This window comes from Plectropomus leopardus, chromosome 8, assembly GCF_008729295.1.
Source record: "Plectropomus leopardus isolate mb chromosome 8, YSFRI_Pleo_2.0, whole genome shotgun sequence".
NCBI lineage: Eukaryota > Metazoa > Chordata > Actinopteri > Perciformes > Serranidae > Plectropomus > Plectropomus leopardus.
In genome coordinates, this window is record NC_056470.1 from 4,889,772 (window position 1) to 5,011,667 (window position 121,896).

A 121,896-nucleotide genomic window follows, 5' to 3' on the forward strand; every position below is an offset into this window, starting at 1 on the left:
TAAAGATGTAATATAAGGAGCATGAGAGTGCCTATAGGGCAGGCGGGAGGGTCAGTGGATGGATCCAACAAACTGCAGACTTTCCAGACTTTCCTTGGGAGTCTAGTGTTGTGTCTGTAGTGTGAGTCTAACGGTCCTGGGGTTGGTTGCCATGTGCTTGTGTTGTCTAAGCATACCCACATGCAGCGTTACCCCACCATATGTATTTCTTGCCTGCAACGTAAATAACAGATACAGAAAGATACCTAGGATACCTATTTTGTAGACATAGAAGTTCACTGACAAAGCAGCACTATTTAAGGACTTGGGATGAGAACGTGTTGGCTCAACAATAAAAATAACATTAAATAACTAACTGGAAATAATGGGTTACTGGATAAAGTGTGTGCATATGTTTGTGGTTGACTGGTGGGAGGGCCTGAGGTAAGAGAAGGGAGAACTGTAGGATGATTTCAAATTCTGCTCTATTCTTTTGCATTAGGAAAACTACCTACCCCAGCTTTAATATGTACAGACAGACACATCTTTGGACTATAGCATGAGGGGGAAAGCCTTGCAGACGTGGGCAGATCTGAGGTCAGAACCCAAGACCTTTTTGCATTAGCTGCTGAGCCACAGTGCAGCAAACAGTGCAGTCACAGTAATTTAAAAATCAATAAACCCCAGTTTCTTTCAGTTCATGAAACACATTCAAGCCCAGAGTCATGATGTAACCTCAGTGCATGTGGTTTACAATTGGCTCTCTTCTGTTAAGTAACATTTAAAAGAATAATCCACTAATGGCTGCAGCCGGTGATCTTTAAAGGACAATTTAGCACCTGGCACAGCCTTAATTTTAATAGTCTAACTGTAAAATGAAGCAAACGAGCTAAAAGTTTCCTTCACCTTGTCATTCACCTTTACCAAAGGCTAAGAAGTTTGAATTGTATTCTGGCAGCTACACTTTCCCCTCTGTTCCTCTCTCTCCGGAGTTTGGGATGTATGCATTTGATTGATTGAATTGACTCTGCCACAGATGCGCAATGTGGGTACGTCTGAAAACTTTGCATTGTTTAATGACTTTACATACCACCTGCAGGCTAATATATCCAAAATTAAGAAATGTAATCTGACAGACATCTGCTGTGTGTGTGCTGTTGCCAATATTGATCACAAATCCATTTGCTCTTTGCGGCGTATTTGCATTTTGTCAATCTTCCCGGGTCATTTCCGAAAATAGTTTTCATCAGCTGCTTGAAGAGGGCCTCCATCACTCTGTCTGGGTAAATGTCAGTGAAATGCCAAATTTCAGAGATATTTTTGGAGCCTTTGAGACACCAAAACACAAAGGATTTTTTATTAACTTCTGGTGAGCAAATTACACCAGCTTCTGGCAGAAAAGTTACGATGGATGTGTCAGTTAGTGGCTACACCAGAGGGAATTTGCCAGAATTTTTTTATATAAGAGTTGTTTAAAGGTAATCAGTTTCCTATCATAAGACCATAACATTTCACAATTTAATTCAGTGATATTCAAAATTAAGCAAAACTGATCCCGTAAAATGATGATACGTATATTTGGGGATTGAAATAAACAGTTTACATTACAGTCTTCAGAAAGCAATTATGGTGATGTAAATCTATGTGGATTTACGTTACGCTCAAACAATAAAATGCTGATCTGGTTTTAAAAAACATTGAATCACATATTCTATAAGCCCACTAAGCCTGCCACATATGCTTTGAGCTATAAGCCTGCTTTGAAATGGTACTTTTAGAAGATGTACCAGATTGATGCATCAGCTGCTCCTGATCCCGCCACACAAATCTCTCAGTCCAGCTCTGCGTGAATAAAAAGCTGTGGATGTGGACATGTGAAAAGACGTCACACCCAGCTTGCAGCTTTTAGGCTGCAGCTCAGTATTTTCTGGAAAATTTCTAAGTAGTCCACAAGATGGAGCTAAAGTCTAGGAGAGGGGCCTAGGGGTGAGCTGAATGGTGCATCAGATCAGTGACCAGTGCAGCTTTGTTTAGACATGGCTGTGTGTAATGTTTAAATCTACTCATGTGTTAACAGCTTAGAAAATACAAAAAAAATAAGGTCATGTTTGGTCTTGAGTCATATGGTAATCCATAAATCTAATCTAGTAATCCATGTTTTTCCTTGAATTTTATTTTGATAGAACTTCTTCCTCAAATTTTATTTTGATAGAATCTGAGTTTCTGTATTTGCTTCTCTTTTCTGCAGCTGCTGCCAGGGGTGTAGGTTTTTTTTGTCAAAGGGGTGGTGCGCAAATGAAAAGGGTGGGTTTGGGGATTCTCCGCAGTACATTCTGACCCTCAAAAACCAAATTGTCTTTATTCCAGTATATATTTTTTAGAAATAGTTTGTACATTTCTGACATCAATTTGTGCTGTAAATGTCTTTAATTACGTCAAAATAAAACTCCTCTGCTACACATGGAATATGTTAGAATCTGGGTACATATATTATATGTTATATCATATATTATATATTATATGTTCATATTACGGTCTAATAGCATGGAACGGGTGATCACTGAACGGGCCTACCAGGCACAGGCCCAGGGTCCAAAAAGTGCCAGGAGGCCTCTTTTTTACCTCAGCTGCAAAATGTGACTCAAATTAACACTTAATGAAGGTTAAAGGAGGAAACTCAGAATGACCACAAAGAGACACAGAAAGATGTAAAATAACTATGAAAAGGGAAAAATGACCACAAAGAGACACGAAAAGACAACAAATGGGGCAAAAGAACCAACAAGCTGATACAAAATTACTACAAAAAGAGGGAAAACAAATGCAAAAAGACATAAAACGACCAAAGAAGACATAAAATAATGTCAAAGAGACACAAAAGGACCACTAAGAGACACAAGAAGATGACAAAAAGATGCAAAGGAACTGCAAAGAGACACATAATAGCTACAAAGAGAGACAAAAATGTGAGACAAAGCAAAGAAAGACAAAATGACTACAGAGAGACACCACAAGGAGACACAAAATTACCACAGTGACACAAAATTATTACAAAACGGTGCAAAACAACCACAAAGAAAGGCATGTGAGACCTTCATGCATTTTTCTGCATCAATTTATACTATAAATATCTTCAAAATAAAAGTGTTCCGCTAATTTCAGGTTTTGATTTTAATTTTATTTTAGTTTATATGCACATGTAAACATTGCAAGAAAGAAAGGAGGGATTAGAAAGCAAACTATGACTTTTTTAAAAAAAATTAAAAGGTGCATGAGAGAAGTATAAATCAAGAGAGGAAGGTTAGGGCCCCCCCAGAGACTGCTTATACACAGACCCCAGATTTTAGTGCTATGCCCCTGCTAATGTAGCTATTCCTGCCAACGCTTACTACCAAGTTCATATGATGAGTCTGAAATGTAATATGCATGACTTTCTACTTGCAGGAACATTACTCCCAGGAAATGTAAAAGCTTTCATGGGTTGAATCGTTACTGCGCTTTCATAATTGTCAACGGAAACAAAAAGACTGAATGAGATAGTAGTCGATGACACATTTATTTATGCGAACATGTCACAGAGTATTACTTTAAAAAGTAAAAGCCTCTGAGCGCTACATTGCATCAGCTCTCTTCACACTGTGTGGATTGCTAGATAATAAAATAACATGGCATGTCCTCTATTCTTGCTTGTGATGCAGATACTCTGGCAAGACTGGTGGCGTATATGTGACTCAAGTCAGAAACACACACGCGTACCTATACATCACTGCAAACACAACCGCACACACACACTGACAGCTGAAGAGCAGACACACACTCTGAGCCTGTGTGTCTGCTCTTCCCCCCCGTCATTTGTGCTTCAACCCATCTGCCAAAATCCTCTCAAGCAAAATCTGACTTGACATTTTCCAACACTGAATCAGCAGAGAAAGTAGGCTAGCACGTAGACGGCCAGAGAGACATGGGAAGGAAGAGAGAGAGAGAGAGAGGGAGGGAGGGAGTGTGGCGGGGGGAGGCAACTTGTCTCACAAAAGGCCACGGCTAGAGGAAGACATCCATTTGCCCTCTGTGCCACCGGAGCACACGATGGCATTAACCTAATGAGTCTTTACATAGTAATTAAAGGTTCCCCACTGAATGATACTCTGTGTCGTTCTGTACCGAAGGAGAATTAATTATTAGTATCAATCAATGATGTTATCTGTGGGTGTTACTTGGTTAAGAAGGGAGACGGGCAGACAGTGGCATTTAGCTGTGATTAATGAAGTGACCTTCCCTACAGCCTTGGCTGAGATCTAGAAAAATCTATTCCATTTCAAAGTGACCTCCAGGGTGGGAGGATGGCTGGTTGGAAAACCCATACACTCTGCATCCAAATGCAAGGAAACACACACATGACCCTCACTTGGCAGTGATGCAGATGCAAAACTTCAGAAGTTAAAGTTGGAGTCGAAGTCACACCAGTCAGTCAACTCTCATATTCAGCTGATTCTGACTGAAGACTGTCATCATCATTGTGGCTAAGTTTAGTGAACTGATAATATTCCTCAAAGTTTTAGCGCACCATCCACCGGCATGTAAATGTGATGGTGGCAGAAGCGGTGATGATAATGATATTAATGGGTGCCCAAAGACTTCTACTAAGAAATTTCCATATTTTGTCCCATGGGCCACAGTTGGTAGAGCATGGCATTAACATTTTTATATTGGTAGCATTCCCACTAGAACAGGAGAAGCCAAGCATGTAGGCTATATTCATTCGTCACACTGGAGAACAAGAGGGAAGAACCCTGTTTTCCACATGGAGAGGTGCACAAAGCAACCACGGAATTTATTTGTAAAAGAAAATATTCATGGCAGTTAAATGACTGCAGTTGCTATACACTGTAATAAAGACACATGGAATATATGAGAATATGCTGACATATATGTTTATATTACTGACAGTAATTAGCAGTTTCATTTTAGTGTGTAACAGGCGGTCATTGAACAGGCTTACCGAAGACAGACCCAGGGTCCAAAAAGTGTCAGGGGGGTCACCCACGCTTTCACCTGAAAAATGTCACTGTAATTAACTCTTACTGAGCAGGGGAGCAGGAAGAGACTCAAACACCACAAAGAGACACAAAAAGATTTCAAGGAGACACAAAAAGACCACAGAAAGATATAAGTGAACTGCAGAGACACAGAGGAACTTTAAAAGGGACAAAATGACCCCAAAGAGACACAAAATAAAGAGGCTTAACAACCCCAAAGAGACACAAAATAAAAAGGCTAAACTACTCCAAAGAGACACAACACAACCAAAAAAAAAAGAGGAAAAACAAACGCAAAGAGACATAAAATGACAACAAAAGGGACGGCACAGCCGCAGAGACACAAAACAACCAAAAGACACAAATTATGTCAGAGACACAACAAAACTACAAAGACATGCAAAACTACCACAAAAAGACCGCAAAAACATGCAAAAGAACTGCAAAAAGACAAAAATTATTTCAAAGAGACACAATACAACTATAAATAGATGTACAACTACCACAAGAAGACACAAAATCAACCAATCAATCAATCAATCAATCAATCAATCAATCCTTTATTCCAGACTCAGGGTTCATAAAAAAATGAAAAGACAAAACATCACATACAATAATAAAATAAAATCATAAAAAAAGTTCAATCAAATGATGTCAAACACAAGAAAAAGACACAAAAAAGTACAAAGGAACTGCAAAGAGATACAAGATATCTACATAAGGGGCAAAATGACTACAAAGAGACACAAAATAACTACAAAACAGGCAAAACAACCCTAAAGAGACACAAACAACCAAAGACTTAAAATTATGTCAGAGACAAAAACCAACTACAAAGAAATGCAAAACTACCACAGGGAAACACAAAATAATGCCAAATAGACATGAAAAGACCACAAAAAGATGCATAGGTACTGCAAGGGAACACAAAAAACCCCAAAAAGGGAACAAAAAAAAGCACAAAGAGACACAAAACCACCAAAAAATACACAAAGTTAAGTCAAAGAGACACAAAACGACAACAAAGACAATCAAGACAAGACTCACAATCACAAAGAAGCATAAAATGACCACACACAAAATTACCAGTGACAAAAAAACCCCACAAAAAGATACATGATGACCACAAAGACAAACAAAAATAACAAGAAGAGGCAAAATCAACCCAGAGATTGTTTCTTCCTTTTTTGTAGGAAAGGTGGAGGTGCCTTTTTCCTATATGTGCCCAGAGACATGCCGTTTCATAGTCCATCCATGTCTATTAGAGTTGACTTGTGTCATATATGTCATATAAACATTATGATGTTTTTTTTTTCTTAATTTGTGCTTTTTTAAATTTCAGTTGAACGCGACAAATCAGATGGGCGTCACACGGCAACTCTTCTCACATCCTGCAAATCAGTCGACCCCCGAAGCACCCAGGATCCTCAAACAAAAACAGTGAGTACAACCAAATACTGCAAGTTGATCATATCTACCATGGCATCTCATGGCAGCTATTTCAAGGTATTTAGAAGCTGCTATAATGTATTTTTTCTGCCACAGTGCTTTTTTGGGCTGCAAAACTGTAATGCAAGAGTTGTTTGGAGAAAATTGTTGAATGTTTATGGTTTTATTTTAGGCTATTTTATGCTTCTTGAGCTGTACAAAGATGATACTTAAAGATAAGCTGAGATAGAGGTAGACTGGATAAGTAGATATATTTACTATATTTACTATTTGCTATATTTACTCCCCCATCCTCCACGCACACATTGCCAATGCCACTGACAAGGTGAATCTGCACATTGCTTGGCTTTATTTCTTTTTCTCACTTTTGTCTTATGTAAAATTCTTTGATTTTTTTTTTTTTGCTTGTTTGTTTGTTTTCAAACTTGCAGCTATAGAAAAAGTACAGTTGTATCCATCCATCCATCCATCCATTTTCTGCTGCTTATCCAGGGTCAGGTCCATGCCAGACGTTGCCAGCAGACCCTTACAATGTGTTTGGGTCTGCCAGGTCTGACTGGCGTCCTCCGCCGCCATCGGAGCCAACTCACCACCAGGTGGTGATTGGTTGACAGCTCCGCCCCTCTCTTCACCGGAGTGTCCAAGACATGCGGCTGCTAGTCCGATGATACGACTACAAAGTCGATCATCGACCTGCGGCCTGTGGCGAGCACAGAAGTCCAATAACAAAACGCTACTCGGGTTCAGATTGGGGGGGCCGTTTCTCTCGATCATACCCCTCCAGGTCTCACTGTTGCTGCCAATGTGAGAAAGGTGGAGGGAGGCTACCCTCTCATTCACCGGGGTAAACTCAAACGTACAGGCACTAAGCCGGGGGGCAATAAAAATTGCCACCCCTGCCTGGCGCCTCTCACCAGTGGCAACTCCAGAGTGGAAGAGAGTCCAACCCTTCTCGAGAAGACTGGTTCCAGAGCCCATGCTATGTGTCGAGGTGAGACAGACTATATTTAGTAGGAACTTCTCAACCTCACGCACCAGCTCAGACTCTTTCCCCACCAGAGACGTGACATTCCACGTCCCAAGAGCTAGCTTCTGCAGCCGAGGATCGGACCTCCAAGGTCCCTGCCTTCGGCTGCCGCCCAACTCACATTGCACCTGACCCCTTTGGCTCCTCCTATGGGTGGTGAGCTCACAAGAAGGAGGTCCGCCATTGTCTGCCAGGCGCTTGCCATTGCCATCACCCCCAGGCCTGGCTCCGGGGAGGGGGCCCCAGTGACCTACGGTGACCTGAAACTTTGAACCATTTATGTGTTTCAAGTACAGTTGTAAATTAAAAGAATGATGGCTGAATTCCATTTAGCTTCTCCAGTTTCCAGGTCCTGGTATTGAGTAACTTATACATCAGTTAAACCCTCATCCCCCAAATTCGGTTGGCCTCTTGTGACACATTTCATAGAACACATTGTACTTTCAGGCAGCATGATAAAATGTTGTCAGTTTGGACTTGGCCATGCAGACAGCTGCCATAAAGGATCAATCATCACATCATCTGTAATGATCAGGACTATGATCAAGAGCCTTTTACTCCCCTAATTGTGTCCATGCCATTCAGGCGGCCACCTGGCTCTCCGTTCATATGACCCGGCATCAGGTCAGCACACATCCACTCCTAATGAGGATGCAGAGAAAAATACGTTTGTTAAAATAACACTCCAAGCATTGCAGATGTTGCATTTGTTTTGTCGCAGCGTAACATTTGGTAACAGATGGGTAATACACACACACACACACACACACACACACACACACACACACACACAAACAATACCCTGCATTTGCTTCCACACCAGCGCTCATCTAAACAGTGATTACCATCTCGTATGAGGTTGGTGTGCTGCCCAGACGATGACAGCTCCTCATACAGTGCAGCAAGTCCCCGCGGTGCCACTTTACCAAGCCTCAAAGGCATGCAAGTCATTGTGCCATGTTTCATCTCCCCCACTCATTAATGATGCTTGCTGGCCGGCACATGACAGACCTCAGCTTTATCACTGTTTGTCTGCTGGCTGCCGCTTGCAGCAAAGCAGGCCAATTCCAATAGTATACACGGCTTGTAATTGCTGCATCTCTGGAGCGCGTGGCAATAATGGGCTATAGGAGGCTGTTACCGGGGTGACCCTCAGCATAATGACCCAACTTAGGCCTTATAAAGTATTCAGGACATTGACTTTTCATTCATGAGTGTGAGACTGGGGAGAAAGGAGATAATAATGAGCATTAGCCAGGCCAGTGTATTCATTTGTGGGAATGATGACCCAAATAGTGTCAGAGGTTACGGCGCCATGTGAGCGCCAGGATGTGATAAAATAACTTGTTCATGTCTGCAAAATGCGTCCCCGTCTATATGTTCAATGCGGCTTAAATGGCGATTTTATTGTGGAACAATGTGGTGTTATTAGACTTCTCGAAGGGGAAAAGTGCAGCCAGTGCTGATCAATAAAATTTTACAGTCAACCCCGAAATTGCTTCAGTAGCCAATGAAGTGAGGCTAAAGTGGAGTATCAGATTGTCTTCTCCGTTTAGCTCCCATCAGGAACGCAGCGGCTGAATTTTGGACAAACTGTAATCTGGATATAATCTGCTGGGTTGGACAGTTTTTCCAAGGAGGTATAATGAAGGGGAGGCATGGGTTGCAGTTTTAGCGGAGAGTCAAAGACAGAAATTCTCTAGTGTTGTACAGTTATAGAAAAAAACAGTTCAACAGTCCTAACATGTTTTTTCTGAGTTGAGATAAAAAAAAAAATTCTGGCCTTCGTCAGACAGTAGGCATGTGGCTAAATGTGCATATGATATACCAGTATGAGCAGGATATAACTCATTTATCTTAAATTATGATCACAGTTTATCACCTCTTTGGTCTTGTAGTTTTGGCTATTCCTGTCGGTTATAATAACATTGCAGTCATGGGCAAGCTATGAGACAGCGTGATCCTGGGCAGAGTTACTAATTGTTTAACCTGTTTAGAGTCATTAAGCCTCTGTTTTTTTTGTTTCTCTTAGCTCACTCAGCTATTTTGCATCTCCTCACAGTTATTTTGTGCCCCATTGCAGCTATTTTACACTTCTTTGTAGTAATTTTGTGACACATTGTGGTCATTATATGTCTCTCTATAATTGCTTTGCACATCTTTCTCACCATTTTAAGTCTTTTTGTTGCAGTTTGAGTTTTTAAAGTTGATTTGGGTCTCTTCGTATTTGTTTTGAGTCTCTTTGGGACTGTTTTCTGTCTCTGTGGTCATTTTGAGTCACTTTTAAGTTGCTTTGCCTCTTTGTAGTGATGTTGTGTCTCTTTGTGGTCAATTTGTGTGTCTCCCTGGCTGGTACAGGTCTCCTCGAGTGAAATTTTGAGGGTGAAGGCCTGGGGGGCCCTCACACTTTGGGCCCCTGGGCCTGTACCCAGCAGGCTCGGTCAGTAATCTATCTGTGATTGTACTCACCGAGTAAAGTATCTACAACATACGACGTGGCAAGAACCGCGAGCAACCAGGTGATCATGCAGGTTGTGAACAACTTCATCCAGACTACATTCTAAACCACTTTATTTGGAGGTAAAGCTGAAAGTGACATCCCCCAAAATGTAATAATCCCTCAGTGCACAGGGGACCATTTGTGTAGGCTGTAGCATTTACAGTAGGTCAAAGTTGAACCAGGAAGTGAGCCTGCAAACTGTTATGGATTTATACAACAGACTTTTACAGCCTCCCTTTGTTTTTCTCTTCCTAATGCGTTTGGCTAACCTGGAGATTTATTTAAAAAACTGTCTGCTCTGTTCCCAAATGTCAGCAATTAACTAGAGTGTGTGCAATCTCAATTACCAACAGAAATGATAGCTGAAACAACAAAATAACACCCACGTAATAAGAAAACAGAATCATCCTCTAATTATGTGAGTTATTTTCATAATGAAGTCTACTTGTTTTGTTTTTTTTTGCTGAGTGAGGTGCCAGTATAATAAGCAGGATCCCCTGCTGCTTATTTTGTCTTATTTTTATGATGGCGTTTCCTCGTCACGTTACATTTATCACAAGAGACACCATCAGTGACAGGACGGGACAGTATCTGCCATGTTGTGTGCTGTTGCTGTCAACAGTCTTGTCCCTGTTTGCTGTGTGCTTGTTTCCACAAGTTTTTGTTTTCTACTGTGAGAAAACACCAGACAGCAGGACAGCAGGGCCAGAGCGACATCATTTTCAGTATCAGCCATAGTCATCTGCAAGAGATTGTTTTTAATATACAGAAAATAACTTGGTAATTTGCCTTATTGGGTTTTAGAGACAGTTGCATTCAGGTAATATGAGCAAAGTCTGAAAGTCTGCTGGGCTTGAAATTGTCCAATTGTGTCATTGTGGGGGGTGCAGGCAGGGGAGGCACCCAAATGTAGATGTAACTAGGAGGCAGCAGGATGTTTTCAGTGGTTTATTATAAAAACCTTAGAGTCTAAATGGCAGGTAACAGGCGACAAAACCTCACCACAGCAACACGGAACAGCAACAAATGAAGAGGACTGGTGTACACATAGATTTAGATACGTTGATACCTCATTGGCCGCTGCTCTGAGCTCGCCACGATGCGTCTGCGTGGGTGCCATATCATGGAGGTCAAGCTCACAGTGAATGAATCCTCGCGGTTAAAGGTGCTGCAGTGTCTGTTTAACTGTCTGTAAACAGCCAACTGTTAAATGGAAGCTATAAGTCCACCGCAAATAACATTGACACTGAGACGAGCCAGGTCCTTAAAAATTTGATTTATTTAATTATAACAATGCCTTTTAAAATGTTATTAGAAAAGTATATTCAACCTCCTTATAACCATCTTTTATTAAATGTTATTATACCAGTGGTGTATTCAACTTAATTATATGAAAATAGTTACTCTATTTAACTTTATTGTAACTGAAGTTCATTCACTAATTTAGTATAAGGATGATTAAAAATATTGAGATATATATTGTGTATCGCAATATAGTCTTAGAATATCAAGATATGATTTTAAAGCCATATTGCCCAGCTCTACTATGGTGTAACCTGGGATTTACTGAGTATAGACATAGCTGTAGCTGTCACTATTTTAGTGTGTTTTTTATTTCATTAAAGTTGATTGTTTATTATTTTATAGAGTCTTTGGTAGTGAGTGGCTGACAAGGGAAAGTAGGACAAGGTGAGACAGCAGGACCTAGGTGTGGGAAGCCAGGTAGGGCTGATTAGGGATGTAGGACTAAGTGTGTAGATGGATGTGACAGTCGATGTGACGATGAAAGATTTAACAGTCCGAGGGCATCTGCTGGACAAATAGAAAATGGCAATGGTTTAATTTTGGAAAACTAGAAATGTGACTGGAAAAGAGGGACAGAGAGCCAAACTGACAAAATGGTGTGTTTTCATTTGTTTCATGGGTCTTGTCCTGGCATGTAAAAAGACTCTGTACAATTCCAGTCAAATTAAAAAATGTAAGTTATAGTTATGAGACTGTAACAGCTGTACAGCCGTAAACTAATTAAGTCTCCTCACAAACAAAGCACTCATTATTTTTGAAAAGTCCTCATTCAACTTCAATGCAGGAAGAGTTTTTACAAGCAGCTGGAAAACACCGCAAACAAGTGTTTGCGTGTGTGTGTGTAAAATCTATACGGCTTAGCTGTGCATCATTCCCCATGTGCTCTTGTAACATTCCCATGTGTGCATCCTATATGTTCGTGTACAATATTGAACACAGTACACGGCACACAGCAGGATATCCATTATGTATGCATGAGTCCCTTTTTCACTTCAGCTGGCTGATTTACTATACATTTTATCTTTTCAGTCACTAGCGTCACAAATATTCCATAAATGGTGCAACACACTGTTTTTTTTTAAATCTACACCTCCAAATTGAATATATGAATGTTGCATGGATTTAGTTGGGGGAACGTCTGTCTCACAGCAACTTTCAAGGTTGCACATAACACCATGATGCACAACAAACATGAGTCTCAAAATCTGTCAATTAAGTGATATTTGGCCTTGTCTAAAAGAAAAAGAAATATCAATCAATAGAAAGGATTTTTTAGTCAGCATCATAACACATAAGTGGACATTTATGGAAAAATTCACATGTAATGAAATTGAGTAGATTGACTGAATATAAATATAAAATAAAATTACATTAATTTTTTTAGAGACATCTCAGACTGTTCCTCATCTGTTTTGTAAATGGATGTTTTCACAATGTACTTTATTTATAGATTATTTTGGAATGATTTTACAGGTTAGGCCCCCTTGGGATCAAATTTGGCCGTTCAGTGTGAGGCCCATGAACTAAACTGAGACACCTCTGCTAGTCAGTGTGATACACCTCTCAGCGTGGCTGGCTTATAAAACAAAGGGCCCCTGGGCACATATGCAAAACGATTCACCACCTTTCCTACACATAGACCGTTTTTTTTTGTTTTGTTTTGTTTTGTTCTTGTGCGTCATTTTGTGGTTGTTTTGTGCATTTTCCTGGTAGTTATGTGTTTCTTTGATGTAATTTTTTTCTTTGTATTTTTTTTATCATTTTGTGTCTACTTATTTTGTGCATGTTGTCATTTTATGTCCAGGTTGGTTATTTTTTGTCATTTGTAGATGTTTTGTGTCGCTTTTAGGTAATGTTTTGTGTGTATTTTGGCCATTTTATGTCTCTGTGTAGTCCATAGTTCTTATGATTGTTTTGCAACTTTTTTGTAGTCGTTTTGTGTCTCTTTTAGGTCATTTTGTGGCTTTTGAGGTCATTTTGTGTCTCATTGTGAATGTTTTGTGTCTCACAATAGTTGTTTTGTGTCTTTTTGTGGTTGGTTTGTGTTTTTTTTGGAGTTGTTTTGTAGTTGTTTTGTGTGTTCTTGTGGTATCTTTTTTTAGTCATTTTGTGTCCCCTTGTAGTCAGTTTGTGTCTCTTTGAGGTCATTTTATAATGTCTTTTGGTTGTTTTGTGTTTTTTTAGGGTTTTTTTTCAGTCATTTTGTAGTCATTTTGTGTCTTCGGATGGTGGTTAGTGGTGGCATTTGTCTTTTTGTATTCATTTTCTGTCTCGTTGAGGTAATTTTGAGTCATTTTATTATCTTTATAGTTGTTTTGTGTCTCTTTGTGGTCATTTCCCCCCATTTTTGTAGTCATTTTGTATCTCTTTGTAGTTTCTTTGCACATCTTTGTGGTCTCTTGCTGGTCGGCTCGTGTTTGTGTAATATTTTGCTGGTGAGAGCCAGAGGGGCCCCTGGCTCTTGGGCCCATTGACCTTAGCCCAGTAGGCTGTTCAGTAATCCATCCATGACCTCAGATATGACAGATATACGCTTGTTGACTATACAACATTATATTGAACCTTTTAGTTAAGTACTGTCTATGGGATGCTTTGAACATGATGTAATACAACACTTTAATTCCACTGTTAATCATGACTTATTTAAAATGTCATTTTAAATAATCAAGCATCTAAGTCACTCTGGGTAGAAGCGGTGGTATTGCTTACACTTTAAGGGGGGAGAAAATCATGTATTGTCGTGAGAACTGGTGACTGCATGATAGAGGCACTTGAGCATACTGTGAATGGTGATGAACCACCGCCACCTATTAATATTTAGAGCCTGTGCAACCACATCTGTCGCTCAGATGTGCTGTTGTGATGTTGGAGAGCTCTACATGTTGACCTTGTCAGAGTGAAGGAGTCCACTATCAGAGCTACGATCAACATAGCTCGATTCATTTTTATTCATTTCTGTGGCTAAGTGGGTACTCATTCCATAATTGATGGACAGATTATTATAGACACATAAATGACGTGGTTTATATAAAAAAATATGGAAAGCCCGTATGCGATCCATGTTCAAAGTTAATATGGTCTGTGAACAGTTAGAAAGGGAAACGTGGGAGAAGTAGGGGAGTAAATAGACATGTAGAGAGATGAAACAAAGAGAATTAATACAATTACTCGCAGCACATTTTAAACATCACAGATTGATGATACACATAAGTGCATAAGACAATGCGAGGGTGTACATTTTCTTGAGTTTTCCATCCTCTGCGTCTGCATTTGCATGACGATAGAGCCCATTAGCTCTCATTATGCTCATTGATTGAGTTTACCAACAATAAAGCGCGTAGGCTTTTTCTTTCCTAAATTGAAACTTGATTAAAAGAAACCAATGACTTGTAACATCTTTCCACTCCAAACACTTCATTTGTCATCTCAGTAAGTGGTGTTACGAATACATTAGAGGCATCGTATCTACAGGAAAAAACATAGCAAAAAACACTTTCATCACAAAACTGGCTCCACATGACTGACAAACATATGAGGCGGCTTTCAAGTATCTTCCAAATCGCTGGCATTGCACCAAAAACATGATGTGGTGGCTGTAATTACTGTAGCAACTGTAAGTGGTGAGTGGGCAGCCCGTGTGTTAGATAGCATATGTCACAGTAAGTTAGCGTCCAGGCTAAAACGTGTTACTTACGCCTGTCATAGCCGCCCTGGCTGCCTGTCAGACCGGCCGTGAGGTGACAGTGATGCGTCTTGTCTGTCCAGTTCATTGGCCCAGAAGACCTGTCACCTGTCAGTGCACAGACACACACACACACACACACACACACACACACACACACACACACACACACACACACACACACTTTTTCTTCCCCGACAAATACACACTATTGCAGTGTGAGCTAGTAAAATTCTAAAGCGTTAGCATGAAGCCTCCAGTCATCTGATAACATGTATGCTACAGTGATATAATGCAGACTGACAGCTCACCTGTGCATCAGGCTTCACTCAAAGCTAAAACAACTAAAACATAAATCTAATCTAACAAGTCTGTGCTGATTAACACCAAAACATAAATCTAATTTGCAACCATTTATCCACTATTAAATAGGAACATCACCGAAATTAAGAATTTCAGTATGTTATTTCCATTGCCTGGGAAAGTTTAATCAATATTTGTGAACATGAGCTACTTTCTCTCAAGGCCAGAAACCAGATGAATCTCAAACTTGTGATATCACTAAGTGTAAAGTCTGCAGGTGCTCCATAGACAATGAATGGGAACCTTATTTTGTGGACCCATCAACGTGATCTCACAGAAGTACATGAAATCACCATGACCTCTTTTCACAGCATTATGTATTGGTGGCATGCAGTATGTTAAATCGGCCCATTCTCACTCCCAACTTGTCAAATTAGTGAGTGATCACGGCGTCAGATACCACCACACAGAGGCACCTTTCACAGTGGTATGATACACACTGGGCGGATAACCACGGACTGTTGTTGCTTAGATTTATGGAAATAAATGTAGAAATGAAGTTTTTTATGTACGTCTTAAGCTGTTTTGGAAAAGTCTGTGTGTATGTAATGAGCAGAAATGGAACTTGAAAATGGAATGCTTGTAACATGCATTAATTGACATACCATCCCTAAAGGTCCAAAATCATACTTTGGTGTGTAGGTCCACTGACAAAGTGGCAGTATTTGATGAGTTGGGATTAGAACATGCTGGTTAAATCACATGGTGGCAGATCAGTTGGGTTTAGCCCCTAAAACACCTTAGTTAGGTTTAGAAAAACATTGTACTTTTGATTAAAATTATTACATTTGTTTTGTATGAGATGAAAGTACATCAAAAAGTGATGTAAATACGTAGAGGACTTAAGTATGTAAAGTTAAAAGAAGTCGATGTTGACATTTAGTGTCACATGAGACACAAACAGCAGCCTCCTGGGTGAAAGTCCTGTGTTTCTTTGACCCATCCTGACCTCCTCCCCATGCAGACTTTCACGCCCTTTATACTACCTTTGGGTTGGTAACATTAACCACCTTCCATTGCGTGACTATGTTGAACTGGGGAATTGTTGTTGTTTATTTCTGTGTTAGCAGGTTGCAATATTTAATTTATTTATTTTTTTATACCAAAATGAGATTTATGGTATTGGAATATCAGAAAATGTACCAGTACACCAATAACATTACCCTGAGTGCTTTAAGTATCATCTGTATCATCTTCCCTTATTCATTGTCTATGGAGCAGCTCTAGACCTTACATGAGACATCACAAATTTGAGTTTTAGCACTCTAGTGTCCAATATTTCCGGACTGCCTTAGATCACAGGTGTAACATGTATGAATTTTGAAAATAGGCATAGTTCCCCTTTAAAATGTTGTAATTGTTAATCTTTTCTAAACCTTGTTTTCAGTACTTCTCTGTACTCCCCTACTGAATTTGGCCTTTCTTTCAAACAACAGTGTTTTGGGGGCCTGAAAATGCAAACATTTGGAACCAGGTTCCAGAGTGTAATGTTTTTAAATCGTTTGCGAATCTTATGAGAGTGTTGATGTCATGGCCGGACTTTGCACATGTGCATTACATGTCAGACATATAGCCATGTACAAGTCGGAGGACAACAATAACAATGGTGGACTACCGAGCTGTTTGTGCTGCTAAATCTACTTAATTTAGTAACACTGTTGGTTCTCATGCGTGGATTCATCTTCTTTTTGGTTTATTCTCACCGCTCTGTAGAAGAATGCCTTTATGCACATACATGAGGTGTTCCACTACGGTGTGTCATTACAGAGTTACATCGCCAACTACTGGCCTGGCATGCATACTACAGCGTTTTCCGTTGTTTTTGCAGATCTTTTGTTTTTGTGATCCCAAGTGGAACGCAAAGGAAAGACTTTTCTGTTTTTAGCCGGGCCATTCTTGTCTAAATGTGGCCTTAGATGCTTTGTTTTTACACTCCACATTTTACCATTTTCTTTAAATCCTTTTCAGCTTTACTATAATCATACTATAATCATCTGTGTCCGCATGGACATCATCAAGGTTTCATCTCATCTTGTCACTCCCTTTCTTCACCGTCTGAGCCCTCCTCTCCTATGTCCTTGTGGATGGCCCTGCTCCAAATCTCTGACTTAAACCCTGCAGCACATCAGCACTCACTCTTTCTCTCTAACAGCTCTCTCTTCCACCTCCTCCTCCTCCTCCTCTTCCACCCTCTCTCTCCTGTCCAGTGGCCCTTGTCTAAGTGTGTATTTGCGTCTCTCTCTCTGAGGCCCAGTGCGTTAGTGCCAGATGACCTGAAGCCACCCATGACCAGTGGTCCACGGCTAAAACGATAAGGCAAGGGACTCCTCTACTTGCCGTAACTCCTTTACTCTCCTCTCATCACCTTTGATTGTGTTGTTTTTCCCCTTTCCTTCCCTGTCCTTTCCTTGCTTACGTCTACCGGATATATGAAACCATATTTTAGAATTTGCTGCCATCACCCTTTCATAATGTGTGCGTTAAACTATGGCTACTTACTGACAAGAAAATTTAAATAAATACTGCATGACTTACTTTATAGAAGTCACAGAAAATGAGAGAAAAGTGCCGTTTGCAGCTTCAAATACTTAAGATGTATTTAATAAGGAGTCAAACAAGGAATAAAAGTTCCCTTTTTTTTGCTTGAATGTTTTGAATTATTAAAGATTACATTAATATTATAAATATTCCTGTAATTAGCCCTTTTGTTCACATCCAGAAAACTCCCATCCTTTTGAAAAATGCTGCACTGAGACTCACAAGTGCTGGGTCTCAAATCAGATACTTCCATTAGTGCACTCACATGTGCAGACTATATGTACCCACGTATGTTGACAGGGTAATGTTGCCTCAGATCGAACATGGCTGTTGTGCACTTACCAGAAATGACGGTCACAAGATTTGACAGCTTTTCGTCTTCTGCTTGCTATATTGCAACTGGAAAGAGCATTATTACAAACATTTGAAAAAACACTCGCCAAAATATCTGCTTGCTTGTTTGCTTAATTATTGAAGTTAACTCATTCTGATCCCCCGTTAAATCCAATGGACGTAACTTTTCTACGATGTCGGGATCTATGATTACTTTCACCAGACTTATATGATGGGAGGTCTAAAAGCAAATCACAGTTTACAGCATTATGTAAAGTGGTTTGCAGCAGGGTAACGCCCCCTTTCTGAACAAGCAAGGCTGATGTTGAAAAGAGGAGGAATTTCAAAGCACATTTAGTACATTAATCATCTTAATAGAGTAAATAATTCATTGATGTTAGTTAACTGTGTTATTTATGAAAAAAATAAACTTGTGTTTTTTGTTGGCAAAAGTCTGTTAAGTCCATTTATTGTCATTTTACTATGAGGTGATTTCTTGGTTAAAGGGATAGTGCGCCCCTGATTTTCAGAAAGAGATGGGGCACGCACCCCAGAGCTAAGCATTACCCTGTTGCACAGAGGGGCTCAAATTAAAACGTATGTTTGCCATTTTAAAAAATGCATGTGTTGGGGCGCCCGGTAGCTCGGTTGGTAGAGCAGGTGCCCTGTGTACAGAGGCCACGTCATCGCTGCAGCAGCTGTGGGTTTGATTCCAGGCTCTGCCCTTTGCTGCTTGTTGTCGTCTCTCTTTCCCTTTCCCCCTTAAATTGTCCTATCAAATAAAGGCAAAATAATCTTTTTAAAAAACACTTATCTGTAAAAATCAATATCAGTCATACAGCCCTTTCTTTGGCACTAAATTTTTCAATTGCATAACTTCTGTATTCATACGCAGAAGGGCAGCCTAGCCATCCACAGATCAAGCCGCCGGTCAGCTGTTGATTATTAATGAATTAATGTTGACTTTGAGATAAAAAAGGGGAGGTGCTAAAATGCTAACAAATTTCCAGGTTTTTAGGACTCATTTCTGGGTACTCCATGGTAGTAGTAAAAAGCACACATATATTTGTAAAATATGTTAAAATGTGGTCCTGCACCTTGTCTTACATGGGGAATCAATTCTCAATCCAAAAAGTAAAAAAATGTTCAGCACTGATCAAGCTTTGGAGAGACGCTCAACATCTTGGTATTCCTTTTGTAATACCTGAATGAGTCAGTGGGAAATCGATTTATTTAGTCTCCAAATCGAGCCCTACGATATCCCATGCAACCTTATTGAATAGTTGCAAATGATTTTGGGAGAAATGACCCATGTCCCCGTTGACTTTGACTGCAGCTTTGCAGCCCCACATTGGCTTTCAGAAACCCCAGAGAGTTTTGATTAACCACATCTGGTCCCGCTCTTTATTGGGATTCATCACTGCAAACTCTTTGGTAATTAGAAAGACCGTCCTTCATGTCAAATCAAAAACATGACTGATGGCCATTTGTAATCTTTTGAGTGCATGTGTGTGCGCGCGTGTGTGTTGGTAGTATGCAATAGAAAAATCTGATTAATGATGCTCATCTCTGCCTCCCTCGGCTGTCCAAATGTAAACAGAAGACTCAACTGTTTGCTTGCAGTGTAATTAGTCAGCGATGACAGGTCTTTTCTCGCTCTCTTTCCCTCTCTCTCTGTCTCCCTGCTCGTCTTGTCGACAGGACAGATACGCGCCATGCTGTCAACAAGCCTGATAGCCAGCACTGGTGGAAAGGTTAAGATTTACATAAAATACAGCAATCTGCTTACACACACACACACACCATCAGACAGATTTCCCATTATTGTGGGTTTTTTTTCTTGTTCTTTTCTTTCTGCGCTCTCTGCCTCGATCACTTCTCTCCTCTAACGCAGACTGTCACTCTGATTGACTCACATGCAGAGGCAAGAATGCACGCATGATTGAGTGCACACACATACACACAAACAGGCATAAACATTCCTCTTTGTTGAGCAGGTAGACGGCAGAATAACGGTCATCTGTCACAGTCAAGGTAGCATACTTCTAGTACATGCCGTCCTACATAAAACTGTATGGAATATATATGTCCCCTGTTGTTTTACTGTGCCAGCACTGCCGTCATTAAGTTATCCTCGTCAACAGCCAGAAACAAAACGCTCCTTCAAAGACAGCGATGGATTGAGCAATTCAGAGCTTCATTTTCTTAAGCCTGAGAATATATGGTGCTATATTTCCTGCAGAACGCTGATCAGGGAGGATGAACCTATTATGGACGACATATTGTTAGTATCAGAATATTTCCTGGTAAATGGATAAAAGCAATAAATAAAAAATATTAAACAAAAACATTAACCCTATGAGCTCTGCAACAGAAATGGACACCAGTGCCTACATTGGTATTTTTACCTTTTGTGATGTCATTTCTTGGCGTATCCTAATATTCTTCATATCCATTAAATCTGTACAACCTAAGCTAAGAGGTTATGTAAAAGTTGCTAAAAGTATTGAAATTGTATCATTAAAAAAAATAATACAAACATTAGATTTTGTTGATCAGATTTTGCAAAATACAAAAACAAAACATATTGTCATAAAGTTCCTAAAATCCTAAAAAAGTCTTAAAATCCTAGAAACTTCAGAAAAATCCCAGGAATGTTCTAGAATCCTAGAAATGTCCTAAAATCCTAGAAACGTTCTAGGATCCTAGACATGTCCAAAAAATCCTAGAACTGTCATAAAATCCTAGAAAAGTCGCCAAATCCTAGAAATGTACTAAAATCTGATATATGTCCTAAAATCCTAGAATCATCCTAAAATCGAAATGTTCTGAAATACAACAAATACCCTAAAATTGTAGAAACATGTATGGGGCTGATACGACTGGCCCCTGGCTCCCTGTCATTTTGCAAAAGTGGCCCTCAAGCAAAGCAAGTTGAGCATCCATGACGCACATTATTTAGTTTTATGAGCAGATTGCAAAGAAGTTGTAATTAATTCATCATTCATTCCTGTGATGCCACTGTGCAGTTTTGCATCGCAGGTAATGTAGCACAGTGACATTGTTATGAGCGTACAACTAAATAAAACGGAAGACTGAACCATTCTGCTGCAAAAGGAAATTATTTAAACAGAGTCATGCAGACAACAATCTAACACAGCCGTCCACGGGAGGTCCGTTCTGAAAGGGTTAAAAAGATTTGGTTAAAAGAGAGAGAGAGAAAAATATTTCTAAATGTGAATGAACCCTGGTTCTGGTAAAAGAGTGGAACGGGTGTTTTTGGGGTTGACTGGTCACTTTGTGTCACTAAAATGTCAACCTCTCCATGTGTGTGCGCAGCTAGTTCATTCCCACATAAAGGCTTACTTGCCCTTGACATTTTGCGATATGCTGAGTTTCCCCTTTAATAGGTGCACCTCATCATTTTAGAGAGACGCCCCGCTCCAGACACTGAGTCACATATCAATAAAGCATAAGTGTGAAGCATGCAGGTGGAGTTGAGAGGTTCAGTAACTGTTTCTCTGAATGTTCAAAGCATTAGCAGCATGCATGTAACGTTTAAGGTAACCATACATTAGTACCGCCAGGTCCTCCATACCCCTAAATCCCGGGCGTCTGGTGGTCCAGTCCAATCTTCAAGAGACATCAGAACAGGTGCATAAGTCAACATTTGTTATTGGGCCCCTGGGCAGATGCAAAAGGCCCCACCACCTTTCACACACAGACTTTGTGGTGCTTTTGCCTCTTTTGTGTTGCTGTTTTGCATCTATTTGTTGTTGGGGTTTTTTTTGCCTCTTTATAGTCATTTTGTGTGACCTTGTGGTTTGCTTTGTGTCCCTTTGTAGTCATTTTGTATGTCTTTGTGGTGGTATTGTTCATTTTTTGTCTCTTTTTGTTTGTTTTTTGTATCTTTGAAGTGATTTTGCATTACCTTGTGGTGGTTTTTTGTCCGTTTGTAGTCATTTTGTGTCTATTTGTGGTTGTTTTGTGTGCCTTTATAGACCTTTTGTTAATTTTTGTGATTGCTTTGTGTCTCTTTGTTGTCATTTTGTGTCTCCTTGAGGTTGTTTTGTGTGTCCTTGTTGTTGTTTTGTGTCTCTTTGTGGTTATGTTCTGTCTCCTTGTGGTGGTTTTGTCTCTGCACACATTTTGTGTCTCATTGTGATTGTTTTGTGTCTTTTTGGCTATTTTACATTTTTTGTATAATATGTACATTAATTGCATAGTTTTACTGTTTCTTACTTTATATTTATATTCCACTACATTTCAGAGGAAAATGTTGTACTTTTCACTCCAATACATTCATTTTACAGCTACTTTGCATTTTAAGATTTTACATGTATAACATATGATCAACCAAGAGAATATGAGGCATTGCTGCAGCTTAAACCGTGTAATACATAAATTAGTATAAAATAGCTTCATCCTTGATATGCTGCTTAAATTTTAATGCATCACTGATGATAATCCTAAAAATATAATATGCATGATTCAGTCATATAACCCTCTTGGAGTGGCCATTCTGCATAATGAGTACTTTTATTTATGATATTGACATTTCTGACAGAGCAATTGCATCTTGTACCTTTTCACTTGTAATTACTTTCTTTTCTTCTTTGTTTTGTTTTTCTTTTTTTCTTACATATTTTGCATAGCTAAATATTTCAGTCATGTACCAAGCAGTGGTAACCTACATGAATTAAGTATTTAGACACACTTAATTAGTTCAACTTAATTTGTTTTTAAAACACTGAACAAATGAAGTTGACATTTTTTTGTGGAATTTGTAGAGGGCCACCACTGAAAAATACATATGGCTCTTTTCTCTTTATTTGTTGTTTCTCTGAACTTTTAACGTCTTTTTTTATCGGCATACTGTCAAGTCATTCTGTTAGACTGCATTGATGCTGGGGGGTGATGTGGAATGTAAACAGAAAGTTATAAATGTAGTGTTGAAGGAGAAAATAAAGGTTGACTTGGTATGATTGCTGGTGTCAGACACTTCAGTCCAATCTCCAAAATGACTTAGTCTCAGAAAGGATTTGGCACTAACAACAACAACAACAACAACAACAAAACAAGGGCTGTATGGGAAATGTAATCTTGTGACTTTGTGACACATTGTCACCAACGATCAGTGATGGTGTTTGGCTGCCAGTCATGTCCATCATGGAGGAGGTTGTAGATGGAAGTTTGACCAATGTGTCCCCAGTGGGAAGACATATTCAGATCTTTTACTTATAGTAAGAAATGAAAGTACTACTTCACAGTACAACAATAAAAAAAATACTATTTCTGAAGTCATCAAATACTAGGGATCAAAAGATTATTGGCCTGGCTGACATAAGAGAAATTTTTACTTAGTAAAACCCCGGGGAGATATTTTCATGTATTTGAATAATAATTGAACTTTACTGAAAAAAAGTTGCAGGGAGCGTGCTGTAGATGATGTTGAAAGTTTCAGTTTTGATTAAACAATCATGAAAGACATTTTTGTTTGACGTTTTGTATTGGAGTTTGTTATGTTCCAAATTCTACATTTTGCCTTCTCAGCAGCGCTTTTGCCCTAAGATTCAGACGCCAAAACCCACTTTTTGTATCCACTTGATACACCACTGGAAGTCATCGGCAGAGAGCACGGCCGTACATCCAAATTTTACTTTAACATGAGTAAATTTACTCTTTTACACTTCTGACATACAAGTTACATGTTGCAACTTGAACTCCTCACAGGACAGATCTGACATTCATGGCATTAAGTGTATTCGAGGACTGTTTCCTGAAACCCCCCTCACCCCTTTTCCCTTGCATACTGTCTCCTTAGAAAATAACCAGACACCCCGCTGGCTCTGAAGCAGGAGAGAGAGATAGAAAGAGAGAAAGAAAGAGCGAGCTGGCATTAGTCAACATTCTCACTGAGATTTCTCCCCACTGATGCGCCACCCACTCCCATGAATGCCAAACAGTTCTTTTATTATCTCTGCATTTACATGATTTTCGGGAGCAGCTTAAGCTTTATTCCTCCACCCGTCCCTCTTCCTTCTTCCTCCCTGCCCCCCCTTCTGCTCTATCAAAGTGCTGTATCATTACGCTTGGGATAATCCCGATCCCCTCGCTCCTCCTTCACGTCTTGAACCTCACCCTTCAGATTCTCCTGTTTTACAGGGTGTTTAGAGTGTGGGGAGGTTGGAGGGGTTTGGATGTCTTTTTTTTCTTGTGCTACTGCAAAATGATGATGAAACCATATGGAGGCTAGTGGTGGTGGGGTTTGCAGGAAGGGAAATGGGGAGGGGGGGTGGGGGGACTACACGGCGGCGTAAATGACTTCTTAGCAGTGCAGCGAGATGTGAAGGACAGACTGACGTGAGACGGTGCGGTGAGCAAACTAATGAGCTACACATTTCACGCCGAGAAAGAAAGGGAAAGAGGGAGGGAGGGCGAAAGGGAGGGAGGAGAGATGGAGCAGGAGGGGCGAGATGATGACAGAGATAGAGAGATGAGAGGAAGAGGAGGAGAAGATAGGAGAAGAGGAGGAACCATAGAGGCGAAATGAGAGACGGACAAGCCTTTAAATTTGAAAAGTTGGGAAAAGGAAGAGAGGGACGGGAGGAGTGAGAGATACAGAAAAGCAGAAAAAGGAGCGAGCAGGGAGAGTGACATGAAAAATGACCTTTTTTTGCCAGCTTTTCTCATTTATCCTTGCCATGACAATGAACAATAAAGTTAGCTTCGATGAGATATTGCATGGGTACAAAATCTCACGGGCGGCTCACACTTCTCATCTTTTTTGTAATATGACTTTCAATGATTTGTGTTCATTTGACTGCAAAGGAATTGTATTTGATGCAAAAAAAAAGTTCCAGTGGGATGTACAGTTTTAGTATGGAGCTGATTTATGGTTCCCTGATGGACTGGAGAATGACACATTAGATATCTGTCATTCAGTGCGGTCCACATCTGATATGATAAGGTTTGTTTGATGACCTAATCATTGTGGAATTAATCAGTATAAAAGTTGTTGCCAATGGGAAGAAGTCAGCCTACTGCCAACTGGACTTTTTCCTCTACCCTAGACATTCTGCTAAAATGTCACTGAATACTACTACTACTACTTTTGGGTGAGGATATGTGGATTTACATAATATGATGTAGGTTCAGACATTTCCAGTTGCCTCTCCACCAGTTTCATATTTTGTGCAAAATTTAGCTTCTTATGTCTCTTTTGCAAGTGTTGGTTGTGCCTTCTATGGTCAGGGTTGGATGGGGGTGGCATGTGGCTGCAGGCGGTTCTGATAAACTGTTGGTACATTTTCCTAGGAAAGGTAATGCACCCAAATTCATACATAATCATGAGCATATACTAATTCTTGCATAGCCCATGTATTTTGGAAGGCAGCAATCACAGGACTAATGTAGTGATGGAAGCAAACAGGGAAGTGGTCTATGAGGAAGAAGGCTGGGGTGGTTGGCGGGTTGCAAAACACAGGACTTTCCCTCACAGACGGGCATTCCATAGCATATAAACTTTGAAAAGTAATTTTAAGGTATTTCCTTACCATCATTCTTTTCCTAAACCTACACCTAAGCGAACAGGTGCCATCAGTTCATAACACGGCTGGACGGCACCTGTTGTAGCTGTATGATATGCTGCAGGACAACATCAGGTTGAAACGCTGATAACAATGTAATCTATGGAGGTGAAAAGTCCCTGTAGAGGAAGGGTGCTGGATTGGTCCAACAAACTCCAGACTTTTACCTCGTAGCCTGGTGTTTGCTTTCCATATAAATGTTAAGCCAAACCACATTGTTTTGTTTTTTTTGTACTCCATGTTTTTTTTTTTTTGGTTGACATTGGCTGCCTTGTGCTTTTTTTTGCCTAAATCTTACCACATTCTTTTGTTGCCTGAACTTAACCACCTGCTTTTGTTAACGTCATAGTATTGGTTATGGCAGCCCGGAACGTCTGCAGCAGATGCAGAGGGTACCTAGTGTGTAATATGTTGAAGTGAAAGTCCACTGGCAAAGTGGCAATATATGACGACTTTGGATGAGAAAGTGTTGGCTGATCTGACAGAGCAGAGCACTCTGAGCTCCATAAAGCACACACTCCGGCGTGTGCTTTATGGTTAAGAAGGACTGTGTGACGGTGGCAATGTGAGGTGCTGTCCAGTTCCTGTTGTGGATCACTGCTAAATTTCATGCAAAAGTAGCCGCAGAGTTGTGCTGCCTGGGTTTAGAAAGAGCTACCTTGAGGCCTTATTGTTGGGGCAGGATGTTTTGATAGTAAAACAATTCCACAAACAGAAATCACAGATTACTAGAAGTATGCACAATTATAAAGCAGCAGCCAACAATTTAAGACAGAAAAAAAGGACTAAATTACAAGTGCGTAAGTCAAGAGATGTACCATGTGTACTTCCATGTGACAAATAAATGACTGATTGATGCAATTTAATTTTCCAAAATTCATCAAGCTTATAAAACAGAATCCACATTTGTTAGACTGAATAAGTTGAAATTCTTTCACGAACATACTTTGCAATACTTATCAACTTAATCGTTTTGTAAAATCCGATTACTCGTGACAAAAGAGCAGATTGTGACCTTATGCTGTACCAGTAGGTTTTAATTACTAATACCGCCACAGATTTTGTAATCAACACTAATCCCCCACACCCTTTCACCTGCAACTTCACAGTTTTCAAAGCGGCACAAGTAACAGCATGCTGCAGTAATACATTTTGTTATTTTTGGCCTCACACTTGGGACAAAACTTCCTGCTGTCATTTCTCCTCCTTGGTATCCTGCAGCGCTAGTCTTTCAGTACCTGGTGTGATGGGTGTTGGAGGACGCCTGTGGTGTTCTGTTAGTGAATGCAGGCTGCCATCCAACTCGTCTGAGTCACTTCCAGTGTTTGTTCTGGTCCAACCCGCCCACCTCTCCACAGTCCCTCGATGCATCAGAATGTAAAGCACAAGATACAGGTAAAATGTTGTTAAAGAAAATACAGGGTTTTGCCTCAGAGCGTAAGCCAGTGCTTGGTGTGAGCTTACAGTAGGCTGTAACTATGCCCTGAAAAACATGGGGCCAGTGAATTTCTTAAGAGTAAGAAATGTCTGAATCCCACGTAATCACCTAATAACATCTATCATTTATCAGCAAGTATCTAATGATGGTTTTGCACAGTCATGGTCCCCAGAAGATGAATCCTGAATCCTGCTGACAGTTTTCGTTATCCACCATGAGGTGGCATATGAAGTTTTAAGTGAATTGTTTCAATAACTATTGGATGGATTGCCATTAAAGTTTGGTACATACATTCATATCCTCCACAGGATGAGTTGTGATAACTTTGGTTATCCTCTGACTTGCTATCTAGTGCCATCATTGTATCAGATTTTTAATTCATCCAGTATTTTGCTTTATGACCAAATACCTACAAAGCTAGTAAAATTCAAACCAGCCTCAGCTGTACTTTGTCTTAAGTACTAATTTGCAAAGCTTTGCATGCTAACATGCTAAACAAAGATAGTGAGGATTGTGCTAAATTTAGGCACTTACATTTGTTTTTGGAAGTATTGTTGGTGCATTTTGTGGTCTGCACCAGATGCATGTGGCTACATGTCACTCATCTCAGTGTTGAAATTAGTTTACCAGGGTGAAAACTCTCGACTGTCGACTTCTGCCCAGCCAAATTATGTATGTGCGGCCCATGTGGTAGAAAATGGGCCCTGTGTGGGATTGTCCATGCTCCATAATGGCCTAATGCCAATTGCCCCACGTGGATGAGTTTTACCCAAATGAGCCCTAATTAAGATGCCCATTTTGGGCCCATATCCACTTGGTACCCAAGGAGCCCTAGCATAACCCATGTGGAGCCAACTTGGGTAAACCCACCCATGTGGGCAATTGGCATGAGGCCATCATGGAACCTGCGGACAGTCCTAAATAAAAGGCTTATTTCTCAGCCCCTTTACTACCTATATGGGCTCCACATACACATACTGGCTTAGTGTTAGCTGGTTAGGCTGAGATTTTCAAATGTAAACAGCAGTGAACATTGAGGAAAGTATGGAGAAGATGGACATCGGCCAAACTAGCATCCTGTTAGCCATTACACAGGCAGGATAATAAATTGGACAACCTCCGTGTTGCATCAGTTTCCAACAGATATTAGGAACTGTGACAGTCTTCGTTCATCCGAAACTTGGCTAAGTCCTGGACAGCATTATTCAACCAAGTGACTATGCCAATCTGAGCAGAGCACTCTGGCTTGAGAAGTGGAGCTGGCATGTGCTTTATGGTGAACAAGGACTGTTGTGAAAGTGGGAATCATGGATGTATTAAGAAAGTCTGGAGACAGCCTGTTCATTCCTATTAGAGCTGCTCATTGGTGCATGAAGTGAAAAAAGCTATTTTTCCAGGTACAAAATACCCGGATCTATACAGGCCCATTAGGCTTGCGCACTAGAAACTTGTGGTGGCCGAGCGCGGCTGAGTGTGCTGGAGTGGGTAACTTCCACTGGCGGAGCATCTGATTTCCAGTTTAGTGCTTCGCTAGCTTGATTGGCATTCTACGAAATGTAATATTGTGGCCCTTTTATACTTTCCAAATGTTATCTTAAATCTAGATAGTTAAGTGAGTTATTTTGTTGGGATTGTGATACTTACAAAAAATTATCCACTGATTAAAGGCGTCTCTTTCCCAATGTAAGTCAATGGGAAAAGTCTCTCTGGGTACGGATGGTCTAATTCCAAATTTTGGCGACCAGGTAAAATTTGCATCAGAGCCCGGTGCACTTCCTGTGGGCTTGGTGGGAAAGTGAGGTGCTGTCCTGTTTCCGCTTGCCCTGCGCAACAGGGGAAATAAAAACTCTGGTTTACTATTTTGAGGTGGTGAGTTCAGGGTTGGGGTCACCATGCGGCCATTTTGTTGAGTTTGAGACATGTAAACAAAACTAGAACAAATACCCTCAGCGATGCGAGAGTTGGAGCCAGAGTCCAGAGCATGTTTCAGCACACCATGTTGACCATGAATTAACAGAACCATATGCCATATGTATGCCATAAATAACAGAGCACAATTTGAAGGCGCTAACAGAATCACATTTCACTGAAGTTGTACCTTGTATGACCTCATGTGACAAATAAATGATTTGAGTGACTGATCGATCGAACATGGTAAACACTATACCTGCCAAACATCAGCATGTTAGCATTGTAGCTGTAGTAGAAACAAATTTTTGTTGTACTTTTGGCCATCATTCCCATCTGTGAAACTTCCCACTGTACTCACTAAGTTAATTGCACTGTGGAACTATTAACACAAAAGTTTTTAGAAATTAAAAAAAATTCCTTCATAGTTAAACTTTTTGCATTCAAATGTAAAATCGAAGGCATTAATAATACATTGGGAAAGGTGACAGAGCACCCAGGGGTGTCCTCGAGGTAGACTGGTGCATTTTTTTGATTCAGCAGCTGATAAAATATTCTATGTTTTGAATAAAATCTGCGTCACATTTAACATCAGTGGAGCAGCTCCTGATTTTTAATCATGATGACATCACAGGTTCTGGTGTTTTTCATACAGTGATTATATTTGCTCATTAATTAATGCGTTTGACATCTTAAAAGTATACCTTTTAATTGTTAATGTAATAAAGAAAAGTACTTTAGACTGCTTCAGACTGGAAGCTGTGCTTCCATAGGTGTTTATGCAGTGTAATTGGCTCATTCTAACCAGAGGTTAAAAAGGGCTAACATGTGAATAATCAGCCTTTCCTCTCTCTCTGTCTCTATTTATCCCCCCCGCGCTATGCTGATATATTATGCTATTTAAGTCTCCCTCTTTTCCTCTTTTAGTTGAGATAAGAGTTCATTTCCACTGGCTCTTCTGCTTCTCTCATTATTGTAAAAGTCCTTCTTTTCATGCCAAGGAGCCTGGCAATGAAGCAAATTGCTTGTCCTGCTAATACTTTATTAGAAGCTACTGGTGCGCACGTACTCCTTCAAACTCAGTCGGACTCACTCATTCTCTCGATCAATCACGCGCGCTCCCCTCGGCTCGCCCTATCTGGTGACCACTTGCGCTAAAAACAGACCATGTGCACACACAGGCACGCAATCTCACCCTGAGTGAAAACATAGTGAGAAAACTTGAATATGCAATTAAGTATTTAATCTTAGAATTGCTTTTTTTTTCCTCCAGTGGTAATATGCGCATTTGTCTTCATTTTACAAATCTCTTTAAATCATTGAAATTAGTGTGGTCAATACATTTCAAGTACAATACAAGTCATGACATGTTCTACATTGGTGGAATCGGGTTTTCTTTGTGTGAATCTGCAGATCAAATCTGCTGAATGGTTGCTGGCATTATGTAGCAACATAAAACACTGCATTGCATATTAACTGTTGCAATGTGCATCACCTCATCACTCAGGCTCATTCAGGTGCGTCCTTCCCGAGCAGCTCCCAGAGGTTTCCGAGGCACAGTCGCCGCTGAATTCTGGCAGCTGCATTCACGGGGCCGCGACCTTCGCGTCTTGTTGAGCTGCAGAGAGATGGGTCACTTTGCAAGCTGTGTTTACAAGCCACACACTGCAGAAATCCACTCAGTAAGCATTTAAAACAAGTGAAACATGCCAATGAGGCAAGATTATTCAGTCTGTGTTAAATGCAGACAAGGGTGCTGCAGTGAAGCAGGATATAGTGGTAGTTTTGATGACATGTGACTTTGAAGGAGATTTTTCTAAAGGTTGCACTAAATTATCTAATTACAGGGTAGACTTTGAATCAGTTTCATGTAAGATGGATTTTTTAGCATATGCGAAAAAATGCAAAAACATAAATTTTGGGATATGACATTACAGAGTAAATTGTATATGTAAAAGATTTTGGTATATCCAAAGTTATGTCGTGTTACAGGCTGTGCTCATTCAGTGCTGATTTATATAATTATGAAAATTAATGCACTATGACTATATATAATCTACATAATTTTAACCCAATCTGCAAAATAAATTTCAGCATTACAAAATTGTGCAAATCAAGGATATGTTACCTTTGTTAGTTGGAGGGGATATGTTAAAATTTTATGTTTGTATATGTTTCAACAACATGTTTAACCCTTTTGAAACCTGAGCAAATTGATTGAATTTCTTTAGGAAACATGGGGAGAAGGCACCAAGCACCTTAATAAGACATGATCCAAAAAATGAGTAAGAATAAATAAAATAGCCTAAAAATTTGTATCAATATAAAAAAACAAAAAATGTTCTAAAAAGGACTGAAAAAAATGTACTATATATTTTAGTTTTTTCTGTGACATAATTTAAAATAGAAATATCATTATAAATATATAGTTTTCTGGATATTTTTCACTGTTTTTTTTTTTAAGATTTTTTTTTGCATTTTAGCCTTTTATTAGACAGGACAGATCAACAGCGTGAAAAGGGGAGAGAGAGGGGATGACATGCAGCAAAGGGCCTTGAGCGGGAGTCAAACCTGAGGCCGCTGCGGCAAGGACACTGTCTTTATTCATGGGGCGCCGCTTTATCCACTCAGCCACTGACTCCCCTTTTCCCTGTTTTTTTTGATAATTTTCTAATAATCCTCCCTTCTTTTTCAAAACAAATTTTTAGGTCAATTTCTTGTCACCTTTTACTAATTTCTTGCAGTTTGTGCTACATTCCTTGCCAACTCCCCCACCTCGCGACTTCCCCTCTGGCGATAACATTCCAAGAAGCATGGCGATGGATGTTCAAAACATTAGCAGTTTTATTTTGATTGCATTATTTCCAATCGCAGGCAACGTAGGCGTGTTAAGTGAGCTATAATGGAAAGGCAAGCCCCTTATACGTAGAAGTGGCCACGCATGAGGGATTTCTGGGAGGTGATGGTCCACATTTTCACAGAGGAATTGTGGATTCAAAACTTTCAGATGATCCGCTCAACTTTTGAAGAGTTATGTGATGCAATAACAGCTCTTGTAGCTCCTGCTGCATCATGGGGGAGCCAGTTCCTACTGACAAGCATACAGCCATAGCATCACGTGACCTGTAAAAGCCAAAAAAGTGTTTCCATTTCAGTTTTGCAAAATATGCCTTTTTCAACTTGCCTGAAATACCACCACATGCAAGTGTATACAATTTTTTGCTGTCAGTGGGAGTTTTTTTACATTGATGTGTTTCCATTAGGTGTATTTTCAGTGTGCTAATCTGAGGGTTAATGGAAACCCACCTAATGTTACTTTTCCTAAACATAAGCTCACTAGACGGGGTGCTCATCATTCGTAAGATATCATGGTGCTAATTCGTATGATCCGCATGCCTAACTTTCTTTCTTTCTTCTTTCTTTCAAATCATGCAGTGTGCATCACTTTTTTTAAGATATCATTCCAACTTTTGTCGGGATGTTCTCAATAGAAAAGCTCAGGGAGGAGGCTATGCGCCGCTCTTTATTTATGTTTTCGAGCAACTCTCCTAACACTGATAGACAAACAGTATGCACAGACTTGAACAGACGCCGTTGTGCTCACACCTGAACATCTTGAATCGCACACGCACATCACAGAGCCTCGCACAAACACAACGCAATGGGAGGCTTGTCTGAGTCTGGAGGAAGAGGAAGACCTGCTATGACTGCTGGCGGCTCTAACCGGCGTCTGACAGGAGGAGGTGAAGCAGCTCCTCTAATTGACTGTAGACATCGTCTCTGCATTCAGGGCTGCCGCTGCGGCCTCCAACACGCAGCATTGATCTGACGGAGCACATTGTCTGCCTCTTACTTACCCTCTTTCTTCATCCATCTGTCCTCTATTCCTCTTGCTTAATTTCCTTTCTCTCTCTTTCATCTAGCGCCCCTCCTTCTTTCCTCCTTTCACTCTGCTAATCACTCCTTCCTTCCTTCCATCTCCCTTGCCGCCGTTCTTTCTTTCTTCCTCATCAACATATTCCACTACGAGGGATCTGAGCCAAGCCTTTAAGACAGATGGATGATGATGAATGGCGAGGCGAACCAGATCTCTCTCTCTCTCTGCCTTTTTCCTTTCTCTCTTTCCTCCGTTCTTTCACATGCTCTTGACTTTGTTTTCTTTGATGCACTTTCGAAGCTAATGAGAATGCGCCTTTGGGAGGGAGATGATGTGCTTTCAAATGATTAGGGCCAAAAGCTACTTCCTTGGCCATCGAACATCAATAGAACAAAGCCAGTTGGACACAAACAGGGTTGAAACTAAAAAAAAGAAGTAAAATATGTTCTACAGAAGTCGGTTATGAACCCTCTTGTGGAAAACCAATGAGGGGGCCAACTTGTTAGAGCTTCCACCCCTCAAGTCGTCTTTACTTCCCGTATGATAATGATGTGGTCCTGCTTGTATCTCTATCGGATTCAAGGGTTCAGGAGGATACAGATCTGTGAGCGGAGTGACATGTAGCTTTTGCCTTTGAAGACACGCAGATGACGCCATTAGGAACTCCCCCCCAGGACCTGAGATGGACTCCCATTGGTCTTAATTATACCAGCCTCCGCCTGGCACTACAGCGCTCCCTCTCTACAGTCTCCCTCTATCTCCCTGCACGACTTGCCTAGGTCTCTCGCAGCACCGCAGGACACTTCTGTCCTTCACCTTTTGATCCAGACCAGATCAAACACCAGCTGCTCTTTGATGATAGCAGAGACGGTGGTCGTGCTAAGGATCCCAGGGCATCTGAACCCCCTTCGGTTTATCTCTGGAAAAAAAAACCTAACAACCTATACCAGCGGGCCCGCAGTTATCCTGTTGACAGCTCCTAGCGGGAGACAACATAAATAATGGCCGTCTAGCTGTGGTGATGCAAGATGTGGGTGTACTTTTTGCCGGCTGTTACACTTCCAGGGGTGTTTGAGGAGATGCTTTGCAGGGGAACACTGTGATGGAGGTGGTGGAGTCAAGCACTTTATGATTCATAATAACCCTAAAAAACTCCTACAGTGGAGATCAGGCTAATGCAGAAAAAACCTTCTTTGTAATTCGGGGGAACTTCCATACAGATGCATTCGACTGCGATTTGTGTTTTGGTTTGATGGATGACAGTTTAGTAGAGAAAAAGAAAACACTCTGGGAATATCCAGAATGAAATATCTCAACAGTTATTGAATGGATTGAGGTGCAATTTGGTGCAACAATCATGGTACCCAGAGGATGAATCCATGTGACTTTACTGATCTCCTCATGCTTCAACTCATGCCAACAGCAGATCATAATTTTCACTTTTCCATCCACCATCTATTAAATGTTTGACACTGATGGTTCCCTGATGCTTTTTCGTAATGGCCTCAGTAATCCCCTGACTTCTCCCTATAGCACCACCAGCTGGTGGAGATACAGTAGAGGGTCTTGAGAGGAATCTCTCAACAACTTGGATGGATTGCCAGGAAATTTGGGACACACATTTATGTCCTCCACATGATAGGTGATTTAAGAGGGGACGCCATCCCCCTTGTTAGCAAGACCAAAATGCATTCTCCCTGTTAACCTGTGAAACCTGGAGTGACATCTCTTTTCTTGTGCTGCTTTCAGACACCTTTTACAAATATTTAAATCTGTGAATAAGGAGCAAATTGGTTTGATTTTTTTCAAAAATATGGTTAAAAAAAAAAAAAAAAAAAAAAAACTTGGTAAGAAATGTTCCACAAATTGCAAAGTATTAGTACATTTAGGAAATACAAAAAATTATTAAATCAAAGCTAGGACAAAAAGGTCTAGGGAAAAAAAGAAAAAAAAATGGGGAAAATTATTACAAGTACAGCTGCATTGATAATTACCATAATAAAATTTTAAACAATGTTACAGAAAAGCGTTATGATTTTAAGCACCTTTAACAGGTCATGTATTTGTTTGTTTGTTTTCCTTCTCTTTTTTCTTCTTTTTTGTTTCTTTTTTAAAGGTTATTTTCTTAACATTTTCTTTTTAAACTTGTTAATTTTTAGGTAATTTCTTCTAAGCTGCTCTCTGCCTTCTTCCCATATTAAAAAAAAAGAAATTAAGCCAATTTGTTCAAGCTTCAAAGGGTTAACCAGCCATCCCTCTCCTATCTTTTTGAACAATTTTATTATTGAGAATAATGTAATCATCATTAAATGTATATTAAAAAGGGACATGGCATAATAATAATAATAATGAACATCAGTATAAAATACAAATGTAAATATGCCGGAGTTAGCAGGACTGCTAATTTACATTTGTAGTTTTTGGCAGGTAACAGAGAATAGAAAAAAAGAAAGAAAGAAATCAAAATGATACAACAATTTATACGGAAGTCAAAAGTGCATTAACAGTAGCAATGGACACTGTATGGCATAAAGTGCATGGTATAAAGTGCATAGTGCAAGGTGCTTTGTCTATGTGCAAAGTGCAGAATTTAACACGTTGGCTGTGCACATATATCATGGATCACTGGATAGAAGGACAAGGAGCTATAATGGAGATAAATTGCATGAGAAGAATCCAGATAAATTGATCCTCTCCTTGAGAGGATCTAGACATTGGAGACATAGCCAGAACAGCAGGTGATTCATGTGTGCTGATGGTAACCTTTACCTTATCCTAAAAAACTTAACTGTTGCTCCTCTAAGCTAACACTTCATAGCTAGCTTAATGTAAACTCAGCATTTTCCTCAGTGCTTCCAGAGCGAGGAGTAAGGACGGCAGATTATGGACTGATGGTGGAGCGTCATGTATCTGACAGGAGGGTCACTTAGCTGCAACAGCTGCAGCTTTACCTGCTTAGAAAGTTGTGCAATTGAATATGAAATTAGCCTTGACAATATTCTCCTTTCAGTGGTTCTTTGGGACTCCCATCAAATTCTAGTTCATAAGTAGCAGGTGCCAAGTTGAATCACGTTTATTTCTATTACCTATTACAATGTCTCAATGGGCCTTACAGGCAAACACAACAGCAACGATTCCTGACAGAAAAAGGAAATAACAGAGATATGCCACATTTAGAACAGGACATTTATATGTTTTCCTTTGTCTATTTGTAGATCCAGTATGCCAAACCTTTTGGAGTATCTTAGGTATAATCTCTTTTGCTCAGATCTTGTCACACATTATCCATACCCAAACAATATTAAATCTTACAGCATAACAAGAGGTGATATTTTAAATGCCCGCACCACCTTTAATTCTGTTGAAAACGAACCATTAATCATCCAAATTACGATATATTAAAGCCTGGGACAAACGGAGGAAAAGATTAGAGCGAGCAGTGCGGCTTTATAACACAACACATTGGGAGATTTATGGCTATTATCACCATCTATTCAGACCTTTTCATCATCTCGGGTGCGCACCTTCAGAAGTCCTGACTAATACAGCTCTGGACGGGGATATAAAATGATTACGGCTGATATGGACACTTACGGTGCCACATTCATACACAGAGGAGACACAGATACCTGAAGGTCAAGTGGAAGGGGGACAGGGGGGTGCGGAAGTGCGAAGGGGGGGCAGTCAATTTCAAAGGACCTTTTGTCAAGTCCTTATTGAAATTCATCAATAAAAATGGGCCGCCCTAAGCCTTTTCAGAAATAAAATTGTCATGCTAATTCATTTTGATTGCCACATTGGAATGGCTAAACAAAATGAATGGCGGGGGCCAGATGCGCCCGCCGGAGCGTAACTCTGGATATTTCATAGTGAATTACCCTTGATCGACTTGCCCCATGGATCTCGGCGCAAATTCTGATCAAATGCCCCACATGTGTGGAATTCCAATCACCGCTTTGCTAACTCATTGATTTGCATGCCAAAGAGGTACACATTAAAAAAAAAACCCAATGAAAAGCGGCACTGCTGACTGGAGCTTTTTTTTTCTTTTTTTCCCTCAAATCGAAGAACGGAGAGTATTTAAATTTTCATCCCAAGCGTGCACCCCCTGATATGAAAAAATTATTCAGCCATTTGTGAACCCAACGATGAATATTCCGCCCTTATCACTTGCAGAGACTTGCAAACATTCGCAGAGAGTAATGTGTTTCATTAAGTTTTTATTAAGGCTGACATTTGTGCTCAAACACAAGATTTTACTTATCAACACACCAAAGTTCCTCGGTTGCTATTCTGGTTGGGAGCAGGGACTTAATAAGAAACACAGCAACTGACACGAGTGCATGAAGTACGTGACAGGTCCTGCAGATTACAGACCGCAGACCGCAGTACGCAGGAACAGTGAGGAATAACAAGCCCTCTGTGTTGCATGAGAGACAGGACTCTTGTGGATGAGGGGGGAGGATACTTTCCAAAGAGCCATCTGGACATGGGCCCCCAGGGGACACAGAGCGAACCATGCTTGATCTGTCTGCCTCTCTCCCTCTCCTTCCTCTCTATCTATCTATCTATCTATCTATGAACACGTCAATTTTGAAAAAAATTCCCATTCATTATTTATTACATTTTGTTATTTTTATTTTTTATTTATTTATTTTGAGGTGGTACTTCAGGTGATTTGAAAAAGCCATATTTCGCAAAACTACAATGGCAACATGATTTTGGCTTTTCTAGGTCACATGATGCTATGGCTGTGTGCTTGTCAGTAGGAACTGGCTCCCTCATGATGCAGCAGGAGCTATAAGAGCTGTTATTGCATCACATAACTCTTCAAAAGTTGAGTGAATCATCCGGACGTTTTGAATCCACAATTCCTCTCTGAAATTGTGGACTATCACCTCCCAGAAATCCCTCATATCTGGCCACTTCTACGTATAAGGGGCTTGCCTTTCCATTATGACTCCATAACATGCCTATGTCACCTGCGATTGTAAATAATGACAGCCAGTGGGGTGGCTACAATAGAAATAAAGTTGCTAATGTTGTAAACATTCGGACCTTGGGCGTGGGGGCCCTTCTGTGCAGAGTTTGCATGTTCTCCCCGTGTCTGTGTGGGTTCTCTCCGGGGTCTCAGGCTTCCTCCCACATTCCAAAGACATGCATGTCAGGTTGATTGGTGACTCTAAATTGCTGTAGGTGTGTAATGAGTGTGACTGGTTGCTTGTCTGTACATGTCGGCCCTGCGATAGTCTGGCGACCTGTCCAGGGTGTACCCCGCCTCTCGCCCAATGACAGCTGGGATTGGCTCCAGCCCCCCCGCAACCCTAACAAGGACAAACGGTTACGGACAATGAATGAATGAATGAATGAATGTTCTGAACGTCCATCACCATGCTTCTTGGAATGTTTTCGCAAGAGAAGTTACATCAATCAATGGAAACACTGTAATCTTGCAACTGTATCTTATTAACATTTTGAAAATTTCACTTCAGTTTTGCACAAATCTCTAACGGAAACCCGCCTGTTGTCTCTTTCTGCATCTGTCTGCATTCTGTCGGCACTCAGGTAAGGTTGAGTCCTATCAGCGTGCCCCACCACCTCAACCTCAGCCACCAAACAAACTAAACAAAAACATGCAATTATTATTGTTTTTGTATAGTACTTGTAAATCACAATCATCATAAATCATAATTGAATGGAAGGCACACAATACCTAAAATTGACTTTCAAATGAAAAAAAAACTGGTTGCCGCCGACAATCACAGCTGAGTGTTGTGTTCAGCTAAAGCGACTGATGAGCATTTTTAATCGGAGTTGTACACGCGCTGCATTCTTTAGGATCTGATTGAAAGGCAAAACACACGCTCATATAGTCAGGATGGAAATTAACAACTTGGTGACATATTGTTTGCTATTCAGAAAACATCAGACTGAGTCAAATGTGTGGACATAAATAAGACGAGGGACACTTAAGCTGCGACGTGAATGTAGCCTTGGACTCGACGCTCTCATCCATCACTTTACAAGTCATTTCTCCATCACACTCTCTTTGTCTCCCCCTCTCCCCCCTTTCTCAGTCACCCTTTTGGTGTGTCTATCTCTCTCCGTGTCGTTCAGTCGCAGGGATTGGAGGCCCTCGGGGTATTGATTGGGCTCGGCTTAATGCTGTCAGACTGATGGGAGACATGTGATTCACAGACGAGATCTTAGCCCGGGTACACTCAGCCTCCAACCACATGCACACAAATACACACACACACACACGCTCGCACTCACGTACTTCGAAGATCATGCACACACAAATGAGCACACATTATATCATGCACTGATGCACAAAAAGCAAATGCATGCACACACACTTTAACTGGTGCCACACACATGCGCGACTGAGCACATGCCCACACAAACACACACCCTTGGGAGTCCCTCCTGACACCCTCAATCTGTCACAGCTAAAACCCAGAGGACCTTGTCTTGGAGTCAGGAGGGCCGGGACAGTACACTGAGCTCAGCACAGTTTGAGCTAATCAAGACTGGCAATGACAGACTGCCTGCAATGAAAGACTTTTTTTTTTTTACTTTTACATATTTCACAGTTGAGAATATCTAATTTCTTTGGTTGCAGGCATGGAAAAGGGAGTTTGTCCTGGTGATCAAATATGGATTGTGCTTAATCACCCGTTATGGGACTGAGGCAGTAGTCTGAATGGATAGACAGCTTGGGGTTATTCAGCCATGTTTACTGACGATAATTACATGAAAGATAAAGGTTTCTATTATTAATTGCAGTTTAACTGGTTCACATAAAATGCAGGGAAAGACTTCATCATCACAGCAGGTCAGTGCTGTGAGCTATAAGTAGTTGTTTAAGGGTGCAATTTTTTTAAAAAAAGGTAAATTATGGGCTTTAAAGGTTCTGTATGTGACATATGGTTAAATAACATAGCAGCAAACATCAATTTGCTATTTAAAGATTTATTGGAGTAATGGTGTTCTGAGCAGAGTTACCTCTCTGTGTGTTGTATTCCAGCCAAGACTCACTCTGAACTTTTCAAAAATGTCCACTTTGTCAGGGCTTTCAGCGTATGAGGGTGACGCCAAAAGCCACCTTCTGTGTCCAATGTCAAGTCGGCAACTCATGTTATAAAATAATGTTTTTATCAGTGTTAGTATACTCGATTAGCATGCTTTATAGTTAAAAGTTAGCTTTCTTGTTACAGATAATAGAAGCATATATTACAATATACAACTACTAAAAATAAATGACAGCTACTAGGAACGAAATAAGAAATACAGAATTTTTTATTGTCAATTGTTGACACTGTTTCCACGCTTTCCGCCATTCATGCTGCCCTGAAACGTCACACAAACATCAACAACTCGGCAACTTGCACATCATTCAAATTTCCCAATTTTCCTCTCATAATCACGACTTTGGAGGGCCGTTCATGTGCTAGTATTTTGTAAATATCGTATTTCTGAGGAGCATGTGAAGGCAGCAATAGATATTGGGAAGCATAGCGCCCACCCTCTTGTTAACATCATCAGCTCTGTCAGAGCTGTTGGTAGCACTGTTTATGGAGTTAGCACTGTTGGCTGTTACCTACATATTGCCAATGGTGTGCAAACAACTCATACACTCTGAATTTCGCCTAGAGCAATTTTAATCCCGTGTTCCTCAAATGGGGCAGTGGGGGTACTCCAAAGTGCCTCTAGAGGTACTTTGATGTACTTCAGGGGGTACATATATGTTTTGTAATGTTAACCTAAAATCTATCAGTCATGCGTTCCAAAAATAATTATTATATTTAGTTCAATAAAAGATGGAAAGATGTTTGATAAATCACGTTTTCAATGCAATTTTTAACTACCATAAACTGCCAAGAGACGCAGTCACATTCATGTTAATATTCACTGTTACTGGGGAAAAAAGAACTGGCGTCAAGGAAGCCAGTTTTTGTACTGATTGTTTTGTGCTGGTCAGGAGGTACTTGGCTCAAAAAAAGAAAAAAAAAACATTTCACAGGAGGCACATTGTTGAAAAAAAGTTTCAGATCCACTACTTTAATCATTCATAATCACAGGGTTACAGAACAGTGAGCCAATCATAGAGTATTCAGAACAGCATTAATTTATGATGTCTGTCTTTAATCAAGAGATATGTTTTAATATATCCCCTAATGAGAATGATAGCATTTAGTATAATGGTCTTTATGATGAATTTCCATGATAAACGTAAATAATTGTGAAAGGTGATAGTTGTTTAACTTTATTCCGTAAATGAGTTAAAGCATGAGGCTGCCATTATTCTTCAATGAATAACATAATTTCATTATTATAATAATGCAGCTGCTGTGCTCTGTATGTCCTCATTCATTATACATCTATTATGTATCTCATTCAAAGAAATACATCTGTATGTTTTCCATAACTAGAGTATTCTGTGTTTCTGCTGACATGCAGTGAGGCTTTGCACTTGACTTTGAGCCTGTTATGTCTCTCCATTGTTGCCCTAATAAAATGTACATTTGTCCATTTCCTCACACCAGTACACGGTGTCCTCTGTGACATCTGGATGTTCCCTTTGTGTAAGAGACGAGTAGCTGCCGCTGAGTCCAAAGGCAATAAGCGTTCAGCTAAACAACATCCTCAGCAGTAGGCCTTTTAATTGTCTGCGTGCAGGGTTGGGGGTCAGCGAGACAGATGTGGCAGGAAGAAATCATGTGATGAGTTGACCCCGGAGTTAAATGGTGCCAGTCAACCTTTTAAAATTCGATAAACAAGTCAGTGGGCCTGCGTGGAGATCCATACCCTCATCACAGTGAATTTCCTGCTGCGTAAATGGGTCAATGGCAAAATGTGACCCCTGGCTTTGCTTTTTCTGTTTGGTCCAAGAGGCCGCCTAAAGACAATTCAACTTTAGCTGCGGGCAGCTCCACTAACACCAGTTCTTTTTTTAGTGAATCATTGCTAAATTATCCATTTAAAGGATTTAAAATCTATTTTTTTACTGTCTGTGCTCTTCCCCTGCAATTTATACTGAAATAGGTTGCAGATGGCTATAACACTATTTACTCAGTGGTCCACTAAGTTTATGGTATGGCATATATATATATATATATATAATAAAGATAAATATATATATATTAAGATAAGATATTTAATGATTATTTTCTTTCTTATTTTTCTTTCTTCTTTCTTTTACTCTTTCTTTTTTTCAGATAATTTTCGTTTTTACAAATTCTTGGGCCATGTTTTGTTAAGCTGCTGGTTGCCTCTTTCCGTGTTTTTGATAAAAATCAAACGAATTTCTCAGGTTTTAAAGGGTGAAAAAAAACAACAACACTAACCTTGAGATGATGGAACTAGAGGGGCTGAAATGCTAACTTATGTCTGGGTTTTAAAACTCATTCCTGGAGCACTCTGTTGGGCCTCATTTACTTTATGTTTTAAAAATGGAACATGGCAATGCAAATAATCCAAACAGAGTCTGGTGTGCATAGATCATGCCACAAATTCCACATTTTCTGTATAGCCTCGTTGCATTTTTGCATGGCTCTGGTGAGAAACGGCTTTTAGCCTTGACAGTATAATGCTCGCCATGACATCACTCTTGAAATATTACTTCTTCTAGGTCATAATTAGTTTACTATTACCCAGCATGCACAATCTGACAGTGCAACATGGATCTTCGGAAAACATGTGATTGACTCCCATATCTTTCCCAATACCTTCAATATTTCACCTCGCCATGTCCTATTAGTGCTAGAAAATGATGACTCCATTGGTTAAATTTGGCTCCGGCCCCTCTCTCCTTGACTCACTAAATGAGCCGAGTGAAGGATGTTGTGCTCTTCTGCATAAACGCTCGCAGCAAAATAGAGTTTATTAAGACCCATAAAAAACAACATTAAAATTCACAACCAAGGGAGCGTCGCCTGACCCCTGGAGAATGATAAATTAGCTTGTGTTGCTCTAGCAAAACGACCATTTTATACCTTCATCTTCCCCCCGGAGCCGACTCCCCTTCAGTGTGGAAACACCGCAGAGGGGCCCCTGGTCTGAGAGGGCTTTGGCAGCACAGAAACATTTTCGGATGATATCATTCCGCCTGCCTCCTTCCTCATAGGAAATCACTCAGCGTTGTGAATGACATTTAATTCAGCTGCATGTCTGCTCTTTACATTCATCGGTGTCAAGTGGGTGCCGGGTGGTGCCGCGATGCACATACCTTCATCTAAGCAGGTCTGAATTTGACATTGAAGAGTCTGTTGTAATAATAGTGAGCAAGGGGCAAGAAAATAAAAGTAAGAAATCACTCCTGAAATCTCTGCGGTCGATACGAGCTGCTGCTTAGGGCTCAGTCCATTGATACTTCTGATTGTATTCTGCTTTTCACTTACCGCGGATGAAGTGTTTTCTACGGCCGGTGCTGCTCTGCTTATCTGGGACAGCTTGTAATTGTTGAGTGCAGCCACCTCCTCATTGTTAGTTTGAGGGATGGTACAACAGATTTCATGTGACAGCGACACTTCCATTTCCCTCAGGGCAACACGTGCGGGTGTCGAAGAGAAGAGATGAAAGAAAATGTTAAAAAAAAAGTTGGGTGAATATGAAGTTGTAGCTTTCTGCAGCATAGACCATGTTCTCTTCGCATGTATGAAGCTGCTGCCCTGGTCGTGCCTCCCTTTAATGATGACTCGCCTGCTAACCCAAGTCCCTTGTGAGTCATCAGCGGCAACTCATTAGCACTATGCTAAGCTAATGGATCAGTAAATGGATTTTTATGTGGGCATAAATGCTAATTCGCTACACTGCGACGCTGTTCGACGACGCTGTGTTTAGCAAGTCGGTGTGAGCCTCGGGGGTGTGTTTGTGTCTCATTAGGCTCGGCCAGGGATCTATTGTGGATGTGGAGGACTCACAACAGCAACACAATGACAAAAGGCCCTGTAGTGCTCAAACACTTGTCCATCCCGCATCTGAAGGTTTTATCAAAGAGGGGAAAGATTTCCCACAAGTGCAGACACAATGACTTTAAAAACAGTGAGAGCGGAATGGATGGAGCGTCAGGTGTTATTATGTTGCAGGATGGATGTTGGCTATCTGGGATTGACACTGACACAAACTGAAGCTCCTGGATAAAACTTGAGAAGGCGTGTAGCCCAGAAATAAAGCTCACATCATACAGATGTAGTGACTTGTAGGTGCCTCTGTGCTCTAACACCACCATTTACCATGTGTCTGTCCACCCACAACCTCAAATTCACATCCACACACTCTTTTATTCATTAGTTACTGGACACATTCCCATTTGCATGCTAATCTGTAAATATAATCATATTTTTCCACTAATTCTCTGGGCATAGTCTGTGTAGGGACGTGTTTTACCATTAAAAATATTACACAAAGCCCATATCTACTATAACTAGGGTGAAGTCAGGTAATTTGGGACACTTATTAGTAGATTGCCAAGAAAACCACCTAGAACTCTGAAAACCACCTTAATCCTGTGGGCCCGCTTTGAATATTGCACACACTATAGGAGTCGGGGTGGTTGGGGTGTGACTTTTTTATTAGAAATAAATGTAAAATACTACCTTTTCAAGTTGTATGTCCCTCATCTAAGCCACAATTAAAAACACAAGTCCCTCCCCAGTGCTTACTTTTCTTTTCCTTTCCCATTTTGCAGAACCCCTTTCCCCTCATAAACAGTCCCTATCTCTAACCACGAGGGAGGATGGCACAGCGACTAGGAGAATGCTCAGAACGCCAGTTAAAGTCCAACTAAGGTGTTAACATTATGGAATAGCTCGACTTCCAGTCACATTATTTGGGTGTGTTAGTTCAATTTCGACAAATTCAGTTCAATCCAATTTCAGTCGGCTTAACATTTTTAATAAAATTCCAGTTTTAGCCGGACTAGCACAATAATTCCACTTCTTCAAACATCATGTAAACTGCTTTATGTAAAGAACATTTGTAACAAGAATGCAATAACATGTTTGGTAACGAGCCCAAGATGTAAAATCTTATTTGTTTGATGGCTCAAATGACCTGACTTCACCCTACATTCTCATGCTATTCTGGTTTCTGCCCTCATTTTGGAAAAATCAATTTTCCAACACAAGTTGTTTACACAGCTAATGAAAATGAATATTGCAATAATATTCACGTTTACATGCAGCCGTGCATACTCCGATTAACCTGCCCTCACTTGTTGTTTATCACATCAAACCATAAAAGAGGCTAGAGCTGCTTGTTCCGTTTCGCATCTTTGCATCAAAATAGGTTTGTTTTTTTTCAAGGTTTTCCATCAGTAGCAGACCTGTTAAGCCGATAAATGCAGTCTCCCTCTTTTATTCCACCCACCACCTTCTTGAAAGGTCAGTGTTTTGATATTTGTGCTTGTGCAAAAAATCCTGTTAATATCCAAGTCTTTCATAATGTTTAACCTGAATGTGAGTTTTTCTTTTTGGGCATGCATCTCCACTCCAGCCCTCAAACTGCTGGTTTCCATGACAAAGCACAGAGCCGACTGTAAACAGGCAGGAGGCCATGCGCTGCACACTGCAGTAGAAACATCAGCTGAGATGCACATTCTGAATGTGCTGTATCCAAAGATTACGCCTAAAACCCAAAAAATGTTTGCATATCTCACATGTCTACGATCGGAGTTATGGCCAGCTACAAAAAGCCTGTGTGTTATCCTGGAAAGTCGCTGTAGCCTTGAGCAACATGCAAAGAAAGTAGTCCACTTGTGTTTTTATCAACTGAGGAATATCTCTAAAATTAGATCAGTTTCTGTCCTTCAGTAACACAGAAAACGCCTTGTAGAGCTCTGCTGTACTGTTAATATAGGCTTCTTTTATAATTTACATTTTATTTATTGTAAAATAATTTTTTTTCATATTAAAACATGTATTACAAGCTAAGTGCCGGTGTGTTTCTTTGCACCACCTCTTTTTCTATTTCTGTCAGTCTGTCACGTCGTGCATGACAGGTTCAGCAAAGTGCCCCTCAGTGCGTCTAGTACGCACTGCAATCCATGGTAATGCAACGTGTAGATGCTGATCACCGCTCTCTGTTGAATGTTACACACATCTCTCACAGTGCTGGGGGGAGAAGTAAATCCTGCCAACCACGTCACCTTGCAGGCCCACTTTCTCTTTCTGCTGTTTTCTGTCCCTCTCTCGCCTGCACTCTCTCTTTATTGTTACATCAACCCCCCTCTTGAATCTGTCAATTACAACTTCCGCCAAAGATCCATTTAAGCACGAAAGTTCACGACAGTTAATTATAATAATAATAATAATAATAATAATAATAATAATAATAATAATAATAATAATAATAAATAATAATAAATAATCAAACATTAAACTGGCGAGAATCTAACCCGATTCAAGCACGAGAGAATAGTGAGAAATTACAGCCCAGCTCAGCCTGAACCCGGAGGGTCAGTTCAGGCTCAATCGATTTAGAGTTCCAATGTCTTGAACACTTGCCTAAACAATTGAGCTACGAAACAACCCCAAATTATTCAAAATTCAGCAGCTAGATTTTTGACCAAACCACACCAATTTGAGCTTCACTGGCTTCCACAAGCCATTGTAAAGTGCTTTAAATAACATACCAGGCTCTTAAAAAAAGCTGCAGCATGTAGCAGAGCTCCTCACACCGTACCGTCCAAACAGGTCCTTAGGTTTGCTAGTCTATGTCCTCTGACTATTCCAGGGTCCAGGTTAAAAAAACTTTTTTGCATGAAATGTTAAACTTAAACTGTAATTTTTTGATTGATTTGATTTGATTAATGTGTGGATCCTGAGAGAACAGTGACGTTACGGCCGCACTTCCAGCATGCGTAACAATGGCGGACTACTGAGTTTATTAACACTCCTCCAGCAAAGTGTAGACTTGTTGCACCACTACTGTGATCAGAGCGGTTTGTTTATACTCACTGCCCTGTAGAACGCCTTTAGCTATTGGCGCATGGTGTTCTTCTGTAGTGTGTCATCACAAAATTACACTGCCAACTGCTGGCCTGCCATGCACACTGCAGCAGTTTTGGTTGTTTTTGCAGATCCATGTGTACGAAGACTGTTTTCACAATGGTATCATATGAATATGAGATTTTATTTTTTTAAAACACAAAGGACAGACTTTGACGTATTTGGTAGGCCGTTCTCGTCTGGCCTAAAGGTGATGGAGCCTCTCTGATGCTGTCTCCTCAGCTCTAAAACAACCTCCCAATGAGCATCAGATCAGTGGTTCTCGCTTTTTAATCTCGTCTCAAAACCGTGTCTTCCAGAAAGGTTTTTCCTAATACCTGATAAACTACTGTTATGTATGTGCATACATGTATAAATGTATTGATATGGATATGCATTTGTTTCACTAATATGTTGGGGGGTTTTTTTTGTATTTTCTTCACCTTGAAATGTCCTTTTGGCTTGAAAAAAACTCTATAAATGAAAAAAAAACCTATGGGTAGTGCATCATAAGACCTCTATAAGCCTTTATAACCTATAATGTTTTCTAAAAGTGCTCATTAAGGCATTACATATGAAAATAATGACTTGGCCAAGCATCACAATTACTCATGCTAAATAACTGTATTTCCATATAGATAATAAGGTCTGATGAATGTTACAGTTCCGTCTGTAATCAGGATACACAGAGTGCGATTGTAGTTTGCCATAATAGCTACACAGCAGCTCACTGTCTGCTCCTGGGAAAGAAAAGGTTTTTTTCTGTGTTGCACCGTAGATGGCAGGTGGCCGGATACCACCTTCGTACCATTTGTTGATCCTGACAGCAACCCACATTCAAAACCCTGAGACAGCAAGACAGACATTTGGAAGTGGAAGGGAGCAGCAGCAGGGCCTCGTTGAAAAGAACTTCTCTAACTGAGTGGGAGTTGAGTGGGAACACTGGCTCGGCAGCAACCACAGAAACCACACGTCTCCGAGTTTCTGCAGCCAACTGGAGCACATCATATTCTTGATGATGCTGCATGTTGGGCTGTTTTCACCATTTTCACCTTACAGCAAATATTTCCATTTCTTATTACATTTTATTATGTAAAGACACTGTGTGGCAAGGGAGAGAAAAACAATAATAATGGTTATAGGAAGCATGGTAACACTTTATTTTACGGGCCTGTTATTAATTATTTCTTTAAGGTTCCCTGAAACTGGCTCTGTAATTTGGTACCAAATGCAGGTAAAGAGTAGAGAAAAGAAAAGAGAGTTCTGAAACAGTCGCTGGAGTTTAGTTGGCTGTGTTGACTTTATCATCACACTTCTTGGTTTCAAGAGGGATTTCTTTGAAAGATGATTAATTTAAACCAAAGAAAAAAACATATTAATCATTCTTTTATTATTGAAAGCATCACTCTCCACATAGACAGGATTATATGCTTTCATGTAGACTAATTGCAAAGGTTATGCGATGTTAACAGTTAATTACAAATGATAAATTATCAATCTTTCAATTTGTTTTACCTGTAATTTTTTCCTAAAAGAAAAAAAGAAAACTATGGACTTATAAAATTAAGCGTTACAAAAAGCGCCATGATGTTCATAAAACTTAACAACATTTAATGCAAATTGAGTCAAGCAGTTATGAGCAGCTATGACTTTGTCGAATATTAAAGTCATTGTAATATATTTTATTAAATGGCAATGGTGAGCAATTTTTAAAATAACTGCACAGGTCTAAAATGGCACCCTCATCACTTTCCTAAATAATTAGGCTACTTATAGATGGAGAGCTGCTGTTTTCAGTGGTTTCACATCCTCCAATATTCACATTCCACTGTCTGAATAAATATTAGCAATTGTGATCATAATCATAAACAAACGTAACTGACAGCCATTTTTATTAATACAACCGGTTCTAGTTTTTTTGTATACTGCAGATCTGTGTGTGGTTTGTCCAAGTGGTGTTGCTGTACTTCAACAGAAACCGTTGCTTTACTGCTGTGGGTACAGTCCTTGTAAAACACTGTAATGTCTCTTTATTTCATAACTTTTCAACTGTAAGTAGAAAGTGGAAAACTAGAATGTAATTACGTAGGCCGTATCACTGTCAGGAATGAGTCATAAAACCTGGAAACGATTTAGCATTTCAGTTCCCTTGTCTCAAAGTCGATGTTTTTTTTAAATGGGTTTTTGGTTAAAGGCCCTAAATAAGGTCTGTGGTTAACGCAAGCTGAAGAGACTTTCACGTTTTGTGCTACGACATAAAATACGCCAGTAAATACCCCACTTGTGAACTTTGAATTCAAAATTTCAATTTGTGCAGTTTGAGGATTAATGGAAACTCGCCTTTTGTGTGTTATATTTCTTATACCTGCACTTTGTTTGTTATTATTTAATAACTGCACACCCGATTGTGGATTATCCCTCACTTGAAGGCATGCGGCAACTTTTGCAAAGTAATAACACTCCGCCATTATAATGCATTATGCAGTAGTCTGCATCATAATACATCATACACATGGGCTTACCCAGTTTCATTTTAGTCTTCACAAGCAAACTTTGTTCTTTTTTATTGTTCCCGTTGTCTCCGGACTGTTGCTGTGTCCCTGTTTGGGAAATAATTGGACCATAGTATTGTAGTTTTCAAGTAAAGCCTCTTTCAAAACAAGGACAGTGTGAAATAAAAGTATAAAATATTTATATAGAGACATTTGAGGCCCACAGAAGGCATTTATAGTCCTGACAATTTAAGGACACTCCCTCAGCTTGGGGCCAGAGACAATCCTTCCACCACTCTGCACCAGAGCTTGAAACTCAGCAGCTCAGTGCTAGAACTCAGAGAATATAGTTAGAGATTATCTGTGCTGGTATAAATGCCCACTTACTGTCAGATACTGACATTTGTAGACCACTTTACGGATAGAAATCTAAATAATCCTTGTTTCTGTCCCTATTTAGATTTTCACCAAAATCCAGATCTTCCCTGCCGCCGCCGCCGCCCTGCTGGGAGCGACTGCAGCGGCTCTTCCTGCATCGACTGTGACTCAAATCAAAGGGACAATTTATTTACGGTGAGTGCGAACCAAAGAAGCGATAAATAAAGGCAGCATGAAATCAAAGGTATGGGATCAGGTGGAAATTGGCGTTTTCTCACTACACAGACCACTGTTGACCTGGAAAACACTCACACACACACACCAGATACACACTCCGCAGCTCCCGGGAGCGGACGCTCTCTTTATATCCTCAAATGCATACATTAAGATGGAGATGTACAGGGTTTTTTAGTACAAAGAAATGAAAAAAACGGGGTGGACACAATAACAGGAACACCTGTGCAATATTATGCAATCTATTGCAATCACCCTGCAACAAATATGTCATAATTATTACGTTTTATCTTAGGCTGTGTTTTTGAGATATCTTCCGATGTTCGTGTCATCGCATCCACCACTTGTACTTCTCTCTGAAGAATGCCTCTTGTGCTCCTCCTTTTCTTTCTTGGAATGAGACCCACAGAACATAAAGTACATTAATTGAATATATATATATATATATATACATAATTTCAAATATATCAAGCATCTGAAATCAGCAAACAGCACGTCCAGCTGGCCAAAACATTTCATATCAAAATATAGTCGATTTAGACAAGGATTCTGAATACATTTAATCACGCATGAATCGATTTTAATTACAGAATTTAACTTATGTGACACACTGCGGATCTGTCTCATAGTTTCAATAATATAACCCCCCCCCCCCCCGATATAAATATCTCTATGTGCTAAAGAAAAGACACGAAAGAAAAGAAAAACCCAGGATTCATCCGTGAAGAGTCAAATGAGATCCAACATCTGTAAAATCACAAATGCTTCTCTTGCCAGATGGTGAGCTCTGGTCTGGGCGTGTCCCAAAAATATACAAGAGTATGAATAATGCATTGGATATGACTTATTTCACAGTGTATTGCAAACATGCGCACGCGCGCACACACACACACACACACACACACACACACACACACACACACACACACACACACACACACACGTATCGACCATTAAAATGAGCCAGGGGTCCACATCTGCTAAATGCTCCCAGTGGTGTGTACAAGATGTGTGAGGTTCATTGACAAAAACTACTCTTCTAGTCTATGTTGGCACCACATGAAAAACATAAGTTATAAGCTAGGTCGTCCAAATTTTCCACATTTCATCACCTTCAGACATTGAGTAAAGACAGTCAGCTTGTCTCTGTCGTCTCCTCTGTGACGTTCCCATTGACTTTCTTGCTTTTTTCACAACGTCCGCCCCTGTGTATGCAGAGATTTTGGAGGTGTACAGTTTCACACCCAGCCAAATGAGAGATAGAATCCAATGGACCCTCTATAAAGTCTTTAGCAGCGAGCTGTCATTAAAGAAACTTGGCTGGAATATAACCCTGGACGGCTTCATAGCGGGGATAGTAAAGAAGATGAAGGGGGCTGACTTCTGAAAGACCTTCTGACAAGTCTAAATCAAGCCACAAAGGTACAAAAAATCTTCAAGGAGCCTCCCCCTGCAGACCTGATGTTTGGATAACAAGGACAAAAAGAAAAACGCTAATGTTCTTCAGTGAATATTCCACTGCCCTGTTCCTCACAGGGATTTTGTTGGATGAAGATTCAATGCCGATGGTGTACCATGCTGCTCACTCGAGACTTCTCACAGTTCTCAGAAGTGTCTGCCGAGAGTCTTTCACTGTGGAGCTCGCAGAAGCTCTGGATTATTATTATTTTTTTTTTTTTTTTTTAACTGAAGGTCAAACCTGGTGTAAAGTTTGGGAGTCTCGTTGGTGAATGGACACAATGTTCTGGTGAAGTGACTGGCCTCAGTTCCTTTTGTAGCATGGATGTCTTTGAACCTGCAGAGGAGTGGAGGAGAAAGGATGAGGTTAAAAAAAAACAAGACAGCTTTTTTTCTTAGCCTCTTTCAGACATGCGCCTAGTTACATAATTGTGCCAACAGTTTAACATGTCTAAATAAGGGTCAGAGTCACTTTTTTGTGAAAAAGTCCTGATGATTATCTCTTATCAAGTCAAACATAACTAACATTTTACGTAAGACAATATAGAATTGGATACCACCATATTAACATAAAAGCAACACACAACAAGGTAATATATTTACAGACATTAAGGGAAATCTTAACCATCGAAATTACTATATGTATACAGAGTACTCACTGCCTGATGTGATGAATTCACAAAGACAGGTTATTCACACATGCCTCCACACTGAATGAAGAATCCAAAAACTGAACAAATTGGGGTCCATGTTTAACAACAACAAACACTATATCAAAACATCCGTTTACAAACTCTATATCTCTATAATCTCTGTAACTCTCTGTAATGTTGTGCAACTCGTGCAGAATGTCCAAATCTCATTCATTCATTCAATTGAATGCTTAGTGCTTGCAACACGTTCTTATCCTAAGTTGTCATTTTGCCGCTTTGTCAGTGGACTTCAACGTCTACTTTTAATGCTCTAGGTATTCTCTTGCATCTGCTGTTGATGTTGTGGATGATGCTGTAGATGCTGCAACTAACGCTGGGATGTCAACATTAGCACGTGGTTAGGTTTAGGCTACAAAGGCACATGGTTAGGTTAAAAAAAAGAACATGGTTTAGCTCTACATTCCTTCAGGAAGTGTACACCGGGCTCCTAAGTGAAAGTCCGGGGTTTGTTTGACCTATCCACCACCTCTTCTGCCTGTCCTAAAGGGACCCTCAGGTTCTTTATATTACGCCATTACTGTTAGCATTTCAACCTGATGCCATCCAGCAGCATATTATACAGCCACACCAGGTGCCCGTCGGGCTGTCCAGTGGCGTATCAGAACACTCGGCATGTATCGTACTGCCATGAAAGGTTGCTTTTGGTGTTGGTATCTTATAGCACAATCACTGAGAAAGCAGCAATATTTGATGACGTCTGAATGAGAATCAGCTAGTACTTCCCAAACAGACAGCTCTGTCTGACAGAGAACTGTCTATGAAACTTATTTATGTAGTCTTTTAAGCTAGACTCCATGACAAAAAAACAGTAATTTTACCTTTCTGAACATCGGAGCTGCTGGTCTCACACTGCTTCAATCAGTTAGTTTGACTTTGACTTTGGCATTTTTAAGGGTTTGTTCAGCTTCACTAATGTCACACAATAACACAAAGTATAAATAAAGTGAGCGGTAGATCAGTAGCTCCCGGGTTCAACAAGGTAAAATGAATGTATCTGTGAATGGAGTCTGGCTTTGAGAAGAGCATTGATAAGTTTCACTTTTAGTTCAGCTTCCCGTCAAAAAGGGCTGTCTGTTTGGGAAGTGCTGAGCACACAACTGATAAATAAGACTTGGAATATACTGCGCAAGTTGTGTGTTTTTACAAATTCATTATAACACAGGGTGAGTAACTAATATAGAAATGGTCATTTGGGAGGTGAAGTATTTCTTTAAATGTACATTCTGCCTTGTATTAAATTATCTTATTAAAAAACCTTAAATGCAAAGAAAACAAAAATCCACCATAAGAAAGGCTTTCCAGCTGTGCTCTGCTTCACTGCACAGTGAAGCAGAGCACCTCAACTTTTTGGATAGTTTATTCCCTGTTTTTTTATAGACATTGATTGCCTTCTTGTACAACAGAGCCACCCGTAATGTGTCAAATTATTGTCACATCCACTAAGTGTTTTTTTCATTTGTTTCCTTTTTTTCAACCATCAATTCAGTTAAATAGCCCCCCCCCCCCCCCCCCCCCCCCCAAAAAAAAGAATGAGCCAGTCTTAAGCTGTTGAGGGTATTATTGTTTTTTTTTTTTTGTTTTTTTTTACCATTACAATTTTGGAGAAGAAAAAAAACAATAACACAGTAATAATAAGACCAACACCCCCTCCCTGTATTTTCAATTTCCATCTGAGCAGGCTCTTTACATACAGCATGTGAGACAATTAAGAATTAAATGAAAGCCCAAAATTAATGTCTTGTTGTTCTCTGCTCTTGCACTGTTGGATATTTACAAAGAGAGTTCTACTTTTGGCACATTTCAACTTTATTTTATCTAATAAATGAAGGAATTATTAACAAATATTACAAGAGGGGGTGGTATGAGTGTTTCTTGCACTCACAGTGGTCAGTAATGTGAACAAAAAACCCATTCTTTGATATTAATTTTTAAACTCACTGCTATTTATTGGGGTCCCAGGGTACCAAAAATGGAGCTAGCATTGTGGCCTTTTTCCAAAAGTGTTCTGAATAATGCTGAACATTTCCATAATGGACACGTTTGATTGACAAAAAAGCATTACTGAAACAGATAAAATAAGTTTACGAATCAGAAGTCTGAAAGGGGCTTTATATGAGCTTTGACAAAGCAAATTTTATAAATGACTGGTCCAAATGTGTATGTACTAATATATTCCTCTCCACATGGAATACATTTCACCTCCGATGAAATTCTGAAGCTAATGACTTAATTTAGCCAATCATTTGATCAAGGAACCCATTTGAATGATAATAGAACTCAGCCATGAATATGTTATATGGATAAATCCATAAATGTTAATACATAAATGATTCACGGTGACAGTGGACAAATGTGACGCCCAGGACTGCCCATATAAATCATTCAGACACTTAAATATGAGTTGGCAAATCCACACAGAATTGCACAAATTCCCAGGGCTGGCAAATAAATATTTATGATGCCCCCAATTCCCCTTTTCCCTGTCCTTGGTAATTGTGCGTGATTCATTTTGTTTTCTCGGTGGAAGAGGGAAAATCAATCTTAGAATATTGGCTAGGAGACATAAAGCATGCAGATTCCAAATGCCTGTGGTTTTGCAGAATAGAAAGCTTTGCAGATACTCAGTCAATGTTCTTGGGAGTTTAAATCTTTAGATTTCCTCGTGTTTTAGAGAGAAGAAAAATGTTTGCGGAAGTTAACCTGCCAGCGCAGCCAGGCTCCTAACTCCAGCTTACCTGCCGACTTTTAATCTCCACTCGGAGGGATGTGAGGCAGGCAATCAAGTCTTCTCTAACCAGGGCATTTAGAAAAGGAATTTTAAAATGTAGGTTTATCTTTTGGTTATTGCCTTTGTCAAGAACATCCTTCCATTCATTATCAGTTTTCTACCTTTGTCCTAAAAGAAGGCCCGGGCACTTGAAGTAGCCGCTCCCTTTGATGTAACCACAGTGGGGCTTTTTAGTTTCCATCATTATGCATTTCAAAACTTCCAATAACCCCCTTTGATTTCCTTTTTTTGCAACATCAAAGTGACTGCATCCGGAGAAATGTTGAACTCCATTGTGTCTTCTGGATGATCTTTATCCAAGCTCAGTGGTAAAGAGCAGGACTGAAAAATACATGATGAAGTCACACTAAAGGCTGATTCATTCCAGGTCCGAGCTACACTGAGCCTTTATACAACCCAAAATCAGGACAAGACTTCTGCTGTTTATCAAGTTTTCCTAAAAGGGATAGTCTGGATTTTTTAAGGTGGGGTTGTATGGGCTACTTATCCATCAACAGTAAATTACATACGGTAGATGTAAGTCAGCATGCTCCCAGTTTGAAGGAGCGTGCTGGAGTCCCACACAAAAGCTTGCCAATCTACTGCTGTGGATGAGGGCCAGCAAAAAAAAGAGCATTTTATCTACCTTAAAAAATGTCTCACCTAAAAGAAACATATATCTGTTTAATTGTACACTTTATTGAGAGTATTTTCACTGCTTTACATTTTTGTCAGACGGCCCCCAGCTTCAGTTTCCCATTTATGCTCTCGTCAAAGCCACCAGACTAGTTCTAATTCTCCCTGAACACATATGCTGCTAGTCTTCCACTGCCTCAATAAGCCCTTTTAATGCCAAAAAACAACTGATCGCAGCAGCGGTAGGCCAGCAGCTCCTGTGTTCAGCGAGCTAAAATTAATATTTTTCTCAGTGTAGTCTGGCTTTAAAAAGAGCGATATTATGGCTTCATTTTCCCATTGAAAAAATTACTGTCTGACATTAACCCTTTAAAATCTACATTGACATTACTTTTATTGTGTTGCATTCAGATGCCTTGCACAAGTATTTAAACCTATGAACCCTGAGCAAATTGGTATTTCTTTCAAAAACATGGGAAAAAAAGGCAATGAACAACTTAACAAGAAATGTCCTGCACATTGCAAAAAAATAGAATATTGTTTTTTAAAAAATCTGGGGAAATTTTTTTTGAGAAATATACTTCAGATTCTCAAAGTTAAAGATTTAAAAGTATTTTACACGATCGTATCATATTGTATTTTTAAGCATTTTTTCATTGACTTTTTTTTTTAACTTTACCATTTGTTACTTTATTTTTTTTGTTTTGTTTTTTAAATTTTCAGATAAATTTCTATTTATTTTTTTTCCTAATTTCCGTATCATTTCTTCTTTAGTCGCTCTTTGCCCTCTTTCCATGTTTTGAAAGAAATCAAGCCAAGTTGCTTAGGTTTGCAAGGGCTGAGCTAAAGCAGTAAACATGCTCTCAGTATAGCATACACTTAACCCTTTGAAACCTCAGCCAATTGAATTAATTTCTTCCAAAAACAAAGTAAGAAGGCAAAGAACAATTTAAGAAGAAATGAACCAAAAACTAACATGAAATTACTCAAGAAAGTACAAGAAAATTACCTGAAAATTAGCACAAAAATAGAAAGAAAATCAAACAAACAAGAAAATTACATGTCAGATGCTTAAACAATTTTAATAACATTTTGTAATATTTCAAATATGTTATTATAGTAATTATAAATAAAGTTATAGTCATAACAATTTTCCAAAGCATTTTTCCCCTTCCTTACATTTTTCCCTCGCATTTGTAATATATATATATATATATATATATATATATATATATATATATATATATATATATATATATATATATATATATTTTATTTTTTTTTTTAATCTACTGTAAATCTTGCAATTTGTGGAACATTTCTTACCAAGTTGCAAATTGCTTTTTTTCCTGTGTTTTTGGAAGAAATCAAACCGATTTGCCCTGGGTTCAAGGGTTTAGATACTTGTATAATGATGTCTGTCTTGTACATAATGTCTTGTATATAATGTCTGAAATAAGTTTTGTTGCTGACCCCACAGTGGTAAAAGCTCCTGTTTGACTCCTGTCTGCTTCACCAAACTGTCTATGGATAAGGACCTCATACAGCCACAAAAAATCTGAACTATCCCTTTAAGAGTTAATATTTCTGCTGTCGACAAGATGCAACAATCAAAATGTCTGATGTGTGAACAGAAGTAGGGTTATAGACTCAGTATGCAAATCAGAGCAAAATACATCATTAAGAAAAACTCACATACTTGGTGTTTTCTCTGCATCCTACGATGGCTCCTTGGGCAAAGGCTGGAAAAGAAAAGTAGAAGGTCAGTGTTGGAGGAACAGAGGGCCAGCCTTCACTAACGTTTTGTTCAACTTTGCCTCAGCACACAGGCCTCAGACGCAGAGCAGCATATGTCCATTTAAAAGCGCAGATGGCACGTCTTCCAATTATATCTAAGGCAAGAAGACGGAAGCTGAAGGTTATTTTGTTCCCCCCTCAGTTTTTATGACCTCTGAGGACGCCGCTTCTCTCCTCGACCAGAAAATACGAGCGAGTAATGGCCACCTCATCATTAATGATTGCGAGGCCTTTCCTTCCTTCCATCAATGGCATCGCACAGATAGATTTTTTTTTTTTTTTTTATCACATTAGCTGTAGGGCAGGGTGATAAACAGTGATCCACTTTGTTTCTCTGTGAACAACAACTCCTCGCCTCCTACATCCATCTTTAGGAGAGCACATGAAAACACGCTGTTTTCCCCTTGACCGGAGGAAGAAAACAGCTCCCTTGCCTTCTTAATATTGGTGAATGAGCCACTTTTGTGTAGATAATGACTCGGCTAATCATAATCAGGAAGCTAATGGTCTGTTTTTAGCCAATCAGAGGAGCCAAGGCGAGACGGCTGTGTCTGGGCAGCGCATTGGCATTCCCAGCAGCCACTGCTCTCCTCCCGGGCGTGCCAGGCTATCTGCAGCAGTGAGCTGGACTTGGTATTCAGCTGCCGGCCCGACTTGTCGTCCTGCGATCTGTCGCTCTGTCTTGCCCGAACGGCCGAACGGGCCCTGGCGCTGTCGAAGAAATTCAGTCCTCTGAAGAGGCGCTGATCCATCACACCTCTCCGGCAGCATGTCATCTAAATGCTAAGTACTTCCACTGCATCTTTAAATCAAAACAAGAAAAGAAATGAGCATGGGGGGCAAGCGGTTGGAAGGGATAAAAGCTCATGAGGGCACAATGGAATCTGCCGAGCAAACCCTTAGCTTTTTGATTACATTCATTTTGGAAGGAGAGGAAATGTGGGAGACTAGAATGTGCACCAGGAACCTGGAGACCTTGTTATCCCTTCAAAAAAGGGAAAGAATAGATATTGATACACCCGCCCCCCAAAAGGTTCCCTCAAAGAAAATTGTATGTTGTTAGATTTCTCTCCTGAAAGCATCATGAATGTACCTGAGCTGCTTCCACAATATAGGGCCCCCTCCCTCTCCCTCGGCTCCCCCCTTTGTTTCAGTCGGACTCTTTGCCATCGATCGGAGGGATTCTTGAAGTCAGAGCAGAGTGCTGAGGTGGCAGAAGCAGCCAGCACTATTAACTGCTCCTACTAATTAAAAGGGTAACAAGGTGAGGTTTGGCCCCACGGGACGAGCCGTGCAGGAGACGGAGCTGACTGTTTGCCTGCCATGCACACCGGTAAACACTGCTCACTGCCTATGGTGTTTACAAGACAGGAATCCAAGGACATCGAAGACATATTCATCTCCCGCTGGCACCGGGGATGAGGAAGATCCACAGATAAGGAGGGGGAGCGAGAGAAAGCGGGGAGCACACTAATAAGCGCTTGGCTAATTGCTTATGTTGCGGTGAAATTGAAACATTTGGACTTCGTCTCTGAGCTCGGGGTGCCCTCGTTTCATCGCCACTTGTAAACATTGAGCGCTGTGCATAAATGATAAAGTTTCGCAGTTCAAATGAGGTGCGGAGCCGGGATCTTTGAGAGAGTGCCAGCGGAGATTGGCAAAAATATTAAGGGATTCAATTAACTTCGTTCCTTATCATCAACGCAGCATATTTTAGGATCAAAGTATTTTTTTTTTAAGATACAGTATTCCTCGCATTACTACACAAATAAAGTCCTCAGCCAAGGTAGAGTTACAACTCCCAGAACCCTTTTTGTAGCCGGGAGGAAGAGCCACTGCAGGTGTACAGCAGACAGCGAGTTTGCTCAGAGCTCAGGGGGGGAAACAAAGCAGAGACTGCGAATTTTGGTGGCACTACAAGCCGCAAAATTCTCACCGGCAGCCCACCCAGCCATTATGGAGACAGGCGTTGTGCCATCACTGCAGTAACTAAAAATCTTCCCCCGGGGTCTTTCCTAACAAGTGGACTCCTGCACAGGGCTTAGTTGGTTTCATCAACTGGAGACTCATAGAGGTCCCACTCATTACCACACACTACAACTGCTGTTGTTATTAGGCTAACAAGCACTGCTGGAGCCAACTGAAGACCCTGAGTGGATGCTTCATGGCCAGACTATGAGCCTGATGTACAAAAGCATCAGAGCGTCAGACCCAGAACTATCTCAGAGGAACTAAACCAACATTAGTAAAACACTGGCTTATGTTTGCTGCTTTTTTTTTAGAGCAGGCAGCTACAGAAAAAAACCAACATCTATTGCCCAAACTTCTAGATGCAGATGCTAAGATAACTGAAGTAAAAGTAGATATTTAAAAATGTAAGCATAGTCCATTACAGAGAAATATCCTGCATGAAAAATCATCTTTAGTTTAAGTTTTAGCACTTTAAAGCTGTGTTTATTGATATTTGATTAATCTTTCTTTTTTTTTTTTTTTTTTTTTTTTTTTTTACACTTTTAGACAGCAACAAACTGTAAACACTGACCTATCAAAGTTGTGAAGGATAGGCTATATATCTATGTTTTTAAAATCAAAGTTCCATTTAACCTTTTATTGTGTGTTTTGTGAATCTAAGTACAATATTCAGTCTCCTTTGTTTTGGTTTCCATTGACGTGTGAGCGAAATATCTGGCTGCACTATCGAAGCTGTTAAAGATATTTTAAGTTTTTGAATAACCTTGGGTTGTGTTTGCTACTTTCTATCAACGGAGGCAACTACAGAAAGAAAAACAAATATCTAGAGTCCAAACTACCAATCCATTACAAGAAAAAATACTGCATGAAAAAGTTTGTAGTGGTTTGAAAGTTTTAGCACTTTAAAGCCGCATTTATTGATTTTTAAAAAAATATATATATTTTTTTTTTTTTTCCACTTTTGGGCAGTATCTAAGTTTCTAAGGATATTTTAGCTCGGTTTTGGTCTCCACCAATGTGTGAGGGAAATGCCTGTTTAGCAGCTAAATGCTCCACTATTTTCACCAGCTAGTTGCTAATTTTTGTCTATATGTAAGTTGTTGCGGTGCAGGTAGTGTACAGTCAGTCTGTCTGACATTGCTGGAAACAGCTGCCTGCTGTTTGAGATGAGACTGATGAGAGCAGAAATTGAGGGCCCCAAAACCAAAACATTTAGCTAAAGGAGGCTAAAAAGCTTACAGCTGATAGAAACTGCAAAGTTTGGTGAAGCCTTTCACATTATGCATTCATATTTGATCCATTTGAAACAGAAAAAAAATGTGTAGTCCAGCTTTAACTATGAACCATGTATACTTTCGGTTTTTGCTGATTATTTTTGGATGTTTTTGTTCCAGACTGACCCTGGTTTAAACTCTGTAAACTGTATAAAAATCAATAAGCAAGCTTTTGAAAACAGCTTGGGGCTTGTGATCATTACATTGAACATCAAGGGTACATTTTTCTTATGAACGTTACTTTGCAGCTGCATGATAATACAGTTCAAGTGCACATTAATTTGAAAAGTCAGCAGTGAACCACCTTAAAGCAATAATGAAACTGATGAAAATAAATGCGGACTTGATCACAAACATTATGATGGATAACACAAATCAGTTGAGTGTCAAGAGCCTGCGCATTGATTTTCATAGTGAAAGAAATTAATGGAAAGCAAAGGATGCTGGGAATGGAGAGGAGAAAAAACACATTCCAAATTGTAAAATAAAGTAGGTTTGCAAAATAGCCAGTGATGATGTTAAATCTCTCTCTCTCGCTCTCTCTCTCTCTCTCTCTCTCTCTCTCTCTCTCTCTCTCTCTCTCTATATATATATATATATATATATATATATATATATATACACACATACACACACACACACACATATATATATGTATATATTATATATTGGTTTGACAGTATCACATTATACAGTAACCCTTAAAGAAAGGGTTTTTTTGTGTTGAATGGTTAAACCTGAAACCACGCGGTGTAGTAGAAAGAAGATTTGTCGCATGTTAGATGCTCGATCTGGTTGCATTTTTTTTCAATACTGTGGATGAGCAAATGTACAAGTTATGATACCTGTCAATTTTCATATCATGGTATATCACTGCATCCCTACAACTAGTGCAAAGCTAAATGTATGATTGATTGATTTAATTTTATTATTGTGTCATGCATAAACAATTTGCCCAGCCCAAAGGGGTAAGACACCAGAAAACAAAAAGACCAGAAACCAAAAGCAGACGCTTATTAAACTAAAATTAACAAAATAAACCATCCTGACATTTCCCTCCAGGCTTTAGGGACATAAGTGGCTAACTTATAGACACTGAAAGTAAACATCCATTTCATCGTGTCATCATCAGTGCTTCAAAACATTTCAGGATTTTGTATGTACATTTCATTCATCAAAGGTGATCTTAACCCATCATAAAATGTACAATATAACAGGAAATTAGATTCATTCTCAACTTCTCCTAAATCAAACAAAGTTCACACATTTTTTGTTACTCTGAGATGTTTTTAAATCCAACATCAAGAGCCAGAGGAAGGATTCCTGTTCTTAATGTAACTGTAGCTGTAGCTATCAAATACATATTGTGAAGAACAATGTCATATGAAATGAGACATTATGTTAGTATACAGTAGCATAGAATTATAATAAATTCAAAAAGTAGAAATGACGCTTCTCAGTTGTCAGCCTCCATACAGTTATTAGGTTATATACAATTAGTACAGAGGTACAATGTTAAGGTGTGCACCCAAGATTAGTGTCACCAACTCAGAATCTGACCAAATGTCTCCTCTTTCGTTTTCGAGATTTAAATTGAATTATGTCCAGAAAAGTAGTTTTTAAGAACATTATAAAGTGAAGGTCACAGTGAAGTTGACCCTTGATCTTTTTTGGTTATAAGATAAAATTTTGAATTTTACACAAATATGAATTCTGGAGTTAAGAGCCAAAAACATGTTTTGTGAGGTTACAGGACCTTTGACCACCAAATGATAATTAGTTCTTTCTAGAGTCTAAGTAGAGACTGAAACACCAAAAATCCCTCAAGGCTCTCTTTAGATATTGTGTTCTTGAATATAAGGTGAACATAAGGTCACAGTGACGATGACCTTTGACCACCAAAATTTGTTCATCTCATCACTGAGTCCAAGTGGACGTTCATGCCAAATTTGAAGAAATTCCCTCAAGATGTTTAAGATGTCACGCTCACAAGAATGAGACAAATGCAGTCATGGCAACCTTAACCTATGACCTCCAAAATCCAATCAGTCCACTGTTGAGTCCAAGTGGATGTTTGCACCAAATTTAAAGAAATTCCCCTAAAGCGAGACATCATGTTTACAAAAATGGACTGATCGGACAAACCGAAAACATAACTTTGGCCACAGCTATTGCTGCTGGAGTACGATGGAGTTTCAGGACTACATTGAAGAAAAAAATGTTTTTGGAGACTTCAAGAATAAAGTCATAATATTACAAGAAAGAAGTTGTAATATAATGGGAATAAAGTCATACTTTTATGAGGAAAAAAGTCTTAATTTTTTGAGAATAAAGTCTTAATTTTTTGAAAAAAGTATTAATTATGAGTATAAAGTTATAATTTTACAAGAAAAAAATTGTAATTTTATGAAAAATTGGATATTACATTACAGAAATAAACATATAGCCAACAAACTATAAAACATATGAGAGTACAGGCAGCCTCCTAATATTACGACTTTATTCTCAAAATCTAACTTTTTTTTCCTGTAACATGACCCTAATCCTCCGTTGTAGTGGATTGATAAAAATCTCATCATATTTTTTGCTTCATATCACTGGAAACAGGTTTTTTTCAGGGTGACAACAGCAACTTAAATGAGACCAAAACTAATACATTGTGTGTGTCTGCATCATAGGTAACAGCAGAAAACATCGAAACAGGATGTTGTCGAGCATCCCTGAATGTGTGCAGTCCATTGACAGGCTCTCTGCATTACACAGGGTACAAAAACCCTCGGTGTTGAAATATGGCCTATTGCTCTGACAATTTCACACCAGGCGAAGCTCTGGAGACAAGCATTGTGCAGGGTAAAACTCACATGGCAGTTCAAAGCCTGGCAATGACAGAACTTCAAATAGGGGAGCAGGGTAAAGTGTGCTGAAAGTGACAGTAGAAGGGACCACGTTCACTGAGTCTCGGAGAAAGAAGGAGAGGGGGGCAACATGTGGCGGGCGAAGGCGAGCTGAAAAAAGAGCTGTTTTAATAGATGATGGCAGTCCAAGAGAAAAACAATGAGTTGGGTTTTTTTATGCTCTGTGAGTGAACATAGGAAACATGAGATACTGTAAATGAAGCTTCCTGCTGTAAGTATGTTCCATAACAAAACAACACGATTACACAAATGAAAAAGGGGAAATGGAAAGGTGAGTTTCTCTCTTTCCTGAACATCTCTATCAATCCAGCCTATTTCAATATATTTTCTGCATCAGTCCACAAGCTATCTCCACAAGACTGATGATCATGCGCGGCATCCGACAAACAGATGAGCTGAAACGGGAGGAGCGCATTATTCTCTCCCGCTTGATAAATAGGAGATCTGTAAATGAAACCGAAATAAAGAGTATATATTTGCTTATCGAGCGTAACCTCTGTGTACTCTGGGTGTGTTGTTTGAACGTCAGTCATGTTATAAATGCACATCCAAAGGCAAAGGCCACAATATGTTATCCCCGAGGATCCACAGAGAGGCTGTCAGATACAATATGACAGGAGTAGCATCAGTTCACAAACAGGAATGTGATTGAAAGCCTGGAGGTGAGCCAGTAAAACATAAAAGCCGGACTTGTGCTCTTTTGTCTGATATATGTATCAAAGGAAGCATGGTGGTGCATTCAAGTCAGTAGATTAAGAATGAATTAAAAACAGTGGTCTGAGTTAATTGCAGATTTGCATCTCTCTTGGCTCACACTGCTGCAGAAAAAAACCACTTCTTTCCACCCAGCACTGAAATAAATTCTATTAGCTGTGTACGATTGTTGGAATTTACTTGCTGGTGCACAGAATTTAATAATTTCAACTATAAATGAGACTGAGAGCCAGCAGAGCATTGAAGGACACGGTGCACAGCATGCATATCTAATATTTGAAAACGCTCTGGCCTGGTTTTTCAATGCATTTTGAAGATGCAAACATTTCTCTAACAACTCCACTTCTGATTTCCTCGCTAATATCTTTCCTTCGCGATGAAACATGCCCATTGATAACACATCCTTTTACTCAGGGACCATTTCTACTGTACGCCTCCTTCAGAACCTCCTATACAAGGAGTTATTATTCAAGAAACTACCTATTGACGTCTCTGGATATTCTTTTTTTATTTAGTCCTAATAAATGCTGCTGGTCACAGCGCTGCAGCAACTAATGAAAGAGATTTCACTATCATAGACCACCTTTATCTAAAGATGGCATCCCGCTGAGAATACAGATCTGCTAGCAATAGGTTCGGAAGGCAGCTCTGTGACAAATGCAAGAGTAGTGTGACAACAAAAATATACTCAAATCATATAAAAGGTAAAAGCAAAGTCACATTCACACTAATGCAAGTGCAAATTAGGCAGAAAAGGGCACCGAAGGTGCTCTTAGAAAATGTTGTAATCATATTTTGTCAGTGGGATGAGCTGCTTAGCTGAAGGTAGACTTTGTAGAATAAAAAGTCTATAAAAATCAAATCACATTCACAGATAAAAGATTGGATGCTGGTGTGACCTGTCACCATCAGCAGCATTTAGGCTTTTCAGCTGGTTGCTTCCAATGGTGGAGGGAGTATTCATACCCTTTACTCAAGTAAAAGTACTTCATACAATAAAAATACCTTTACTAGTCCTGCATTGAAAATGCAAATAAGTAAAAGTATGGAAGTGCAATCAGGAAGATGTCCAAGAATATTCCTGTTCTGAACAAAGCAGAAGTAGAAGTACCTACAATTTGTACTTAAATACTGTACTTAAGTAAATGTAGTACAGTTTAGTTCACCCCAGGTTGGTTCCATGCTTTTGTTATACACTAGTCTTTGAAAAATGCTTTTTTGTGGCACACACATAAGCATACATGAATCACTACATGCAGATTAGTGGTTCAAATGTAACATACCAGCATTTCTTCTGAGACAGAGCAGTTCCTAATAAATAAGTAGAGCAAAGGAACATCTGTTTTCCTGCTTGACTTATGTTGTATTTGTCTAAACTGGTTGTGTAGCCCACAATAGAAAAGGGGATTCAAAAGCTAATAGATTTTTTTAAAAAAAGAAGCCTTAATCCTTTAGCCATACTATTGATAATAAATGATTAAATACTCAAAATCTAATAGATAAAAAAACATATGATGAATTTAATAATGTTTAAATATTGATATACATAAAATCATTGTGAATTGTTGATTTTTATGAGCAACCAATTGTTATCTGGTATCATTCTCATTGTCCAATAAGATTGTTTGTCCCGCCCACCAGGTAGCAGGTTAGATTGGTGATGCGAAAGGGCAGAAAATCAGGCTTGGTTGAATCTATAAGACAACCCTGAAGTGGCATGAAACGTTGCTAAAAACAATAGAAGACACCGTTAAAGTTAACGTGGTGCTTCGATGTGTTCATTTATGTTTAATGTTGGTAATATAAATCACAGTGTGGATAAAACGCCGCTTGTCCCTGCGCGTGCACCGAAACATGACGCCTTTTCCAACGCGAATTTGGCCACAGGTGAGTTTAACCAGCCGTTAGCCGTGATGCTAATATTCGCTGAGTTAAACTGCATTTCGATTATGCTAGAGCTGTTGGTGATTGGAAAACACGGTATTTCGTTGTTCTTTTTTTCTTTTTCTTTTTTTTTTTTTTTTTAAGCTGACAACTACCTGTATGTTCTGTTACGTTGGTGTAGGAGGAAGACTGTCGTTTTTGTGTTTTCATTAATTGCTGCAGCCTAGCAGCTTTTACGTGTACTTTGCAAGTGAATGTAAACATTAGCATGGGCATTTTGTTTACTGCCTATAGGGAATTTATTAATATTTTAAGGTGCATTGAATTTACAAAATGGATGCTTTTACGTTTCATACTATGCACCTTACTTCATTTTTTTTTTTACTACCACTGAAGCTCTTAGTAGTTAGTTTGTTTGGAGTAGGAGTGCAATTGTTATTTCTGAAAGTGAGTTAGACTGCAAATGTGTGGCACAAAGTGTTGCACCATTCCATTATTTTTTGTTGATTAATATAACGATTATTTTTAAATTATTTTTTAATTATTATTAAATAATGACTAATTTATTGATAATTCTAAAAAATATATTGCTCAATTAATAAATTACCCAAAAATAATTCTCAAAAACTTGTCTCATTAATATTTAAATAAGCTTATTTAATCATGATAAACGTGATATATTTTGAAAGTAGCCAAATTTCATGTTATTATAGCATACCGAACTCAAACTCAAAAGCATTGCTGTGATGATACACCACATTAATCTATTTAACAGTAATAATAATGGTAATTATAATTAATTTAATTTAATTTAATAATACTTAATAAGTATATTAAAGCAGCCCTTTCCTTGAATTGAAGAATCAGTATCTTTTCTTTAGTACTTGGCCTAAATGTAAAATAGTTATGATTTAGTAATAGTTATATGGATTTATTTTATTACTGGAGTAATATGCTGTTAAGATAATCACTGGCCAATGTATTTTTTTGACAGTGTGCGGCAATGAAAATGAATGAAATGTTTTCCGGACTATATAAGCAAGCCACACACTGTAACAACAGTCTGTTACATTAGTTGAAGCCGTTTTCTCACTTGTGCATGGCTGTCGACCAGAAAATCTAAAACAACCAAATGATAATGTGAGGTGACGCTAGCAGTGGTGCAGAATGTCAAAGTAACCACAACAAACAGAAACACATTCTGCATGTTGATAATCCTGATATATCATGCCTGGGTGGGGAGAAAAAGTAAACAGGACGGTGCTGTCTTGCTGCTGTCTTTCGGGCTTTGGCTTCAGATGTCCATGCATCTGTAATCCATGACGGTAATGAGTCGCTCCAGCCCTATTGTACACCAAAAGTTGTGAGTTTGATGCATTGAGTTGAGTCATTAACTGTATTCTTTAGCTCATAGAATTAGCAAAAAAGTAACAGTCTGACCTCATTTATAGGTCTGGTGTTTTTTGGAGTCCCTCTAAGACGAGACAAGACTATGGAGGAAATGTCAGAGTCATTGGAGGACATTCCAGAGATTTCAAGATGATTTCGGGGAGAACCATTTTCCAGCACTGGATGGTGAGTCCGGCCCACGAGAGCTAGAACCAGCTGACGGCAGTGAAGAAGCTGTGAACTGAACACCTGCCTCAAAGCACGGTAGGATTTAACTGTATACACACATACAGCTCACAGGAAAGATAACATATATACCTTCCTTCATACCACTTGCACACTGGAGTTGCATTGAGAAATGTGATTCTTAAAGAGACATGGAACCATATACTCAGATCTTTCATTTTTTAAATTATTTTTTGTGTGTAACTTTTAAGTGAATCTGTGAATTGATATACATTTTAATTAGAACTTATCATGGGAATTCCACCTGTTTATCATTTTTCTAAGCATTGAGTATTTGCAAACAGTATCTATATTTAAGTCCTGTATCTCTGTCCTCTATGGTCTTCCTAACTCTTGGCTCCAATCATTCCTTGGGTTTTCTGAGTCTGGTCCAATGTGTATATGTACCTGTAACAGCCATTTTCTGTATTTAAGAGTAACACATACAAGTTACAGTTGTGTTGCATCAGCAGCAAGTAAGCAATTTGTATGAGAATTGTGTGAGTGTCCACATCTCTTTCATTTAGTAGACTACTGATGAGGCAGAAATTCAAGCCTCAGTAAAAAGTGCAAAATATTATTCTGGTGTTTTACACATAAAAGGTGTCCTCATAATTGTTACTCTTTGGGCTCTCTGTCACAGATATGGCCTTTTGTGGAATAGGCTTAAGACCCAAACTATCAATGGGTTAATTAGTCTCTCAGTACTTTGTGACTTCCTGTGTGTGGATCTCAGCCCAAACCCCATTTGTTCCTACCAAACGGTAACCTCCATGTCTGAGGAATTAATCCAATGTGGAAGTGTCATCTATAATTTCAACAGTCATGACTACTGTACAGGGGGCCGCTTCAATGGGTGATGTTATAGTAGCTACATCAGTTATTTAACATCAGTTATTTAATTTTTTTTCAATATAAAAAAAGGCATTTGTGAGATTTGTCAAGTTTAGATGAGTTTTTTTAAAAAGGGGGTTGTCTGTCTCGGGGGGGCAGCATTATGATACCCTTATTTGGCTTATATGAAGATTTGTCAATCTTGGGACTGCCTAGTGAACATTATCTGTTAGCAGTTGGGGTTTGCGACTAACTGTTGGAGGTTGCATTGAGTTACATTTTGATTTGTTCAAGCTCTGTTCGATCAAATTTAGCATTGAGCGAAGGTTAACATAATGTCATAATGTGTGTAATGTAATCTGGTAAGAGTTTTAAGTGAAAAACTGGACATAAGTACAGTTGTTTGACGGAAATATGTGTATATGTTTTCACAGCAATATATATACAGTGGGTGTGTGTTTGTGTTTGTGTTTGTGTTTGTGTGTGTGTGTGTGTGTGTGTGTGTGTGTGTATGAAGCTTGGGCTCATCTAAAGGTAGTGCAATGGGGGACTAAATTACTTCAATAAAGTGCAGTTTCTTTTTTATACTGAAGCTTTCTTTTGGTACAAAAAGGGAATAAATAACAAAAACAAAATAAACGACAACAAACCTTTGGTATTGGCCATCAGATAAATTGTTGTTTTATATAACAGAAGGCCTATAGGCTCAGAATTTCACAGTTGGTGCATCACTAATATAAATGCAATACTGACAACTAGCTAAATGTCAATTTTGATGTAGTTAAACAAAATGCTTGGTAAAGCAGCCTGATTATGTTGCCTAATAAATGGGCAAATGCTAAGCTCGCTGAAAATGACAAAGGCTGAATTGAAGTCACCTTGTGACAGTTTTCTTTTAGTTGTACGTGAAATCAGCCCATAAATATAAACGCTGCTTTCATGTGCTCTTGGATGGTCCCGTCTCTCGAGTTGGAAAGTCGCATTGAAACATTTAACAGTTTAAAGCTTTGAATTAAACAGTGAATTTGTCCCAGACTCATTGCTAAACCAATACATCCCTGAAAACTAAAATACTGCTTTACCTGACTGATGGTCCTAAATAAGTTTACTAACTAATCTAGGTCACTTGACCTGGACAGAAACTAAGTCACAATCTAGTTCCATATTACAAGTTACATGTAAGCAGAAAATTGACATGCAGTATGTGAAAAGTTCTTCATCATCAACCAGATATTTATTTTGGTCAACTATCTTTGTGTGTATATGACCTCAAATTGTGTGCCACAATTTTTTGTGACTTTTTGAGTTGTTTTTACGACTTGGGGGGCATTCAGGTGAATTTTCTCATTCAAAACTAATTTTTCCCTATTATTCCAACACCTCGTGGATTCAGGGAAAATGTTGGGGACTGTTTTCTGCAGTGGATTAATACAAATTAGGGCTCTAGTGAGCATTTACAGATGCAGGACGGTGTATGTGGGATTGACTTACATTACATATCAGAGTTTGTGTTAATGGTGATGATGGAAAATGTCACCCAGTGCAGAAGAACATTTTTTATCAACTCGAAGAAACTGTAGAAAAGAACTTTAATTTCAGTGGGCGAAAAATTGAAATGGCGTCACTGTAACATTAGATGGATGGAGATAGATGACATGCTACGACATTTTTGGCAGTGCACCTGAGACTCAATTTGAAACCTTATTGCTTTGTGTTATTCTTACTTGGACACCACATCCTTTTCCATCCTTTTACGCTAATGATACCGAGCCCACCAGAAATCTGTCATCTCCACTCTGCGACCTCACCGGCTAATCAACAATCCATCTCGAGACGCCGCACACAAAACAGTTGTGTTGCTGACAGAGCCTGCGAGTGTGTTGTGTTGCCTTTGAGAAGCGAGCTCATTAGAAGTCTGTCTCTGGTCAGATGGGTTGCCAGCACAGCAGTGACCATGGCGACACATGACTTGGCTGCCTGCTTGTTTGCCGTAGACATTGAAGCCTTTATAAGTGAGGTGCTAGCAAGTGTTACATAACGGCACTGTGGAGCTGCTTCATCTGTCCATGATATTTTCTCACCTCTTTCATAAGAGGTGATAATTTCATAACTCCTTCATAACTGGACAGGGACATTGGTATTGATGTGGTTCCATGGAGCCAGTTTCTTTTCTTGTTTGTTTTGCCCGTCTGCATCGCATTCATGACATTCTCTCTTCAAACACCTGTTTCCTTTTTCTCTATTTCTCACACAAGTTCACCTTTTATTTCTTTTTCTCCTGTACGAATCAAGATTATGTGTCATATGGCATCTTTTCAGAAGGCCTGCAGAGATAACTGGTTATGATGTCTTCATGTTTACAGCAGCACTGGCAGGACTACACACAATCCACAAGCTTTTCGCCCTGGCTCGCGCTGGAACAAAGAGCATATAGCTGGAGGAGTGCCACCAGAGCAGAAAAAAAATGCTAAAAAAAATGATGCAAGCCTCTCTGACCTACTGGGTTGCGCTGTGTGTGCATGTCTGCGTGTGCATGTCTGCGTGTGCATGTCTGCGTGTGCATGTCTGCGTGTGTGTACTGTTCATTTTGCAACTTGGTTTGGAAAAAACGCCCTACTGCAACTGCTCTGTTCCTCTCCGGGCCACACACTAGCTGAGCAGTGGCATTTGTTGTGTGGGTGTAGGAAGATTTTTTTTCCCAGCTACTGTCGAGTATTGTCTGAGGGACGGCACACACATGAAACCGCAGTCTGAATACGATCAAATCAAGCTTTCATGTGCTTACATATTATTTATAATTTAAGCTCCCTCTAGCATGCAAAGTATCATTTAAAACCTAGAACATAACATTTGGGCGAACAGTCTGGTTTTATTCTGCAACTGAAGGAGCATTTCTATGCATACTTTCAATTTGAGCCCATCACTTGATTAGCAAAGGCTGATAATAGAGCTCAGTAGTGCTCTTCACAGAGCTCTCACCAAGCAGGGAGCAAGTGATGCAATCTCACTGCCCTCTTGCTCGCCTGAGAGGAGAAAAATCATTTTACTGTCCTGAATTCACTCCGTCTGTCTTAACAATTTTCCACCTTACAGCCATTTCAACCCTCCATGCATCCGCTCACGCACACACACACAGCGCCGGGCCCTCCGTCAAGTGTATGAACCTCATAACACCCCCCCCCCCCCCCCCCATCCCCTTTCCCCCCCGGAGAATATCATATGTAGACCTTTCAGCGGCTCACTAGTGAAGACAAATTGCCAGCTTGTTTGGGGGGGCCTCCAGAGAGTGATTCATATTAATGGCTAGCTGGCAGTGGAGAGCGAGCTGCATATGCAAACTCCATTAGCAGGTTAGGCTGAAGTGTGTGACCCGGCGGTGCCACCATGAGCAGCACACACAGGAGGGTGGGCTGAGGGGGCTGTGTTTAGAAGGAGTTGCAGGTGCAGGGGAATGGGTCTGTAATGTATGTGTGTGTGTGTGTGTGTGTGTGTGTGTGGTGCAGTTAGCCTGGAGTAGCACTTCATTAATATATATAGGTTGGTGTTTTTAATAAGTCAAGTTAATTTTATTTGTAGTTATCGCATGACACTTTTCATGTAGGGCAGGTGAAAATTACACTCTTTAATTTCTAGAGACCCAACATTGCCCCATGAGCAATATACAGACATTTATAAATAATATATTGCATTTTTTTAATAATTACTGAATATTTAACATAGCTGTTTGTGTGTTTATTTTATTTTATTTTTGCTTTTTAATTTTTTTTCTCTTTTAAATACCTATATGTCACTTTGTATCATTCTGTGTCCCCTATTGAAATTTTGAGGTTTTTGCGGGTCCATGAACGCAGCGGAGTTGCAATTTTCCATGAGTTTGTTTTTCTTCCGCAGCAGTTTGTGACTTGCAGGATGGATAACTGATTTGTCTGTTCATTGGGAGCTGATCAGATCAGATTGATGGATAAGCAGAGCAGATGCTGCAAACTTGTAGCCCCAGCAGGATGAACACGGTCAGGTGCTTTGATTGACTTAGGGGTTTATATATTTCAACAACCCTCTTAATGAACTATCCAGCTCCAAAAATATAAAACCAATATGTGTTGGCAGATGTTTTAATTGTGGCAGGCTGCCACAAATAAAATAATGTGTGTGAAAATCCTGATACTATATGATACTGTAAAATACCTGAACTGATAACATTCTTACACACAAGTTTGTAAAAAACATGTAGCATTTTTTGTGCTGTTTGAGAGATCATTATTATTTGCATTAAGATGATCAAATTAACCATTTTACACTACACACCTCAATCAAAACAATTTCTTTGTTTTTTTATTATTAGAATCTTTCATGGTTCTGAAGGTTTTAATTTTCAAATAAATTGTTTGACAGCTTGCAGGGGCATTTATTGGATTTAAGGGCATTGGAAGCTTAGCCTAGACTTTAGTAGGGGGGTCCACTGGGGTCTTCCCCAAAATTTAATTTATTTTTCTCTTCTATTTTAATGCTTTTTAATGCACTCTGGTGCATCTTTTTTTAACTTTCCAGATTTATAATGTAAAATAGTAGTAGTAGCTGTTAGTAATAAGTATTGAGTAATACTTTCCCACCATTACACCATTACCATTAAAAATTGTTTGACTAGAGTTGGAAAATGTTGTAATATTTGTATTTATGGTAGGAGTGGTTAAATAAAACTAAGTATAGCATTAAAATACAAGTTTGAGCTTTTTGACAGGTTATTGGATCCAAGTCTTTCTTGTAATATTAGGCCCATTCCTATTTTGAAGTATAAAGGCTATATATTTAGATCCAGGGTCAGTGGCGTGCACAGACTTTTTGAAGGGCAGAGGCAAAAAGGAAAAAAAGGGCACATATAGCGTGTCCTCGCCACTGAAGAGGGCACTTTAGACATGTTTTGGCTCCCAAGAGGGCACTTTAATGCGCGTTTTGGCTCCCAGGGGGCACTTTAGCACGCATTTTGGCTTCCAAGAGGGCACTTTAGCACACGTTTTGGTTCCCAAGAGGGCAGTTGAGTGTTTTTTCCATCCAAGAGGGCAATTTCATGTATTTTGCCAACCAGGAGGGCACTTTAGCGTGTGCTTTTGCCACCCAATAGGACACTTTAGTGAGTTTTGGCTCCCAAGAGGGCACTTGAGCACGCGTTTTGGCTCCCAAGAGGGCACTTGAGCACGCGTTTTGGCGTCCAAGAGGGCACTTTAGTGCACGTTTTGGCTCCTAAGTGGGCACTTTAGCACGCGTTTTGGCTCCCAGGGGGCACTTTAGCACGCGTTTTGGCTCCCAAGAGGGCACTTTAATGCGCGTTTTGGCTCCCAGGGAGCACTTTAGCACGCGTTTTTCAACAATTGGGCCACGAGGGGGGGCGGTCGCGCCACTGTCCAGGGTGCTTTGGGGCATCATTCTAGTAATGGTTTTCGGTTATACACTAAGCCATACATTGTATTTAGATTATTTTACAGACAGGGGGTTCTTGACCACAATGGACAGGAAACCTTGCACACTGAGCCTAATGCATTTTATGGATCTATTTGTTGCAAAAATTTGCAGGATGAGACAAAATTGAATTGTCAAGCAGTGAGGATGAGTTTTAAAGGTCCTCTCACTTCTTGAAATAAAAAAAATTTAAAAAGGAAACATTGGGCCTATCCAGTCCAAAGACGCTCCCAAGAAGGCATCGAATTGGTCCTGAACAGCAGCTTGCAGTATGCTAGGTAAAGACACAAAATCATAGATGGATGTAGGATTTATTGACATCTAGCGGTGAGGATTGCAGATTGCAACCAGGTGAAACTTCTCCAATGTGCCAAGCGTCAAATCCCAGTTAAAATTCCTTCAGTGTTCATTGTTCAGGAGATTTTTTTTACCAGGCTGCTAACATAGCACCTGGGAATTTGTGCAAATATGTGCTCACCTCTATTCTCTGTTAACTTAGATCTAGACGTTCAGGAGGTTTTTGCTAGGAGCCGAATTATCAACAGGTCTTTTCCTCTCCCAAACAAACAAACAGACCAAGTGATTTAAACTGGTAAAAGCACTTAATAGAGCAGCTTCATGTTCAAGTCAAAATCTGCTTTTTTCCCTATGTTGTTTGGCTGGTCACAGAGGGGCTGCTTGCTGACACAAAAAGGCATATTGCCCTATCTAGAGCTAGTGTTTGGTGTATTTGTTCTGGGCTATAGTAGAAACATAGCGGTACAATATGGCGCTCTCTGTGGACAGGTAGCTGCTCCCTATATAGATGTAAATGCCTTATTCTAAGGTGACAAAAACACATTGATTCTTATTTGAAGACAACTAAACAACAAGGAAGACAAACTTTATTATATTATATTCCTTGTCTGACAAAATTTCCCCCTAAATCCCACACACTAGGCATTTAAATACAGTATGCTGTTGTAAAATGTACAAGGAAATATTTTCATCTTCTTTCCCATCTTAAATAACTGATCAAACAAATGTCTTAAGAAGTTTACAAACATATATCATTTAATTTAAAACAAATTAAAACCATAGATTTGAATAATCCTATGAAAAAAAGCTTTAAACATCAGAAGGTGACAATTTATTTCTCAATGTGTCAGATTCATTTAATCAACATTTCACATCGTCTTCGGCTTATCTCACTGTCAGGTTACAGCAAAAGGTTGTGAGCATTAATTAGGCTGCCACTCAAACCTGAAGTGTTTCTCTCAGCTCAAAAAAAAAAAAATACACATCTCAATTGAACCTTAATGTCATTTTTATACTTTGGTTACCTCACAATTGTAGAAACATTAAATGGATTCCATAATGAAATTGGAAAACTGGATTTACGTGTCACAAAATGCAAAAGAATTTTAGCTTCATGTTTGATATTAGCATGTGTTATTAGCCGCATGTTTGCCACCATCAGGTATATTTGTCACTTTATTTCAGTGGCAAACTCCACCTACGTCGAGCCCACGCACCCCAGCATGAATAATGAGTGCAGCCATTATCAGCGTTCAGAAGCCCACGTTGTCACACTGAGTGCTCCTATGTAATGTGATTATGAACATGTGAAGACAGACTGAAACTCCCTCTCTGCACCCTGGCTCTTGCACACAGATGTGGACCGACAGAGCTTGGCCAGTGGCCGAGCGGCAGCCTGGCCCTCTGCCTCTCTCTCTCTCTTTCCAACCTTCTCTCCACGCTCCAGCCTGATCAATTCTCTTTATAGATTTCTCATTTTCATTTATCTTTCAGAATGTGCTTTCCTCCCATTTCAGGTCTTACAACAAATACCTCTGGATACCTCCTCTCTTCTGCTGCCAAATCCTCCCTAGGCCTGCCCCCTCAAAGCAAACCACCAGCATTACTTGTGATTAACTTCTGCAGTAAAACTCAGCTAATTGAGTATATGCAGTGGAACACGTTATCTGCATTTCTTTGTAAATATATGTACAAAAGCAAAACACTAACCTAAGTGTGCTGTCAGGGTAGATTACAGCACGATGGGAATGCGTGCGTGAAATCCGCCGCAGCTGCCCAAGGCTGCTGGACGGAGGAGGCGGAGGAGCGGAGAGATACAAAGAGACAGCAAGTGAGGGAGATAAAGGAAAGAGAGAATCAAGAGATCCACTCGCAGGTTGACCTTCGGCCTTGTGTACCTGATGATGAGGACAGCAGTCTCTCCTGCTCTGTCCGTGCTGTCATCTCTAGCTGTTATCAACATGCTGTATTGTGCTGTCTCACTCGCTCTGTCTCTGTATGTTACATCCCTCAACGGAGAAAATCCAAGCCAAAATCAAAAAAAGCTGAGCTTGTGCAGGCCCAACTACTGAACACAAACACACATTTTTTTTTTCACAGAACAAAACAACAGTAGCATCATGCTGCTTTGGTGTGTGATTTAAGACAGCATGCCGGCATCGGGGAAGCAAAAGATGAGTGATGGGCGTGACGCTTAACACAACAGTTTGGTCCTCTAGTGTGACATATAACGTATGCATGGGCAGCACTTTATAAACCATAACAACGGCATAACATGGAAATAATAATCATTTACTGTTATATGCCGTATGATCTCGTCCTCAGCTAAGACAGTAGGGAGCACCCATATCTCAGTGTATCTCAATGTTTTCCCAATAGCCAGCAAGGCAGCAATAACACCGTAATGTCTCTATTTCATGACTTTTTTGTAAAGTGGTATGAAAAGGAACATTTTATGAATTACTTTTCCTTTGCAATGTTATGCTTCCTTCCTTTCAGAACACTAGCAAGCATACGGTCCTTGCATTAACTAGCAAACAGCAAATGCATTTTGAGCATGTTTCACTTGCCAGCTTTGCATAAAAGTAGGATTTGTTGATGTTCAGTTGATGGGGAAAACATTATTGTAACACCAATGGTCAGGACATCAGGGTTTCCAACACATTAATTTATTTGTTGCTCTCCAAAACTCAAGCATCTGTTGCCACAATGTCAGTTATTTATAGCGCCATACTGTCGGAGTGCAGAGCATACTCTGGGCACAATGTCAGGCACATTGAAAGTGAAAAACGTTTTCATCCACTTGCAGCAGCTGCTCATTTAATCCAACAATTTTATCTGATCACCTCTAAACTGATTGACAGATCGATTAACAACCCTGCATGCCAAAAATTGGTGTTGATTTAAAAAAAAAGAACTTTTGAAGAGCTTCACCTGCGCTGTGTTCATGGATCCCCAAAAGGTATGAATTTAGAGAGGGGACACAGAATGATACAAAGGCATTTAAAAGAAAAAAAACAACATTAGTTTGCTGTCGTCATACTTTCTTCCGATTTATGTTTTAGTAGCTTTTATTTATTGCACATTCACATTGTAAACTTTACAGCTGTGATAAAAATATGATAGAAAATGAGTTTTGGAATTTGTCCTGGGGGTAGGGGTGTGGGCTTTGGTCCCCCCAAAATGTTAACTCCATAGCTACGGCCCTAGGGCTAGGCTTAAGAGACAAGGCAGGCTGAACTGTAGCTGGAATATTATTGTGTTTAATGGACAATTCAAATTTTGTTTAGGTAATTGGTCTGACACTGTCACCTGGTGAGAAAACTAGCCTGCCAGATATAGAAAGGAAAGAACTCCATGGTGTGAGATTAAGATCTGTATCCATGGCGACTCAGCCGTTGACCAGACATGCAGTAGCGCTTAGAGAGTGATTATTGTCGGCCGGTGCTTTTACAGTTTTTTTATTCTTTCATAGCTTTCAAACATTCATAATGAGACCTCCTTTATAATGACATAAAAAAACCTAAAGGATCAAGTTAACCCTCAGTCAGATTGATGTGGTGCGCTGGCTTTGTGCTTCCTGTGTATTGTCTCACTGCTGAATCATATAAGAGTTAATCACAGAGCAAAGCCTCAGTGAGCACTGCAGCACTGGCAGCTCTGAGGCATTGGATGCACGTTGCATTGTCAGAGGAGCCTACAGAGGACCAGATGACACCATATTGAAGGCTTTAAAAATTTATCATGTTTTGTATTCATTTAAATCTCCCACAAAGTCAGAGAGAGGTCATAACTGTTGTCAGCTATTATTTTTCTCAGCACGACGCTGACACCTGAAATGTCTGATGTCTTGTTTGAGCAAATGATTTAATCAACCGCTGATATTCTTGTTTGAATCCACATTTGTCAGTGTTAGGTTTCACAGCACGTGTTCATGGTAAAACCTCTGATAATGGACCTCACGCTTTTGTTTGATTGTTCCATGAATCAATTAAAAAGGACAGAAAACTGCTGTTGAACTGCTCAATCAAAAATTTTTAGGCATGTTGCAGTTGTGGCCCTGAGTGATGTCACAGCAGATGTTTTCTTTCAGCCTTTTATTGTTGTTATATGTGTATATATTATCCTCGTCAGCATTATATACAGTTGCTAGTGTTTTCTGGGCTCATAAACAGACACACAACCAATTGTGATTTGGCAAGTCATTGCTGTTTTTCCAGGAGCTTTCAGGCAGCAGGCATGAATATTTTGTAGTGACCTCTCACTTTTTCCAGTGGCTGTTTGGGCACAAAAGTATTTTTTTTTTTTTTTTGTAGCAACCCGTCACTGTTTTTCCAGCGTCTTTTTAGGCACCAAACTTTGGTGTAGTGACTTGTTGCTGTTTTTCCAATGGCTTTTTAGGTTCTCAATGTCTGTTTTGTGTAGTAAACAATCACTGTTATTCCTGCAGCTTTTAAGGCGCCAGACATAGATTTTTTTTTTTGTATCAATTTGTTGCTGTTTTGGCAGCTTTTGTCACCAAATGTAGGTGTTATATAGTGGCTCATTTCTGTTTTTTCTGTGACTTTTTATACACGAAATGAAGGTGTTTTGTAGCAAACCATTGCTGTTTTTTCAGCTGCTGTTAGGCACCAAATGTAGGTGTTTTGTTGAAACCCGGTGCTGTTTTTTCAAATGCTTTTTAGACACCAAACATGGGTGTTTTGTCGCCACACATTGCTGTATTTTCAGCGGTTTTTCAGGCACTAATTGTGGGTGTTTCGTCGCGACCCAAGACATAGCTGCTTTCTCAGTGGGGATAGTGCCCCCCAAAATTAGTACTTTAAGCCGGAAATGATTTTGTCCTAAACATAACCAGGTGGTTTTTGTGCATAACTGTTGTCATGATAACCTCAGTGTTGTTGAAACTAATTTGCAAAGTGATGTATCTGTCGTATGCAGAATCATATAATGCCAATATTTTTCTGGTGATTGGGTTGCAGATGATTACAAAGTTAGATTGCATCTGTGCATATTGCCTGATGTCAAGCTTTTTGTACTGTATTAGGAGTATATTTGATGTGAGTTGGTAATAGGTTTAAATCTGGAAAGGTTATGTAGCTAAAGTATAGCTTCAAACGATTTATTTTAGGTTTGGGAGTAGATACTGTAATTGGGCTTTTTTTTAAAAAATATTTCTAGTACGATGCCGGAGTATCTAAGCTGGATGAAAGATTTACCTGGTAAAATATTTTCCCTGATAAAAAGCAGAATAATAGGTCGACATTTGGTAGTCAGAATAGTTTGGTCTGTATTTTGTCAATGCCAAAGAGATACTGGCAGTGCAGAACTAATCTAGCGGCTTTTATGTACCCTTCTTATTGGCTGCAGAGCAATATTGGAACCAGTGATGACCATGCTCATATCTTCAGAACACTTTCAAGTGCTATTCATGCCTCTGCTGATTTTCTTTACAATATTATTAATGTGCTGAGTCCAAAAGAGAAGAAGCAAAAAGAAGAAATACACCCAAAAGTTTGGTTTCTTTGATTTTTTCAAATAGAAAGTCCCACAGTTAAATAGTGTCCTGTTTTGTTCATCATTAGTTTTCCACACTTAGAGATTCAGCATTAATGCAGTCTTTGAACCCTGGGAGCTGTGTGCTGCTTCCAGCCCTCAAGCTCTGGCTTCACATAACACTTCAGCTCGTGGGGGTTTACCCATGCTGAAAATGACGGTGTGATGCTGTTAAGTGCATATGGCATATATTAATGTCATGTCTTATAAATTACCGTGACGGTCTTGATGCGACCGCTGCCCCTGGTGCAGGTCCAGCCAGATCGGTTGAACAGGAGGCTGCAGACCTCTCCCTCCAGGCAGGGAGCCATCTCACACCACTGACGGCTCCGCACGATTCGCGCTGAGAGGGCGAAAGACAAGAGGGCAAAGAGGCAAATTAGACAGACAGATTCACAGAGACTTCAAAATGTCATCTTTTTCTAGGATGGACAGCAAAACTGTCCGTTTTTTGCTCACCAGACAGGAAAGCATCTTCATATGTTGGTGTGTCTACAAGCCCGTAGTGTTTTAATTAGGTTCTTGTTGAACTACCATGTCTGAATAGCCTGTGGTAGTAACCTTTACAGACCAGCTGGCGGTCCATAAATTACTCTCCTGCTAATGCTAGCTTTCATTGCAGCTGCACAGAAAGATTGCTTTTTCCTTTTGACATTTTGTTACACTTAATATTACTCCTGAAAGGATTTTTTTTGAGGTAATTCTTGGCATAAGGTTCTAGGTTGATAGTAACTGGTACCATTTTACAACATAATATCGTTGGATTTTTTTGCCTGAAGCTACATTGTAGAAATCATTCTCAAACTTAGACTCAATAGACAATCCACAAAATAATATACCTGTTGTTTGCCTGTCTTTTCACCATCAAGGCCCGATAAAGTGAAAATCAGGGCTATTCAAATCCAAATTCAGTTGCGCTGGATTTTAAAACCAGGAACTGTAGATTTGCCAAGCATTTTCAGCAGCCTATTCAAAACCTTTTTATTTTAGCTTTTGGTACTATTTCTAAACAGATAAAATAAATGTAGCCAAAAAAAAGAGCAATGTTTATCTTTTCACTATTGATAAAAAATTGATCACGTATCTGAGGTAGGCATGTCACAAAGTGCAGAAACAGAATAAAAACAAGAGCTATCAATGCTGGTAATGCCAGTAACTAATAACATGTTCCCTCCCTCTCTCTCCTCTGTACACATACCCGCACACATGCACACACTCATTTTACCTCATGACATTTTTCATTAGACACAGCATGTATTTTTTTTTTTAACTATTCAACCACAGCCCAGTTGTTTTGAAAAGCTCCTAACCACAGCAGGAACTGCATCTCATGAGAAAAGATATGATGAGTGGTGTAACTCTAGAGTGGAATTACATCTATTTGTAGACTAACGTAGTATTTAACATACGGTAGCCCTGGTTCCTTGGTCAAAACATTAATGGAATTTTTCCATTCGATTTTGTGTTATTGCAGAAAATAAGCTCTATGTCAAACAAAAGTTTAGGATAGTTACATGTTTTGTTCTGCAAGATAACCTTCACAAATTAACACTACTTTTTGAAGCATAAATGAAAGCACCAACAGTAAAAAGCTAAATATGGACTACTTTTTTACCTTTGTAAAATAAAACAGTGAGTAATAGTGGAGCAAGGATAGGAAAGGCAGAAATGAAATGGAGCAAAGGTCCCTCATCAGATGTCAAAAAGAGAAGTTGCACTTCATGCCCACAATGCTGATTTTTCTTTTTTTTTTTTAATTAAATATTATATCAGGTTTAGACATGAAACTGTACAGTGTCTGGCAGGGGTCAATTTCTCTGCATAAATGAGAAAAAATATTTATTTGACACATTGTCTTATTCAATGTGTGCCCTCGAATTAATGTCAGGTTACTGTTTCAGTAAGAATATAAGTTGCAGGTTATATCAATATTATGAAAAAATTTTTGATTGACATACTGTAGGAGGGCGCTATATGTAACATCCCTTCTATTGCAGCTACCACACTAGTCATCATTTTTAACCAACTGAAGGCGACGTAGGCATGTTATGCGAGCAATAATACGTGGGAGTGGACACGTATGAGGGATTTCTGGGAGATGATAGTCCACGATTTCACAAAGGGATGTTGGATTCAAAACCTCCGGATGATCATGCGATGCAGTAACACCTTGTAGTGCCTGCTGCATCATGCCTGAGGGGGCCGGTTCCTACCAACAAGCACATAGCCATAGCATCATGGGACCTATAAAAGCAAAAAAAAAAAGTGTTTCCATTGCAGTTTTGTGAAATATGGCTTTTTTGAATCGCCTGAAATACAACCTCATGTCAGCGTAAAAGCTTTTTTGCAATAAATGTGAGTTTTTTCTAAATTGATGTGTTTCTGTTAGGCATATTTTGTATTCACAACTTTAATTTATGCAATTTGAAGGTTAATGGAAACCTGGCTTGTTTGTCTGTGGACAGATTTTGTCAAAGTGATGACTTCACAGCTGTGCAAGATGCAGTTATGAAACGTAACAGGTGTGTAGTTGAGTTCAAAATAAAGGCCAAGTTGGACAATGGGTGTGGCCCTAGCAAGGGGGCCAGTAGCAGGGAGGTGGCCCGTGGTTCCCTTCACTTCACACCCCTGGCTGACATTTGCTTGAAATTGCTGAACACTGTATTGCAGCTGGAGTGATATTTTGGAAAGACGTGATAAAGTTTATTATGACATTGTTGGTGCTTTATAGTATGGATGCATTTTTGAATGTGCTTTTTTTGTGTGCAGCCTACTTTAGAGGTGCAATTTCTTTTTGTGAAAGAGAATAAGGTATGGAGAATTAATACAATAGCAGGAATCCGTGATAATTCAACACCTATATCAAAGAGGTAGAATACAGATCAGAAAGGCAATAAAAAGACCAACAAGTTTCAGTCTTCTGCTGGAGACGTCAGAGTGAAAGCCAGCGACGCTCTCATCCTCCCTCTGCAGTCTGTCTGCCTGACTTTGAATTAGCATTCGCCTGTAGTCGATGCTGATAAGCTCTGATTGTTCTTTACACAGCGTGCTAAAGCAACACTGAAAGGTTATCAGCTCTCTGCGGACCTGGCCGAGGCCGCTGCTCCTGCCTACTCGCGATCCCCCCGGGGCGGCACATTGTGGAACGAGGTAACATGGTCGGCAAATTGAAAGAGAGGAACTACAATTCGTTGAATGTCCACTGGAGAGCTGAGGGCGGAACAGAGAGGGAGCGGCAGAGTAAGGAGGTGTGGAAGGGGGAGGCCTTGTGACATTTTGCTGTGAGGTATTCCTGGTCCAGGCCTTGTTAACAGTCTGAAATTGGTCTTTGGAGTGTCATACCCAGACTGCTGCTCTGCAATAAAGATCTGTCATCTTGTGGTATTTATCAAGCTGCCTGAACAGCACCCTCATGTATGTAGCCACACACGCACATTACACAATTACCGCTGTGTAGATATAAAGCCATTCTCTCAGCAAATAATAGATATTGTTGACACACCGGAAGAGAAGATGGGAGACGCAGCAGTGGAACAAAACAATCCAGAAACCTGTCATCTCATAGAAGCGAGCAGGCTTAAGAAAATATTCAAACTGAGACAAAATGGTCATTTGGGCTTCACCCTGAGCAGAGGTTCCTTGGCGAGCAGGAAAAAAAATCTAAAGTGACCTTCCTCTTGACACAGCAACATGCCGTGGTGAATTTTCATTTTCACAGTCATCCGTCAGGCGCAACAAAGCGTAGATTTATCAGTCGGGTGCAGATGTAGTTTTGAGTACATTACAGGGCCAGCAAAACTCAATTTCCAGGGCACGGAATAAAAGCTGAGCTGGCAAAGCGGCGGGAGTGCTGACTAACCGTGGAGTGCATCAGCCCAGCCAGCCCAGAGTCGCGGAGGTTGGCTAAAATAAATGCATTTTTTAGCTGCTGCCACACTATCTAGGCACTCGATAGCTTGCCCTTGTTACTTTTTCAATGCCATCCACGACAGTGTGACTTGATCTATGATGACTTGATGAATTTCCCGGTGCCATAAGCCGTGGAGGGGTCGCATGGGGGGTTGGTTGGGATTACGACGTCGCTGTGATAACTTCATCAACAATCATGAATAACACAAGGAGCTACAGAAAGGCTGCAGCTTGGCTCCAGCCTGCCTCGATCCATCAAACCTATGTGTCCAATATGCTGGCGCCATAGTGGACGCAATAAAAAGCTGCTATGGTACAACCACCCACACACACATCAACAGTATCCTGAGCAGGCTTTAAAGGGATAGTTCAGATTTTTTGAATTGGGGTTGTTTGGATAACCATATAGTTTATGGATGCACAATAATATCAGCACATCATCAGTATCTGCAGAAACTGATGCCAAAAGCCACCTTTAGTGGTGGTATGATACACCGCCACACAGTGTCAGTTTGTACCACAGCCTGACGAAATCTTTTACAGTGTTATGATACATAGCCAGACACAACCTGTTGTAGCTGTTTGAAACACCAATGGAAGGTGTTTGAAACGCTGCTGGTGACGAAGTCATATAAGGAGAACTAAGGTCCATATAGGGTGGTCGGGAGGGGTGGTGGCTGGGACCAACAAACCCCGGACTTACACTTGGTAGACCGGTGTTGGCTTCCCGTATGAATAAAGAGGGAAACCATGATGTTTTTTTCTAAGCCTTACCACGTTCTGTTAACAAGTGCTTTTGCTGATGTCCCTGCATTGGCTGTCACGAGCTGTTGTTGCCTAATCCTAATTATGTGCTTTTGCTGACATGCCAGTGTTGGCTGCAGCATCGTCAACAGCAGAGCCAGAAGTCCACTTACAAAGCTGCGTTATGTGACGACTCTGGATGAGAACTTGTTGAAAATACATTTTGTTGCTGATCTCCCTCTTCAGCAGTACAATGCTTAGCTTCCGTGCCCAATTCCAGCCTCCTTCTCCAAACTGGAGGCGCTGTATGCAATACTGAATATGGATAAGTACCTCAAGTATACAAGTATACAACCCCACTTCAAAAAATCTGAACTATGTCTTTAAGCCTCAAGCTGTCTGAAACATGTTGCATCTTACAGTATATATTACATGCTGCTCTTCTGAGAAATATTGTGCTTTTATTATTATTAGGGCTGCAACAAACGATTAATTTTTATCGATTAATCTATCGATTATTTTTTCAATTAATCGATTAATCTATCAGTTATTTTTTTATTGATCTAACTATTATTTTTTTATTAATCAATAAATATAACAACAGATTTACCAAAAATAGGATTTTAAAATGCTGCAGGGCATTATTCCCCAACAAAAAGTAGCCCAGTCTTAACTGGAAATCTGTGTTTTACAATCTGATATAAAGTCTCTCCAAAATAAAATCAATGCAAGAGCTTGTTCCGCTCAAGTAAAAAGAATGTAGTGCAATCTACATTTAGCAATCCAACAGCAAAATAAATAAAACAATGTAAAATACAAGTCACTTTTAGTAGGAGTAACAAAACAGTTACTCTTTGTTACAGTAAAAAAACTCAAATCTAACAGCCCAACAAAACCTCTTACAGTAAAATTAGTGCAGTTTGAATAACACTATAACTTTCTCCAACAGAAATAATTATAACTAGTACATTCTGCATCAAAATAGTCTAGCCTTAACTGAGCCTTAAGGCATACCGCTACCTGCTGATATGAGTGCTGTATTTTCATATTTATAAGCACATATTCCACTCATTTATGAAGTTATACAAGCTCCTGCACAGCTGACAACCCTGTCCTGCTAATGTTTCAAAATAAAATAAAATGTATCAGCAGAGACAGAGACACAGACAGATAGCTTTTGTCTTGAAAGGGAAGCAAGGAAGTTGAGGTAAAACAAATATGTTTGTATTTCCTCATCGCTGTGACAGAGACTTTAAACTGCGGTATAAAGTCGTATAGAGTTAATATAATCATTCAGTTTGTCAGCGGTCTATTCCTGCTGACAAACGCGTAAAAAAACGGCTAGTCACCGTTTCTCTAGATGTGCTGCAGCTGACACGCACCTCAGACGCGCCTGCAAGCGCTGCTCGGGCGAGCAGTGTGCACGCTCTAACTTGATACACGAGCGCCGAAACAAAAACACAATCGGCACTGCTCACACTCTCATGGCGCGCGCAGTGTGAAACGGTGTGACGCGTCGACGCGAATTGATGTATTTACGTAATCAATTACGTCAATGCGTTGCCCCAGCCATAGTTATGATAGCTTTCAGTTCTGTTTGAACATGGTTTCAGGCTTGTTGTGTAATGTTTTATGATGGTGGCAGTGTGCAGCTGAGGTGAAACAGCTGGCTGTGGTAGTTAGAGGAGAGAGAGAGGGAGAGTCTGTCTGTCTGTCTGTCTGGTTGACACCTGGGTGGCCCGTCCTGTTGCCGGCACAGTCGGGAGTCCCACCCAGGGACCGTGGGGTGGACGTCGGGCCAGGCTTGTCAGCTGCCACTGTCCCTGCTGGGGTATGGTTCTGGACCTCCAACTAGATCACACGTAAGACCATCTGTCCCCCCCGTGCACAGTGCCAAGCCCTGCCCTGCCCAGCACAACACAGCGCTGCCAGACGAGACTCAGAGCGGGGCAGGAGGCACAACAGTGAGTCCTAAAGCAGACGCACTGTTCGTCTGATGAAATTCTGCCTTTGCAGAAGTAAAAAATAACATCAAATTTTTACCAAAGCCACAGGCAGCTCATGTAAAATGCATTTAGATGAGGTACAACAAACAAAAAGAGACAGTTTCGGAGAGACAGGGAAGACATCAAGAGCACGTTCAAAAGCCGACCAATACAATAATCCGTGCATCTCTTCTGGTTATTTAATAATAATACTGATGATTCTTTTGCTAAGCACCCAACAAGATTATAGCTAACTAGCTTAGCCGGACACCAGAATTACTGTAACAGGTTTTAACAGGCTTTCTGGCTGATGTTAATTAAGCCTCAATAATGAATCAGTTTGTAGCGGCCAGATTTTCAGCCCTCTGTCCTCTGCAGTATGCCGCGCAACCTGCTACCAGAGGCCTGATGGTTTTTCACTTCTAATTATGACAACAGAAAAAAAAAATCCAACATGCACCACATTTTAAACGCAGCCAGTCTCCAAATGGCTCCATGCTTCATGACAAACTGTGTGTTTTGTTGAGCAAGCTGTTGAATTACTCTGATGAGATGAGCTTGTTTTCAAAATGGCTGTTTTGTATTTCTGGCTGCTTCATGAAGGAAGATGTCATCAAACCAGGAAGTTAGTCACATACAAAGTAGTGAAACGCGTCTGGCAGCGTCTTTATGTGAGCAGTCTAAATCTAGAAGTGATGCTTTAGATCTGTGGGTGTGTTTCAGTCAGACAGCTTTAAGGTTTGCTGGTAATAATAGAATTCTAAGAGGACATTTCATCTTAATTTCCCTGCTGGTTTACAAATGTGGGTCTGTAGAGAAAACACTCACTGCCATAGGTATTGATTTTTCTGATTAATTTGTCTGTCTGTTGCATTTTGGTGCTGGAAACACTTCCACTTTTATAGAGTTGCTTGGTTCTGCTGTTGTTGGCTTGGATGGAAAATTTAGAAGCTGTTTTGTGGCACTGTACATTCTCAAATGAAATCAGGCATTTACAATGTTGATGATGATGATTTATGATTAGCATTATTATTTTACTGCCAAAAGCTTAACCTTAACACTTTTTTGTAGTTGCTGTTAAACCTTTAATACCTGAGAGCTGGTTTGATTTCATGGGAAGACATGACCCAAAACTTTACAAGAAAAGTACAAGAAAATTACCTGACAATTTTGGGGAAAAAAGTTTTTTTTTTTAAAAATCTACAAACACAAAAATTACCAGGAAAAAAGTGGTATTTAAATTTTTTTAAAAATGTTGTGCCATAACTTTAAATATGTAATTGTAATTATTATGACTATAGTTTTTCACCAGCGTTTTTCCTTCTTTTTTCCTTAGACATTTTAAAAAAATAATTTTCTAGATCTTCTTTTCTTTTTTTCTTTTCTTTTCTTTTTTTTTTTACCAAGGTATCCTATCTTGGATCATAGACAGTGTATTCTGTGTGCAACCAACTACTGGGAGGTTTAAAAAAGCAGCTAGCATCAGTTAGCAGCTAACTTAAAGAAGAAGAACCGGGCCCCAAGAAAGGCAGCTCACCCTTGCCCCCAATTTTCCCAATAGCGACTTGAAATAAAGGTTAGAGACTGTTTTTTAAAGAATAAACGTGATCATATTTACCTTTCCCTAGCAGTGATAAATTCTCTGCGCCCCAAACATTATTTTCTCCATAGACCACTATTGTAAAAGACAAACTGTTGACAGGACACCTCAAGTTGCAAACAAAGTCAATTATAATATTTCCTATTACGAATTTTTGATCCATGCAGGTTTTTAAATTTTTGAAGTTTTCCTTGAGCCGAAAAAGAAAGTGGGAAGTGGGAACTTGCTGGTGGAGCCAGCGGGGGAAAGATAACTGCACGTATTCAGTAGGCTGCATATGCTGGAATAAAACCCAGAAGTTAGAGGCTTTTTTTTTGTGTGTGTGTATGCAAGGTGTGCAGTTTCCATCAGATTGGATGGGTGCCATCTAGGGCTCTGGTATAAAGGTATTGTTATCCATTTATGATGAGAACTGCGGCTGGACAAGATGAACCGCTAAATGGTTGTTATTGCCATGTTATGCTGCTGTTATTGTTTAGAAAGCACTGCCAGACACCTACGTTATATGTCACACTAGACACCAACGCTGTTGTGTTACACGTCACGCCTGTTTTGCTGGCTGAATGTTGGGATGCTGTCTAAAATCACACGCTGGGGTGGCATGATGCTGATGTTGTTTTGTCCTGTAAATAAAAGAGAAGGGAGAGTAATAAAGGGTCTTGTTAAAAGGGCTAAAGAAACTTGACCCTGTGTGTGCATCTGGGAGGGAAGTGTTGTTATTGAGGGTAGCTTTACAGATATCAAACAAACATTCTTTCATCTTTCTTTGCATGACCGGCATCAACAACAACAAATTAAAATGAGTGCAGATACAGAAAAAAGGGAAATATGAGCAAATGTTTTCTTCTTTACAAAAAGGTCCCTAACATAAGCTTCTTTCAGATTGTCTGCCTCTGTCTGCAGCTGAGGTAAATAAAGACTACAACAAATCATAAAATTGTGAGCCTGCATTATAAACCCGGAGAACTCTTTTTGCTTAATCTCCTTTCTGCATCACTTTTTGGCTCATTTAGTGTCAATAATCATTTCAGCGAGTGTGAAAGCAGAAGCTCGCAGCCAGCATATAAACCTGTCTCCTCGCAGCCCCTAGACTCTTATCATGGTGGCCATCAAGCTTCATACCATTACAGTGTGATGTGGTGGCATGGCAACAACGGGCCAGGCAGACACGGGGAGAGGGAGCGGCGAGAGAGAGAGTCGGGGAGCAGATTAGAGTGAGAGCAGGGAGACAAGCAAGGAAAAGCACATAATCCTCCTGTGTACAGTGCGCAGACTAAACCTGCACAACAGTGACACACAGCAGCACAAAAAGAGGGCAAAAAAGCTTGAAATGTGTCCTGAAAAAGACGAACAAAAGGAGTTATTTTGTCAAAAAACACGCTGCACTTGTCGCACACAGAGAAATAGTTCAGTGATTAGAACAAATAAGGGAAAACAGAGTTTACTTGTCATGCTGAAAGACGGACGCAGCCACCATCTGGGCCAATCATCCGGTCAATTCTCAGGTGAGTCACATATAACAAAGTTTACTCGCCGCGGGGCTTAGGGAGACTTGTTGGTATGTTATTATGGAAGTGTGAATACTAGCAGGATGGCAGGGTAGATAAAAAATATTTGTCCGATTGTCTCCTTTAAGCCACCAGCTGCACACTGTAGTCCCAGCGGCTGCATCATACGTAAGCCTGGGATTTTAGTTTATATTCATTACAGGAAGCAGCAAAGAGATTCAAATCCACAAGCTTTTATTGCTGATTAGGATTGTACAGATGAGTTCTTCACTCACTGCATAAAGTTGGCTGATACACTCCGAAAGGGTGAGACTGCAAACCTGGTCAAAAATGGTCAAACATTAGTGTACTGCAGTGATACTCAACTTACAGCCTGCGGGCCAAATCTGGCCAGAGTGCATAAAACAGCATCAGAGTAGAACCCCCAGCAGAGGCCCTGAAATCCTAGAAATGTCCTAAAATCTGAGAAATTTCCTAAAATCAGAGGAAATGACTTGAAATCCTAGACATGTCCTGAAATCCTAGAAATGTCCTAAAACCCAAGATTAAAACTAATATACAAGAAATGTCCTAAAATCCTAAAACAGTCATAAATTCCTTGCATTGTCCTAAAACCCTAAAAAACATCCTAAAACCCCAGAAACATCCTAAAATCCTAGCAACATCCTAAAACCCCAGAAACATCCTAAAATCTTAGAGAAATGTCCTAAAGTCCTAGCAAACAAAGCCCATGATCACGTACAGTAGTCTCTGTTCCCTGCTGATGGATTCAAAATGGTGCAAAATCCAATTTGACATACAGTAAACTGATGGTCTTTGAAGTAAGTTTGTAATGCAAGACTTGCTGTGCGCTGAAATCCACATCAGTCAGGGAGAGGGTGTTTATTAAAGTTTCAGTTCTGACTTGTAATCCCCCCCACCACCAACATGCCAATCACTATAACTGGCAGTGGAAATGCTTGAAACTCATGTTAAGACGTGTAATTTCTCTGAATTTCATTAAAACTCCAGGCTGAGGCACCTGAGATTCGGCACATGAGGAATGAGTAAACTGAAGCACGAAGAGGCAGATCCATTACTGCCTACTTGTTTAATTTAGAATTCTGAAAGGTCAACTGTGAGCAGCAGCTGAGGGCTGAATAACTGGTGTGACGCAAAGCACATTACTAATACTATGAAGCATTTATTACTAACCTTATTTGTAGACTGCAGTTAATGTTTAAACCATTATGTACTTTACTATTTGTGCTTAAGGGAAATTATAGATGTGTGCTGAGTGATGTCAATGGAACAGTCACTTTGGCACATTAAGAGTGGAAACTGAACAAACATCAAGTAAAAATCAAAGCCAGACTTTAACTTTTGATAAAAGCCGTAGAAGATTGATTCTCTTGAAAAGGAGTTAAATTCATGAGCATTAAAAAGCATTGCTTCTCAGTCCAGTGCAATACTGCTACATCTTTACTTGGTCTGCTATGGGCAGTAGGTGACTTGGGGGGAACTAGGGGGTACAACATCCCCCTTGTTAGCAACATGACCAAAATGCATCGGACCCAGATGCCACCCTATTAGCACCTATAACTGTTAAATTATTGATAATTATTATACACATCTGTTATTAGTTTATTATTATTTTGATGGTGCATTTTTATTTTAACTGCAAAACAAAAAAAAGCTACATATCACCATGTTACTGACATGACTGAGCCAGTTTGCTGACTGTATGACTCTTCAGTACTTGTGATAGATTTACACTAGTTTTGTCATTATTCTGTAATTATTCTTGTGGCCACAGTGGAGGCTGTTCAACAGAGTATGATAAACTCATTTTATACTTTTTACAGTTTTTGAGATGCCAGGACACCCTTCCCAATTTGTTGTAATTTTTTCCTCAATACATACATTCACGAGAATAGCAGACAAATTTATATCAAAAATCAATTTATTTTACTGTGCATATGTACTAACCAAGCGGCAACCTCGAGGGTTGAAAAATGAAGCCAGCGCATAGCCGCCAAAGACTGCAGTTCCTCTAATGGCAACCAAGGCTGACTCCAAGAGCAAGTCATTCACAGTGAACCTCCATGTTAAAATGTCCAAATTTACTGCAGAAATTAACGTTTACAGCCTGGTTCAAAAAACGGCATTGGTCTCTCTAAGGTCTTATGACAACTGTCAAGCTGTTCTCTCAAACTGTCCAGATGTATTTCTACAAAAAGTATGGCACCCCAAATTCTTGCATATCCCATGTATACTGAAAGTTTGCGATCACATGACCAATGCGCTGATGAATGTAAACCAGGAAGCAGCGAGTGATCTTGTATGAACTCTGAGTGAGCTCTGAGTCAATTTAAGGTACATCCTCACCATGTTTCTCCCTCTAAACCTAACTACAGTAACTTGTATTACCTAACAGTATCACCTGTGGCGATGGGCTCTTGTCACACCTGAGGTTACGTCAAGGTGGCTATGTCCATTATATTCACAGTCTATTATACTTACACCTTTGAGTACCGTTAATGGTGTCACTTTTTCCAGCGTGAAAACATTACACACTTCAACTCAGTTAGAGTTATGCAGGAGGGTGGCGTATGGAACTGGGGCACATCTAAGGTCTCCAAGTGAATAACTTGAAATAAATCTGTCCTGACCGCTGTCCATGGTGCTGATTCTGCAGCTGTCTTGGGTGTTCTGCAACATTTGTGCTGGCAGGCTACTATCCCACCAGTGGGGAATGATGGCCAATAGGCTGTCTTATCTGATCAGCATCAGCATATTGCCTAACCTGTTAAACTCACTTTATATATATATATATATATATATATATATATATATATATATATCAGAATCTTGGTTGCTGAGACTTGTTCCTGTCTGTTCTGTCACATTTAAGTTTTGCTGCAGATTTTTGGCAGCAAGTTTATACACGCCCACTCCAACAGAAGCCCCTTGTTTGTTTGCTTCTGCACTTGGCTCTCATTTAGCAATGTTACAGTTACAGTATCTCTCACTGAGTCCACATCCAAAAAAAGATCTGACGTCATCATCAGCCTTCATCGCACTGCTGCAAACAAAGCTGGACTGTGCAGAACAGATTGTGTGGTTTTTATTGTCTCTGGCATTGTTTCACCTGTGAATCACAACTTTAGAAAAATGCTTATTATTGCCAAAAAGACACAAGTGTTCCTCCAACAACATGACTTTCCAAGATTAGTTTATTGCCTCTGGGCCTTTACCATGCAGACTCGTAAAAGCCTTAAGAAATACAGGTAACTGCCAAAAGAAATCAGGCCAACCACTGACACTCTCACATGCCAGATCTGACAAATACTTGCTCTAACAGTTCTCTGTGTTGTCTGTTTTTTAGATTAGTTGGCCTTTATCATATGGTGGCAATGTAAATACAGACAGGATATATGGGAAGTGCGAAACTCCCGGAACTGAACCAGGACACTGCGGCTTTTCAAATTGCTCCTGACAAGACTTGCGTGACTAAAATTCTATGAATTCTGGATTATAGAAATGGTGTGTAGTACCTGGACTCCCACTGTCTCTGGCAGTCAGACATTGCTGAGAGCTGATTTCTCTTTTATGTGTCTTGCCCACTGAGTGACTGTACATTACTTTGTACTTTTGTGAAGTGCAAGGCAACACAACCAATTTTCCACAGATTTTATATATATATATATATTTGGTCTGGAGGACAGAAAGGACAGAAAAACTTGATTTACTTTGGGAAAAAGAAAAGTACTGGGATGACAAAAAAATGCTATAAACAAAACAGAATAAGATGATAGTACAATTAAGTGACTGAATGTACAACTCAAAAATATCCAGTTACAGGTTTTTCATCAACATGTATGTTCGAAAAATCTGGTGTTATCAGCAATGTTGTGCCACAATTGATCCATTGTTGGAGGTCTCGGTCTTGTCTCAGACTCAGCTGCTTTTTCTACTCAGTCATGTCTTGATCTTGGACAAAGAGGACTCAGGATTTTATGTCAAGATTACAACTGCAGGGCTATCATGACAATTGCTGTGCAAAAAAAGAGGTTGGGTACCAAAACCCAGCGCCAATATAGTGCTGGTTCCTATACAAGCGGTACTTACAGGACCAACTCACAACACAGATTTTGGTGCCAGGTTTTGTGCATATGTTGTTGCAATAAAGACAGAACGTGTGTTTGTGTGACAGGGAGGCCATCGTGAGCATAGCGGAGAGCATGGGGTTAAATGTGGCAGTACAGTGTGCAAACAGTTTTAGCTGTTTGTCACTAAATAAATGCTCAAACACACCAAGACCAAAGCTAAGTTTCTGTGTCTTGCTTACCACCTGCTGATTAAACTGGAGGGACTTAGCTCTGAAGTTGGCCCTCCATGGAAACCTGACCAGGCTCGCTTAAGGTGGACTGTTAAGGTGGACCAGCTAAATGACATTATTGAATGTCATTTTGTGTGTGTGTGTGTGTGTGTATTGAGTCATTGTTAAGGCACTGTGGCTGATTTAAAGATGATTGATTCGGCACTGGTATCGGAAAAAATCTAAGCGATAAAAGCAGGTGTTGAATGAAGATGGTTTAGTTGATTTCAGGTCCTTAGTGATTGTTTGCATTTGTTTGCTTATTGAGCACAAAAAAATTACCATGCCTAACTTCCACCTTTGCAATGACTTTTGATTATTTAACAATAACATTTGTCACAGTACACTTACACATACACACATATATGTACAGAATGCTAAAAGAGGTGAATTAAGAGGAATCTGTATTTGTTTTCATGGGAATGTGGATCTTTCAGATTAAATTGAGGAAGGTTTGCATGTTGTACATTTTATTGGTGTATTGCAGCATGGGACTTGCACTGGTCTTAGTTATAACTGGTCTTAGTTAAACTAACAGTTTAGGTGGTCTTGACTACAACAGCAGTTATCAGATTATTACAAAAGTTCGGGATAACACAGTATCAGGACAGTTTCTGGCCTTTGATTCCTCAGCTTTCATTAAAAGTCACTTTTCTATCACCTCACATCTTAAGAAGGCAGCAGTCCACTCCTGCTGCTGTGAAAGAGTTTTATTAAATTGACCCAGAGGACAGTGAGCCCTTGCTGTGTTAATAACAGCTCAGTGGAAAAAAGTGGAGCGAGCCAAAGCTTCAGTGAGAGACACAAATGAATAAACATGTCTAGAAGTCAGTAAATTGGTTTATGTGCTAAGAGGGGCAAAAGGGCATTTATGGACATTCACATCAAAAGCGAGTGTAAATAAATCCACCCTGAACTCAAGGTCACAGAGGATGTCTGAGCAGTGGCAGCATCAGACCCACTGCATTCTCATTCAATATGCAGAAACTCCACTTTAAAGCCTCGTGGTGACGGACACCATTTCCAGCCGTCAGCAGAAAGCCTTTAAACGAGCCTGCAAGCAACAGGTTGCATCTTTTAATGCACTGGCTATTAATGGAGTGTAGGGTGTGGTGCGGCGGGAAGCTTGTAATAATCAATTTCCTGCTGCTGTAATCATAGCTCTCTGTAAGTTAATTAGCATCTGTTGAGTGTTACAGAGAGGTGTCTGCAGAGAGGGGAGTGGTGGTTAAAAACGGTGCGCGGAGCGTGACACAGGCTGCGGAACTCCTGTCAGGGCTATTAGATTAAGGCTGACACGAGCCGTTGCGTGATGGAAGTAATGGTGCATCTGATGCATGTGATTGTGATATTGTGAGATCCAATCAGCAGCGCAGATGGACTGTGTCTCATCTGTCTTATCACTCTCCTCTAGATACTGTCCAATCAGAGAGAGGGCTCTAAAGTATAAAATTGTATCTTAGAAAGAGGGTGAACACCACACATTGAGCTGGAGTGTATTAAAAACACCACAGGAGGAGGAAAATCCAACATGAAGAAGATAAAAGAAGCAATTACTGATTTGCTGATGTCACAGCGGGCTGACTGGAGGAGGTCTAATGCACAAGGCCAATTACATAGTTAGGAGTCAAACAGTCTAAAAGGCATCAAAAAGGGGTGACGCGCAAAGTGATTATTGATTGGCTGGTTAAACGACCAAATTACATCGGCAGTTGCTTTTAATGGAGAAAGAAGGAAGCCCATTCTTTCTGTTCTATTGGACCTTTTCTGTCGGTTGCTGACTTTTATTCAGTGTCGAGGATGGGGTGGGTGATCTCCTTAAATGAAAGTATCATTTTGGTAACAATGTTCATGACATTATAACTTTCTGACTTATACTTCATCAGTAATGTTATTGGTTATTTATAATATTACAAACTATGCAGGATTTCGTTGAAAAATAGACTCTTAAGTACGCCCCTAAATCATCGTTTATGACTCACTCTCAGCGTGTGGCGGTGTATTTATCTGCAGAGAAGCTGCCCTCTGCCTGTAATTTTATTACCAGCTGCAGTTACTCCGGCAGCTGTTAACCATTTGCCCTAAGTGTAATTATTGTCTTGTTTTTTTTAAAAAAAAAGTTATTAATAACTTACGTGGAACTTTACTTTGTAACTTTTGGACTTGTTTGCCTGACCTGCTGCGGGACTGAATGAAGTGGAGGAGAGCTAAGCATAACACATCGCTGCGGTTCTGCCTTGCTTGCTTGTTTGTAATTAGGAGTGGGCGATAAATCAAATACACTCAATCGTGGCTTGTTCCACGTATCGTGGCTTGTTCCATGTGTATAAAATGACTTTATCACCAACATCGAGTATGGCGAGGCACTGAAGGAGAGGATGGAGATGAGAAGCAAAACAGACTGGCATATCTACTGTTGGACAGGTAGATGTCAGTAGTCATCTTAGTCAGTTTGCTAAAAGTATCAGCTTTTCCTTTACAACAAATGCAGCGTTTCTACAAAAGCAAAGTAGCTTGCAGTGTAGGTAGGAGTGGCCAAGTTTGAATGTTGTGTTTACAAACAGTAACCAACAATTTCTGCATAGTATACCTTTAAGGCTACTTGTCAATGGTCTGGCTATACTAGGCTTTGTCAGTTGGCATGTTTTGAATGCAGATTTGCGCAAAACTTAAGTAATATTTTCAAAACGTCAATGAAAGACAATTGCGAGATGACCACGTTTCCATATGTTATGCAACTTCTCTTCTTGCAATAACATTCCAAGAAGCATTGTGATGGATACTGAAAACATTAGCAGGTTTATTTCTATTGCAGCCACCGCACTAGCCGTCATTATTTCCAATCAGAGACAACATAGGCATGTTATTAGAGCAATAATGGAAAGTTAAGCCGTTGTAGTTATAGTTATACATGGGAGCGGCCATATGTGAGGTATTTTTGAGTGACTGAGTGATTAGCACGATTTCACAGTGGAGTTGTGGATTCAAAACATCCAAATGATCTGCTCAACTTTTAGTTATGTGATGCAATAACACCTCTTGTAGTGTTTATTTGACTCTTTGTTGTATGTTATGTGCCCCATGAAAGCAAAAAAAAAAAAAAGTGATCCTATTGCAGTTTTGCGAAATATTGCTTTTTAAAATGGCCTTAAATACCACCTCTTGTGAGCAAAAAACTTTTTTTCAGTTGACGGGCTTGCATTAGGTGTATTTTATATTTGCAAATTCAATTTGTGCAATTTTAGGGTTACTGGAAAGAAGCCTAGTGTTTGGTGGTAGGATTACGTTAGGGTTCTTGTTATAGATCAGACCTTCTGTAACCAAACACCTCCACACTACCAAAGTTGCTCACTTCTTTGGAACAAACGCCTCTATAGTGGAACCTTTAACAATGCTACTGTCACTTTCAGCTGCGCTTGCTGCTAATGTATGTCACAAAATCACTGATATAATGATGGTGTCCCAGCCACACTGAGAGAGAAAAGAACAGAAAGGAGTTCCTGTTTCAATAGAATTTTTTTAATGATGTTGTGACATGTGACATTTTAATGTCACAGCAGGAGCAGCTCAGGTGTAATGAATGAAGCATGGCGTTCAGACAGAGTGCTGAAGTCGTGCTTGTGTTGACAGATCGGCACCAGCTGTTTGCAGCATGCTTTACAACCACTGGCTCATTTACAACTGTATCTTGCAACATCCAGTCATGTTCATGCAGGTGTACAGCATGAATGTACATTACAGTGATGTTTGCTGTGCAGCTCAGTCCAGCACTCTAACCTCCGCCTCATGGCATATCTCATGTAATTGATGTAACTAAGATTAAATGTTTATGTATGAGTTTATTAAGAGGAATTAGCAGACTATTCAGTTCCAAATATGAGAGTCTCTGACTGAAATAGCATCAGTAACGACTACATTGCATTCAGATTTGCCAGGTGTAAGGACCTAATATTGTGCATGTTAGTTTAGTTCACTGGAATGGGATACATAATGGAATGGATCCATCAATAATGTTAATAGTTACACCTGTGTCATGATTTTTCATGATGTTCCTGTTATGTCAAAATGTCTGCCGTGAAAAAGATCCACAGATTCTGTTGTTGCAGAGTTAAAGGAGACCTAATATGCTCATTTTCAGGTTCATACTTGTATCTTGGCTTTCTGCTAGAACATTTTTATATGATTTAATGTCTTAAAAGAAGTTTTATAGCTAGTTTTGGGACAAAAATACACCTTGAACAAGTTCAGTTTCCACAAAAAAGTATTTTAGCACACCCAATCCGTACCCTTCCCCTTTGACTCCATTCTCATATCCCCCTTTTCCTGATATCTGTCCCTTCTTCTTCTTTAAGCTGACTCTAGTTGACCATTACACTCTCCATCTAGCCATCCACAAGCCTGTCTTCTCCCTTCATCCCTTCATCTCTTATCCTTTTATTCCTCACATGACCCTTCTAGTCTGCTCTGATTGGTCAGTGTGAGCGGGTCCTCCACATCTGTGCTCTCTCTCTGCACTGTCATTGCATTTAAAATTCCATTACTTGTCAATATCAATAATAATTTCATTTAGTCAGTGCTGTCTTTTTCTTTAATGTTTACTATTTTAGTTTTGTCAGTCTTGTTTACAATGTTTACCTATGCGTATTGGTCTGTTATGTATAGTATTTTAGTTGGTAAATGTGTTTTATATATGATTTATATGTGAACAAATTCATGTTATGCCTCCTATTACCACTCTCTTATCTGTATATCAAATATAAAGCTTCTGTCAGCAGCAGGTTATCTTGGCTTGGCATAAAGACTGGAGGAAGGAACACAAGCACCTGAAGCTCACTTTTTAACATTTTCTATCTCATTTGTTAATTTCATACAAAAACTGTGTGAGTGTAAAAGAGACAATTTGCTATTTTACAAGGCATTATGCTCCGCATGAAGTCTTGGCTAAGTATTTATAATATAACTTTACATCTTCAGCTTTATCTTCAACCTCTGTGTCATAAAAAGCTCTGAGTCAAGAATTTATCCAGTGTTCACTTGGTGAGCATTTAAAGCCAGATTTTACATCAAACAAAAAATAAATGCTCAGAGAGTAATTCCAAATTAAACACAACACCGCTGTGCACGTAATAAAGTGGTGTAAGGGAGGGATTCATGCCGCAGACCCCATGTAGACAAACAGAGGGGTCTGACCTGCTGCCAGAATATTGTTGTTCAGTCTGTAATAAGTTATAAGGTTACTACAGGTGAGACAGCAGTAACTATGATGGGAATAGTAATGACTGTACTTAAATAAATGGGATAACCTCCAGCGAATTAAATTACAGTCAAAATGAAAGTGTTTCTAATGTTCCCGAGGACCAGCTGAGAAACCTTTTTTAATTAATTCAACCTTTATTTATCCACAGAATGTTACTACTTCTCAGCGCACCCCCTTCTTCACATAAATATATTTGAGATTGCTATTTCAGTGCCTTGCACCAGGGGAATAAAGCAGGGGAAAACATTTATTAGGCACATTGTTCACCAGCTTCTCTAACCATTGGGCCTTTTGTTTTGATTCAATCCAACTAAAAAAAGTCAAATCTGCCCTCCTCCCTGGGGCTAGAAAAGTCATTCAACTCACCGTCTACACATGCCGGCCTCGCCCTGGTGGTCCCAGCAATCTGGCCTCTCCGGCAGGCGCAGCGGGCCGTCTGCCTGGCGATGGTCCGTCTGGGAACGCTGCTGTCTCTGTTGAGCATCACTATCTCACAGGTTCCCACTGCCAACTGGCCTGCCGAACACAGCAGTGAGGAACAAAGTGCACTGCATTAGCATAATGAGACTGTAATGAACATATTACTGAGGAGCAACTGGTCTTCAAAGTTACAAACAACAGGCAGCCTGGACGCAGGACCCTCTTTTTGGTCTGTGTAGCACTTAATAGTATGATTCTCTCATTTGCAGTCTCAAATAGAAAAATGAGAAACTGAATTCAAACTTTAAAAGCAGCAGGCGTGGAGTGCTTCTTCAAATTTAATACAGTATGGCTGGCTGCTCTGTTGATAAAAGTGTCTTATAGTGATCATGTGGAAAACAATGTTCCTTCCAAGGATCTGTTAAAAGGACATTTTCTGTTTTACCAGTCATAACTGCAAGCTAACAAGCCTACAAGTAGAAAGCTCCAAGATATAAAAGTGCTGAAAGGAAGAAACAGATTGACTGTGTTTGAAAGATAATCTTAAAGGTTTTTCTATCTGAGAGCATGAATATTCTCAAAAGATTTTAGACCATTACATTGCAAGATATCAAGACTGTTCTCAAGACAATATCAACAACACAGGGCATTCATACAAAGGTCTAAAATTACCTACGTTGTGATGTGAATGATTGAACAGATTATAAAAATAATTCATACAATTTTTTTATGATGTCGTTTGCATTGTGGAAAGCAATGACAAAAACCACATTGTCCTACCAATAGGAGTGCCTAGACATACTTTGTTGTGTAGTTTGGAGAACTTGTTGAAGATATCCTGTGTGCTCCAGTGATAGTTTAATTTCAGTGTGCTGTGAAAGGAAAAATTCATGGTGTTTCCAAAGTTTAAAAAGTTGTCATCATCTGGGAGGCATCAGTGTGCATGAAAAACTTCATGACTACCTGTTCATTAGATCTTCAGATTTGTCGTGCCCAATTTTGGTCTGATGGTGGTACTAGAGGGAAGGTCAGAGGATCCCCAAAGCATTGGACACAGGCCCTCAGGAGACAGTAGAAATTCATGTCATGTGGACCTAAAAGACGTTTACCCGTTGACTTACATGGTGAAAGAGATGTCAATGGATACATTTTGTTGAGCATCACACACCCCAGGAATCAGAATTTAAACCATTCATTCCAGTAACATTTAGAAAGTCTACAACAGCTGCAAGATAATTATTCTAAGAATTATAATAAATAGTTTGATCCCCATTCAAGTTAGCAGAACTGGAAGTAGACAGCTCGGTCGGCGGAAGTCTCTAGTGTGCCTGCTCTATGGGCTACACGTGTGGGTAATGTTATACACGGCGATTGAACTTTTTTGGCTTCATGCGCCTCTAAGACGCTTTTAATAGAAATGGACCTGGTCCTGCCTCCAAGGGAGGCGGTAACATAGCTTCTGAACGGCATCTGACTGCAGCACAAGAAAACTGATGTCGATACATTTAAGAATTTTTCTTTAATAGCTGCAACATCCATGTATTTACAAATCATGTCGGTTCTCTTCATAGATCCATGGTTAGGCATTATTGTCTGAATACTGTGCATATATATAATACTTACATGTTTTTTGTGTAATGTGCTGATTAGCAAATGTTAGCATACTAACATGCTAAACTAAAATGATGAATATGGTTAACATTATTCTTGCATGCTAGCATTATATTATGAGCACATGAGCATACTGATGTTTGCATTTTGCTCAAAGCACTACTCGGATGATTAAAGGTCCAGTTTCTATGATTCAGGGAGATATATTGGTAGAAATAGAATAAAATATTCATAGCTATGTTTTATGAGTGTATTGCCTCAAATTATGAATCATTGTTTTTTTGTTACCTTAGAATGAGCAGTCTATATCTGTATAAGGAGTGAGCCCTCTTCCACTGATTCCACCATATTGTCTCTGCAGTTGCCCAGAATGGACAAAGCAAACATTGACTTTAGATAGAGCCTTTTGCATTTGCCATGGTAGAACGCCTATTAGCTTGATATACAGGTGAAGTTTCATTTGGTTGCAATCTACAACTTCACCACAAGATGCCTCTTAATCTTTCACATGAAACTGAATTTAAATGAGGAGATTTGGATAATTTTACATTATAATTGTATTCAATATCAGTATTACAATGTAATGTATAAGATGAAGACCAAACCTCAAACATAGTTAATACCCCAAAATAGTGCTTGAGATCATGTTCAAAATCTCAATTTTACATTTGTCCCAAAGGCAACAATACTATGTTTTATGATACTTAAAATCACTTAAAATCACTCTTTTGCATTTTTAATATGACTAGTGAAGTCGTTAATGCAGCATGGACCACCGGCTGAAATAATGCGTGACTTGGATGACATGGCAGTAGCTGCTGGGCACTGTGGTCCTACAACAGACCAATTTTCAAGGCAAGTTAAGCTCTATTGAAACGGCAAATGGACAGAATGTTTTAAAGTGATGATTACCTTGCTCAGAAATCTCCGTGGTGTGTGTGTGTGCATATGCGCTATTCTTACACTTCCATCCAAGCACAGAGAATTACTTCAGAGTTCTCCAGGCATTACAAATTGATGGATGACTCCCTGGCCAGGGATCTGTGGCTAAGCAGGTTTTTTAGAGTTTCAAGTTTGTCAGAATGTGATCTCTAAACTAATTACACAAACTGGAAAAACTTACAATTCACAAGGGTGTCTAGCTGCAAATGGACTACTTGGGAGGGGTAAAAATAATTCATGAATAAATGTTCTTCATCATCTTGACTTTTTCATGTCAGGGGAGTAAAAAGAGTTGATAAAACACTTTGTAAACTTTTCACTTAACTTTTTACTTGGCAAGTTGCGTGATGAAATGAACATGATTCCAAATTGAATAACGTTCATTTTAATTATTGAGTGAGTTTGGATGATTAAGATTTTGTAACACCAAGAGATAAATATCTAGCAACAAGAGTCACTCAGGATTCCTACTATCCTCGAGGTGAAGACATTAGCTTTGTGCCCTGCTTGTACATGTTATAATGCAAAAAGTTATGGGACTAAATCCTGAGAGAAAACACAGCTTGGCCTCCAGCATTGTTCTAGCAACTCCAGCAGCCGAACTGTCGCCAAATGCATCAGGTCACCATTTGCTTCTGACATAGGAAACCACTTTTGCTCAACACAGAAAAGCAAAAAGAACAAAGAGGAGGCAAAAACAACAACAGGACACTACATCATCAACAGCCTACACATGTAACATCTGCAGCTAAGTTTGCCTGTCACAGATTGGACATCACAGCAATAGCAGACCAGTAACAGTAGTGTAGCAAATAATAGTGTAGTGTTGCAAAGTACCTGTAAAAATTTAGTTATGGTGACAACCTTGCTTTTGTGGTCACCCACCTACTGATTTGAAATCCAACTTTCGTATTCCCAGATTCATTTTAGTAATCGATGCATGTGCAAGCCAAAAAGCAGCAAGTAGCCTTGGGTGGTATCACGGTATTAAGGTATACCAGGGTACTTAGAAATCCCATAGGTATGTTTGTCAATATTGTCATAAATACAGTTGCCCCTCTTTCTGTTAAACTCATTGTACATAGTGCACAGCATGCACCACCTGAGCTCAGTCTCCGGTCTCTACTGGTGGAACAGGCAGCTGAGCTGAAAGACACCGTGATACCTAGTGGTGCAGGGATAAGTTACAGCACTGTAAACAGCTTGTGGCCAGCAATGGTAGAAATAGACTGTGGGGATTGATGGCATTTTTTTTACATCTAACTTGGTGAGTTAAGGATTTATTTAGACCAGTGATTTATGGATCAGTGGACTTACTAAATAAATTACTAGCAAGACTAACCAAGACGGTTTAGGTGAGTTTTTTGTTTATGTTGAGTTTGAATGAAGTGTATTTTTTGATGAGTAGTAGTGTAGTGTAGTGTAGTGTAGCAAATTCACAACATTGCAGTTTTTCATTACAGCCTTACTTTTGTTGTCATGTCCCTACTGATTTGAAATTCAACAATCATATCCCCAGATTCTTTTATGAGTGATTGGTGCACATGCATGTCACAAACAGCAAGCTAGCTTGGAAGATGAAAATACTCACTTTATGCATCTGGAAATATTCCCACAATTGTGATTTTATCAAGAGGAAAGACGACAAGAACAACATTGCTGCAGGTAGTGGTACTAAGATGTAGTACCTCAAACCTCCTGAAACACTAATTACGCCTGACAACACAACAATGTGAAGCTACAGGAAAAACACCCCACCACAGGTGAGCCCTCCTGGGCCATAGAGGTTGGCTGTAGTCCTGCACTGGCTAAACAATCAAAACTGGATTGTAATTGGGTGCAGTTGCAGGCTACAAGCAACAAAAAACGAATGAAGCTTGTGGCTGGATACATGGTGGATGAAATGTTGCATATCTCCATTATTGATTCTCCGTCTTTCATATAGATCCTTGGGAAAATATGTCTATATATGTCTGTTTTGGAGCGAGCCTAAAGTGGACATTTGATGAATTTTAGATTTTTGCACTCTGCATTGGCTTCATTTTTCATCCTCAGAGGTTGCTGCTTGGGTGAAACAGAAAAGTAATATAACGAGCAATGTAACAAGTACCTTAATGCCAGGAATAAAAAGTAAAGAAATAATATTACCTTTGAGCAGCAATGATTAATAAATTATCATTTTTGAGCAATGAGCACTACACTGCAACAGATGCAGCGCCTAAATCTAACTTCCAGGCACAAGAAATCTACGGTCCTCAGAGACTGCCATGTCGCCTCCACTGTGCAAAAGCTCATGGATGACTTTGATAATCAAGCAGTCACAGGAAACTTCCCAACAGCCACAGGCAAACAAAAGAAGAGGTGTAACAATGATGTTTCCAGTGTTGGGATTTATTAAATGAACCCTCTGCATGGCCTTTTGTAGCTGACAGTCTCATTGAACACTTAATGTTGAGGTAGCAGTTTTGTTTGGGTAAATTATTTGGAAACCCGAGGGAACATATTTAATTGTCTTTTATTGAGGTCTTCCTGGCGTGTTTGAGGGAATTATTAACTGTTAATAGTCTTGTGTTTTATAGATAAACAAGCTTTAATCACAGTAAATTGCTCCAGGGCGTCTGCTGCTTTCAAAAACACATTTCGAAAGAACACATCCAATATGACACATTTTCCATAGCACCTTTGTCATTTAAAATCAAAGGGAGATTCGTTGCAGAATCAAATGAGAACTAAGAGCTGAATCAATAACCTGATGAACAATATTAAAATGTGAGTACATTGATTCTGACTCTGCTTGAACTCAGCACATTTCTTAATGCGTGCAATATAAATGCATGTGAAGTTAAAGAACTATATCAACTTATTTCCTCTGGGTTGAACAATAAAGCTTAGAGAAAGTTGGGGAAACTTACTTCACCTTTGAAATGATCTGGAAAAAGTAACAGTAAAGTATTGAATGGAATGCTGCCAGTGAAAGCCATTCAGGCTGACACTGAAATAAAATCAGCTCAGTGAAGGTAGATTAGAGAAGAGTCTGTGCTGCAGTTCCTGTAAGGTCATTCCCTGGCATTCACCAACCATCACTCCTTTGCATTGCCGTTTTTTGTCGCTCCCCAACACCCTCAAAGGTTCATTAAGTGGGATGCTAACTGCTGTATAGCATGAAATGACTGTAATAATGGCAAAGGTTGAAAGGGTTGTTGATCAACACAAATGACTCATAAAATTGACTCGGCAGGCGCTGAAATGTTTCAGAAGCCACTAAGTTTCAGAACAAGACATGTTGGAAATATTCCAGGGGATGATTGTGGTTAGGTCTGATTATGGGGACCATGTGACCTTTCTGTTAGCAACATTATAAGGTCAAAATGCCTCGTGGTAATGGCTGGATTCACTCACTAAGGAGCTACAGGGCAAAAATGAACTTTGGGCCCCAATGACCACCCAACAGATTATTCCAACTCTGAAGATATAACATTATTTTAGATGTGGCTGTTCTGTAACAAATGAATGAACTGGAGGATCAAGGCCCTGTGACTGCTTTTCCTGGTCGGTAATCCAGCCCTGCTCCTGACCTATGTCAAATTATGAATTTACATAAACATTAAGGTCTAAATTATACAGAAAATGGAACTCACTAATTTTTACAATAAAATTCCCTTTCCTTTAGTGTCCTGTTTGGTCAGTTTTTCCCCTGGCTAACACTTTGGCCCATAAGAAAGGCTGAGTTTTCCCAAAATTCATGGTCCCCTGAGGATGTACCCTAATGATGCTGACGAATTCTTAGTCTTATGTAGCTGGATCTATCTCCAAGGTGCTGTAGTAGTGCAAGATCTGGCAACTCATAACATCATTGTACTCTAGGGGACATATGCTCTGGCTTGTTGTCTTTAAACCAATCACAATCGACTTGGCCAGTACTAAGCCCAGGATGTAGCACGCCTACCCTTGCAAAATAGTTTTGGAGGGACTTGTTTTGGTTAAACATTTGCACTTAGGGAGAAGAACACTGTCATTATTATGGCTGGTTCTCTTTACAAGAAAACGCCACAAAAAAACAGTTGGCCCAATAGTTATACGTTGACAGTGTGATGTAACTTTTAGTGATAAAAAAGACAAACCCGGTTCAATAACTGTTGTCCTGCTTCATGAATAGACCGCTGATAAACTGAATGATTATATTGACTCTGTACCACTTTATACCATAGTTTGAAGTCTCTGTCACAGAGATGAGGACATACAAAGATGTTTGTTTTACCTCAACTTCCTTGCTTCCCTTTCAAAACAAAAGCTATCTGTCTGTGTCTCTGTAGACAGAATGAGTTCAGAATCAGTTGCTGATACAGTGCATTTTATTTTGAAACATTAGCAGGACAGGGTTGTCAGCTGTGCAGGAGCTTGTATAACTTCATAAATGAGTGGAATATGTGCTTATAAATATGAAAATACAGCACTCGTATCAGCAGGTAGCGGTATGCCTTAAGGCTCAGTTAAGACTGGATTATTTTGATGCAGAAAGAATGTACTAGTTATAATTATCTCTGTTAGAGAAAGTTAGTGTTTTTCAGATTGCACTAATTTTACTGTAAGATGTTTTGTTGGACTGCTAGATTTGAGGTTTTTTACAGTGACAAAGAGTAACTGTTTTGTTACTTCTCCTAAAAGTGACTTGTATTTTACATTGTTTTATTTATTTTGCTGTTGGATTGCTAAATGTAGATTGCACTACATTCCTTTTACTTGAGCGGAACAAGCTCTTGCATTGATTTTATTTTGGAGACACTTATCATATCAGACTGTAAAATACAGATTACCGGTTAAGACTGGGCTATTTTTGTTGGGGAATAATGCCCTGCAGTGTTTTTAAATTTTCTGCAAATTTGTTGTTATATTAATTGAGTAATAAAAAAAAATAATAGTTAGATCGATAAAAAAATAATCGATAATCGATCAATCGAAAAAATAATCGATAATCGATTAATCGAAAAAATAATCGATAGATTAATTGCCAAAAAAAATAATTGTTAGGTGCAGCCTTAGAGGCGTGACTATACTGTAGCTCTGGAGGAGCTCACTGGGCTTTTTTTTGGTCTGCATTCACAAGATGTTTTATTCTTTGTAGATCTTTCTAGCAGTTGACCGAAGGAACAAATAAAGCATGCCTTGTTGCACAATTCATACTTTTGTGAAAATTTTCAGTGTGTAAGCCATATACTTGGAAATTGTTGTTGTTTCCTATACCTAAGGAGATTCTGAAAACGGTAACAGCAGATAGTTGTAGTGGGGAAAATTCTGGGCAAAGTAGTCTGCCAGTGGCAGGCTTATAGTCACAGTCTATATCCGGGGAATCAGACTTATGAATCCTTGACCTTTCTTCTAGCACCACAATCGGGTCAAATTTTCCATTTGCACGCAAGAACTCAATCAAATCAGAAGATCAGATTGGCATGAAATGACACTTTCACAATCTCAGAGAAGATGAACCCTTTTCATTTTTAACGCTCCACAAGCTTTCCTTCAGCTCCACTGCCTCAACATTGCAATCTCTAGGGCCTGCCAGCCAGCCTTAAGGCTTTTGTTGAAGTATATTCCCGTCAGTCAGTAACCATACTGTTAACCTTTGGCGGGCTAACAGGACACATCTGCATCTCAATCACTGGATTAGTGGATAAGTACTTGGTCTCGGTGGCAGCTTGTGCTGATTAAGGCTGATAAGATTGGTATATTTTTTGCATGAAATTGTTACCTATAGTCTTGGGAGTCATAAGGGAAAATCACCTCCGCAAAGAACTGCTATGCACATTTCATTTCATAGCATCAGCCGTACTGCACACCTTCCCCCACCCATTGCCCACCATTCAGCATACCCTCCACTCTCTTTTTTTGCTGAGGCGAGTCCCTGTATACTTACTGGGTGTTCGGAGGACAGAGGTGCCATCAGATATCAGTGCTCTTTGCCATGTTTCAGCACTGAACAGATGAATGGGCTTCATGCAAAAAGCCTGAAGGAGGAGAATAGTAAGGCGGCGGGGGGAGGGGGAGCTTTGTAAACTGCCCTCAGCCACAGCCGGCGCTCCATCATACGTACAGGAGTTAATTCATCTGACAGGGGGTATCTGTCACTCAGCGGCGTGAGGACACTTGGCCTCGTCTCTGTTTCACATGATGAAATGCGCATACGGCTGCGGCGGCGTGGAGCTTGCCGAGTGAAGGATGGCATCACGTTGCCGTCCAGGACTCTGGATCCTGTCAGACATCTAACGGGCTACAGGACGACGATACAGAGTGTAGCAACTGGCTCTCAGCACTGACTGGCAGCCTGATGACCTTATCACTGAATCACAACACTACACAAGTGCAAAGTGGCAGCGCAGATGCACAAGGAGTTCAAACACATACACACACACACACGACTTAGAGCAAAGACTTGAGGCTGTGCTCCACATATCAGCGCTTTGATCAGACACACTGCAGATCACCAAAGTACAGGAGCACAAATATCTTAGTATCTCTGCCTGAAATAAGCTGCCAGGAGTCCACAGGAGCTTTCAGTGTTACCCTGATTCAATGTGCGTCATTGTAGGGCTGAGAACTTCTGGGCTTGATGAGGTTATTAAGTTACATGATGCTGGCTCACCCTGGCAATGTACAGCGAATAAAGACAACTACTAAATATCATCTATTCTGTAAACGTCACAATCTGTTCCTTAAAAAAGTATTTCACTGCTGGAAAGATGGCTTTTTAATAAAAACAGGAAATCTATGCAAGAGAAAGACACAAACTACTTTTAAAATTGATGCTACATGACCAGAGAAAACAGAGAAAAAAGACACTTTGTAGAAAACCTACAAGTACCAGGATACCCTGCGCTCCAACAGACCAATAAACGCTCCCGCTGGTGGGTGAAACAATGCGAATTTGTATGTGTGAAACAAAAGTGGCAAGCCGGCAAGAATCAATCTTGTATGACAGTTAGATGGTAAGCTAAAGCATGTTTCTGAAAACATTTGAGGTGACAAAATGGGCAATGCAGTAAAAGAATGTTGGTTTATATTTGAACATCGCTTCTTAGTTTTATCATTTCATCTCTGTTTTTTTTTTTGGTCCCTTTTTAACTGTGCAGGAAGCAGTATGGCGCCCACTTCCTGTTCACAAACTCTTGCTATTACAACTAAACACAGCACTAAAATGTGTTTCTTAAAACATTTTAGGGGAGAAATAAGGAGTGAGCCCTAAGACCTGGAAATGAGTTAGCATTTTAGCGCCTCCAGTGTTGAAGTTGAGGTTTTTAGTTAAAGCTTGAAATTAGGTTGGTGATTCACACAAGTTTTGTTCTACAACATACAAAACGTCAGTAAATACCCCACTGTGAAATCTGAAGCTTTTAAACAGTGGCTAAAGGAGACTACAGAACGTCATCTCGCCAAACACGGCTTTAGAGCCTTGTTGTGGTGGCAACTTTGAGTTATGCAGCTGTAGTGTATTTTGTTTATAGCCTAACACTAGGGTGTTTCCTCTGGCGACTGCATTTAGGCTTTAGAGATCCTTAAAGTTGTGGACATTTGTAAAGACTATCTTCTTGAACAAAAGATGTAAGTATCGTAAACATTTGTTTGCCACAGAGCTTATTTTCTGCAACAATTCAAAATTCAATGGGAAAATCCCATAGACTTTTTGACAAGGGGACCAATGCAAGACTAACTTTCGCATCAGCCAATAGAAAAATGTCATTCCTGGAGCACTTTATTGGATCAGCACTGCCTAATTTTACTGTTTGATGGGATTTCAGTGCGAGTTTAAGAGACAGAAAGAGAGAGGGGTGGGTCTGTCTCTTGATGCACTTCTTAACTCTTTGTGTCCCATGTTGGTGGCATGGGTAGCAGGCAAAACGTAAATGCGGAAGTACAGCCTGAAGTTTGAGCAAGAGCTTAAGAAAGACAGCAAAACTCTGGATGATGTGTTTTGCATCAATTTGTGTTATTTAGCAGAGTTTCGTTTTGCCAAGACGGGAGGGACAGTATCGAGGCACTGGTTAGATGGAAGGAAGTTTACCACAGTTCATTTACGCATACTACACACATTTGATTTTGATATAAAGCTGATTGAAAATTGGAAAAGTATCCCTGTAATTAGACAGATGTTCTTAGAATGAAACATTTATTTTGTTCTATCTTATCTTAAGTTCTTGTGTCTTTAATTAAGACTGTGCAGATCCATCAGTAGTTAGCCCTGACTGATAAAATACCTGTATCAGATTGAGCAGACAAACACATGAGACACAGCCCTGCTGCACTGAAGCCAGACTGGGAGCTGTGAGAAAGGCTCTGCTTCTCCTCAGGGAATTTGCCATAAAATTATATGACAGCCTGCACTGAATGAACTATGACAAGAATTCCATTTCCATATTAAAACAATCTTCCTTTATAGATTGTAATTACTTGCGGGAGGCTAAAGATAGAAGTGAGGTTTTATTGCAAAGAGCGCCTCTGCAAACTAGAGTTTCCAACCGTATTTATTAAAAAAAAATCCCACTCCTTGTAAAGCTAGTTTAGTTTATTATTCATGACAATATATGTATTGTATTTGGTATTATTCCCCCATAAAGACACAGCTATAGAGCTGAGTGGTGCTGTGCTGGCTTGGCTCAGACATCCTGGCATTGAATCTAACCAGTTTTTCCCTGAGAGAGTCAATCACACTCTAATCACTACACTGGCATACAATAATAAGTGTGAGTGATTATCTTCATTGCGTTGTATGTTCCTTTCTTGATAGAAGTGCCGTTCTCGAGGATGAAAATGGGGCTGCCAACAAAGCGCCAATTTCAAGCGCATGGCAATCATATTAATGTGCATCAAATCAGATATGAATTCAAGTGATCTTTTGTGGAAGATTTAAAACATTGTCTGACACGTTACAAATATGAATGAGGCAGGTAATCAGTCAGAATTGATTCTGTGGTGGCTGCAGTTATCAAATTTTCAAATGTAATGAGTGATGACTGAATCCTTCTTATCACCGCAAATCTTCAGTCCATACGATTGTCTCATACTGCGCAGATTTATTCTGTTCTCCTCAAAATCTCATGTTCACGGCTGCAAATAACTATCATTATTGATTATAGATGAACTCAACTATCTAAAATGGACTGCTTTTATATTGTGCTGTCAACCTGAGCAGGACAAAGCACTTCACAAAGCCCCTCATTCAAATACACACAAACATAACAATGGCGGTGGAGATGCCATACAAGGCGCAATTTGAGGTTTTTGTTGAAGACACCTCTAAACGTTTTTTTCTATTTTGTCTAAACAACAATCCAAAATCTGAAAATATCAAATTTTCTTTGAGAAAAGCGGCAAACCCTCACATTTGACAATCTGACACAGGAGAATAGGCTTCATGCAAGGACCAATTATACACACAGACTTGTTCTAATGCAGCATAAGTGATTTAAGAGAATATGTTGCATTCACAAAGTTTCTCTTTTTAGAATATTTTTGCTTCGTAAGAACAATACAAATAATAATAAAAATACCAACTAGTTGTTGCATGAGCCCATTTGTTGGATTTCTGGCCTCATGATTAAATTATTCACAATTAAAAAGGTAATCTAAGTGAGTTTATCTGGATATACCCTCCAATGTTGCTCCAACTTCACCTGCAGAGCAAACACCTAATCTTCCCCTCATGCCCATTCTGATCTCAAAGCCCTCACTGTTATTAACAACTCAAGACGACATCCAACAGCAATCTCATTCAAGCGAGCATATGCTAGTCAAGGCAGCCACGAGCCAAGTGCATCTCATTACCTTAACACCGTTTGACGGCAGCAGCGCAGTGGGTAGCATGTAATAGGACACCAGGTGAGAGAGGCAGATGTTTGACTGACCCCATACTATACGCTTCCTGACACCGCCATCATCCGCTGCTGCTAAACAAGTAGGGCAGCAGAGCAGCGGAGTGAACCACGTGCTTTATATTAATTTGCTTGCTTTAAAGGGAATACCATGGCGTGATTTCAAATGCCATTTGAATACTCTACAGCAGTCCGATCAATATTTATGCAAGTGAACAACTCTGCTGAAGTCGGAGGACCTGTAATGGTACCTAAGTATGCTATTTAATCTAAAGCTGACAGGAATTTATCAGGAACGATCGTGAAGGGAAGCATGGGAGCAGCAGGGGTGACTCCTGGAGATGAGGGTGTGTGTTATGCTATTAGAGGATGAAGCTCATTTATCCGCAAGCAGTAAAATAAGCACTGTGCTGGCCCGCAGTTAGTCCACCATTTATTGTTCTGGGGGAGCAGCTCACACCCTGGTGGCAACACAGGTTGGAGTTTTCTGCTCTAAAAAAGCTCCTCATGTTCAAAAAACCTGCATCGTGTTAACATATGGGGATTTTTAAAGCTGCACCGAGCATGGGTTTTATGCAGTCACGAGCACCCAGTGGGGCTGCAGGGGAAAAAAAGAGAGAAGCACTGCACCCCCACCAACTGAGATGCCGGAGATGTGCTCTATTTGCCCAAATTTAATTCTCGTGTCAGGTGTGTACACTACTACACCCACGGGGAATGACAAATTGAAACTTCTGAAAGCAGCAGTAAGATAGCGCTCCCTCGGGAGAAAGCTGGACTCAACAGTGTTAGATTGTTTCCTTTCTCACTGGAAAGCAGGAGCATGCTGTTTAGTTTGCTAATGTCAATTTACTGGACTTCCAGTTCAATTTGTTTTTTTTAAAACACTCTCTTACATCCTGCCATTGTGTGACATTGCCAAGGGCTGCTTTTAAATAGAAAATATTCCCCTTATATACAGCCAGTGCTTGGACCGACTCTAGCTACTTTTACACTGCCTGTTCAAGGTGGGAATATCGCACCATTATGCCACCTTGTCGTTCTGTATATAAGGTACAATTGCGGAATGCGGGGACAGAGTTGTCTTGCCTTTAAGAACCTATGGAGGTAGTAACAGCACCAAAACTGTCTCTGTATAAACAGGAAAGCTGGGAAGAAGGGACCATATGCAGGACTTGTTACTAGGGTTGCAACGGTATGAGATTTTTGAGGTACGATAACTGTATAAGAAAATATTGTGGATTCACAGTATCACAATTATTATCATCAGTTACAAAGTCCCTTACAGAAATGAAAACAGAAGGGCTTTTATTACTGTAATTTAAACTTGAAGCCATTTAAGAAGTATGTCTTAAAAGTCTCCCTTTTGAAAATAACTAAAGATTCTCTTGCATTTTTTTAATACATTTGATAAGCAAATGTATATGATATGATAACCGTCAGTTTCTATACCACAGCATAACGTAAAACTGGTATACCGCTGCAGCCTTCGGTGCGGCGTTTTGACAATGTGTTATGTGTGCATCCCTCTGCAGGAGATTTTGCATTTAGCGGCTAACGCTAAGAAGAAGAGGAAGAATTGTTATTGTTTATAAAATGCTGCTGACGCATATGTTATATGTCACACTAGGCTTGGGCAGTATGTAATAGTTCACATCTTCCTGAAATTTCACCGGTTTATATGCTTTATGACACTACTTTTTTTCAGCTTTTCAGAGAAATGAATACAGAATAGAAACCCACAAAATGTTAAGAAAAGTAAGTCTTACACCAGTATTTCTCATTGTACAGAGAAATACAACTGTGCACCTTTTGAATTCAACTTTCTGTTGGTCACGGAAGATGGGCGAGGCTCAGTTGCCTCAGTAACTCATCATAAAGCACACTTCATTCAAATTCTAAAGAAACTAAATAAAACTTACCCAAACTGTCTTGGCTACTCTTGCTAGTGATCTAGTTAGTAAGAACTACTGTTCCAACAACCACCAGCCCTGGTTTGGTCAAAATAAATCCTTAATTCACCAACATAGAAGTAGAAAAACATTCAATAATTCCCCATAATCTCTCTCTGCCATTGCTGCTCGCCAGCTGTTTACAGTCCTGTAAGTCATCCTTCCACCACTAGGTGTCGCTCTGTCTTTCAGCTCAGCTGCTTGTTTCACTGGTAGAAACTGAAGACTGAGCTCTGATGGTGCGTGCTGTGGCCTGCATACGATAAGTATAATTAAAAGACAAGTGCCTGTATAAATTGTAATACTGTGATACTGCCCAAGCCTATGTCACCCTAGAGGTTGATGGCTGTGTTAAACGTCGCACCTCTTTTGGTCCCATGATGCTGGCATGCTATCACACACTTGAGCAGAATGATGCTGCCGTTGTTTGGTTCTGTCTAAACATGCAAAGGTGGCCCAAAGAAGGTACCTAGTAGTGGCCCTATAGCATGATCTCTGTGTAAAATTGTAATTTAGGTCTGGTCTGCGACACGTCTCGGACAGTCCACATGATGGAGGTGGCTCCTGATAGATTTCTGTTGCAGCGATGCAGCACACTCCACTCAGGGCTGCAGAGATATTACAATGTAGAGTACACTCAGACAATTGGTTGTGGATGAATAGAGGCTTGAGGCATAAAGAGTGAACGTACAATATGCCTTGCAAAACCAAACAGTAGCTCTGCTGAATACAATGCGGAGAGGACGGTAAAGCCACAGTGACTCATTTCTTAGCCCTCTAGGATGCCCTCATGCTTGGATGTAAACCCAGAGAAAATGCATCAGAAGACTATTATGACCACATAAGTATTGTACAGTAATGTGTGATTGCATGAACCGCAGCTTTAATATTCAAGCAAAGTCCTCTAAGAAAATACGTTCATGGCATCAGGCAGAAAATGGCACAGGACACAAGACCGAAGGAAACATAACTCAAATCATTTATACCACTCTGCCAATGATGGAGCAGTTTCAAGCCCAGAGCTTTCTGCAGAGAAAATAACAATGCAGAAATACACCGAGCGGTGCACTACACTCAACCACAAGGGAGGTCAAAGCTGAAGGCTAGAAAGAATTCATATTCAGGGAGCTATGAAATATGAGCTTTGTGTGCTGCCAAATTGATTTAGCTGTAAAAATTCTTTTCATTTTGTTCCATAAAGATGCTCATACTTTTACAGCTCTGCCGCCTATAGAAGCGGGGCTTCGATGATTTGCTTAGAATTTACAGCCAAGGTCATAATCAAAGCGGGTCTCTTTTTGCATGCTTAATGCCGCCTTGAAGAAGACTGGAATGGAAATCATCCTTTTCACTTCAAAAAGTCGGTAATTCTCTGCTACTCTGATTAGTTTAATGCTTGGATGGATAGGCCCTGCTCCCCGAGTTAAAAGAGAATACCAACCATAGATTTTTTAAATTCATCAGTCTGGTGCCCCATGAAGACTTGCTGTCTCCCACACAGGAGCTGATTTGTTAAAAACGGTGAAAGTAACCTTGATAGTGTCTGGAAGCATTTACCAGGATAAAATCTGTCTGGTTTGGGAATGAGATTTGGACACGACACACAACGTAAAGAGTGGACGACGCTGTGTGAGTCCTTCATCAATGAAGCTCTGTGCTGATTGTAAAACCACAGTGACTCACTTTAAATTTAGTGACACAGCCTGTAGATGTATCTCGTAAAATGTGTGCTGTCATTCCCATCGACAGCTCGTGGCGCAGAGCAGGAAGACTGGATATATTGTTGTCCCTGCTTCTTAGCTTCAGGACACTGTAAGCACTGATTGAATTATTCAAACAAATCAAAGTGACATGTTAATTATGACGTGCTGTAAAAAGCAGCATTGCTCTTTGTTGCATATGTGTGACATCATGTTCAGGAGCCAGCTCTGTGGAGTAATGCAAGTCAGTTGGTTCATACAGCGTATCTTGTTATATTGACCATTCCCCACATTATAAATAGAAGTCTGTTATGCATGACAGGAGGCGATTTTTTACATTTCTAGGTTATTTGGGAAATGCAGAAAATTGGCTAGTCAGGTTGGGGGTGGCTAATCTTTTTTTGATTGTGAGCAATATACAGAAAAATCACAGGCCAAGCATTTGTAAATGCGTAGTTTTCAACCAGTTATACAATAAGAAAATCTGTGTTTCTAGACAGGAAAAGCATATTTTCCATATAAAATTAATTTTCTATTAAAATGACCTTACTAAACAGTTTAATGGTTGAAATTAATTCTCTGTCATCCGTCTTTTCAGCTCCACCGCTGTGTTTACCAAGGTAAATGTTTTTATTGACTCATAATCAATCTTCATAGGTCAAGTAATGACGTCTAGAGTTTAAATTAAGTAGTGAAATGACAGGGCTTGCCAGAAGTAGGTGGTCAAGATGACAGCAACACTGTGTTTAAACTATTCTGTGCAATTTACAGTACAATTTGAAATATGCTCAAGAAATATACTAATTTACTTCCAAACATTTATCATGAGCCATTTAAAAAAATGGGCAGCGGGCCACAACTGGTCTGTGGGTCAAAGTCTGGCCACCCCCGGGCTTGGTAGTTAGAAGTGTTAGCTGAGAGGTAATAAAGGAGCTCCAACCTCCCAAAAACTTAAAACTGGATTTTTTTTGGCCACTTGGGAGCAGCAGAGCACACTGTAAACACAACAAATTACATTTCAATTAACCCTCTGAGCACTGAGCCTCAGAGGGTTGTAATGCACATGTGAGCAAATGTTTGCCATTTTTTTTAGCAGAAGTTGAGCAACATAATTTCTTTGGAGTCATTTTGCTGGCCTGCTAAACTGATAAATGGAACTCCAATATTCACTCTCCTCTAAACTTTCTTTTTTCCTCTACCAACCTTTGAGAAAAAAAATCTGTCTCTTTATCCTCCAGATGTTCTCCTCGCTTCACAAGCTAGTTGCTAACTTTGTATGTCTGCCATTTGTTGTTGAGCTGGTAGTGTGGTGGTTTATTTAGAGTGATTTTGCTGAAAACAGCTGCCTGTTGCTGCTGGAAATAAGACTGGTGAGAGAATAGGTTGTGGGCTTGAAAACAAAATCATTCGGCCAAAAGAGAATAAAAAGGTCAGGTGAACCAACTAATGGGAGAGTATTGATTCATCACTACAGACCAACACACAGTCATGTGATCCAGTTTGAATACAAAAAAAAGTATTATGCACCTTTTTGACCCAAATTTGAGTGTTAATTAGGTGTGGGCAGTTTTTTTTTTCCACATCTTTTTCGTGCCTGACATTTCACCGTGATATACAGTATGTCTCTTCCACCATTGCTGGCCGGCTTTTTACTAGTCTTACGATGTTATCCCCACCACTAGCAGTTACTACTTTTCTCAGCTCAGATGCCTGATCCACCAGTAGAGAGTGACCTCTGGTGGGGCATGTTGTGTCTCATCGCCTCAATACAGTATCAATGTATCAGTTTAATAGAAAGAGGAGCGCCCATCTTTCTGATGGTAATGAAAACAATACCATCAGGATTTCTACATACCCTAGTATTGTGTCATACTACCCAAACCTAGTGTTAATGTGGATTTTTTTGAATGTGAGAAATACGGCTTAGAATAGGTGATAGACTCTTTTCCCAATTCTCGTACATTTCCATCACTGCCGATCAAAGTTGATTGTAGCTGGAGCTGATTAACACCTGTGATTACTGCAGTCATTTGTCCTAGAAATGAATGCTGGTTGCAACCTTTCTTACCAAAGACAAAAGCCAGATGTTAGTGGTTTTTAGTGGGTTTTCTGTCCAGTGGGAACAAGCTTAAGTAGAGCTTTAAGCTTCTTTAACAGGAAATCAGCAAAGAGATGTTATACTTCTGTAAGACCTGTTTGATTGACAGGCGATCTTTGGAAAGTGCAGTGCAGAAACGCCACAGCAACGAGTGTTTACCTAAGCCTCAAAGATCTCTAGGATTTTCATTTCTGAGATGCAAAATGGCCTCATTTGATCACATTACTTAAGAAGGAGGAATTGTTGTGTTCCCTCTTGAAGTTATATGTATTCTTGGCATTTAAATTCCTTCAGAGGACTTGCTGCAAAGGCCAACTGTCAGTCCACCTCCGACTTACAAATGTGGATAAAAATGCTCCACCCTCTTCTCCTCCTCCTCCTCCTCTCTGCACACACACCCCAACCCCAAAGCAATGTGGTTGACAAAGCAAGGAGGAGTTGCCACCTCTCTCTGACTGCACCACTGAACCGGAATGTGGTCCAGTGAGGAAATCCAGACATTTCCAAATTTATCGTTGAATAAACTGGCAACGTTGAGAGTGGCTGACAGGCCATTCATCGTGGCGGGCGCTGGCCCAATGGCATGCTTGGGCTGGGCTGCTGCGCTTTGATTTCCTGTCCTGGCCGCCATGACAGATGAGCTACAGAGAGGGTGGAGGCGATGCAGCCTCACACCACCACAAGGTTTCACCTCTCTGCCCACCAGTTCAACCCACACTGGTCACCGCTTCCGGGGCCCTTGGGGGGCCATGGGGGTGGAAGTGGTGGAGAGCTGGTCATGGAGAGTGATGAGTGCTTTGAATCCATAAATGGTGAGAAGTAAACCCAAAAAAATAAAGTGTAAACAAGCTGATGGAATGATAAAAAGGCAGTTGTGGTCAGAAATACTTTTACAACAGCTCAGTGGTCAAAGCTGCCAGTTCCAAAGGAGGATTTTAGTCGGATTTGAAGACTACAAGTATGGATTAAAAAATACTACATGCTTCGTTCTTAAAATTCTGCTCAGAGCTGGAAAGACGAGTGAGCGACATACAGAGAATGTCAAAGCTCAAGTCAGATCCAGAGGTTTTATCCAGGCCAAATCCAGCCATATCTATTTACACTCGGAATATCAAGGGTAGTAAAGTTCACAAGAGATTGATTGAACAATTTTGCACAATAACACTCTAATGAGATCATTTTCAGATGAAATGGAGTCAATAATAAATGGCTGAGGGGAAGAGGAGGGTTTGCTGGAGCTGCTTAGATAATATGCAGAGGCTTGAGAGACAGTTAAGGGGCAGCAGTAAGAGGCTAGCGAAAGCAGCATTTTGTGAGAAAACACAGCAAATTAAAAGCAAAGGGAGCACATTTCAGTGCACAGGCAGTTCATTTTTCACATCAGTGTCTACTTTTGTTCCCGGCAAGCTGCCAAAGACATTGATGTAGGCACTATCCCTCCTCCACAGCGGTAATTATGCTGCTGGCCAACGCTTGATTAAAAGATCTAATCTGCAAACTTAGTGTTCAACATCTCCCAACAAGTTCCAATGCTTTAAGCCTGCTCTCCGTGTGCCTGTGACGGCACCGGAATCCGAAATGTTTTGACATGGACAGCAGCCAATGAAGTGCAGGGGAACATCCTTTTGCTTTCTATTCTGTGTCAGGGTGAAGGTGTAATTGCACCAGTGGATGTATTATTCAAGAGCAAAGCACGGCATGGGTGGATATAGCCTTAACCTGAGTGAAATTATAAAAGCTTTGAAGGCAGGGAGTCAGGCCTTCTCGTGTCTGCCCCGGGAATTAAAACAAGCAAACTGCCTTTTCACCTGAAGCTCAATTGTGGCTTCACGAAATTCTTATTACGCAAGGTAGCCTGCATCAGAATAAGGAAAAAGCATTTAACAAGGTTATGTATAAAAATTACTGTAAGAATATGTGTTCTACAATATGGTACAGACTCCTGGTAACATTATAGCTGCTCAATATCATACACTCACTACAAAATAATATTATAGAGATGCCAAATCAGATTACAAAACGCCTTAAGGTGCAACAAGGTCACCATAAATTGACTGGTGATGATCACAGACACATTACAAGTCCCTGCAGGGAGGTTTTATTGCACATTATAGGGATTTTTTTTCCTCCGGATCACAGGATGTGACCACACCATGTGCAGCTGCATCCCAATAAGAAGCCCTCAGAGACAAAACGGTGCTGCTGACAAAGTGATAAACAAGCTCCAAGTGTCCTTACCCTCTCTGAGCAGATGGGAGTAGATGAGCCAGAGGAGCAGCAGGCAGCAGAGTGACGCACCTCCACCTGCGGAGAGCGTCTTCACTCCAGACTGCATCCTCCTGCACCTTCAGCCTCTCTTTTTTCTTTTTTTTTAGATTATCCCAAACTTTGAACGCTCGTGCTCGCTCAGATGTCAAGCAGATCAGCGGGACAGTGGCTAATCCAGTGGCGTCTCCACAGCCTGTCGTCGGCATCCATTTTGAGGTTATAATAGGAGAGGGACTGATAGTAATCCCCCCTTTGCCTTTTCAAATTCCCTCGGTGAGCCGCATATCCATCCAGGCTTCTCTGTACGCGCGCATACACACACACACACACACACACAGAGTACAATGTCACCAGATCTGGCCAAGTTTACGCAGCTGCGGGGTTCAGGAGCTGGAACTCACTGGCGGGTTTCTGCAATAAAACTGTTGTAGCCTGGATGAAAAGGAGTAAGCAGGCAGTCCTCCTCACACACACGGAGATGCTGATGATGCTGGTAGTAAATTCAGCCGCTCAACATTCCCCCGAACGCCGCTGTCACCTCTTCTCTGTCCTCCTCTGCGCTCCGCACGGTTATCATTCCCGACCAACTTCTGCAGCGAGCGCGGCTCTGTGTCACTCTTCTACAGAGAAACGCGCAAGTTAACCCAGGCGGACATGACGAACATACCAATCACAACGGGAAAACTTGTCCGAAAAAACAAAACAGAAAACGCTCCCACGTCCATAAACGCCGGCTTTTGGGATGGAAACAGCCGAAGGCGCAAATGCGTCATATGTACACACATATGCGCTGCAGCTCAAGCAAATGTCACGTCAAAACAAGAGCGGCGGCTCTCATGCAGCGCACAGCCGCTGGACAAAACGCACTCCGGAGCGCGTCGATGCGGGCGGTGTGGTGAAGTTGGACACACTTGTCACCTGTATGAGCCTTAGTAGAGGCTGTGGGAAATTTGTCACGAGGCAAAAAAAAATAGCTCCCCCTCCTAGCAAAGTCAAGTGTTGGTTACAGATGAGTGTGTTAACCCAGCCTTATTCTGTCCCGCTCGGCTCCATTTGCATGCAGGCGACGCCGGAGAAGAGGATTTCCTCCTTTCAATGCATGGAAAGAAATGCTGCTGCTGCGCCTCCTGCCGCTGCTGCTGCACCCTGAGTTGCCTTGAGTTACAATGTTTCCATCTGCTCTCTCTCTCTTTCTCTCTCCATCTCTCTCCCGCACACACGCATGCACACAGTGCCCCAATTCCTCCCGCAAAGTGAGTAAAAAACTTTGAGCTCCCAGGCTATAAATCCCAAACTGTACATGATGATGCTTATTTATACACAGTAAGATGTCCCGTCTGCGCCCACAGGGAGACACAAAGCAGCCCCCCCATTCTGACATGCTACTTTTTCCCATTTTTTAATGCCCTCTTTCATAGTGGAACACGCCCTTGAGGGCTGCATGGTCTGAGGACTACAGTTAACATTTAGCACACTGGCATTCTGGGAAAATGTGAGAGGTCTGTTCTTTCAGAGGGCTGGTGCTATGAGATGTGCTGTGCGGTGTCTCGGAGCTCTTTAAAGCAGAACTTATATTTTTATATACCGCCTAATATCACATGGAGTGTGATCAGATTCTATCTTTCAGTGTTTTCTGTACTCACTGCCTAGCGGCCTGGCTTCAGGCCTATGCACAGTAC

At 40.1% G+C, this 121,896-nt stretch overlaps 1 protein-coding gene across 2 annotated transcripts; it reads right to left on the reverse strand.

Annotated features, from left to right (window-relative positions):
- Positions 1 to 51,594: 51,594 nt before the first annotated feature.
- tafa5l (TAFA chemokine like family member 5, like) lies at positions 51,595 to 120,596 on the reverse strand. 2 transcript variants are annotated; one of them, XM_042492142.1, is made up of 5 exons: positions 120,188 to 120,596; positions 99,733 to 99,882; positions 80,219 to 80,346; positions 57,393 to 57,435; positions 51,595 to 51,914 (listed from the first exon to the last, which is right to left on the reverse strand). In XM_042492142.1, exons 1-4 carry the CDS (start codon positions 120,282 to 120,284, stop codon positions 57,412 to 57,414), a joined length of 399 nt encoding a protein of 132 aa, XP_042348076.1. In that variant the 5' UTR covers positions 120,285 to 120,596; the 3' UTR covers positions 51,595 to 51,914; positions 57,393 to 57,411. The 2 variants fall into 2 exon arrangements, with proteins under 2 accessions (XP_042348076.1, XP_042348077.1); XM_042492143.1 differs by having other exon boundaries at positions 57,389 to 57,435.
- Positions 120,597 to 121,896: the final 1,300 nt, after the last annotated feature.

Bases quoted from the DNA above. Each gene is read 5' to 3' on its own strand.
- tafa5l (XM_042492142.1), bottom strand. From the start codon at position 120,284: ATGCAGTCTGGAGTGAAGACGCTCTCCGCAGGTGGAGGTGCGTCACTC. The intron at 80,347-99,732 runs GTGAGTTGAATG...TCGCCCTCTCAG, and splicing joins GAGGCCGGCATGTGTAGACG to CGCGAATCGTGCGGAGCCGT. The intron at 57,436-80,218 runs GTAATTTATAAG...TTTCTTTTCCAG, and splicing joins GTCGCATCAAGACCGTCACG to CCTTTGCCCAAGGAGCCATC.